Below are 108,553 nucleotides of genomic sequence, written 5' to 3'. Positions count from 1 at the left end.
GAGAAGTACACTCAACAAAAATATAAACGCAACACCTTTGTTACTGCTCCCATTCCCCATGGGATGGACGTAGAGACCTAAAATTCATTCCAGATACACAATATAACCATCCCTCCCAAACAGTGGTCACAAATCAGTCCAAATGTGTGGTAGTGGGCACAGGTGTGCCACATCAGGATGCTGATCTGACATCATGAGTAGTGCACAGGTGTACCTCAGACTGCCTACAACAAAAGGCCACCCTGGAATGTGCAGTTTTTTGCGCTATTGGGGGTCTGGGGACCCAGAACCGGTCAGTATTTGGTGTGACCACCATTTGCCTCATGCAGTGCAACACATCGTCGCATGGAGTCTATCAGATTGTCAATTGTGGCCTGTGGAATGTTGGTCCACTCCACTTCAATGGCTGTGTGAGGTTGTTGGATATTCATGGGAACTGGTACACGCTGTCGTATACGCCGGTCAAGCACATCCCGAACATGCTCAATGGGTGACATGTCCGGTGAGTATGCTGGCCATGCAAGAACTGGGACATTCTCAGCTGCCATCTGCCCTGAACAATGTGAACCATGATTCATCCGTGAAGCGCACACCTCTCCAACGTGCCAGACGCCATCGAATGTGAGCATTTGCCCACACAAGTCTGTTACGGCGACGAGCTGGAGTCAGGTCAAGACCCCGATGAGGACGACGGGCATGCAATTGAGCGTCCCTGAGACGGTTTCTGACAGTTTGTGCAGAAATTGTTTGGTTGTGCAAACCAATTGTTCCAGCAGCTGTCTGGGTGGCTGGTCTCAGACGATCTTGGAGGTGAACCTGCTGGATGTGGAGGTCCTGAGCTGGTGTGGTTACACGAGGTCTGCGGTTGTGAGGCCGGTTGGATGTGCTGCCATATTCTCTGAAACGCCTGTGGAGACGGCTTATGGTTGAGAAATGAACATTCAATGCACGGGCGACAGATCTGGTTGACATTCCTGCTGTCAGCATGCCAATTGCACGCTCCCTCATTGCTTGTGGCATCTGTGGCATTTTGCTGTGAGACAAAACTGCACATTCCAGGGTGGCCTTTTGTTGTGGGCAGTCTGAGGTACACCTGTGCACTACTCATGTTGTCAGATCAGCATCCTGATGTGGCACACCTGTGAGGTGGGATGGATTATCTCAATATGGCAGATGTGCCCACTACCACACATTTGGACTGATTTGTGACCACTGTTTGGGAGGGATGGTTATATTGTGTATCTGGAATGAATTTTAGGTCTCTACGTCCATCCCATGGGGAATGGGAGCAAAAACAAAAGTGTTGCGTTTATATTTTTGTTCAGTGTAGATGGAAAACAAGCTAAGCGCCTGTTAAATTCCCCCACATATTTACTAAGAAGAAAAGGGTCATCAGTCCATCAACAAAAGGAGAAGCATCAGGGCGAGGCATGAAATTGTGCATGAAAGTTTTTTATCTTTTTACACTGAGTGCCAGTAGGGACATGATGAGTTGGAGTCTTGTTTCAAGGTTGGTTGCATAGCAGGATCAAGGAAACTGAAGTCAGTCTACGGGATAACTTTATAAGTGCTGGGAGTAGATCCAGGATGGGCAACACCACCACTGAAATCTGACTCTGACAGCAGATGACTGTCATATATACTGAGGTTAAACAAAATACACAACTGTGTTTTTGTGATACACACAGACACACAAACAAACAGACAGACAATTTCCTGTGTTTAGAGCAGGTAAACACGCTCAAAATTGAATGATCACATCCACCCTAAAGGTGCACTTGTATATTTGTCTCGGTCGATCTGCTCAAAGCCTGCAGAATGCCATATCATAGATGCACCTTAATCCGTGTCTGCTGTGTCTGACTCATGTAGCTACGTCTGTCTGTCTCAGTTACCCTGCAGAACAGTTACCAAGACCCCCAAGAGACCTGGGAACAAGTGTGGCAGAATTTTATGGTCATTGTAGGAGGCTGATGTTCAGCTGACAGACCTCTGAAGTGGTGGGTGCTTTAAAAATAAAATAAACAGTATATTAAAGATGGACAAATTGATAAAAAAATGACTTAAACGTCCATTCTTTCTAACACCTTCAGGAAACAGTTTACAGTCTCAATCATTAGTTTCACATTTAACTGAGTATAAAATTATGCTTTTAAAACAGACTTGATTCTGTTCATCTGGACATAGCGTTTTCAGTGGGAGAAACAATTTGTCACTCATCCAAGTGACTTCTTCAGTCTAGAGACCGAAGATTGCCATTTCCCTTTCAGACGTGTATTTCCCACAGGTTTCCATTTACATCCTACCGACTAATATATTAGGAATAATGTCAGAATGAATTTAGAGGTTATTCATGTTGAAATTCTTCACATAGCACAGAGTTGGTTTACAGTGCTGACTCTGCATTACAATTATGAAAACACATTCCCACAACTGTCCCAGACATAAATTTCACCGCCCACTTCAAAGGAGCAAAAGGATTTTTTTGTCTGGGAACATAAAGTTGTCCCTTCAAGAGGGAGTACAGCACTGATGGGAAAAGGTTTGGGAAGCGAAGACGTGACAGAGCGCTGTGGGCGAGTGCCTGTTCGGCAGCTGTTTCCTGTTCCTTTTCAAAGGAATCTGAGGGTAGGCTGACCAATGAAATAATCAAATACACAATAAAATATACAGTCAAAGTCAGGACTGTTCAGTGCTTCCCATCATTCTCAGTGATACTTTCTTGCAAACCTGTGAGATATAGCAGTAGAAGTGGCATTTAATACACCTTCCTTGCTGTTGAAATGGTAGGTCACAGTTTTGCTGTATTAAGATTTAAATGACTTTTACATAATGCTTTTTCTTTGAACTGGGCACTTTAAACATGCATTAATCAACACTTGACTTTTACAACTGATCCTGTGAGATATGAAATTAGTCAACAGTAATCATGAGGCCTAAGAGAATAATTAACCAACTCAACAGTGGGAGCCAAATTGTTCTCAGCAGAAGGAGGTGGATGGTTTTAGTTCGAAAAATGTTGTGGAAAAGCAAATCCATGCTAAACAGAAAGGTTAGAGTTTAAGTTGTGAACATGTATACTTTGAGACTATAAACTTCTCTGAGTCTGCGAGGTGTTAGGTCAAAATTTAGCTTGTTCTTAAACATGTGCAGCAAACAGAAACTTTCAGTGGTAAAAAAAAAAGAAAAGACACTTCCCCTCTGGTAACTCAGGTAACCAAACTAGACTTCTTGAACATATTTTCTCTAGTGTGCCCTTTAGAACATTTTTAAATAAAATTATTTGACAAACACCATTACTTAAGTTCATAGAGAAATTCTGCTCGTGCCTTGGTAACCATGCTAGCTAATATTTTTAGTTAATGTTAGCAAGCATTAGCATTAAATGTTAAACAAGAAAACTTAAGCTGAAGTTATCCTGTTTAAATGTGGTCATTCTGTCTTCAAAAAGTCAGGACAGTGATACCCATCTATTCGAAAGCTAAACCTATCCTGTCCACCAGAGAGCTGCAGTTTTTTATAGAAAAAACTATTAAATTATCTAATGGCACTCGTTAGCCTATTGTTAAAGTTAGCTATTTTCACAAATAAAAAAAAGTAAAATATATATATATATAAAGAATAAACACAAAGTATTAAAGAATGAAAGAAATATAACGAAATTGAGTTGTTTTACCTGTTTAGCTGATATCAGTATATCTACTAATAAAGACAAACTAAATCATTCATCACTGTATGGCTCAATCCCACTAAAGTAAAAAACACAGACATCAACGTCCTTGAAGCTAAGAAAAATCTGTGGTTGCCTGATGATTTGATTAATTAATATTTTTGTGTCCATTTGCAAGTAGTTGCAGCAACCAACTGTTGTCCAGAGATTCACCTTGCAACACCCTCAACCTCTAGTCAACCACTTTAAGCTCAAGTTGACTGCACAGGTTACCTGATGGGTGGTAACCTGTCTCGAGATAATCCTTGACTGACTCAGACAAACTGCCAATGGTTTGCAAATAATTGCCAACATGGTGCAATCAACCCGAGTCAGTCTGCGCTAATGAGTCCAACTCATCTGCTTTGTGCAATGGGGGATTTGACTCAGCTGGTTGCCACCTCGGTATATTGTAGTTGTATTCCTACATAAAAGCAAAATTGCCTGAATATTGAGCACATATGTCATGTTGTTAAATTGCCATCATGCAGCAACTACGTTGCTATATGTAGAAGAATTTATTTTCAAATCTGTGAGTTTTGGCTTCACTTAAGAAGTTTGAATTTCTGTGTATGTGGACAACAAAATATTTGCAATTTTCCAGATTTATTTCAATTTATTGCCGTATTATCACAAACAGATTCGAAAAATATGCTGAAAAAACAACATTTTGGATACATGTGACATCTGGATATAAGGGACCAAAAACCACCAATGCATACTTTGAGGTGAAAATGTTACTTATTTAGTTACATATAGTAAATTATTCTACTTTTAAAAAACAAAAAAACAAAACAACCTGTCGTAGCAGATGACTGACTCTCCCTGAGCCTGGTTCTTCTGAAGGCTTCTTCCTGTTAAAAGGGCGTTTTTAATTTTCGTGGTCAACACCCTGAAATTCAAAGGGGCATGTTTGATTGTTGGGTTTTTTTCTGTATTATTATAGGGTGTTTCCCTTAAATATAAAGCACCTTAATCGACTGTTGTTGTGATTTGGCACTATATGAATAAAACGGAAATTTTAAAAATTTTATCATTTTGTCCGGAATTGCACATTCAGTGCAGTTTCTATGTGACATAAAAGAAGTTTCAAGTTTCATTGTCATGTACAGATAACAGTGTAGCCACATTTATCCATAATGAAATTCTTTGGCTTGTGCTCCTCAGCTTTACATGAGCATATAGAGAGTGTGCATTTACAGTGGGGCAAACAAGTATTTAGTCAGCCACCGATTGTGCAAGTTCCCCCACCTAAAATGATGACAGAGGTCAGTAATTTGCACCAGAGGTACACTTCAACTGTGAGAGACAGAATGTGAAAAAAAAATCCATGAATCCACATGGTAGGATTTGTAAAGAATTTATTCGTAAATCAGGGTGGAAAATAAGTATTTGGTCACCTCAAACAAGGAAAATCTCTGGCTCTCACAGACCTGTAACGTCTTCTGTGAGAAGCTTTTCTGTCCCCCACTCGTTACCTGTATGAATGGCACCTGTTTGAACTCATCATCTGTATAAAAGACACCTGTCCACAGCCTCAAACAGTCAGACTCCAAACTCCGCCATGGCCAAGACCAAAGAGCTTTCGAAGGACACCAGGAAAAGTATTGTAGACCTGCACCAGACTGGGAAGAGTGAATCTACAATAGGCAAGCAGCTTGGTGTGAAAAAATCAACTGTGGGAGCAATCATCAGAAAATGGAAGACATACAAGACCACTGATAATCTCCCTCGATCTGGGGCTCCACGCAAGATCTCATCCCGTGGGGTCAAAATGATCATGAAAAAGGTGAGCAAAGATCCCAGAACCACACGGGGGGACCTGGTGAATGACCTGCAGAGAGCTGGGACCAAAGTAACAAAGGTCACCATCAGTAACACACTACAACGGCAGGGAATCAAATCCCGCAGTGCCAGACGTGTTCCGCTGCTGAAGCCAGTGCATGTCCAGGCCCGTCTGAAGTTTGCCAGAGAGCACATGGATGATACAGCAGAGGATTGGGAGAATGTCATGTGGTCAGATGAAACCAAAGTAGAACTTTTTGGTATAAACTCAACTCGTCGTGTTTGGAGGAAGAAGAATACTGAGTTGCATCCCAAGAACACCATACCTACTGTGAAGCATGGGGGTGGAAACATCATGCTATGGGGCTGTTTTTCTGCCAAGGGGACAGGACGACTGATCCGTGTTAAGGACAGAATGAATGGGGCCATGTATCGTGAGATTTTGAGCCAAAACCTCCTTCCATCAGTGAGAACTTTGAAGATGAAACGAGGCTGGGTCTTCCAACATGACAATGATCCAAAACACAAAGGAGTGGCTCCGTAAGAAGCATTTGAAAGTCCTGGAGTGGCCTAGCCAGTCTCCAGACCTCAACCCCATAGAAAATCTGTGGCGGGAGTTGAAAGTCCGTGTTGCTCGGCGACAGCCCCAAAACATCACTGCTCTCGAGAAGATCTGCATGGAGGAATGGGCCAAAATACCAGCTACTGTGTGTGCAAACCTGGTAAAGACCTATAGTAAACGTTTGACCTCTGTTATTGCCAACAAAGGTTATGTTACAAAGTATTGAGTTGTATTTTTGTTATTGACCAAATACTTATTTTCCACCCTGATTTACGAATAAATTCTTTACAAATCCTACCATGTGGATTCATGGATTTTTTTTTTTTCACATTCTGTCTCTCACAGTTGAAGTGTACCTCTGGTGCAAATTACTGACCTCTGTCATCATTTTAAGTGGGGGAACTTGCACAATCGGTGGCTGACTAAATACTTGTTTGCCCCACTGTATATTGAGAAGAAAATAACAGAAAACAGCAGTGGTAGTAATATAATAATAATAATAACAATAAAAAGGAGAGGAAAGAGTATTAAATATTAGAGAATTTAGTTGATATTTGCATTTAAGACAAGTTGGTATTTTATAAAGTACCAAAACCCAACAAACCAGTTTAGACTGCATTCAGAACCAAACAGGAATCCCACTGACTGAAGCCCTTTGTCTCAAATATCTGAAAAACTAAACAGGCACATCAGAGAGGCTGAAGAGGACACATGAGAGTCGATGAGGAGGAAGAGCAGCTGGCCTGGAGTTCAGAGGAAGAAAGGGGCTCTGGATGCAGGTTCCTGTTTATATCTGTGCCTTTAAGTAGAGGGGATTGTGACTTGTTGACCTAAAACAATTCCCCTCGAGCAAAGATGAAGATGAGGTCTCGTCTTTGTTTCATCTCCCATCTTCACTGACGGCCATTAAACAAGTCACTATGGTGCAAACCAAACCTGCCTTTGTTACAAGTTTCATTTAAAACTATCTCAGAGTGGACGGCAAAAGAGGCATTTTTAAAAGTTGATGAATATTTTAAGACAGCATCTCACCTGTTTAATGCTTCTTCCTGTTTCTTGATTTGGGGCATTCCTTTCATTAGAGCATCCCAAAAAAACACAGAACTAACCACAACGTTGAATGTACAACCCACTATGAGAAATTCAAAACTACCTTGTCGTCACATCGTGTCAAACTGGACTACAAATGCAAGATTGTGGAAGCTGGTTCTGTCCAAGTTTTCTGATATTGTCAGTTCAGCATGCCCTGTTATCCTCTACACACACACACACATATATATATATATATATATATATATATATATATATATATATATATATATATATATATCCTGTATATAATCGTTGTTGTATATGCTTTGAAGTCTAAAATTAGTCACATTCATTGAGCAGGTTTGAAATCTTTTGGTCATTCATCCACTTCAAAGACACGTGCACGCTTATAGTACACACACGCAAACATATTGTACAGTTCAAAGCAGAGGGGTGTCCAGTCAGTCTGTCCACATTCATACAATCGTGGGAAGCCTGCAGACCAGTAAACACAATAAACACCCCCAGAGGTCGCCTTCAATCGCCTCTCCTTAGGCTCGACTCAGGTGGAGAAGCTGAGCACACCCTCCCACGGTAGCCGTGTAGAAAAGAGGATAAACAATCCATCCCCAGGACCCCAGGCGACTGGGTGGGGGCCAGCAAACATCCCCTCTCTGTGTCATGAGGGTTTCAAAGGCAGCTTGAGGCAGTTAGAAGTGGTTTTCATATCTCAAACATGTTTCTGCCCTGGTTCCTCAGTGTTTTAGGAAAGAGGTGTGTTTTTAAGGAACAATGGGGGTTGTTTAAATTTGCTGAAAAGACTGGAGCTGTAAATACAAAGAGTCTCCAGTTTCCAGAGACGTTTCTTCCTAATGCACTGAATGAAATCACTTTTTTATTAAAGCAATTAAAAATTAGAACCAGCACTACAAAGATTGTGTGGATGAGCTGCATCAGAGATGGGGTCTAGCAGACAGTTTCCTGCTACTGCTACTTGTCAACTAAAGTAACCGGGCTCCTAATTCTAAGCCTCAAAAAATTAAAGTGGTTTATTTAAAAAAAAAAAAAAAACTTTTCAGTTTTTTGGATCATGCTGTAAACAAGCCCATTTCAGTGCTGAAGTTAGACATTTTGTAGGAAGCGACTCATTTATGGAGTCAGTCTCAAATGGGCATTTGAGGGATTGCACTTTTTGAACAATTCAGCTGAATTTCGTTTATACTGAGAGATTGCTGCTTGTGAACCTCCTGTGACTTTGACGGGCTGTTTAGTATGCAGCTGACTTAAGAAAAACAAATAAAATCATAAAATAAGATAATAATAATAATAATAATAATAATAATAAGCATTTTTACATCACATGATACTTTATTATTTTACATCATTTATTAACATCAGTCTAACTACAATCATGTTTCCATCGATGTTGGGTGGTTTTCAATATCGCCACCTGAGGATCAGGAGGGTCTTCCAACATGCACTGCTGGATGGCCTAGCAGGGCCCTGCAGGGCAGGAATGTGGGCTACACACTCAACAAATAAACAGCTAAAATATGCACTGCATACAGTGTACACATCATACACCTGCTAAAACATCACAGTGAGCCACAGAAGACTAGGAAAGATGAAGTAAAGATGCAAAATATTTTTTAATAAAGTACAGTAGGACCTGTAGTATCTCCATGATTAGAAAAGCAGGCAATGATATGGATTAAAACACAAAAAAATGGAAGACTTTATATTCTATTAGATTTCATTGATGCAAAAATATATATAATATTTAGCAGTCAATCAAGAAAAGCACCAAAAACAGATTTCTAGCGCCTCATACTTTGATAGATCAATCCATTTAAATAATCAGTCTGCACTGACTGTGAGCATTGTAATATGTTAATATTAACAGCACTGCAATTTTTTTTAAAAAGGCATAAGAAAGTAACAACATGAGTAAAAAGCCATGAAAAACCACAGCAGATGATGGTGCACAATTCAAATACATGAATAAAATACAGCTGTACACGATGAAGGCAGCACTGGGTCCCTTGTCTCCCGTGTTAGTACAATACACTGAACAAAGAAGAAGAAAAAAACCCCAAGCACACCACCATATCAAATTCCACTTCAACTTCACGCTAAAATCTTTTCTGCCTTCTGCGGGCCCCTCACTGTTTATCTAGCCAGTCTGCAGCCGTCACAACAATTAACATCACCCAGTGCACATCGCATCTTTTCAATACATGTCCACTGAAGTCCAGTCGCTGTGCAGCTTCGTGCTCTGCTTCGACTGGGGGGCCAACGGATGACCCGCGGGGGAGATGGAGCAGGGCGTTAAAGAATCACGTGAGCCTCGGTGACAGGAGGAGGGCAAGTTTGGATAGTTGCATTGTTACAGAGGGATCATTAAGACAGCCATGACCTCTCACCCCACTTCAGTGCAACTGTATGCCATTGGAGAAAACCTTTGCACACAGATGACGTTAGAAGTGGCCAGATATGGTGCGATGTTCCAGTTTGCAGTCCTGAAATAAGACCAATCTCAGAGCCAGACAGGTCTCTGCATGCATGTCTCCTTCTATCGTTCCATCAGTACCCTCCTCCTCTCTCAACTTTACCTCAAACTTCCTTTTAGCTTTCTGACGTTGCTGCACAGTCCAATTTCGAGCACTGCGGCTGCTGGACATGAGCCAAAGCATGACAACTGCTAAACCTTTCTAGATGATGTAACATTGCATTAAAATCGTTCCCGATTTCAAAACCTTTGTGTCCCTGCACTGGATCTGCATATCATTTTAATTTATTCTAGTTTACATCTTTAAAGGGAAACTACTATGCTTTTTTTCTTCATATTCTGTCATATAATTATGCTAAAATGATGAATCTTCATATTCAGTTTTAAATGGTGCACTGTGAGACAAAAAACAGGCTTATCGCTGCTCTAAATGGCAGATATTTTTGCCTGTACAATGTCACAGGTGACAAAGCACTCTGGCACACAGCTCTCTGTGAGTGCAGAATCCCCACCCACCTGTTGTTTATGAACAGCAGCCAATCAGAAGAAAGAAATTCATCCTGAACCATGAATTAACCAAAGCTACTCAAGTAGAGACCAAGAATAAAAATATGTCGATGGAAACAAGCATAATAGGTCCCCTCTGGATAGGTTACAGGTGAAACTCAAATAGTGGAATCCTTGTATATAAAAATAAAAACATGCTGCAACATTAGAGGTAATTTATCCTCCTGTGACCTATCCAAGTACATCCTGCAAAAGGTCTTTAGCTTTAAAACATCAATCGTAATAATAATAATAATAATGATGATGTGGATTCTACATTACATTTTATGCTAAATATAACTGTAACTTTAAACCCCTTCCAATCCAAAAACAGCAGACTGATTTGTTCTATCACATTAGTGCGATTAATCTTCTGTTAAAACACAACAACTGCACCACAGAGACTAATAAAGACAGCAGCTTCCTCCCAATTACAACTCGATTCATTCAAATTACCAGACAGGTGTACTATGAAGCAAGTTCAACATAGTCAGGCTTTCTTTGTGTTGGCTGGTTCAACAAAGCCTCAAACTGTGGTTAATCCAGACTGCTGGCCTGCTTTATTCAGAGGTCAATAAAACCAACAGTGATGTTACCAATAAGTCATAAGCTCAATGCTGAAGAAAACTGTTAATTCTGGGATTTTATATGCAAATACATCTTTAGGTTACCATGACAGCTGCAACTTTAAAGCTTTACACCTGTGCATGCAGGTCTGATGCCGTCCCATACTGTAATGAAGAGAGATCAGTGGAATCAGTTTAGTTTTTGGCCAAGCCAAAATGAGCTGAACTGATAACTGACTCTGCTGCAGACCAGGTTACGAGTTCACCATAAGTAGGTATAGAGCGCAAACAGAGCTTCCTTTGTAACACTGAAAACTGACTCTTCACTTCTTAGTACACCTGTCTGGGAAGTAAGAGGTGAGCATTGCAGTAAATAGCAGCTGAGCCTCCACCATTTCTGAGAGTGACCACCAACCACTGTACCCGAGCTATATCTTGGGGGAACAGATACTTTCCATCCTGAGAGGGGTGAGGGTGAAGCTGCCAAAAGCAGCGAGCCACACAGAGAACATTTAAAGGCACGGCGGTTATAGTGTCTAATGGAGATCACTGTGAGCCAGAGTAACTGGGTGCACCAGTGTGACACAGGTACATGCACTCTGGGTCAATCAGGATGCGTGTATGTGCTATAGTAACCAGGCATGATTGTGCGTATTACACAGGTTCTATGTAGAAGAACCAAAGCTTAGAGTCAGCTTTCAGACTCTTTAAATTATAGGATGTCCGAATAAAACAAAGATGTATAAAGTATAATATATAAATAACTCTTTATAGGCTAAGACACTAAAGGTTTAAAGTGTGTAGATGGAAAAAAACAAAACAGTAAATCTTACAACTTTAAGAATGAAAAAAGTGACATTGTGGTACAAGTGGTAAAACACTGATGATTTTAGATATGTTGAGTATTTTACTGGGGAGGCACGTTCCCCCTGACGGTTTGGTAAAATCTCCAGGGCATTGTGTTGTAAACTTACAGTAGCTCCTGCCTCCTTATAAGGATAAAAACATCACAGCGAGGAGATCAGAGCACTCTCTGCTGTAGCTGTGACCATGAAGTTTGTACCTGCAGCTCGGTGTGACTCCCTACACACAGCTGTAGCTACAAACTTTACATACAGTAACTGAAAAGACTGTAAATATAGAATAAATACCATTCTTATCAATATTCTTTTTCCCCACAGCAAGCATCCCTTATTGGCTTTTGGTCTGCAACAGTCAAACCAAATTGTAAAAGAAAATAAAAACCGCAACCAATCAGAAACAGTTTGCTTACATCCCCCCTACATTGTGCTACACTCTAAAAACCTGCTTCCAGCATCAGATGTTGATGAGCAACAACATGTTCTGACAGCATGAAGAAAGGAAAACAACAGAAGTGTGGACAGTGGTCACTGTGTGAGTTACTCTAAGAGAAGACAAAAGGGTCTAGCAGCATCAGTGGTTGTGCTTGTCGCCTTCAGTGGATGGCGCCTCCTTCAGGAAGGGATTGAAGGAGGAGCGGACGGCACGGCCCCGGAGAGGCTGCTGCACACGGAAGTTGTTCACCATGCTCTTCTGCATATCCTCCTCGGCTGAGGTGAAAAGAAGGCTCCGGAAGACAGCCAACTATAGGGCAAGAGAGTCAGCGGTAGACAGCAGAGATTTATATCAAACTTCTTCAAAAGATAATATCTTTAGTTTCTGGGTAATTTCAATGAACTGGGAATCCTGAAGCTGAAATGTTGCTGTGCTGGTTTTTATTGGTGTGGGTGAAAATAAACACACCTTCACATAAACCTCAACTGTCATCGGAAACCACTACTGAAAGTTACCTTGAAAGAACAGTTGTTCCCAAAACACAACAGCACATATCCAAAGGTTGGTGTGCAACTCAACTTAAAGTTGCACCAGTGATTCGTGCCCACCATGGGGCAGCAATAACTCTCATACAGCCATTTTCCACTAGTACCTGCTCGGGTCAGCTTGACTTATCTTAGTTTTTAGGGTTTCCCATTAGGTGGTATGTACTTTTTTAGTACCTGCTCGGCTGGAATTCCAATCGATCTGAGATGATCTGAAAATGTGACATCAAGAGACTGCATGCCACCGATTGGCTAGTCAGTGGCATCATGAATCATTAGAGCATCTCACTCACAAAAATCAAAAACCTGGCAACGAGGGAAACAGCTACACAAAGAAGCACTACTTTGGCAGCAGGTATGCCATTGCCTCAACGTCCTCCACTGTTGTGGTGTTAGTGTTGCATACAAATGACAGGACGTTTGGCCACAATGTTGTTATAACAACCTCAGACTCTATTGTAATGCCAAACATCCCAAACTGAGCCATGTTGAGTTGGCTGAGTAGGTACTAGTGGAAAAGGGTTAATAGTAGTCATGGATAGCACGTTAGCAACCAGTTCTACACATTTGGAACAGTGCTTATCCTCAATTTTGATCCCCACCCACTCAAACATGTGTTAATACAGTGTTCATTTACATCTCTGCCCTTATTTGTCTGTATTTGGTCTTAGGATGGACCACATCCTAAGATGTTAAACCTTTTAACATCTTAGGATTTTAACAGAGGAAGGTTTAACAGAGGAAGAAGGATTGAAAAAAAGAAAACAGACACCACCAATCACACTGCACATGAAACGTCGACCCATTGTTAACATTCTTTACTTTTTTGTGTTGTGATTCTTAAAAACATCGTTCTTACCTGCTCATGGCTGACTTCTATGTGCTGTTTCATAATCATCCAGGTAACAGACTCTGTCAGAGGAGGCGTGGTCAGAGAGCCGTGGTACGTCCAGTAGTCATCTGTGTTGGTGGGCAACAGACAGCCGGGGTCGAACCGGTTAAACGCTACTACACTGTTCTGCAGAAGACCAAAGAAACAAATATTCAGTTAAAGCTTGTGGACTTTGCATGATTCACACTTCAAACTGATCCTTAGTTCTGCCTGAAACAAGCCGTTTTAGCTCCTCTCCCTGTGAGTCGTACATTTTTCTGCGTACGTCTCAAGTTCACAGCTTCCACTCACAGCCGTGTTGATATTAGCATCCGCAAGTGTAACAGTACAAGTATATTACAGAAAATACACAGCACTCTGTGGAAAATTGTAAAATATTTAAAATCATTGAATGTTGACTATAATATAAATATATTTAAAATTTGTTTGGTATGTGTTACACAACATCTGTTATTTAGCACACACTTCTTATTATATTGTTGAACCAACATTCATATCAGACCTTATTAGTGATAAGCTGTGAATTAGTAGTGATAAAAAACAAGGGGAAAATACAATCTGCAGTGAGTCACCTTCAAAAACTACAAGCAACAGTGTAAAGGAAATATAATCATATCTCAGGACAGGTCTATAATGACAGATCAACATGTTAAAATCAAGGGAAAAACTATATCACACCACCACCACCATTAGCAGCTTGAACTGTTAACACCACGCATTGTGGACCACGGATTCGTCTCATTATCACCAAATTCTGACTTGACAATCTGATGTGGGAGCAGAAATCATGATCTGTCAGGACAGTCTGTCGTCGTTTCAAGATGAAAACTGTCTAGGTGTGGTAAATGTGTGCCCAATATAGTCTTGGTTTCCTGTTCTAAGTTAATAGAGTACAGAGTGCTGATGCAACCGCCCGCTTTTGCACGCCACCCTCTACAGCTTTCCAACCACAGAACTGTAGTTTATTGAGTGTTTGTAATTTTCTGCTACACTCTCTGAACTAGACTGTTGTTCGTGGAAAAAAAGCAGACCAGAAAAAGCATATCACCAATAATCAATAATTTCTGCACCAATAATCAATCCAAGGTTAAAAGCACTAAGCTCTTTTGCTTCCTCCCTGTTGTTTCTTGCCTGCATTCTTTTCATATAGCGAGCTGCCTACATATGCTACATTTATTAATGCACAGAGCTAGTGTAATTTACCTCATCTTCAGGTCCTTGGATGCAGTGAATACACAGCTACTGATTCAGTTTGACTTCAGTTCTTTTGACTACTTGGTGAAAAAAAAATGAAATTCTCTGTGTGAAAGAAAGCCTGAACCACTAGAGGGCACCACCTCCCTATAAACTGACAGGTACAGAATTGTTGGTCTGTGATGCTCTTTGTCAAAGGTAAATACACTTTCTCATTAAAGCAGAGAAAAAACACAACAGGTATACACACATATGTGTGTGTGACTAACCTTGTGTCTGATTGCAGGCAGAGCGTCCACCAGTTTCTGCAGCCCCTCGTGTCTCTTTCCCACCTATGCAAAGATTAGACCATAATCTGGATTATCGTCACTCACAAATCAGCTGGACGGCTGTTACCATTCTCTCACATAAACACACTGCTGAACGCAAATCAAAAGTAACCCAAAACATATGATTTTGGTCATTGTTTAAGGACTTGAAAGACAGTGTGTGATGTACCTTCAGAAAAACTCCAATAACCGCCAGCCCGTTATCCTCCATCACTGCCTCCTCAAACAGACTGTACTTGTCAGAGTTCCAGTGGACCAAGTGGAGCTAAAGCGGCACACAAAGCAAAGACATGAGTTTGTCTGTATGTGACCCAAACTGTAACAGCTATAATCTTTGTTTTCCTGTTAAATCCTTCCTGCCTTCTTATATTTTTATTTGACCTAGTGTAAAAATTACAGCTTTATTAATTGTATTAAAATATGACACAAAGATCCCATGAAGCTGTGACTCATAACTGCAACTTGATGCTCTGCGCGCGCACACGCACACAGTCACTGGAGTGGAGCTTCTTACATAAGTGTGCGTGAATGTAACGGAACAACATGAAAATAGATGTTCTATATACAGGACAAATGTACGAGTCTGTAAACTCAGATGCTGACAGACAAACACACACTTTGAGGTTTGAGTCCGAATTTGCCGATATAAAAAGAATTAGAGAAACACAGCTGGATGAAAGAACCACAGTTGTATGGCTTAAACAATGTAACCAGTTTTGCACAACGCTTAAACATTTGAAGAACAAACAATTCGAACAGGGTACATGAGTACATATAAAAGGACCACAAACTAAGGCAATATTTGCGCTGTTTCAACAGCACACTGTTGTTTTTTCCATTACTCCTCTCTGTTAACCTTAAGAACTAAAAACTGACTTATACTGAAGGATATTACATGTAAGATTACAAATAGTAAGCATAAAATACCTGCATGACTAATCTCAGTTTTAGCTATGGGCAGTTGGAATTGTTACAAATATGTTTTTTTTTAAATACTTTTCCGTTAAATCTACGTTCTAGTTACATCGTAAGCACAAAACCCTCTGAAAACCTGCAATGTGGCCTACCCTAACCCAACACGCACTTCCCCTGGAAATACAACGACACGTCCTGCAGCTATCGTGACGGGCCTGTGCAGTACTGCCAATGTCTCTGATGCATTTGCAGATACGTTTTTCAGTTTTTCAATCAAAAAAGAAAAAAAAATCTGAATATTTATCACCTCAATGTAAGGACAAACAAATGTCAGGTAGTTGTGGGAACTATTAATGTCAGGAAACATATGAAACGGAAAAACCTGTGGGACAAATATGTTCATCACCAAAAGTTAAAAAATAAAGTAAACTGAGCAAACAAAGAATGAGGACCCAGGAGGGGAACAAAGTCCCAGGTTTAAATTTGTTTCCCCCATGGGAAGCACCACATAACAAAGAAACATGAGCACAAGATAACTGACAACATGTAAAAGTAGATTACGTCGTAGGCATGAATCTTCCAAAGTTTTATTGCAGAAGTTTAAATGAGCTGTTCCACTGTCCACCTTTTAACAAGTGTCAGAGGTACAGACCCACAGATGCTCAGACTAAGAGGACCACCGTGACGCTCAGGTGTGCAGACAACTGCTAACTCAGAGCATGACAACAGGAAAAAAAAATTAAATTTAGACCCAAGAAAAACCTGCAAGGGTTTAGTTGAAAATCGTTATTTTACTCAGGAAAAAATGTCAGAGACTTCATCTTAGTCGCATCTTTTCTTATTGGCCACATGCCACTGCGAGGAGGCTTGTTTCTCTGTTTGTGTGTGTTGTATTAGCTATTAAACATGTGGGTTGAGCTTTAGTTATAACATTCTTGTGTACTACACTGAGAGGAATGCACTGAATGAGCAGCCTAACAACCTGAAAATAAACTGTACCTCTAATGAGCAACTCCACTTGTCTCTGAAAGGATACATTTACATTTAAACTGAGTGATTGCATTTTGTTTAAAGGAACATGAATTTTACAGGTTGGTGTCAATGTAAGAGCCTTAGGAGCATCCATTGTAGTTATAAAAAGTATTTTGCCGCTTACAAATAAACCTGGTCAGCTTTTTTTTCAGATTCTGTGAGAAATCTACATCATAACTTACGACTCCCCCATGCCGTCAGAGATGGAGGCTTTGGAACCAAGGACTGATAACTCCTCTTTAGGAACAAATTTTCCAGACCTTTAAAGACAGTTTATCACCTTTATTACGAGACATGTTCATTGAGTCATTGGTTTCAAAATGTCTTCCCCTAACGCTTCGACAAGCGACCATCTCACTCCTATTGAAGCCAAATAAGGATCCATTAGAGTGTACATCATATCGTCCTATATCACTCTTAAATGTAGATTTTAAAATACTGTCAAAAACACTTGCTCTCAGGCTAGAGAAATATCTACCATTGTTAATTTCTCCAGATGAGACAGGTTTTGTGAAGGGTAGGCATGGTTTTTTCAACCTGCGCAGGTTTTTAAACATATTACACACCAAGTCAACTACAACCCCTGAAATTGCCTTATTACTCGATGCTGAGAAGGCATTTGACCGGGTGGAGTGGGATTATCTGTTTTATACTCTACATAAATTTGGATTTGGCCCTAATTTCATTTCATGGATTCAGTTACCTTACTCCTCACCTATGACACGTGTTAGAACAAATTCGTTATTCTCTTATTTCCCACTTCTCCGTGGTACGAGACAAGGTTGTCCCTTATCCCCTCTTCTTTTTGCATTATCAATTGAACCACTGGCAATTAAACTGCGAGCTGACAGTTGCATTAAGGGCATCTTCAAAGGTGACCAGGAGCACAAAATATCCTTATATGCTGACGACCTCCTGCTGTATATGTCAGAGCCTTTATGCTCTCTTCCCCGTGCTCTTGCCATTTTTGAATGTTTTGGTAATATTTCAGGTTACAAGTTGAACCTGCATAAAAGTGAACTTCTCTGTGTCAACTCTATAGCCAGAAAGATTTCATTTTCAGATTTTCAATTTAACGTTAAATCAGGGTATGTGACCTATCTGGGGGTTAAGGTTACCCACAAAGATCTTTATGAAAGAAACTTTGTCCCGCTGCTTAAAAATACTGAGACAGATCTTCAGAGATGGAACAATTTACCACTGTCATTAACTGGCCGCATCAATTCTATCAAAATGAACATACTACCCAAGTTCCTTTATTTATTTCAATGTATCCCATGCTACTTACCCAATAAGTATTTTATAACACTGAATAAGCATATCTCTGCATTTATTTGGAATGGCAAAAGTCCACGAATTCGTAAAGATTTCATGCAGAGGACTAGGCCACTGGGTGGATTAGCCTTGCCAAACTTTCAGTCTTATTATTGGGCAGCAAATATTCGTAATATGCTGTACTGGATGAGTAATGTTACTACAGAGACTCCAGCTTGGCTCCAAATTGAGTCAATCAATTGTGGCAAAGTTTGCCTATCAGCTTTGTTGAGTTCAGCTCTCCCATTAGAACTATACACCTATAAACGTAACCCTTTGTTGTATGACTCGCTCAGAATCTGGGTGCAATGTAGGAAAAGGTTGGGGTTACACTTAATGTCAATTAAAGCACCTATCTGCTCAAATCATATGTTCCCACCCTCCATGATGGATTCTGCCTTTAAAACATGGGAAAGTAATGGCCTTAGAAATATCAAAAACCTTTTTGTAGATGGGATTTTTGCCTCATTCACGCAGCTCCTGAAGCAGTTTAATGTTCCTCGGCAACATTTTTCCCGCTATTTACAAGTTCGTCACTTTGTAAAGAGTCGATTTCCTTCATTTCCGGAACTACCTGAGGAAACTTCTTTGGATAAAATTATTAATATAAACGTTCATAAGAGAGGGGCGATTAAAGAAATCTATGCTATACTATTAGATCTTCAATCTCCTTCTCTCTTCATCCTTAAAGCACAGTGGGAGAAAGACCTTGGGATGACTATAACAGATGAGCTCTGGCAATCTTTTCTCCGGAGGGTACACTCTTCTTCGATATGTGCCAGGCATGGGCTCCTTCAATTTAAGGTCCTACACCGATTACATATCTTCAAGGAAAAGTTAGCCAAGTTCTATCCAGGAGCTGACCCTCTGTGTAACAGATGTAAAGCAGAAACAGGTTTGCTCCTTCATACCTTTTGGACATGCCCCAATCTTCATAACTATTGGGTGTCTATATTTAGCACTCTGTCAGAGATGTATAACGTTAAATATGATCCTTCTGCTCTAACGGCTATCTTTGGGGTGATACCTCAAGACATCACTTTGCCAAAATGCTATTCGAATTCTATTGCCTTTGCTTCACTTATCGCAAGGCGCCTTATACTTTTAAGATGGAAGCAGGAAGCTCCTCCCACACATGAACAGTGGCTTGCAGAGCTCATGAGGTTTTTACATTTAGAAAAGATGAGATATACACTGGCAGGTTCAACCACCAAATTTCTTAAGGCATGGCAGCCATTCCTGATGTACATGGAAACATTTAAAATGACCACCTTATCATGACCAGATGCCATATCTCTATATCACTATCATAGTTAACTGTACACTGAATGTCCCTTATACATTTTATTTTTATATTTGTTTGTTGTTGTTTATTTGTTTTTTGTTGTTTTGTAGGGGTTTCTTTGGTTTGTTTGTTTTTTCCTTTTCTATTTCTGTTATCTTTTGGGGTATTGTAAATACTGAACAGCATACTACTGTATGCTCAATGTTTTTTTGTTAACATGCTGCTGTGACTGAAAATAAAATTTATAAAAAGAAAAAAAAGAAACAAATTTTCCAAAAAGCATTTCATAGTTTGATTTGTCTGATCAAACAACAGTTTTCCTCTTTGCCTCAGTCCATTTTAAATTAGATTTGTCCCAAACAAGACAAGCATTTCCAGATCATGCTCATATATGGATTCTTCTTTGCATGATAGAGCTTTAACCTGTGGATAACAAGGAATCTGAAAATTGTACATTTCCTCAGTTCAAACACATGATATATTGTTCTATTAGAGATGGCACGATACCACTTTTTTATGTCCGATACCGATATAAATTTGGATATCTGCCGATACCGATATGAATCCGATATACCGTATTTTCACGACCATAAGGCGCACTTAAAAGTCTTAGATTTTCTTCAAAAAGTACGGCGCGCCCTATAGCGCAGCGCGCCCTGTGTGTTGTAAGGAGGACGTAGTAGAGAACACCATGAGAACGCTAAAGGGTGAAGTGTGGGCGTTGATCGTATATACCGGACAATCGCACATACCTGCATAAAAGGACAGATATGTGCATTATGTGGAACATCGTTGTTTTAACAACCCTGAAAATGGCAAAGAGACATGCTTATGAAGCACAGTTTAAACTGAAGGCCATCAGCTATGCTGGGGAACATGGAAATCGAGCAGGGGCGAGAGAATTTAAGATTAACGAATGGATGGTTCACAAATGGAGGAAGCTAGAAAACAAGCTCCGGCAGGTCAAGAAAACGCAGCTGAGTTTCCGCGGACATAAGGCGAGGTGGCCCGAGTTGGAGGAAAGACTCGAGCGGTGGATCATCGAGCAAAGAACGAGCGGGAGAAGCGTTTCGACGGTCACCATTCGGCTAAAAGCAGTTTCACTAGCTGAAGAGATGAACATTGAACATTTCCTTTTTTTTTTTTTTTTATTTCTTTTTTTTTTTTCCATTTGATTCACCTTTTATTGTTTATTTTATTTTCACTTACTGAATACAGGACAGACTTGACTGGGGGAAAGAAGGGGAGAAAGAAAGAGGGAAAGAGAAACAGCTGAGAAGAGGGACGGGGGAGAAGGGCAAAAACCAAAAACCAACAGAACGGGCAGAGAAAAAAAAAATGCATATATCAATCACCTGGATCACCTGCTGAGAAAGAAAAAAGAAAGCAAGCAGAAGAGAACAAGAGTAATAGAATAAACAACATCACAATGATATATGGGAATATGACAGTAAATACTAAATGTTAAACATTATTGTGCAGCACATAAGATCAACAGAACACAGTGTGCTTTGAGGTAGGAGCCAAAAAGGGTGTAGTTTGTGGGTGTGATCACCCGTGTGTACACCTGTGAGCATGGACGCGCTTGTTTTTTGTTTTTTTAAAAGGTTCCTTCATGTAATAATCTGCTAGAGGGTGTGGGGGGGCCACAGCCCCGTCCTCCAGGGCGTGAAGCAGGTGTGGAGGAGATCAAAACTCCAGACATCCAGAGGCCCCCAGAACACAAGAGACCAAGGAAGACCAACAGAGGGGCAGCTGCGCCACTGTCCCGGAAAGAGCTGAGGAGAGTCCCAGATGAGGGCTCACTCAGCAGCCGCGGAGCAGAAGCCAGGGGGAGTTGCAGTGACGTGCCCGTGAGCTCCGCCGGCAGCCAGCTGCGCCTGAGTGACCGAGCCCCAGGCCGAGAGGCCGGGGGCACCCCACCTCCGAAGTGGCCCGAGCGAGCCCCAGGCTCCAGGCCCCGATAAGCGGCCGCCAAGGAGTGAGCCGGTGTGTACCTGGACGCCCATCCCCGGACACAAAGAACCACCAACGCACCGATTTCTGAGGGGGTCCGCCACTGGCAGGGGAAGTGGTGGTAGGGGGAGATAGGCCTCCAAACCTTGGAGGGCCTGAGATGTCCCCAGAGAGGTGGCGCCTGACACCCAACCTGACATATAGACACAGACATACAGGCACACATAGATACAAACATCCATTCCCACCCTCATGCTCTCATATGCACTTACTCCACACTCAACCAACGTGGAGACAGACATAAAGAGACGTTGTACACACGATCACACTCCCCAAGCGTACTCTACAAACCGGGTCTAGGTGCCCCCGCCCCTGGAGGGGGGAACTGCACCCAGACCCAGGTGGTGTTTCCCTTTTCCCTGCGGTGGGGGGAGGCAGACCGCCCCGACTCCGCAGCAGCAGGAAGGCTCCACACTCCAGACCGCAGTCGGACGGCCAACTCCTCCTCCTAGTCCTAGCCCCCCTGCTCCAGCAGGTCGCAGAGAACGGGGGTGAGAGAAGACTCCAAACCTCCCTCCACCCGCTCATTGTAATGTTGATGCATGTGTGTTCTAAGGTGCATTTAAAACCCAGGAGGGCATGGAGCTACCTGCCAGAGAGCAGCAGGTAAGCGCATGGTCCCTCCTGCTAGCCCTCAATGTCTACGTGTATTTAAAATTGAGAGGTGGGCAACGATGCCAGGGGTGGGGTGTACACCCTGATGGTACTTTGGACTCCGTGTATCGTGCCCACCCCCAAGATCCTATATGTATGTGTAATGAGAGTGTGAGTAATGTGAATGTCTAAGTTGTGGGATAAAATTGAGGCAGAGGCAGCCAGAAGGGGACAGAGGGGGGGGTAGCCTCCTCTGCACCCTGGTGACATACCCCTACTCCAAGGCCCTGCATGTGTGGGTGGTTGTGGTGGAGCGGGAAGAGGGAGGCAGCTGGAGATGGGGAGGGAAGGAAGGGAGGGGCAAGTGACCCCTCCCTGGGGCCAGCTCCCCCGCTGACCCCAGTAGGCACCCCCATACTCCGCGACCCGCCAGGGAAAGGGGGCCCAGGCCCATCCAGACCGGGCCCAGTGCAGCAGCGCCGCCCGGCCCCACAGAGCCCGGGACAGTCCACCCAACCCCACCACAGAGAAAACTGCACCCACCCCACCATCCACTCATCTTCCAGACTACATAAGACAATAAACACCCAGGCTGAGATCTTCCTCCACCTCTCCTGTATCTCCCCCTCCTGCAGAGGGAGCTCCTGAGGAGAGGAAAGCTCCTGCAAGATGTGACAATCTCCCCCACCAGTTGAAGAGCCCCCCAGGTGGCTCGACGCACCGGCGGCACCCTGCTCCAGGGCTGGGCCCCCATGCACCCACCCGCCCACAACCCCGGCAACACACCAACCAGGACCCAAGCCCCCGAGGCCCGGTCCGGGTCCCAGCCCAGAAACGGAGCGTCCCCAGAACCTCACGCCCATCCCGGACCCACCCAGGGCCAGCCAGGCTACCAGGTCAGTAACCCACGTCCGTCAGCACAGACCCTCCCCTAGCCCCGCTGCACGCAGCCGCGAGGAAACAGTCACCGGAGAGCCAACAGAGCCCCTAACCGGACATGACCGCTACCCCGGGTTGAGCCCCCCAAGGAAGATGCCTCCGGGGAACCCCCCGACGCCCTAAGCCTGTCCCTACCCCCACACCAATCACAACAGTGAAGGCGGGACCAAACTATGACCCCCCCACCCCCACTAGGTGATGGAGCTGATCAAAGGAGCCCAGAGCAATTGATCTGATGTGGTGGCAGAGGCTGTATCAAGACTAATGTAATCTAATAGATAATTTCTATATTGGTTAGAATTAAGATTATTTTTATTTTTCCAGTTCATGAGGACTGTTTTCTTGGCTATGTATAGGGCAGTGAAAACCATATGGGCGATATTCTTTTCTGAAGTGACATTATCTAAGCTGCCCAACAAACACACTAAGGGGGAAGTTGGAATGTTACATTTCAGACACTTCGATAAGTCTTCACATATCTCGCGCCAAAACTTCTGAACTGGTGGACAGAACCAAAGAGCGTGGATATAATTGTCCGGTGAATTGGTTTGGCAGTGTGAGCAGTTGTTGGTAGACGTAAAGCCCATCTTGAACATCCGATGACCTGTATAGTGCACTCTATGTAATATTTTGTATTGAATTAATTGAAGACTGGGATTTCTAATTAGATGAAAGGTTTTTAAGCAAATCTGAGACCAGAAGTTTAGGTCTAAGTTAACTGATAAATCCGCTTCCCATTTTGCAATAGGACGTGATATTGATTCATCTGTTTTAGAAAGCATTCTGTATATTTTGGATAGTAATTTGGGGGGTTTAAGAGTAAGAAATTGAACCACACTTGGTGGTGTTTGTAGTTCAACTTGACCCGGTTTAAATTTCTTTTTTACTATGGATTTAATTTGTTGATATTCTAAAAATCTTTTCTTGTTGATCCCATATTGTGTAACTAGTCCGTCAAATGAAATAAATTCTGTTCCTTCTAGTATATGTTCTAAATATTTGATTCCTTTATCACTCCAATCTGAAAAGTTTATCATATTATTGTTTTGTAATATGTCAGGGTTGTTCCAAATAGGTGTACGTTTGCATGGGATTAATGAAGACACCGTCAATTTTAGAAACTCCCACCATGCTGTCAGAGAAGAGCTGATGTTGATGCTTTTAAAGCATTCATGTCGTTGGATGTTTGAGCTGATAAATGGTAGGTCTGAGATCTCTAGATTATTGCAGAGTGCTTGTTCTACATCTAGCCAAGGTTCATCTAAGAGGGTGTGTTTTAGCCATCCTGAGATAAACTGAAGCCTGTTGGCCAAGAAGTAGTGCTGAAAGTTAGGCAGTTCTAGTCCTCCTTTATCCTTGGTCTTTTGTAGTGTTTTTAAGCTTATACGTGGGGGTTTATTTTTCCAAAGGAATTTGGACATACATGAATCTAGAGATCTGAACCAATCTTGTGGCGGTTTAGTTGGGATCATTGAGAATAAATAATTTATTTTTGGTAAGACCATCATTTTTATAGCGGCAACCCTTCCCATGAGTGATATGGGTAGACATTTCCATCTAGCCAGATCATCTTCTACCTTCTTTAAAAGTGGGATATGGTTTAATTTAGTTAGATCTGCAAGCTTGGGAGAAACATTAATACCTAAACATTGAACATTTCCAAGGAGGTCCGTCTTGGTGCTTTCGTTTTATGAAACGGTGCCATTTTTCCATCCGGACCAGGACTACGGTAGCGCAGCAACTTCCAGCGGATTATAAGGAAAAGCTGGCCATCTTCCGCTCCTACTGCAGCAAATGCATCGCCGACAAAAACATCCAGCCCAGCCACATCACTAACATGGACGAGGTCCCGCTCACTTTTGACATCCCGGTGAGTCACACTGTGGAGAAGAAGGGGACCAGCACGGTAGCGATACGCACAACGGGGTATGAAAAGTCTTCTTTTGCTGTTGTGCTTGGCTGCCATGCTAATGGACAGAAACTGCCGCCTATGGTGATTTTTAAGCGAAAGACTTTGCCTAAAGAGAAGTTTCCAGCAGGAATCATCATTAAGGCAAATGAAAAGGGCTGGATGGATGAGGAAATGATGAAAGACTGGCTGAGGGAGGTGTATGTAAGGAGACCAGGTGGTTTTTTCCACGCATCACCATCGCTCTTAATCTGTGACTCTATGCGTGCCCATCTCACAGCCGATGTGAAAAAACTAGTGAAACAAATGAACTGTGAGCTTGCTGTCATTCCGGGAGGCCTGACAAAGGAGCTCCAACCGCTGGACATCAGTGTGAACCGCCCGTTCAAAGTAAGGCTGCGAGCGGCCTGGGAGCGATGGATGACCGATGGAGACCACAGTTTCACCAAGAGTGGAAGGCAGCGCCGGGCGAGTTACGACACAATTTGCCAATGGATTGTAGATGCTTGGGCTAACATGTCTGCTGGCACTGTTGTTCGAGCTTTCGCAAAAGCTGGCATCATTTCCAAGGAGCCGCACGGCACGGAAAGTGACTCTGACAGTGAAGAAAGTGAACCTGGCATGTTTGATGGAGATTTAGCGCAGCTGTTCAATTCAGACACAGAGGATGAGGACTTCGATGGGTTTGATTGATGATAAAAATGTGAGTACCAAACTTTGTTTTGCTCCTGCTTTATTTTTAAATATGCACACTTGTATGCTTGTGTGTTGTTGATGATGACGATTACTGGTAATAGAAATGTGAGTAAGGTACCGAACTCAGGTTTGCTCCCGCTTTATTTTTAAATACGCATACGGTACTTGTATGCGCCCTATGTGTGTTAAATACAGTAATGGCACACATAACTGAGACTGCGCCTTTTAGTACAGTGCGTCTTATGGTCGTGAAAATACGGTAGTCTTTTTTAATCAACAAAACTGTTTTTTTTTTTTAAATATCTTGCTGCATTTTCTATAAGTTCATACTCAAGTTTAAAACAACAACTACACTAAAGCTATTCTGTTATACCTATATGCAAAAAAAAATATTTCATAGTTCCGAAATACTGATCAATCTAATAAACTTAAACCTACATCATCCTCACTATTCTGGTATTTTAAAGAGTACTTAGCGTAAATATTAAGCAACCTAACTAATAGGGTTCCAACTCCCAGCAACAACAAAAATAAATAAATAAAAAATAGGGAACCACCCCCCACCCTCCACCTCATGATGCTTAATCGACGTAATCAACCTTAATTTGATGCAGTGTGAAAGAAAATGCACAGAAATCAATTATTTTTCAAGAAATATTAAATAGATTCAACATCTTTCTTCAACAAAATTGCAGACTGCACAGATGGTACCTTCCCAAAGGAAAAAGTACTATAGCTTACTAGGGTATATATATATATTAGACTTAATAGTCACTATATACAGTAATTGACTTCTATTCATTTTACATCAAATTAAAACTTTGGGTGTCAGATAATTATTTATTAAAAGCTAGACATTTTAAATGAGAATAAGAAAGAAAAGTATGACTTTGTGTCCCCCTTTTCCCTGTTAATGCCCTATCGGCCCCCCTGGCTAAACTTTGATCCGCCCCTGCACAGTTACCAGCTGTCAGCTACGTAGAAAAGGATCCTCGAGTAGAAAGTAATATTAAATACATTCTAACAACAGCTTATCAAGCTTAAACGTGCTGCTGTTGTTCAGCCGCTGGTTTCCTCTTTCTGGTGCAAAGTGGGCCAAAAACAAAGAAGAGAGATGGAGTCCCGACAGAAAAGCCGATCAGCTGATCATTAAGCAGTTTCATGATTGAAGTAGCAGCAAGAAGAGGCAGTCGCTTGTTAAGCTTAACGCAGGAATGCTTTACAAACATTCAGAGATGGACTTACACACTTGCTTTACTTCTCTCGGGGATAACTTTGTCGGAGATGAAATGCCGGGTTGCAAGCGAAGCTCCACATGCTATCCAGACCACCGACAGGTCCCGCATGCCACAGCCGCTCTATCACGTGATGCATACTGCTCCGACGTGCTAACGTTCTGAGGTGAGTTACGGCGTGTTGCAAGTTTTGTGAGCTGCTTTCGTGATATTTAATGGATCGGATTACATTTTTTATTTTTCTCCGATATCCGATCCAGTAATTTAGGTCAGTATCGGACCGATACCGATACGTAATATCGGATCGGTCCATCTCTATGTTCTATATTGAATAAAGTAGGGGTTTATAAGATTTTAAAATCCCTCTATTCTATTTTTAGTTACATTTTAAACAGCGTTCCAACCTTTTTGGAGTTGGGGTTGTAATATTACTTGAGTTGAGTTCAGGCAAGCATCAATACAATAGTGGGTTCAGTGAGGGGTTATGTAAAGATCCAGTGATGCAGAAAGTAATTGCAAATGACTGACAGCGAATTACCCCCCCTCCCCCTCCCCTCTCTCTCAATTACCTGCTTCTTAAGTAATACCTATGTGAGTTTCCATTCAGCGGCTCGTTAAACAATAGCATACAGTGTGCAGTGCTTCTGCACTTAGCATGCTACATTAATCCAGCTGCTGCAAGGTCAGGGCTTTTTAAGCGTCAACAGAGTGTGTGCATAGGGGAACACTGCTGTTACAGGTATGAACACGCTCATGTACTTGGTGGTGTTTTGATCTCAGGTGATGCTAATATTGTGGCTTTTGTTAAAAAAATAAAATCTTGTAAATCCAAAATCTGTAAAAAAAAAAACAAAACAACAACAACAACAACAAAACAAACAAAAAACAATCTTATTAAAAAGCATCTAACATCTGAATTTACTGCACTGATGCTGAAGTCCATTCAGTCAGTCACTAATAGATGTGCAACAGACTTTTAATAAGAGAGAACTAAAACAATGCCTTTCAGGCTGAAGTTTTAATGGTAAAGAAGTGGAATAATCTCCACTGGCTCAGTCTCTTCCCCGATGTCAACCAGACGGAGCTGAACATCACTAAAAGCAGAAAGACCCACAAACAACCACTAAAAGCAGCCACAGTGAAGGTTAGCAAAACACCACTAAGGAGGAAAGCCAGTCTTTGGTGACGTCCATGAAAAATAAGCACTTCTGTTATTGTTGTGCGAGTTTATCCTATTAAAATTAAAACCCAGAAAATAAGGAACTGTGCATAAAATAGCTGCATTTTGACATATTATTATTATTGCATATAAATATTAATGTTCAACTTCTTAAATTAAAACCTTAAGAGTTTCCAGGTCAGCCTGTCTTAGTTGTGTAACTGCAACTTGTATATGGTCAGCATAAATTACAAATCCCACAACACATAATCTTGTGCATACTTTCCAAGTAATATATAAATGTTACGAGCTCTTAGATTGACCAGCGACATAATCAAACAACATTAGTGAAAATTAGTGCACATCAGAAGGGGACTTGGATAAATTCATGGTAAAAATGATGGCTGTGAACATTTACGTGACCCCATGTTTTCCATGTGTTTGTGTTGGTGTATGGAGGTGGCAGCACTGCTGTACCTCAGCGGGGAACAGCTTCTTGTCCACGGTGTGCTCTGAGCCCCAGGCGTTGGTCTCACCCCAGTGGAAGTGGAACTGGCAAAGCCTAAATTTGTCTTCCATGGGGCCCCCTTGTAGCGCTGCAACCATAAAGTTCAAGGACATGAAAAATCAGTGCATCAAACATGGATTCGTCCAGAGGAAATAGCTTATGTTTCAAGGAATTTTTAATTACTTGTTTCCTCCTTCAAAGGGTGGAAATTATCAGACAAAGACTGACTGTTCAGAAACAGGTTGTTCAGGGAGTAATACTGACATCAAACATCCAGGAAAAATTAAGGTGAGAACGAGGCTATGAAAGAATAATGTTTTATTGTCCTCACAGTATCTGTACACTGACAAGGCCTCTCGTTCTCCAAATACAGCAGCATAAAGGTTTCTGTTGTCAAAAAAATAAAGGCTAAAGTTCTTCACAAAGTGAAGTTTATAAACCTGTTATTGTTCTCGCAGACTAAGCTTTAAAGCTTTTAATACAAAGACTGGCAGCATGTGACACCCTATAAAGTGTATTGTTGTAATCTCACCAAAACATGATTTATATTTAGAATCTTAATGGGTAGTAAAGTTAGTGTTTTGGCACACCCCAGTAATTATACTAAAATGACACTTTAAGGACAGGGTACGTTGCACTTTTAAGGGTCAGCACAAACATACAAGTCACATGACAGCCCACATGGCACCTTTAAGAGCAGTATTGCTTACTGGATTTTCCTACATATTGAGTGCTCTTTAAGGGGGAGTGCAGGAAAAGATAATCCCCTTGTGTAGACCAAAACATACATTCCTACAGCTGAGATTTCCCTTAAATTCTTCCCGATTTAAATGGAAGCTACAGACCTGCTGCCATCTGAGCAGGCAACAAAGAGGAACTTACATGGTACAAACTGTAATCTTACTTTCTAGGTTTCTAGGGAGTAATTACCTGAATAACTTAATGTGTACTGTTTGGAGTATTTTAACTAAATATATACATGCAGATTACAAAAGAGTACTTACTGGACTTGTCTGTAGTGTCATCGTACTCGACCAGAAACGAGTAACCGTTGTTCCAGATTTGTTGGCAAGTATGCGGGTCGTATTTGGTAACCAGAGGCTTCAGCTTTGAATCAAAGATGCTCTTGCGTACGACAATATCAATTGGCGACTGACGATCCCCTCCTGGTACCACGAGGGGTCCCTGCCACATGGGATGCACTGAAGGAGATGAGAAGGAGGAAGAGGAAAATGTAAAAAAAACAAAACACAAGTTAGTGATATTGAAGATTATCGTTTTCCAGTCAGAGTTAAAAATTCTTGACAAAGGGAACAGCAGAAAAGATTACCCAAAAAAACCCTTAAACCTACTTTTCATGTTGCACTCCGCTGCTTCCTGCATTTTTGTAAAATCCATTATTTAAAAAATAATAATAATTAAAAATGCTTCATAAAAAGAAGATTCAAATGGTGACAGTATTAGAAAGACAGGTACAATCCTTCTTCCCCGAGCTCTTAAAAGGAACTGACTGAAAAGTCAGCAAGTAAGCAATCTCACTTCCTTTTAGTCCGCTTACTTTTTTTTCCCTAAAGGAAATTACTAAATAAGAGAGAAGTGGGCCGGCTGTACAGAAAGTGACACGCGGAATGTCTTGGCACGCCCTCAGCTCGCCTCCACAGCAGGAGAACCTGACCAGGACCTCTGGCCAGTCAAACTGCACGCTCAGTCCAACATCTGTCAACAGACCTGACTTCTAATTACTCAAAGCTCTGCTTATTCTCTCTGCCTCCCTATTTAGGTGTTGTGCCTCTGCTATTGAAATACATCCAAAACTATTTTAAAAAGTCTTTTCCTTAGAAAAAGAAAAGGACACACACAGTTTAAAAGACTATTTCACTCATTTATCTGAACCTAGATCAACAAGAAAAAGAACATGCGCAGTTCATAGGGCACAAAGGCAGTTCAGTCTTTTATTTTCCTTATCATTCATTCTCTCCGGAGCATAAGGTTTCCACTGAGAGCCAAGCTCAACAGGTCCGACTGGGACATGACCTTCATCTTCATGGGATTTCAGTGGCTCCTCCTAGGAGAGTCGGCTGCCTGTCTCAGTTATTGCATGAACAATAACTGCTTCCAAAGCCATGCATGCTCTTGCACTGCAATTATCAACTGTGGAGTTTATATGGCCTTGAATCCATAAAAGGGACTCACTTCAGGAGCATATCACAAATCACTTATCCTAATTTAAATCAGGGTGGAGGTACCGAGCAATTGCTCGAGTTTTCCTGGCACAGGACAAGATGTTTATATCTTGCCTTGCAGACATCAGCGAATCTGCCAAGCTCGCATTTCATTTCCCATAGACGCATCATAATAAAAGCTTCACAAATGCAGGGGAAAAAAAGTCATACCATCCAATGTGCAAGACTGGTAACTGTGATATGATAGTGTCGCTACACATCCTGGACACAGGGACCTGAATCTTTTCAAAGACTTTCACAACAGTCTTGAGTAACCAGCCTAATAACATGTTCTGAGCCAATTAGTGTATTGCACCTCACTGGGGGACCATCACAGCTGAGCTCCAGTCACTCCTGCTACCAAACAGAAGAGTGTGCTTGGAGTCATTCTTCTTAATTAGCAAACAATCTCTGATATAAGCGAGCTCGTAAAAATAATAATCTGAAAGTTTTTAACAGGTTCTGGCAAATTAAACTTACAAATAAGGAATTAAAAAAGAATTAGAAACGAATGATCTGAGTAATATATTACATAAATGTCAAATAAAATGGACTCCTCGCCGACTAAATGATTACTATGTATAATGGTTCTGAAAGAAGGAATGGTTTCAGCAAAAACAGTAACAAAATACTGTTTTCTCTGTATACTCCAAAGACCTCAGTAACTCCAAACCTCTGCAGTGAAAAACTTTGTGCCCTGAGCTGAGGCTTGCAGGTAGAATCTCTTTATGTTCAGGCTTGAGGTCTGGACTGAGTAAACCATCTGAACCCACTGAGGTGAAAATTTTACCCAACAGGCACTACTGAGGGAACAGAGTGCACCATTGTTCTGAAGCTGGCAAGATATCAGTATGCCTCCCTGCTACTTTTGTTAAGAGTGTACGAAGAGCGAATGTGTCTTTACACAGATATCAAACTGAAGACCAAGCAACTAGCAAAAAAGAAGAAAAAAAATCCCACTGACCAGTTCAAAACAACCCAGTCTTTTGGTAATGCTTTGTACAGACACAGACGGACACAACAAGCTGGTAAAAGTTAAATATAAACTCTAGTTTATTACAATGGTTGAACATAAAAGCTTTGCTGGAATGGACAGTTTTTCTACTCCCAAACAGCCAACTACTCATTTAAGTCTGACCAACAACATTATTTTTCTTCCAATAAGAAAGCTGAGAGGAGCTGAAACTGATTTATTTTTATTTTAGGAACAAAAGACTCCACTTCAAGAGATTCGGCAAATAACCACAGCTTTCCACAAAAAAAATCCACACAGAAAATTGTGTAAAACAAACAATAAGTAAGAGTGTAGCACACCTGGCACATTTTTTAATATACATCCTTGAGCTTCAGCTGGACGTCAGTCAAAATTATAGTAAAAACTTTACCTTTTAATAGGTTTTTCCCTTTGACTATTTTTAAAGCTACTAGTAGAACTTGTTATCACTTTTTATTACTTCACCAGTTTTTTTTATTTTGCCTTTTTACTAAGTGGAACATAATGGCCTTGCCATGTTGGTCCATTTGATTGACCTTTATTATTATTATTATTATTATGCATTTATTTTATTTTCAGTTGTTACAGATGGGACAGACATGACTGGGAGAATGAAGGAAGGAAGGAAGGAAGGAAGGAAGGAAGGAAGGAAGGAAGGAAGGAAGGAAGGAGGGAAAAAAGACAGAGGGGAAGAGGGACAGTGAGAAAGGGCACTTAAAAAAACCTGTTGAGAGAAGAAAAAACAGAAGAGAAAACAAGCAAAGGGGAGAGCAACATAATAAACACAACACCATCGCAATAATCTAGCTAACAGTAAATAACAGCAGCCAACTGCGCCAGAGTGGACAGAAACCCAGGTCCAGGGGCCAGAGGCCTGAGGGCCCCCCACCCCCCTGAACTGGCCCAACCAAGCCACGGGCACCAACCCCTGTCATCTATCTTAATTGCCCCTTGGGGATAAATAAAGTTGTTTTGACTTGACAAGCAGCCACTGGGTAACCCGAGTGCCCAGCCCTGGATACCAAGAACCACCAATGCACCGACATCTGAGGGCATCAGCCACTGGCAGGGAGTGTGGTGAGGGGAGATAGGCCTCCATACCTTGGAGGGCCTCAGGATGGCCCAGCTTTAAAGTAGGTATGTCTATTAATCCGAAATTATTCATATTCCTGTCAGATTTTGATCGATGTTTTTAAAGAAATTTTTGAGATGTCAAATTTAATTTTGCACAGTCAAATAAGAAAAGGTGGCATACAGCTATGAGAAGCAGAGGTGGGACCAAGTCATTGTTTTGCAAGTCTCAAGTAAGTCTCAAGTCTTTATCCTCAAGTCTCAAGTCAAGTCTCAAGTAATGTCAGGCAAGTCAGAGTCGAGTCTCAAGTCACTGGTGTAAAAGTCCGAGTCAAGTCACAAGTCTGAAACTTTGAATTTCAAGTCCTTTCGAGTCTTTAAAAAAAACAAACGAAAAAATAATGTTGCAGTTATGCTAAATGTAAATATTAGACCATGTAATTTTAAAATCTGTGTTTTTCTCAACACATACAAAATAGTGAACTTAGAAAATATACACAAATTGTGAAATTCCACCTCTTTAAAATGCAGCTCAATTAAACTTAGCTCCAAGAATAATTTTCACCGACAGTTCTGAGATACGCTGCATGTTATTCTTGGATGCGGTTGTAGGACCAGCTTTAAAATCGCATGACAAAAATATCATACACATTAAAAAAAACTGTATCACCAACGTAGCCTGGACAACATTTGCTAGTTAGATGAAGTCAGCTATCTCATCCTAGCATATTTATATGCATATTTATAATTATACGGTTCTTGGAGTGAGTGCATACACTCATGAAGTTTAGTAACTTCCGGTCACTGCAACAAGCCCAGGTACAGTTTACCGACGGATGGGTGCAGGACCTTGAAATGCACCATGTAGAACGAAAGACCATCGTACGTATCATAAGTTTACCAGTCTCACAAATCGTCTTCATAAATACACATTCGTTAACCGTTTATTAATAGGACCTTTGAGCTCAACGGTAATTAATTAGTAGTAGAAATAATTTCTGGTACCCATCACAGAAATGTAGCAGTGACAATAATATTGTATGCTGTAATCGTACTGGGCAATTAGTGATACAAAAAAACTGTTTTATCCTGTGAATAAAAGTATGTGTTTTTGTCAGTGTACCATAATAACAGAAGCGAAACACAATATTGTGTCAGGACAATTTACTATTTATGCACAATAAATAAAGGAGCATAGCGCGACAATTTCTGTTCAGCGCCAGACTTGCTTGTAACCTATATCACCAATTATGTTAAGAAAAATGACGCATTAACTACAACAGCAGACTGACCTTTGTGTAAATGCTTGGAGCAGACTAACCTGTGAGCTGGAGTGTTCTAGGACTTTATATTTGATCTTTGAATGGCTGCAATCCAGTCGCCTCTTTGTTACTTCGGAAACATGGCTCGAACAATTTCTCTTCAACGACGTAATCCGATAACAACCGATCTCTTTACCCGTCGGCTTTCCGTGGCTGTCATGCGACCGGCTATTGCAGTTAATAATACAACAGCTTCTTGACATTTTTGTGTTTCTTTTTATCGCTGTGTGACTGATTTTAATTGAAAGCCTGCGTGCGCTAGTACCGCTTGCCACGAGTTCCCAGAATCCTTTGCGGTTCTACCCGTGAATGACGTCACATTTTCAATCTCCATATAATATGCGTGTTAAATTTTATATTTGGGGTAAAATATCAAGTCTTTTCAAGTAAACCGGTTCAAGTCCAATTCAAGTCCCAAGTCATTGGTGTAAAAGTCCAAGTCAAGTCACAAGTCTTAGAACATTTTTTCAAGTCAAGTCTAAAGTCATAAAATTAATGACTCGAGTCTGACTCGAGTCCAAGTCATGTGACTCGAGTCCACACCTCTGATGAGAAGTACAGTCACGTGAATTTGATAGATTTAATACTTTTAAGTATTTTGACAAATTTAAAAATAAAGCATGTTCATGTCTATACTGATTCATAGCCTCTCTTAGTAAATGCCCAGAAAACCTTTTATTTGTGACTATAGCACAGGTCACCTACTAACTATAAAAAGTAAGACAGCTGAAATAAATAACAAACAGGAGAAATATATACAAAACAGAAAATAGAGTGGAGACTGCGAGTCAGGCCAACATCAGAAATTACAATAAATAATTCTAAATATTGTAGAAAGCCTACCCAGAAGAGTTTAAGCTGCTATAGCTTCCAAAGGTGGGCTGACATCATATTAAACCTTATGAATTAATAATGAGATGTCATTCAAGTTTATATGCATGTTAAGGCAATCGAGCAATTACTTTCGCCAATATACTGCATTTTTCAATGTTGACTCTTGTACTTGGCTGGAGACAGCAAACAAGGCAATACTGACATTACCAGGGCGTGTTAGTGAAATTATTAAAACTGCTCAGACAAGCTTGAGTGGTTCAGAAAGTCTGTGGTCTCATGGAAATAAAAGGTGGTGACTCATTAGTTGTGAAACATGCAAATGTTTCATGTCACACATCTGCCAGGAGCACAAGTACATACTGTAATGTAACACGTGACAATTTTTTTAATTTTTATGTGCTCTCAATAAGGATATGCACAGTGGAAACGGCGATTAAGGCGAAATTTCTTTAGTATGACATAAAGTGCATACAAGTAGAAGGTATATAGGTCAAAGGGCGTCAAAGGGCCCCGGTGTGGGGCACACCGATCAGCGGTTATCAATAGGTGTTTGGAAAACCTGGAGTCTGAACACTGCCGAGTCACCAGAGAGGCGACTGATCGAAATCCAGGGATGATCAAAGTCCAGCTCCAGGTTTGCACAGCTCCCCGCGCTGCTGTGGCATGAAAACAAAAGTGACCAACAAACGATGCTGTGTGTCAGCCGCAATGAATGAAACAAGCCGACCACTGCCGAGCTGACACACACACACACACACACACACACACACACACACACACACACACACAGTGAGGGCTGCAGAGATAATCTGTGTGACAATGACCAACGTTACCACACATGCCTTATAAATAAAAGTACTCACTCTGAGACAGCACATATTTGCTTGAGCACGCAGTCAGGTTACATCCTCTGACAGGCGTTATCCGGTGACTCCTGGCTTGTCTGGCGAGCTGTCGGTGAATCTGTGAAGCCAGAGGTCTAACCAGAGCCGAGAAAGTCATAATTTTAACCGAGTTACCTGCTTCCCTGCAAACGAGTCGAGTCGTTAGCTTTTACACTCTCCTAAAGTTAGCTAGCCTGCCGAAAACAATATATCGGCTGGCTTCCCTCCTCCTCCCGTGCCCTCCTACCGTTTTTCTGAAGTCGGGGGAAACAACACACATTCAAATTGTGACCGCAGAAAGCAAACAAGACTCTACTAGGCTTTACAGTGAAGCAATAGCACCAGAACAACACGGTTAAACACACTTGTTCTCGGCGCACACCTTCGATAACCGATAACAGGGTTGTCGTTTGCGCTAGAGAGGTCGGCTGGGGAGGGGGTGTAGAGCGGACCAATCAGCGACGTCCTTCGATGGGCGTTAACGTGCACGATGACGTCGAGAGGAAGTACAGCCCCCTTTGAGTAAATAACATTACGTGAGGAAATTTTTCTGGGATAAAATTACTTATATCTTTGAGCTTCCCTTTGAAAATTTATTGTTTTGGTTTCTTAAGATTCTGGAAAAGTGTAATTTTTTTCAGCCTCCGAGTTTTATATCCACAAAACAATTCAATATAATTCACTTTCTTTCTTACTGCTATTATCGTTTCAGTACGAAAAACCTTCATCGGGTAGTTGTTTGATGAAGTTTTATATTATAATATTTATATTTATATAAATGTAAAACTATACTAAACTACACATCAAGTCTATATTAACAAGAACAATCAACAAAGAAGCTCTTTGAATTTTTAAGTTGCGCTGTTTTGTATGGTGGCTTGTTTCTGACACCAATTGTAAATAGATAAATGTTTCTTTTTTCCATCCATAAGAAAAATTTTTTGAGTTATTATTTTAACATTTGGATTTAAAATCTAAGATTTTGAGTTTTTATCCTAAATTGTGAGTGATTATTTCAACATTTTAAGATAATAACCTTTGGGGGAATATGTTCAAACCTGGCACAAACATTCATGAGGTGGGAGTCAAGTCAAAGGTCACTGACCAAGCATGATTTAGGTCATTACTTAAGGATTAATGCACCAGTTATTAAAAAAAAAAAAAAAACCCCAAAAAAAACCATTTAATGCATGATTAATTGAATAAAATTAAGTGATGAAGTTTTACTTCTAAAAGGTCAAAGATCAAGTGCGGGCAGACAGGTTTCCGCATGTGAATGTTAATACTAACAGGGGAAGCTGCTATGTTTACACATCCATGAGGCTTACAAGGACCTTCCGTGCCACCACCTCAGCGATTGCGACTGTATTCATGGTTCCTGCACACAAACCCCACTTAAAATGCACCAAACCACACAGCACGAACATCAGTGTGCCTGAATGGTGATTGGGGATTAGAGATGTCCTCTCACTGACATCATACAGAGCCAAGAGTGGAAAAAGATGTTTGAAACTGAACATTTAGAGCAGTGTAAGGTCTGAGCTTTCAGCTCATATAGAATACTTGTACATTTTATTGACTTTATTTTCTGTCTCTTGAATCATGGAGCAGTGAACCTTTAGGCTTCCTGTACACATATAAATGTCCAATCTCTCTATTTGTTAGCCATAGTTCTCTTTAAAGTCTAGTTTAAAATAATTTATCCCTATCAACAAATCATACTATATAAGCAACACATATTATTATTTAGTATTTCTTTTTTATCCTACATTTTCATATTCTTATCTTAATTTTCTACTGGAAACAGTGACATTTAACCTAATCACGCTACATTTTCTTAAAACTGTTTATAGTAAAGTCTAGTCTCTGTTTTGCATCACAGGAATTTGGCTCATGCATATCTCATTCTTTAAAGACACTGTGAGTATTTAGCGCATATCCTGGAATGAGGGAAGGGTAAAAAGCTACAATCTGTTTATTTAATTTCTTTTATTCCAAATGGCAGTTTGCATTTTTTTCTATAAATGGCCTGTATCTGTATAGCGCTTTACTTCACACACACATTCACACACTGGTGATGGCAAGCTACATTGTAGTCACAGCCACCCTGGGGCGCATTGACAGAGGCGAGGCTGCCGGACCCTGGCGCCACCGGGCCCTCTGACCACCATTAGAATAGAATATGAGATCCATATTAGAATTATGGATCTCATATTATCACAGCCAAAGTTTCAGTTGATGATGTCAGAATATGTGCCGGACATCCCTGCAAGTGTTTCCTTCACTTGGGTCTGTATGAAGCCATTGAGAGGTTATATCGCTAATACAACCAACTCAGGCAACATGGTTATCATAGTTAACTAAGATTCAGTTCAATTCAATTTTATTTATATAGCACCAAATCACAAGCTGCCTCAAGGTGTTATACAAATCAAACTGAACTGAATTTTATTGCCCTAAAACTAAAAACTAGATGTAAAGAAGTACAACTAGATGCGAAAAATGCAAAGTAAAACCTGGACTTTTGAAAAAAACCCCAAAAAACCCCAAAACCCTAAATAAATTATGTTATGAACTCAGTAAACTAAAGAAAAATACAAAATATCCTTAATAAAGAAGAAATTTCCTCAGTTTTAGCATTTGTTTAGTTTGGTAATTTCGTATCAAACTTGTCAGAGACTTTCATGGATGTGTTTATTGACACATAGAGAGTCAGCTGCTTTAAAAAGTTGTCTAAATCCTGCTTGTCATACAAACTCCCATCTGTTTTCATACACTTGTCCAGTTCAGGGAGTCCACTCCTGGTCGATGCCAGAGTCTCAAAAAAACTGGCCTCTCATTTCCTGAAATCCCTCCCGACATCTTCTGTGCTGTTGTGTTGGTTTAATGATCTTTCTAAACCCTACACATATGAAGTGTTCAACCACAGAAAACCTCCTGGTCTATTTCAGATATACTTTCCCCAATCAGGGTTTCCATTACCAGAAGGCAACAGATTCACATGGACACAAAGACCTGACAAAACAGGAAGCATCTGCAATTTTTGAGTTTATTATCTTCATCAAATTGGTCCAAAGGGCTCTCATAGCTTTTCAATAAGTCAGATCACAATAAAACATGAAATTATGGACATCAACACAAGGGTTAGACGGGAGAAGACAGCAGGTCATGAAGTGCCCGTGGCTCTCACGTTATTTAAGTGCAGGACACTGCTGCCAGACAACCTAGTTTAACCTCTGCAGCATCAAACAGGACAAACTGCTGCTCTGTTTTTTAACCGTTTCTAGACTCAAACAGAGCCAAGAAAAATAAAACTGTAACATGTTTAACATTGAATTACTACTGCCTTTAAAAAGTGTACAGTTCAGTCATTGCCATTTCCCCAGGGAGGTGTGTTGTCTCGTCTCCGTGGCTGTTCGAGTAACTTGTTCTCTAAGAGCTGGACACCTCACTGCGATGAAGTGATGGAGGGCATGTTTACCTTCTTGGAGCCTAAACATGTCAGTTCTAGCAAAGAGGTAGCTAACAAACACCCCTTGGCACAAACTTGCCATCAGTGCCTCTGTGCTTTACTGACCTGCTGACAGACGTCAACAGCACCTACAGGCCAGCCCCTGTCCACACCCACCCAGACTGATTCAGCACAACCTGCCCCCCTAACCCCTCTGTCCCCATCTTCACAAAAACTGAGATCAATATTACAACCCAAGAAAATGTTTTGGTTTTTTAAATCTTATTCCTTTGAAACTTGACATCAAAGCACAAAAACACCCTGACTTGTGTAGCATGAGAAATACAGTACGTTTATAAAAAAATACAAAAAAAATGCACTTTTTGTTTATTTAACCAACAAGAGAAGTAGAAGTGACATAACAGGAAGTCTATGTATTTTTTTTCGTCAAAACTTTTCTCCCCCCCCGTAGGATATATTGTAGGATCTATTTACAGCATCATGTCAGAGAGTGGAGGGAGTACCAAAGCACAAACACATTTGGGGGGGGAAACTGTTGAAAGAGAAGCCCGGGTTGTAAACGGTTCTTCATGAAGGAGGTGTTTTATTTAAACCTACTGTCTGTCTCGAGTCAAAATTACGAGCAGTCAAAGAGTTTGCAGTCCCTCAGGAGAAAGGGAGGGGAGTTAGTCCAGAGCGATTATGTCATCGTCGTCATTGTTGTCGCCTGCCGATTGGTCTGTCCGTGGGCGCTTGGTGGAGGTCTCGCCAGTTTCGGCGTCTGAGTGCTTCCTCTTTGTGCCACCCGTCGCTGCTGCTGCTGCTGAGCTGGAAGCCGCCCCATCCTCCTCATCAGAGTCGACTATCATGATGTCGTCATCCTCTGACGGAGCTGAGATCGAAGAAGAAGAAACGATACAGGTTTATTTGCACAACAGAGAACAAACAACGATTGCCCTTTTAGACCGTAGTGCTCAAAAACAAGATAAATAGTAGAAAAAAGTAAAAAAGAAAACCAAGCCATTTATTTTGGTTGTTCAGCTAAAATATGTCCACTTATATTCACTAATTACTGCAGCGGTTACCCTAAAGTCTGGAGCAGGACACAGCTCTCACATTATGCAGTGCTGCAAGTGGATAGTGCTCCAATAGGGCCTAGTTTTTGCTGCACTGGCTTAGCTCGCTGTGTTAAGGAGAAAACCCATTTTCAATAAGACTAATGCAGAGGCTGGGATTGCCCCAGCGCTCTCTCCACTGGCATGTCTCAACAAAGCCTGGAACGCCCCAAAAAACTATTGAAACAAACAAACAAAAAAAACTTTCCATTCGATGGAGCTGATAAGAGGGACACTTAAGTGCTCATTTTTATTTATACTATCATTTCTTTCTTTCTTGTTAAAATAAGCTTATATAGTCATTTTTAGAATGTGTGTTTGTGTGCGTGATTATTTTAAAGTAAAACTAATCCATCACAGATTTACAGTACAGTAGTGACACTGACCCTTGGTTGGTCTTTTTGCCAAACCTCCACAACTGCCAGCTTATTCAGGACTGATCTGTTGAGCACACCTATCGGCTTGAGAGCTCAACTTCTGACACAGAACTAAGTCTCTTCTAACTGCTTGTGTCAAAGTGTATATATAATTACAAAAGGACAGCAGAAATGTAACATGAATGTGAGGTGAGCTTTTAGAGCACAAAAATAGTGTACATGTAGGCAAAGATGTGCTCTAGACGAAGAAACTCAAGAGTTGTTTGGCCATCACAGTGATGGGCATGCTGAATGTGTGTTTTCAGGAAAACACCCTCATGCCAACTGTGAGTCATGGTGGTGGAAATGTTACTGTTTGGGGTTGCTTAGCAGCCTTGCTGCGAGACAAACACCCAGAAGTCAGTGGACCACCAAGGACCAACTCAAAAAGAGGAAACCAAAGCTTATGCAATGAATAAGTTGAAGCTGAGAATCTCATCAAAATGTTGAAAAGCATACAGATAATGACAGCGCAATGGAAAACCCCGAAGGATCCCCAAACTGAGGCAATTTTGAATAAACTGGTCAAATTTCCCACCGTCAGATTCCGATTTTCCTTCAAAGAACTTTTGGCTTCTCCAAATGTCACACTATTAATATTTGTCTTGATTTGGACTAACATATTTCTGAAATCTGTATCTGTAGGCTTTTCTGTAGGAGGATAAACGTACTGAAAACGTCCACAGCAGTTCCAGAGGGCGTCACTTTATTATCATTTTTACAAGACTGTATGTTAACGCCTCCAGTCATGGCATTAGCATCGTGACCACTACGATGCTGACCTTTAGAGGATGTTGACGGCTGGGCGGAGTCCTTGTTGCCGTTGGTGATGCTATTAACCTCCTCTTGGTTAGTCTGAGGGGGTGGAGCCTTATCTGGGGCCTCACCTACTACCTCGAATTCCACATCCCGCTCTAGGTCCTCACTGCCAATAAGGAGAGATGCACACACTTTTCAGCTTTGGTCCCTTAGAGAGGCTGACTGTAAACTGTGAATTTCATTCATGCGTTCATGCACACAGGTACATACACGTGCAGGACATTAATGAGGAGTGTGTAGTCTTGGAGGAAGTCGTCAGCTTGGAGCCGGCTGCCGTTACGGATCCCAAAATCAGAAAGAAATTTGTTGTTGTTGCCTGTGAAGAGAAAGAATAAGTATAAATGTAAGGAGAATGCATTCTTGAACCTATAAAGACCGTAAATAACACAATTTCATAATTTAACTACCAACTACTAACTAACTGTTAGTAGTTAAATTAATTCCTACTATAAAAAAGTTATTATACTCCTTTCAAACACTGTATCAGTTTTATCATTAAAGCTGTTACAAATTAAAACGGAGATCCAGCCGACTAACTGAGGCGTTTCTGTTTTTGCCCTGGAATGACTTTTACCTACAGACATCCTGACAAATGCTATTAGAGCACCCTCTTCTGTCCATATGGACACTTTCCACTTGCACTAAATGAAAAACAACTCCCATCTATATCTCTATAGGCAGATATTATCTTTAGCATCATTGTCTGGTACGTTTTATTTTGCACTCCTGTCTTGTGGGTAAATGATCTTACTCTTGCCTGTCCCTCTTCTTTTGGTCTGTCCATCCAGTCTTTCCTTTTTACCATCTCTCTCTAGATCTCCTTTGAGATGTGATTACAACCATCATTTTCATCTTTTCTTCTCTGCCTTGCCTTTTCCTCTATCCTCTAAAAGCCCCCGGTCAAAGCTTAAAGTCTTACATCCCCCCCGCCCCCTTCTTCCTTACCCTCCGTCTCTCCTTCCTCTGAGGAAATGAGGATGGTTCCCTTTCCATCTTCTATCTGAACGTCTGGAGCCACCATACCAAACCTCTCCTTCACAATCTGCACAGAAAGACAAGGAACACAAAGTAAAAAGTAAGTAAAACAACATCCTGTCATGAAAAAAATGACATTTTTGTGACGCTTTACAATCCCATGTAAAACTAAATACATCCTTACTGCTTTCATAGGAATTACAGTATAGTAGCAGCCAGGCGCTGATAATCATATGCACTTGATTAACTGATTATTAAAAGCAGTGTTTACTGAGCAGTAATACACTCTCACTAGCACATTTATGAGCTTCAGTTCAGGAAGAAAAATGTGAGTCTTGCTCAACAGTTGATCGTTTTAAGATATCACAAAGACATGTCACATTCCATATGTCATATTTCTATGGGCCAGTGAATTACAATGGAGGCAGTGAATTAAGGTACTGGAGCTCTTTAGTTAGAGGCTTTTCCCCATTACCTACAAATGCACTTAACCTGCTAGATGTAATTGAACTGACTCTAACCAGATTTCTGGGACCAAAAACTTTAAGCACCGGGAAAGATTCATCAGTGGGACAAGGTGTAATCTGTCACGGCAAGATTTTACGATTCTACAAAAGCATAAACTGACACAGTCGATACTGGAAACTGGTGCAGTCTGAACAAGGCAAAGGAAAGATGTCTGACAGGATAAGCGATGCTCAGGAATTTTACCAATTAATGACATCGCCTTCGATACTGGACGTGTTGTAACATTACCTTGTCTTGCAGAGTGAGCACCATGGTTTTGTGCACGTTGAGTTTGACCGTGACTTCAGGTTTGCTGGCGCAGACGTAGCAGTTAGCGCTGGGCGGGTCTAGCACGCAGGGGACCAGCAGCTTCTTCCTGAGATTGGGGCACTTGTTCAGGAAGATCTGATGCAAGAAAAAATAAGATGGACATAAAAAGAGGCTTATTATAGGAGCCGTATTCTAGTTATGACAAACTCTGGTGTAGTGGCTCTTAACATAAAAAACTAGGCTGCTCTTTGTCGCTTGTGTATGAAAGTTGCACAGGACAATAACAAAAATATGCAGGCATAAAGTCAGAACAAATATTTGACAATATTTTTCAACATTACACTTAAATATACTCCCCCATTCTAGGTTGCTTTAGCAAATCACACCTTTTAGGAGGGTGAACATACTGGTCTATTACCACCTGTGGGTTGGACAAAATGCTAAGGCATTTTCATCTAACAGTGTGCATTAAATTTGGCATCTGAAGCCAAAGGCAGTAGGTACACAAGTGTCAAGAGTCATATATGATCCACTGCTAAAACAGATAACAGCAAACTGACCGTGCGACAGGATTCCAGTTCCCCAGATAAAATCTTGAGCCCCTCCAGCACGATGAGTCCAGCGATGACAGCATTGGTTGTGGCAATAGCTGGGATGATGTTACCTGCCATTGCTGAAGAGAAATTAACAAACACATTTAGAATAGAATAGAATAGAATTGAATAGAATTCAACTTTATTGTCATTGCACATGCACAGGTGCAAAACGCATTTAGATTTTTGGTACTGATTTGTGAATAAAAACTCTGACATGACTGTTTTGTAGCCTTTGTGCGTGACTTACACTTGACATCAAAGCGACTTTTCATGTTCATACTGAAGATGTGCATACGCAGGTTGGCTGCTGCAGTAACAAAGTCCATGGCTGGAGGGTCATCCTGACAGGAAGAGGAGAGGGAGACAGGTAGAGCAGGGTGATAGGACCAAAAATATTTATCACGATATACATTTGAAAATTTGCGATAACGATATAACTGACGATATAATTGACACTACACAAAATACTTTACAACTCCACAACGTTATTAGTGCAAAAAAAAAAAAATCAATGTATTTTCACTTAAACAAGCAGCTGTTTTTTATGTGCATTAAAGTTATATAAAAATTTAACAGTGCAAATCCAAATTTCTTGCAGACAGTTTAACCAAAAAGGCATTTCCAGTGGAAATTGGCCGACATATCCTCAGCATAACCATGTATAATATCACAAAACTGCCACAAAGCAGATAACAAATAACAAAAAAGGTTATATACACACAATACGGTAATATTATGTTGAAGCTCATTACGTATCACTCCGCGAGGCTCCTACCTACGATAGTCGTAGTGCTCCGACAATCCATCAAGCGGTGCGGGTTCGTAGCTCAGCAAAGTCGTACTAAAACATTTGACAGATTTTCGAGCGCCGTGTACCACATAAACTCATTTCGAGGTCAGTAAACACAACCAGAATTCATACATAAGGCACACGGGATTATAAGGGGCACTGTCGATTTTCAGAAAAATCAAAGGATTGATTTTAAGTGTGCCGTATTTTCCATAAACCACGGTAATAACGACGGTCCGCTAGCATGTGCTACCAAAAATAGTGCTTTGTTGTGTATCTGACGGACGAAAGCTAAACCAGTTCCACACCACTGAAGTTGCAGCATTTTTACAAAACAATTCTGGTTCATCCGTTTCATTCAACGATCCACTTTCACCCTTCTCATTCTCCTTCGCCGCTGTGCTTTTTCTGGCATGTGCGTATGAAAACAAACAACATTATACCGGTATTACCGTGAACGGTATGATATGACCCAGCATTAGAGGCAGGTATTCATCATCTGTGTGCAGCATTTCATTACATCTGGAGCAACTTTCTACTGGAGTAACATTGTATCTGCTGGCTGTCAGTTTGCAAAGCCATTCAGATGAATGTACAAAGTACAATTACTATACTAACATACCAAATGAAACCTGCCCAACAAGTGAAGCTCAGCGACCAGGGTTGACTATTATAATGTGTACTTATTCTGGCAGCCAGCAGAGTGCAGCACTACACTCACAACGCATACTCCACTGAGTGAATGGGCTGTTTTATGTCCACCAATTTTCATTCATTGTCTTAATACATCTTTATTGTTTCTGCAATACAGTCATACTGTGTCATTTATTTAAAGCACTGGCTACATTGTATGTTTGAGCATTTTAAAAAATATTACACTCAATTATGCTCATAGGTCCCGTTAAGCTCATTTCCAACACCATATTTTTGGACTGTAGAGTAGCTTTGCATGAATAATCATCTACTTCATTGACTAAAACAATTTTAGCTCCTCTTCCTTCAAGCCAACTTACTTCTGACTGGCTCACACTACACAAAAATAGATTTGAACAGTAGGTTTGTTGGGCTTTTGTGTGTACTGCCAGAACTATTTTCCTGGGATTACGGATAGCCACTCTCATTGACATGATACAGAGTAGAAAAAACAAAGACTGAGTATCCAGAGCAGTCTGACCTCATTTTCAAAGCTGTGGGCATGTTTCATACAAGCATCCACCATTTTTATATGGAAAAATCAAGTGAAAAACTAATTCACAAGAACGTCTTGTCTTTACCTTATCCCAGACCAGCTCAGCACCCTCGCCCTTTTCCTGCAGCTGTGAGCGGAGCGTCTCCACGCTGTGCTGGAACAGCTGGCAGTAACCCCAAACATCCAGAACCTGCTGGTCCTTCAGACCTGAAGCTGGAGTCCCCTCCTTAGGACACTCTAAAGCCAAGAGAAAGGCACACAATATTGTGGTTAATGAAGCCTTTAAAGCAGTGACCCTTTTTATAATTAATATAAATCTGACATCTCGCAGTTATGTTCCTTGTGTAAGCGAACTGTAAACATAAGTAAATTCCTCCACAGGCTGCACGCTGTGCAAACAGCTGTTCTTTATTACATGTGTCATGTGCTTTTGTTATGTTTGTGAGGACACAAAAAATATTTGCTTCGTTTAAACTTACAGCTAATGTGCAGCTCAGTATCTTCCCAACAAAAAGAAGCTGGACATGTTCAGAAGTAAAACTTATACACAAGTAATAAACTCACAATTTAAAATATTTCGAGTTCTTTTCTCGGTCTTCCTGACTCAAACAAGTTGAAATATGGCCCCTAAACACACATGCGCGAGCACAGGTAACGCCAGGTGATGCTGAAAGCCTGGATGGGCTTAAGCTCCGCGTGCATAAAGGACATACCACTGTTCTCTAGCTGGTGCCAGTCTAAAGGTGTAGGAGCTTTCCTCTTCTTCCATAACTTGTCCATGGTCAGAAGGTACATGATGTCATCTTTGAACAGCTGGAAAAAAAAGGAGCAATCATAAACAACTACTCTACGTCCGTGGTGATGCTATGCTAAATGACTAAACTCTAGGATTCTCAACATTTTCTGCAGCCCACATAAGGACAGAATGATCGCTTCTTCAACGGTTGTGTTCTTGACGAATAATCTGCTAGTTTTTAAAGGAGAGGGGAAAAAAACTTGAAATTTAACTAGTCTAAAAGAAAACAAACAAATATTTGCCAAGCAAACTGTGTACTTCGGGTGTAATATGAAACCATTAATTCCTTTCCTCATTAATCTAACGTTCAAATACGTCGAATAGCAAGGGCAACCACCAGTCTACTCAACATCTCGTGCCCATCCCATTTATACTCGCTTGCTTATTTATTACCTTATTGAAGAGTTTGACAGAATCATATCCGGTGGATCGAGCCCATTCCTTGGTGGAAACACGCTTGATGTCCCCATCCTTATCTGAAGCGGTGGCACGAGCCGCCGTCTCTTCGGGATTCCCTTTTAACCGAATTCACAGCTTTTACACAGCAATTAATTTTAACCTACGTTAATATTCATCCTGCTGTGTGACCAAACAATCAAAAAGGATCCCCGCAAAAACCAAAACAGGGAATTCAAAATTGTGAATCCACATTAATGCCACTCTCTCTCTCACTTACATGCAGCCTCTGGGTCCGCTGTGTCCGGCGACACCTCTTGATCTGCATCTTCTTCTCCAAACAGTTGACTGTAGTGGCAACATACAAACAACAGAAGATGACATCATCACACAGCCTATTATCCGCTGATGATTCTGAAAGATCATCTGATGGTTTAGAAATGGTCATATCTAGATTAGTGATTAACAACTGACGAGGTCCCATCTAATCGTAAGACCTCATAGCACTGAGTCACTCCAACAGTGCACTTTGTTCTCAGACTGCTGATTTACTTTTGGTCCCTCAGATATTTGTGTGGGAGGCAGAGCCTCCAGCTTTCTGTCTCCATCCCCTTACTCCCAGATGGTCACAGCAGAAGGCTGCCCCTCCTTGAGCCTGATTCCACTGGAGGATACTTCCTGTTAAAATTTAGTTTTTCCTTCACACTGTTGCCAGCTGCTTGCTTATAGTGGGTCGTCTGATTATTGGGTTTTCTCTGTATTATTGTAGGCTCTTTATCTTACAGTATAAAGCACCTTATGGGCAACTGTTGTTGTGATTTGGTGCTATATAAATGAAACTGAATGTAGTAATTTTCATACACGTGCAGGAACAGTTTAATCAAGATCACACTCTACTCTACGTCCAGTCTTAACTGGAAAAAAGATAAAACCGCGTGTGTCAAAAACTGCACGCAGAAAGTGATCAGATCATGCAGAAAATATCCGATTGTTCAGTCTGACGTCACTAGCTGTGTCTGGGTCTAAACTCCGCTGCAGCTCCATATATCAAACGATCACTGTGGCATTACTGAGAGTTGAAAAACTGTCTAAAGTCTTTCATCTTTAACATCCAGGCATCCATGAAAACGGAATTTATGACATTTAACGGAGTTAGAAGTTAGCAGGGAGTTAGCTCGCTAGCTTCTATCTAAATACAATATAGCATGTCCTGACTGCGGGGTTTTGGAAACAAATTAAAACGTACAGCTCTGTTATCACTTCCAGCATAAATGAAGACAGAAAACTAAACAGCAGTGACGTTTGTAGGGTTACTGAAGTTTGGCTAGCTGGTATATAATGATGTGCTACGTGACCGCTAGCGACACAGCTATGTTAGCATAATATAAACAAGCTAACTTTTTTTCCACTCGATAAAAGTTAACGTGAGTGTTCTCGGTGGTCAGGAACAAATGTAATTGCATGGCAGGATGCTGTAAAAGGACCAAACTTCAGCCAGGAGAACAACTGAGATAATCCATCCACAATACGAGGTTAGTCATTCATGCTGCTGCATGGGCTGGGCTGTAGTTACATCCTAAGGTTTTAAAAACTGAGCTTAAATAAATGATTAGCGGTAATAAAAGCCGAGGGAGGTCAACAGTGATCACTGACTGTTTTAGGAGCTTTTTGAGATAAAATAGAAGAAAATACATAACATTAAACATGTTAACAACACAAAAGCCATATTAAACGCAGACTACTTTAGACCCGGAAGTAGGATTCGTCGCGTCATCACTGAACAACCGGATTTAGAGGTAGTGAGGCACAGTGGGATCACATTTCATGATGTGTTTTTCACCTAACCTGTCCTCTTCCTGCAAGATCAAGCCTGGCAAAAGCCACTAATATTTGCTAAACTAATACGCAGACTGCAATCAAATGTAACTTGAAGCCCAAGAATGCATGCGTAAAAAGAACACGGCTTACTTGAAGAGATATTTGGCCCAGACGATGCAGTGAATGGGCTCAGATGGTGTGTTTCTTATGGTGCATCCTGGGAAGGTCTTCTGTGCTGGTTTCGGCTGGCACTCGTAGCACTCTGTCATTCCCTGGGTAAGAAGCAGCAGAGAAGAGACATGTTCACCGCCCTTGCTCAAAAATCTGCAGCACAGATCAAAATCAAGGCCCTTGATGAATTTTAGTCTGACCCCCATTTCCCTTTGGGTTCTTGGCTACCTTACACACAATGTAAAAAGAGCTTAAAGACATGCAGCCAAATTGTTGGTTCTCTGTGTGAAAAAATATCAGTGCTACCTTCTTGATGACCGTGACCTGTCCCAGGTATCCAGCAGTGCCACTCTCTATCAGAGGGATATCAGCTGCCAAACACATCCTGTTGACATGGTTACGGGCAGCTGGGGAGGCAACACGTGGTTTTATTTACCTCATTTGAAAGCGTTAGCAGTAAAAGAAGATATTTCGGTAATGCTGTAAGACGAGGGTACCTCTGTTATCCAGGGCGTTCATCACAAGCATGAATTTTCTGAAGAACTCCACGTTGTATTCAGGGCTGTTAAGGAAAAAACAAACCACGGTCAGTCCCACATCAGTACATTCTTGAAGGAGCTAACCTCAGACTGACCAAACTGTGAAAAAAAAAGAGAAAGAAACGTGCTTCATGATGCTGTCGTGGTATGCAGTGATGTTGGCACTGGGGCAGAACTGCAAGGCGCTCTCTTTGGCCACCTACAAGACAACAAGAGTAAGGGACGGATGTATAAAGTGCACAGAGGACGTTTAAAATAGCAGCTCAGACAGAACTCTGCAGCCTGCAGGACCAGAGGTGAGTTACATACCTGTGCTTTAGACTTGCCTACATGCTTCTTCTGAAAGAGGAACTGACGGTTCAGGTTGCTGACATCAATTGTGTCCAAGTCAATCTGCCAAAATCAACAGGGTTGTAAAGTCAGTCGAGTCCAATCCAACAATCAAACACTTTTCTATTTGTTTGAACAGAAACGCCTGCTAGGTCACAACAAACAGGGGTAAGTCAGTGCGACAATCAGAGGACTGCACGAGCATTTTAAACACCAAGAGAAACAAGTAATTCTCTGCTGAACGTCTTTCTTTTCATATAACTATTTTACTGCATTTTAATTGTTCTAGATTTGCATTAATGTGTTTTCTATGTGCTGCGTTTGGATACAAAGTTAGAGAGGCAAGACTGAGATAGTTTGGACATATGCAGGAATAGATAGATATTGATATATTGGACAAAGGATGCTGAATATTGAGCTGCCAGGCAGGTGAGAGGAAGACTGCAGAGAAGGTTTTGCACAAGGTTGGTGTGAGAGAAGGGGATGATAGGGAGAGGGTGAGACAGAGTGTTCTGTGTGTATAGCACTGCTGCTAATTCAGTCGGTGACAAATAAAAGTTTCACAATGTTATCTCAATTCTAGCCAAGAGGTTAATTAAATTATTTAAACAGTAGCTGGTTAACTGCTACAGGATTACAGGCACAAGCAGCAAAAAAACCTCACACAGGGTGTTTGCAGGTACCACTGAGATGATGACAGTAAAGTAAAAGATAACCAGAAGACTTTACGACCTGTCGTTGACCCTTTTTAAGAGGGAGAGGCTGTAGTAGCCTTAACTAATGAAGTCTGTGGTGGATGCCAGATGACAAAAAAAATGAAACTGTTTATGTAAAGAGCGAGGACAGACAGGATGGATTCTACTTTCATAAATAAAATACTGCAGCGCCGGTTATTTTGGCTGCAGACATTAAATGCACGCAGTCTCATGTTTGACTCTGGGAGACTGATACCAGCAGGATAAGAGAGAAGGCGAGCACAGGCTCAAACAATGTCATCAAGAGTTTACTGAGACAAACTAGACACTCCTGACTTTTCTAGCTTATCATGTCAATGTCATTCTCAAATGTCCCCCAAATACAGGACACTACACTCAAGAGAGGGGTAAGCAAATCTGAAATCAATCTGCAGGTTCTTATTTGGTTGTATCAATTATAATGTTACCAAAAATATAATAATTAAATAAAGAAATACAATAGCGTAACCAGTGCAAACTGCTTCTAACAAGAACAGAATAAGGAATAGGAGCAAACTTGAGACATCACTCTCTAGTTTGAAAACCAGAAGCCTCACAGACCCTCAATGGTGACAAAGTTCAACGCAGACCTTGTCACTGTGAAAAGGAAATGTCTGCGTTCCCACTACATTTACCCAGCTTCCTGAAGAGAATGGCACTTGCCGAGGTCATGTAGGACCCTCAAAACACCAAAACCTACTTTTGGGTACTCTCTTATTCACAAAGGGTTGCCACAGTGGGTCAATGCACATCATTTGATCAGATCTATTGCTTGTCAGGCAAATGTGTAAACCACTACTCTATGGACAGTGACAAAAGAAACAGAGGTCAGAGGGTGCCCTGACACATATAAGATCTGTAATAGGCACAGTAATGCAGTAGTTAGAAATGTCCCCTCACAGCATGCAGACTTCTGGCTGAGGTGACTGTGTGTTAAGTTTGCATGCTCTTGCTGTTCACTCTGGCTTCACAGTGAAAAGATATGCACATTATGTTAATTTATTATTCTAAACTGACCATTGATTTGAGGTTGGTAAAGAGTTTTAAGTGTATAGATTATGATGCCCAAAGAACGTATGGTTAAGTGCCCGAAGTGTTAATTAATAACAACTTAATAATATAATAACTGGTAGTTGATATAGAAGTAAGCTCTAATTGTTATACATAATAAATCTCAACAGTTCCAAAGTGCTCTTGCCATTTCCATTTTCAGTAACACATTTCTTAAATCAATGTGGTGGTTGTGTTATATCTTAGGTACAACAGTGTGATGACAATACAGTGTGCTTGGTGTTTTTTCCTCCTACCAGTGTTGTGAAATTTAAAGCCTCTATTTATTAATGTCAGATTGGCCATTTATGCATTCTGCAGTTAAAAAAATGAAATGGTACAGACACAAAGGGGGGGGGGGTCCTTGGCTCTAAACCACACAGTACGTAAGGGAGAATTTAATACACAATTTAACAGCACTTTCTGAGCACCCGTGAACTCCTCACGCTCAGCCCCCAACCAGCACGCACATACATTCTATGAATAAAGAAACTGAGCGTTTTGCGTTGATAGATACAGTGAGGATGTTTTTTCCCTATAATACACCGTCCATGGCTAAGCACGGAGATGTCTAAGCACCTCCATGGTGGCACACAGCCCGCGGTGTCCTTACAAAGAAGTTGACTGGCTAACTTAGCAGTGATAATGGCGCCAAATATCCCGGCTACATCGCTACGATCTTGTTCGACTTTTTTCCACCCTCACAGATAGATATCCTTGCCGGTCCATTTGACGCTGTTCACGCGGTGTTAACAAACCACCAGCGAGATAGTAATACAGCTCATCTTTGAATGCCACGTCTCAGCAATTAGCCTGAGCCCACACGTCTCCTCTTGACACACTCATTGCAGCACAAAGAACCAGTTAGCATGCTAGCCGGCTAGCTACCAAAGACACAGCCACACAAACAAACAGCGTGAACGGGACGGACCACTTCGATGTTTTTGAAGCCGGTGAGTACAAGGTTCTTCAGCAGCTCGCAGCCGATCCCTCCTGCTCCCACTACCAGGACCTTGCAGGTGGAGATGGAATCAGCCAGCTCTTTTCGGAGGGAACCCACAAGTTGGACCATGTTGATGGCTAAAGACAGAACCTGCAGCTCCCGGAGGCTAGCTGTTAGCTTCTTCTTCTACACAACCCAAGACCCACCCACTTCCGGGTCACACACTTTTTCTTTTGTGAGAAAAAGTAGTAGTTTGTCATTTTAGCGCCCTCTTCCAAATGCCACTAGTATTTACGATATAAAAGATAAGGCTTTTATAATAGGGATTCGCAATTCCAGGCTTCAACGGCTGGTGTCCTGCAGGTTTTAGATGTGTCCTTGATCCAACACAGTTGATTCAAATGGCTAAATTACCCCCTCAACATGTCTTGAAGTTCTCCAGAGGCCTGGTAATGAACTACTCATTAATTCAGGTGTGTTGACCCAGGGTGATATCTAAAACCTGCAGGACACCGGCCCTTGAGGCCTTGGAGTTGCCCACCCCTATTGTATAAGATATATATAAGATAAAGCTCCTTGAATAGCATTGTCTAAATCTAATTTCTTGTCATTTCATTAGTATTTATACTTAACAGCAATTCTCTTCTCTTTCCCCTCACCCCCCAACCACTCACTGCAGGTGGCTGCCCCTTGCTGAGACTAGTTGTGCCAGTGGTTTTTTCCTATTCAAAGGGAGTTTTTTCCTCTCTACTGTTGCCAAATACTTATTCATAGGGGGTTGTTTGATTGTTAGAGGGTTTTTTCTAGTATTGTAGGGTCTTTACTTTACAATATAAAACACTCTGAAATGACTGAAATGACAGTCCTGTGGACTGTGATGTCATATTTGTTACAAATTCTGTCAAAAATGACATTTTTCGCGTCATTGGGACTTTACACCTAGATACATTGGGGTTATATAAAAGTCACTTTGCCAAAAAAAAAAACTGATTGGGGATCTACCTTAAGACTAAAACGTTCTTTCTGGCTCAGAACGACTTATGATGTATTTATCCAGGTTAAACGGCTCGTTGACAGTAAAAGTGTGTTGTTGTTTTTTTAAAGAGAAATCTGGCCAAGAGGGTAGCAGAAATTGAGAATAAGTCATTTCATTATTTTAAAAATAACTCCTTCTTAAATCCTGTAGGCTATAAGATAATTACCCAAAATAAATAAGGATATTGAACATTTAAAAAATGTAAAACATCAGGAATAACCTTTTGGGGGCAGATGATCATTTTTATATTAAAGTCTTTTTGGAAATCTCTCTGTGCATACATTCAAAGCTGGTCTGTGAAGAGAAGTGGGATACGTTCACTTCAGCTTCACGTTGCACACATCACATTTGGCTTTGCTTGCTTGAAAAAAAAAATCAGAACATTTTCATTAAAAAATAGTCTTTGTCAATCATTTGCCTTCTGAGGCGTAAATAAACACACGTAAGAGGGATCGATAGGGCGGTGTACCCGTACCGTACACGTTTTATTTGCTCCTGCATGCCACTCTGACCAGACACTCTTGGCGCAGACCTTGAGAGAATTAAACGTGGTTCCCGCAGCACTCAGCAGCCCAGGACGTGTGGATGCACTTTTACTTCAGAGATGGTAAACACAGGGTTTCCTCTGGTGTGACCTCGCGTGTTTTCTTCCCGGCTGGCCCGCCTCTGCCTCCGCCTCCAGCTGCAGCGCACAGACTGAGCTCCGTCCAGAGCGCCACAGCTGCCCGAAGGAAAAGATGGGATCCGCAGGACACTTGAGCTTAGTGCTGCTGCTTGCATTTCTGCTGGGGCTTCATCACTCCTCAGGTTTCTGGATCGTCAACGTTGTCTTTCCTCCCCCAGCCAAACCTAAAGTACCCAGCAACAGCACTCCTCCACTTATTATCGGTAAGTACAGGGTCTGTCTATTTGTTAATATGTATGGAAGATTAAAATATACTGCTGTGATATATACCCGAGATTTATTGTTGATTTAGCTGGACATCTATGCGGAAACATGTAGCACGAAGGTCCAGTACAGTCGGGGGGTGGGGGTGTTTTTAGGTCACACACAGCACTCTGTACATTTGACCCTGCAGGCAATATCAGTGTTTTCTCATCAGGAAAGCTTTAGGGACACAATTTAGTGACTGTGCTTTGGATAAACCTCCACGCTCAAACTGAAAGACTATTAAACCTGTTCTTTTCCTACATATAATTTAAAATAAATCGTCCTCTCTATCTCAAGAAATTTCTTTTAAAGTTCAGCTTGCCTTTTTATGAAATCTCAAACATCCAGAGAGAGACATTTTCGCCTCAGAATTTGAAGAAGTGGTATTTTTATTGTCTTTGATATGATGATGTTTAAACACTGGACTGACCAGATCGCAGAAGAACTGCTGTGTACGCGGTGCAAATAGTGTAGCTGGGTAACGGTAAATCATGCAGCTTCTCCTGTGGGTCAGGGGTCAGTTTCGCAAATTCAGAAACAGATCCAAATATTTGCATTTCACAAAACTGTCTGCTATGTCAAATACACCTTATTTGCTGAATTCTGGGTAAATTAAGGCTAAAAGAAAACATGTGACCACATCAAGGTAATCATCGTAAATCACCCACCCCGGGATAAAGTGTTTTGGTAGGTTTTGTGCTATTAGAAATTAGATGATGTTATCCCTTTTAGGCTTACACTGTACCATTTCCCTCTTTCTGCTGCTTGTGATTCACAGTTAGCAGTCAAAAAGTCATCGTCCAGTCAGGGATTTGTGCAGTCTACTGCACAGGAGCTCCAAGTAAAGGACAGGCAAACAAAATGAGGAGATTTTGACTAAAAGGAGATAAAGAAAATGCTTTGAGTTCTACATTGATTGCTTTAAGTGAACCAATCGACTGACATTTATTTAAACTCAAAAAACAATGTGACTAAACAGCACTAACAGTTTTACCCATGACTTCAATATGATTTTGTGAAAAAAGTAAGTGAAATAAGTGGAAGAGATGGGTGTAGAAATGTCCTTACCTATAAAAAAAGGCAGATTACTGTCGGCTCGTTTCAAGAAAGACTGGTAGGTGTCAACCGACAGCTTTGACAAGACCTTAAAAGTGTTCAGCGAGAGTAGAAGTACCAAAGAGTCAACATGAAACACCTGCAGAAATTTCTGCAACTTCCTGAAATATATCTTTAACACTGAAAAAGAATGGTGGTTATGGAAGCACAAAGAAAGGAAGCAACCACTCAAAATGAAAAACAAAAACAAACAAACAAAAAAAAGCGTTGCTGAAATTTTAAAGTTTGCAAAATGCCACCTCGATGTTTCACATCACCTATTTAGCAGTCGTCTTGTGTGCAAAGATGCTAAGTCTGAAGGAATAAAGGCAACACATCATCACAACTCTAAGGCATGGTGGAGGGAGCATCCTGGCATGGGCCCTGTACTTTGAAGCAAGTTCAACATTACCAGGTCACCTTTCTTTCTCTGGTTTCAGCATTAGCAATCAGGCTAAGCCGTCGATCAAAGGTGATTATGAGCTTGATAAGTTAACCCAGGATTTATCTATCGAAGCACGAGTGTGTTCGCATGAAAGGGGCGATATCTGGGAGCAGAGCAACTGATTCAGGTAAAACTATGTTATTATAAGAGGTTAACCACATAAAAGCAGTGATGTGAGCGACTGCAACATGAAAGGAATCAGACAGTAAATTACAGCACTGAAAACACCTAAAGTGTGTGTTTGTGCTATAAGTGCTCTTTCATTAAGTCATAAAAGAACAGATGTATTATAATTGTTATTACTCATATTTAGATAAGCAAAAGATAGTTTTAGTTTTTATCATTTTCAGCTGCAGCCCTGGTGATGTTTAAAGGTCTGAGAGCAACCAAAGAATAAATCTCAGACCTTCCCAACCGCAGACGTTTCCTTCTTAAAGTGAAAATGAGATCATTAATATAACAACATTAGATAAATTGGATTCCACTGTTTGTTTTTGTTTTGTTTTCTAAATTGTAGTGTGGTTTTTATTTCCAACTTAAATTATATAACTCTTTAATGTGGCAGGAAATTAGCTTATCAACATCTGGTCTCAGGATCCTCCAGAGCAAAGCAGCTGTGCACATTTTTTAATTGCAAAACAGGAGACAGAATATTGACAGGATATCAAGGAGAAACAGAAAAACACAATAAGACAGAGTGTAGGTAGGGGTTATTATAGCTTTGTATTTTCTAATTAGTTTTAATTTTAATTTTATTTTGACCTGTTGTTTTGAATTCTGACTGAATTCTATATATATGAAATTTAACAAAATTGAAAAATAAAATACAAAAAAAAGTACAGGATAGTGTATACTGTATACATTCCCAAATTTAGTTGCAGATTTTAATTCAGTCTCTCTCCAGTTCCTCAATGTTCCCAGTCTTTAATCTCAACCCCCCCAGTCTTTAATCTCAACCTCCCCAGTCTTTAATCTCAACCTCCCCAGTCTTTAATAGCTCCAGAAGCATCTTCCAAATGTCAAAAAATTCTGATGATCTTTTCCGAAAAGTATAGTTTTTATTTTTATTTCCTATGACCAGTGATCTATAGCAGTGGTTCCCAGCTCTCTGAGCTGGTGACTCTTCATCATGCAAAAAGTCACTTTGCAAACTCTTATCACAGCTTTAATTAATGAATAATCTCTTTGATTTCTTTCAGTTCAATTAAATGATTCCTCAGTTTCATGTTTCATATTTCATACAATATGAAACTGAAGAAGTCAGAGAGCTTCTGATTCCTTCTGATGACACGCAATCTGTAAAAAAAAATATGATTAGGATCATTGATTTATGACAGCTGTCTGGGAAGTCCATCAGTTCATCAGTTCTTTGTTGCATGGTTGTTAATAGACCTCTCTGCATTGAATCATACCTGTTATTAATCTCTGTCTCTCTTCCACAGCATGTCTTAATCCTGTTTTCCTTCCCTCACCCCAACCGGTCACAGCAGATGGCTCCGCCCCTCCCTGAGCCTGGTTCTGCCAGAGGTTTCTTCCTGTTAAAAGGGAGTTTTTCCTTCCCACTGTCGCCAAAGTGCTTGCTCATAGGGGGCCATTTGATTGTTGGATTTTTCTCTGTATGTATTATTGTAGGGTCTACCTTATCTCACAAAGTGCCTTGAGACTGCTGTTGTTGTGATTTGGCACTATATAAATAAAATTGAATTGAATTGAATTGAATTGGAAGTTTGCTGAACTTCGGCAGCAGTTTGCAGTGCTGTGTATTGGTCCCACTTTTTCCTGCAGTACAATTAACATTTGACACACTGTTGTGTTTGCATGTGCCCTCCTGCTCAGTACCGGGGAACCTGGGGAACCGTCTGGAAGCCAAAATAGACAAGCCGTCGCTGGTCCACTGGCTGTGCTACAAGAAAACTGAGAAATGGTTCCCACTGTGGATCGACCTCAACATGTTCATACCCATAGGTGTGGACTGCTGGATCGATAACATCAGGTGAGACCTGCTGTCTGCTCTCACATCCACGTTTAAGCAGTTTAACAACACCTTTGATCTACAACTTTGCCTTACTGTAGGTGACAGCTGAGGAACAGACTTTTATGTTATACTTACGCTTGTCAGTTTTGTTTATCTTTAGTCAGGTTTTTCATCACTGAATACATGTTTTGCAGAATTTGAAAACTTAGCCATGTGTTTCCACATTTGTGCGTCCTGCAGACTCGCTTACAACAGGACAACTCGGCGGTCATCCAACTCACCCGGGGTGCAGGTGCGAGTGCCTGGATTTGGGCAGACCTATTCCATTGAATATCTTGACTATAACAGACTGGCTGGTGAGAAAAATACATCTGTGTTGGTAAACTGGTAAATTTGGGGGACTAGTTTCTGACATCTTTTAATGTATTTCTACACTGAGTAACAGAGAAATGTTTAATGGTCATGAAGGCAAAAATATAAAGGAACATGTAGCCCAGTGCTTTATTTCCATACTAGATTTGGACTCTTAAACTGACCGAGTCTGCTACTGTTCTCTGAAGGTTACTTTTACACCATGGTGGAACATCTGGTCAACGTGGGCTACATCCGAAACGAGACCGTCCGCGGAGCACCGTATGATTGGAGAGTAGCTCCTAGTAAGTCTGTATTATTTTTATGTTAAGAGAGAAAGCACGGTGCTTTGCATGTGTTTGCTTACGAGTATACAAAAGAAGTTTCCTGAGCAGCTCAGCTTCTGCTGTTTTTTCTTTTTTTTTACTAATTATGCCACGCAGGGGGGGTCAATGATAAAAATCTACATTACTAAAGAACATTAACTTATGCTTTTATTTAATCATGTATTAAAGTCATGTTACTTTTTTTAATACAATAGGAGCAATTTTCAGATGTGCTTCCTAGTATAGTACAGATAATTGTGGTAATTACTTTGACTTTTAATGTCTCCCAACTTCTGAGAAGAAAAGTCTTCACTAGCCACTTTAACAACTATATACTTCACTATGTTCTTCTGCAAGTTGCTGACTTTAGTGCTGGAAAGGTGAGTTTGTTATGTCGGTGGGAGAAGCAGGATTGAACCAAGCGATAAAGTTGTCGGTCGAGAATACTAATATATGCTGATGCTACAGTATTGTACACCCCATAATTTGGTAGCGTGTAGCAAATATAACTTCAAGTATTTGTTTTCTGTGTGACTTTGTTAGATTCTTACATTGCTGTAGAGGAAGTTTGGCGCATTCTTCACATTATAACAACTCTTCTTGAAGTTTTTGGGCAATTGTTTTTGATGTCCTGCCACATTTTAATCAGGTTGAAGTCAGACAAATGGTTTCACATTTGACTCTAGAATACTTCTATATATAGAGTTCATGGTTGACCCAACTACTGAAAGGTACCCAGGTGCTATGGCTGCAAAACAAGTCCAAATCATCACCTCTCCACTACCACTGGATTCAGTTGAAAACATTTAATATGAGGGATTTGTGCTGATATGTTGTATTTGGTTTATGCTACATGTGATGCTGTGCATTATGGTCCATATGTCCACTTTGGTCTTATTTTTCTAAAGGACATTGTTCCTGAGGTCTTTGCTCAGATGCAACTTTGCAAACCTAAGAAGAGGCTTTCTGTTGGCAATCAAGCCAAACTTGAACAGCCTTTTTTTAACATGCTGACTGAGACCTGTAGAGTCTGAGATGTAGCTCCTGGGGTAAATTTGCTGGTATGTAGATATCATGAATGTTTTCGTCTTCTCACTGTACAATGATGGACTTCAGACTGTATGGGAATGGCCTTATTGATTATTGCTGATATATTTCCTCCTTATGGGCGATCGTGGCTTAAGAGTTGGCAGTTCGCCTTGTAATCGGAAGGTTGCCGGTTCGAGCCCCAGCTTGGGCAGTCTCAGTCGTTGCGTCCTTGGGCAAGACACTTCACCCGTTGCCTACTGGTGGTGGTCAGAGGGCCCGGTGGCGCCAGTGTCCGGCAGCCTCGCCTCTGTCAGTGCGCCCCAGGGTGGCTGTGGCTACAATGTAGCTTGCCATCACCAGTGTGTGAATGGGTGGATGACTGGATATGTAAAGCGCTTTGGGGTCCTTGGGGACTAGTAAAGCGCTATATAAATACAGGCCATTTGTCATTGTGTTAACACATATCTGAATGCTGCAGACCATCAAACTGCCAAAATCTCAATAATCAAATGCTCTGATTAGCAGCGCCTGGCTGCTACTTATCCTATTAATTCCACTGGAAGTAAAAGGAGTGTATTTTGTTTTTCACACACTGCTTCTGCATGTTGGTTTAGCTTTTTAAAAATATATATTGACACAGTGTAGCATATCACAGGTTGCTTTTCATCTGAGGTTGCAGTTACCTCATTTTAATACCTGCTAAGGACCACGTGATTTTTATTTACCAGCTGGTTCTTAGAGCTAACCCTAGAGAGAGGAGTGGATTTTCTTTTAGGACACCAAAACTCTAAAACAAACTCACTAGTTTTTATTCACACACTGACTGTGAGTACATTTGGTGTTGCATGTCCTGATTGTGGCAGCAGGTTCTCAAGTTATTTTGACCAGATGCAACCAAATTTTAATTACACTACATAATGACGTTTGATGTGCACCTCTTAAGGTTCTTGCTGTGAGCCTGTAACGTTTTTATTTCCCTTCATCCCCCCACAGATGAGAATGCAGAGTACTTAGCAAAGCTGCAAAACCTGGTTGAGGAGATGTACAACCAGTATCAGGAGCCTGTCTACCTGGTGGGACACAGCATGGGATGCCACTATGTCCTCTACTTCCTCAACCAGCAGCCTCAAGCCTGGAAGGACAAATACATCAGAGGCTTCATTTCTCTAGGAGCGCCATGGGGGGGTGCAGTAAAAGTACTCAAGGTCCTGGCTTCAGGTAATGATAAGAACGCACAGAACAGAATACAGATGGAGGGGCTAGAAAGCGGTGTGAACCTGAAACTCTTTACAGGAGAAAATGATGGCCTCTCGATGATTTCGAACCTAAAGATTCGGGAGGAGCAGAGGATGGTAACCACCAATGCGTGGATGCTTCCTCTAGAGGGCATCTGGCCAAGTGACCACGTATTCATCTCCACGCCGAACTTTAACTACACTACAAAGGACTACCAACGGTTTTTCAAAGACATTGATAATGAGGAAGGCTGGTAAGAAACAGTTTGGTTGGTTTGGTTGGTTTTAGAAAGTCTTGATTGCCAAAAGTTAAAAAAGCAGACCAGAAATTGTATAGTACCAGTGGTCATCTGTATTTACTGCTTTACCTCTCCTTTGAGAGCAGAAAGTGTGAAATTTCTGGGCTCTTTGTCTTCTACTTCTATTTCTATCTAAATGGTAGCATCTTGCTTTTTCTTGAACTATACCTTTTTAGCATATAGATCAAATACTTCTCTTTTTGGTGTATTTTTTCTAATAGCAAACAATGATCATGCCCTCTTGTTGGCTCCAGGTATATGTTGGAGGACACCAAGAACCTCACTAGTGATCTCCACCCTCCTGGCGTCGAGGTATGGTGTATGTATGGCATGGGCCTTCCAACTGCCGTAACAAACATCTACGACGAGGTCTTTCCCAACGGGGACCCAGTGGACTTTGTTTATGCCGATGGAGACGGCACGGTGGACACGTTCAGCATGAGTTTATGCAAACGCTGGGTGGGGAAGCAGGAAAAGCCCGTCCATATCACAGAGTTCAGAGGGCTGTTCCATCTGGATATGGTGTTTCACGAAAAGGTGCTCAACCAAATCCAGGACATCCTGGAGGGCAAATCGGACACACCCACAGAGGTTGATGTCAGAACTGACACTGAATACAGGCGTTCAGGAGTTTGAAGCCATTTACAGTGCTAGAGTCTCACATAAGTGACTTTTGAGCCAGATCAAACATCAAGCTTAAAACAAATACCAGTACTGTCTCTTATCTCAAGCAGGTACAACAGCTCAAAACCAATCTGGACTTGGGGAGAATCTATCACTGACCCCCCCCCCCCCAGCAAATAGTCCTGACCACTTTATCTTAACTAAACGCTGCTGACTCAACAATGTGGGTTTTAACCCTGACCTGATTATTACTAAACTGAGGTCATGTGTTTAGTTACCTTACGTCTGAAACTTGGTGGCAATTATGGAAATATAATAATCACAGTAATTAAAAATGTAGTAAGAAATTTTTATGATGGTTTTAGTTTTCTTGTTTTCATCTGTGTCCTCCTGTTACATCATCATTATCATTTTATTATTTTCATGCATAAAGACCCAATAAATATGAGACATTTTGTTGTGTGAGATTATTGGATTATTCCCTCAGAAACTTTGTTTTTGATAAGTTATGAGCAATGATCATGAATATTTTTTGAAGTGCTGTTGTGTAAACAGCCGTCTGAATGGTTCACCTTAAAATTACAGCATTTAAGGTCACAAAAGTCCACCTGTGTGGGTCACTTGTTTGGTTCCAGTACAAAAGTCAAGCCTTTATCTCATCTGTTGTTCGACAGCATCTGCTGCTGTGGACTCTTGACTCGCTGAAGTTGCGTTACAGCCAGGTGTAGTGCCAAAATAGTTGCCCCCGTCAGAAAGTGCCTTCCCATCCTCAAGAGAGCGCAGAGGAGCAGGAGCCACGGCGCGTTCATGACTGAAAGAAGAGTTCGCGACTCCTCTTTCAAAATAAAGTCTGTCCTGCAATCAAGTGTTTTAAGAAATAATCTGGATAATTGTGGTCAATATAATTTAATTTCCTTTATGTTAACTGCAGAATTTTAAACTGTAAGGAACACATAATGCTAATCTTTAGACAAAGCTAAGATTCATAGACATATATATTATTATTCTTTTTTTTCAGGAGTCATTGTGCAACAATTATGTACATGCAGGACAAATAAAAGCTTCCTATGCTGGCGGATATTTTACACTGATGTCACACTGAATCTGTAAAATAATAGTTTAGAGTTAAAAAAAGATTTCAAAGGAACTCTAAATAACTTGATGCCAGCATCACACTGTTTTTCCCTGCAGAGGGACATTTATTTGTCTTGTCACATGTTTCACATGTTCTTTTTGTTTGTTTGCTTGTTTGTTTGTTTTAAAAAAACAGTTTATACTGTATACTGCACTTATTACTTTACTCAAGACCCCACATTATCATATTACTTCAGAGTAGTTTACTCTCAGACTGCTGGTTTACTTTACTTGTGGTTCCTACAATAATTAAAAGTAGAATGTATCAGGGCGAGGACACTTGTGACAAAGACTCCACTTGTGTGGAATGTTTGTGTCACAAACTCCAGCTTGACATATGGGCAGGTGTAAAAGTCATGCAGTGTTTATTTGCCATTTATTATGTGTTAAAAATAATAGAGTTAACAAAAGAAAAATGTGGGGGAGGAGGACCAGGTGGTTGAGGCAAATCAAAGAAATTAATAGTGCCTACAGCTTCTCTAAAGGTCAAGTCAACCAATGCTCAAACAAAAAGGCCCATCTACACAAGGGGTCAGTCAAAACCATTCAAGTGTTAAGAAATCAGTTTCACCCCGGTTCTTTTTATTCCTCGGGCATCCAGAGACGGCACCGGAACTCAGTAGTCATTTTCACAAAACCTTTATTCATCTTTATTCATCTTCATTTAAGCATGCATCTCCTAGAAGGGAAGACGTGCAAGAGTAAGAGTAATCTCCTCACCTAAGCTACACCAAATTCCTCTACACAACAGAGAAAACAGAGTTAACATATTACAAACACTGGTAACTGGTAGACCCCACCCAGGTCTCCCCTGGGGAATTTCCACTCAACATTAACTTCTCTTTGTCTTACTTTCACAGTTCAAAATGGGGAAGGGCCTCCTAGAAATCTACTCCTAAATTCATTACACACTCAGGCCTTTATTGCATCCAGGGCAGTGTCAGTGTCTCTACAATAATTCTACATCCTACCTAACACATTTTTAAACTCTCAAATAAGCTACGCATATCTTCACAAGAGAGGTATCAACCGCACACCCTAGTGTTTCTAATAACTGTTCCTCTGTTACATATCTACAGGGTACCCCCAAGCTTACCTGTCCAACCTCCTAACACAACCATTCTATTCACACACAAAATCTACTAAGTCACAGAGAGTCAGAAGCAGCCTCAGCTGGCCAGGGAGCTGCCCTTTTGTAATTGGCTTACTACGCCCAGATCAGCTAATAGATGTATGCCAATTAAGTTTGAATGGGCCAATAGTTGGAAGCTCTACACATGGAAGACAGAGAAACAACAGCGCCACTTATTGTGGCATAAAACATAAAACATAGGCTTTCAAAACCTCAGCTAATTTGAATAACTGACAGGTACAACCACGTGATCTAAGAGGTTGGAGTTGGACTGACTTGTTAAGGAGAAAGATCTTTATTTTCATGAGTAAGTTTTTTTTTAATGTATTTGCTAAATAAAACACATTATGGTAGAAAAGAGAGGATGGATTATATGGATTATATGGATAGAAAGAGGGGACACTTTTTGGTAGCGTATAGTTTAAGGTAAATAATCATCCAAACGGTACATTTAATATATCCATCCATCCATCCATCCATCCATCTTCATCCGCTTTGTCCGGGGCAGGGTCGCGGGGGCAGCAGCCTAAGCAAAGAGGCCCAGACCTCCCTCTCCCCAGCCACCTCCTCCAGCTTATCCGGGGGAATACCAAGGCGTTCCCAGGCCAGCCGAGAGATATAATCTCTCCAGCATGTCCTGGGTCTGCCCCAGGGCCTCCTCCCGCTGGGACATGCCTGGAACACCTCACCCAGGAGGCGCCCAGGGGGCATCCTTGTCAGATGCCCGAACCACCTCAGCTGGCTCCTTTCGATGTGGAGCAGCAGCTGCTCTACTCTGAGCCCCTCCCGGATGGCCGAACTTCTCACCCTATCTCTAAGGGAGAGGCCAGCCACCCTTCGGAGGAAGCTCATTTCTGCCGCTTGTATCCGCGATCTCGTTCTTTCGGTCACTACCCACAGCTCGTGGCCATAGGTGAGGGTAGGGACGTAGATCGACCGGTAAATTGAGAGCTTCGCTTTTACACTCAGCTCCCTCTTCACCACGACGGACCGGTGCAGCGTCCGCATTACTGCAGCTGCAGCCCCAATCCGTCTGTCGATCTCCGGCTCCCTTCTCCCATCACTCGCGAACAAGACCCCGAGATACTTGAACTCCTCCACTTGGGGCAGGAACTCATCCCCGACCCGGAGTGGGCACTCCACCCTTTTCCGGCTGAGAACCATGGCCTCAGATTTGGAGGTGCTGATCCTCATTCCCGCTGCTTCACACTCGGCTGCGAACCATTCCAGTGCGAGCTGGAGGCCCTCACCCGATGAAGCCAACAGAACCACATCATCTGCAAAAATCAGAGATGAGATTCTGAGGCCACCAAAGTGAAAGCCCTCCGCCACTTGGCTGCGCCTAGAAATCCTGTCCATAAAAATTATGAACAGAACCGGAGACAAAGGGCAGCCCTGGCGGAGCCCATCACCCACCGGGAACGAGTCCGACTTATTGCCGGCAATGCGAACCAAGCTCTTGCAACGGTTGTATAGGGATCGAATGGCCCGTAGCAATGGGCCAGACACCCCATATTCCCGCAACACCTCCCACAGGACACCCCGAGGGACACGGTCGAATGCCTTCTCCAAGTCCACAAAACACATGTAGACTGGTTGGGCAAACTCCCATGCACCCTCAAGTATCCTGGAGAGGATAAAGAGCTGGTCCAGTGTTCCGCGACCAGGACGAAAACCGCATTACAATACAATCCCCTCATTGAATCGCTACCTTATCGTGGTGGAGGGGTTTGTGTGTCACAGGGATCCCAGGGGCTATGTTGTCTGGGGGCTTTTGCCCCCTGGTAGGGTCTCCCATGGCAAATTGGCCCTGGGTGAGGGACCAGACAAAGAGCGATTCATAAGACCCTTATGAAAAGGACACCGAGGGAACAGTTTACCCTGCCCGGGATAGGGTTACCGGGGCCCCGCCCTGGAGCCAGGCCCGGGGAGGGTGCCCGAGGGCGAGCGTCTGGTGGCCGGGCCTTAGTCCATGGGGCCCGGCCGGGCACAGCCCGAAGAGGAGACATGGGCCCATCCTCCCGCAGGCCCACCACCCGCAGGAGGCGCCATAGGGGTCGGGTGCATTGTGTGCCGGGTGGCGGCCAGGAGCGGAGGCCCTGGCGGACTGACCCCCGGCTGCCAAGACAAGACAATTAATATATTGATATTAATATTATTATTTCCTCTACTTGTAGGCCTATCAGAAATAAGAAGCTTGCAGAACAGTGGAAGCTTTTACTTTGAAAGAGGTGACTCCTCCTACCCCTCCTGTGGATGGCAGGAGGGGCACTTTCTTAAAGGCGTAACTGTTTTTCGCAAAACACCGTGTGCTCTTAAAATCCGGAACTCGTGATCGTCCACAGTGGTAGTTTACTCGCAGCAGTGGGCTTTAACGGCAAACCGCAGCCGGCTCCACACATCGCGGAGGTATTATGCTCTTCAGGCTATGATATATCAGGAGTCATGGCGGGTTGGCACCGGGTAACTGCCTTCTGTGTCGGGCTTTTATTAATGCTGTTGTCGGCACCCAGCTCCGAGAAACCGGCGGGGAAATGTCTCGGCGAAAAGCCTCGTCCATCCCCCAAACCCCCGGTCGTCCTCAGTAAGTGTTTCCTTCATCAATTTATTCCTTAGTTTGTCTTCTGTTGCCAAATAGTTGCACAACTTGCTGTCGTCCGTCAGTTAGCTAATCGGCAGCTGGCGATTTCCAAAGGAGACCAAACTCCATTTAAAGGGGGTCAAATTTAAGTTCTCCTGATGTTTATCAGCCATCATGTTAACTTAAAAATAATTCTGTATTTATCATATTACTACTTGGCAAGTCTTCAATTCGGCTTCAACATATTACACATAAGTCAATTCATTTTGAACTTTTGTAAATGTTTGGCCTGTTGTTGTGCTTGTCATCAGCTGCCAAAACAGAGAAATCCTCGTGTGTGCATCTCGGTGTTCAAGACTCTCTTATGATCAGATAATATGACGTTTCATTATTTTAGCTGTGCTGTATCAAAATAAACTCTAAAATACGTTCCCACAATAAATGCAGAGTTAAAATTTGCTTTCAAGCGAGACGTCCTTAAATTGTTGGCTTCTTGAACGAGGGTTGGTTCGATTTACATAAGAAATAAGAAATAGGCTATCTTCATCTATCTGAAAACAAAAAAAGACATATAGCTGTACTGCTGTGGACAAGACTGACTGATTAACGTTATTTGAGGAAAGATTTAAACCTGCCAGCTGCGTCTGTGCCTGTGTTAAAGGGTAATCGTTTACAGCTCAGCCATCAGGTCATATGACAGAACGCGACTCTTCAGCTCAACAGCCAATCAGCTCCTCCAGACGCTGAGGGAGTCTCCCCTCATACCTTTCTGGGCCATGTAACCTTTAGGAGTGACTTTAAAATAAATAAGAATAAAAAATGAAATGGGTTTTACCTCAAAATCTCATTTTTCATTTCATGTTTTATACTTGTTTGGCTGTACTGTAGACTTTTCTTTTTTTTTTATACAGCTTACAGAATGAAAAGCACAGGTGTAGTGACTTGTTTTATTCAGCTGAAACCTTCCCTGACTTCTGAATGTAAGCATAGCTTGTTAAGAGTTATAATTACACCTGTACACATTACAAGTACTATGTCCGGCATTAAAAATGCCATAGCTGACAGACAGGTAGGAGTATATTAGAAAGAAAAAAAGAGCGTAGTGGAAAAAGGAGAAAGATGAGGATAAGGGACAAAGCGCCAACTGCTGCATTTTTTATTTAAAAACACAAACGGCACTTGAAAGAGAGAAGGGGAAAAATAAAAATAGATATGATCGTGTGAGTGTCACGAAACACATTTTATGAGGAAGAGAAAAAAACCACAATGCCAGAGGCAGAGAGGCCCAGGAGACCCGGACCATTTGTCCCACCCTCCTCGCCCTGATGCCAAGGGGCAAGAGCCCCACACTATCGGAGGTAACTGGGAGTTGACTCCTCCAGAGGCCGCCCATGCCGTCATGAGCTGATGACGATCCCAAGGACGAGTGATTTTCAAGACACATCTGTATCTGCAGCCTCTGGCGCCCCAGTAGTTCTTGTTCGGATTTTTGTCAGAAGGGAATTTTTGCTTCCTTCTTGATACATATTACAGTTTCACACAATCACTCAGCTTTGCTGTTTCTGATTCAGATTCTGTGCTAATTTGAAGTAGTCCCAGTTTCTGTGTGGGGTTACAAAATCACTTAATGCAAGCACCATATTGGTTTTTTAGGGACTTCTCCTGACAGATCATGTGTCCTACACGACAGCTGCTGACATCTGGCTGAAGCCATGAATTGTTTTTGTTTTTTTGGGGTTTTTTTTGCAACTCTGTGTTTAGATTTTATATTTCCTCATTTATTTAACCAGTGGGTCATCCGCCTTGGTCAGTTGTGGCTTGCTTCACACAAACTGCAGTTTTCCCCCTTAACGTCCACCCGTGTGGAACCTGTGTGCAGAAACTGAGCGTCCCTTTGACAGAAGTCTTTAAAGGATTTATTTGTATTCTACTTCATGGACTAAAATAAAAGTACAGTTCACATGGTGTCCACCTATAGTTTTGATTAAAGTGTCACTGGGGAAGTTCTGGGAAGGTTTTTGGAGTATGGGAACAGTAATACAAACTCCTCAACTGCTTCAGACCAAAGGCTGAATTGCAGCTGAATGTCTAAAGCATGTTTTTAAAATGATTGTACAGTCAGATGTGCTGCATGCATGATGAGACTGACTACTCTGCTGGATCCATGGCTTCTTAACCGATACATAATGGCAGATTAAATTTCTGCAGTTCATCCACTCCTCCGCTGGCTTCTTGGGATTTAGAGTAATTTGCACAGCTTCTATATGGTTACATAAGTGCATGTTAATAGTCTAAAGGCTAAGTGCTGATCAATGTCCCTGATAAGTGAATCATTGCTAATGTTGCTCATTGCAGTTCCAGGAGATCTGGGAAACCAGCTGGAGGCGATGCTGGACAAACCCACTGTGGTCCATTACATCTGCTACAAGAAGACTGACACATACTTCACACTGTGGCTCAACCTGGAGCTGCTGGTGCCTGTAGCCATAGACTGCTGGATAGACAACATTAGGTGGGTGTCGGTGCCTGAATTTGTCACGTGAAGAAGAGAAAAGTGCTGTTTGTCAGTCGCTGAATTAATTACCATTAACCAAGTTGCCCCTTTTTACATTACTAGCTTTTATTGTTGTTTGTCTTCATTGATTGTAAAAAATATAAAATCTTAATGTGCTGTTTTTTGGTGGAGAAATGCTGAGGTGCCAATACCTGGATAAGATAGTCCTCCCCTTTATCAACAAGGTCTAGAGGATAACAAAGTGCAATCTGCTCAAAGACATCAGGAATTGAGTAAACCTGTACTTTAGTACAGTCATAAGAATGATAAAGTAAAACATCTGGAGAGAGACGTGTAAGACAAATTCTTACTTTAGTCCTACTTTGGACTCGGATTGACTAATCTGGGTTGACTAAATCGATCATGGAAATTTTAACCTGACTTTCTTTGCGCTGCAATTTATTTTCACAAAGTATGAGCTTTTATTTTGAAATCAAAGCAATGGGAATAGATCGGTTCTCATGTGACTGAATGATTTTTCTGCAAGCAGCACATTTGTACTGCAGCTTGACCAGGTTACCAGGTTTTCAAGGGGTGACTGTATCCCATTATTGTGGCTCTGTGGCTTCAGATCATGCCAATACCACTTTGCATCTCTGCTGTAGAGATCCCTGGAAAAGAAGTGCTTATATTTGCCAATGTTGTTAGTGATCTTCACTTACTGTCATTTCAGTTTTGTTGGAAAAGTCCTTATTTACCCACATTTCTACAAAGGGATGGAAACTGCTGAAGGAGTCAGTCCTACACACATAACAGAATTATTAACTGGAAATACCCCAACGTAAAATGTTAGTTTGGGTTACAGCAGGGTACCTCCACTTGTTGCCTCTATAGTACAATGTAATGGCAGATTTCACTCGAATAAGGAACATGACCAAATGCGTTTAAAGCTTGGCATGTTCTCAGATGCTCATTTCTGCTTTTCATACCAAACATCTTTACTTTCATCTGCGTTGTATATCTACAAACCGCACATGTGGAAGTTGTTGTCACACATAAATAACAAGAAGGTGGAATAACGGAGACCTAAAACGAGAAGTGTTTCTGTTGCCTTGTAAAGGGCGCGCGCGCGTGTGTGTCTTTGGTTGACCACAGATGCAGAACTGAGATAAATTGAATATTGCAAACTTGTGTGTGCAGGCTGATCTACAACCAGACCACACACACCACCTCTTCCCCACCAGGTGTGGACATCCGCGTCCCTGGGTTCGGGAAGACCTTCTCAGTGGAGTACCTGGATCCAAGCAAACGCAGTGTGGGTGGGTTAAATGGCCACATTTTTAACTGACGTCCTCTCACTGTGACCAGATTTTGTTGCTGATCAAATTTACCCTGATACCATATTTAATGCTTAATGTTTTCTCATGTGTGTGTGTGTTGCAGGAATGTATTTCTTCAGTATAGTGCAGGCACTGGTAGACTGGGGTTACACCAGAGATGATGATGTGAGAGGAGCACCCTATGATTGGAGGAAAGCGCCCAGTAAGCTACCACACTTGAAAAACCAGGCGGAAACATGGCCAGAAGTGGTGCATATTTAAATAAAATAAAAAATCACAAAACTGTCGAGGGTAACAGGTGTATTTCATATATTTACCAGAACTGCTTTGCTCCAGTTCCCCTTTCAAAAGTTGATTCTTCTAGACCAGAAACCTCTTGAGTTTTGGTTTCCAGCAGTTGTGAAGATAATGATGGGGATTAAAATTATTAGTTGTATATTTTCTGCCCTCAAACGGGGTCAAATTTCCTTTTACATCCATGCCCAAAGTGCTTGAAGTGAGCGTGTCATGCAAACCGACGTCCACTGTTTATTTTTGAGCAGGTGTCTTTAAAAAAGATCCCTCATTTCTAACTTTCCTCCATAGACCACTTTGTGGTTGTTGCCCATTGTGATATAAGAACAGGCCAAGCATTCACCTCGGCTCGACTGGCGCTCTCGAATTTCCAAATTGGAAACTGCAGTCTGCCTTCTTATATTCTCAGTCTAACTGTACCAGAATGGAGTGAAGCCACCACCAGCTCATTTGTATTTCAGTCCACAGTCTGTTAGAAACAACGCAGTTCAGGCGTGATGACCTGTGGTATCTTGGACATGTGATATTTCAACTAGCTTATTACACAAGCATTAAAGATCTATATGCAGCCAGCTGTTTTGCAGCAGCACATGAGTGACTCCTCAATATTTGGTTGGCCGGGACTTTCCTTAGTTTTCTAATGAACTAGTCTTATGAGGTGATTGCATAACTCTTAACATGCATCTCTTTACTGGAACAGAAGGACATATAAAGCACAGTAGCCAGTATTTTGAAGAACATGTTCGTGCTATAAAGCAGCTGACACATTTGTCATGCACTGCATTTCTGCTTTCATGCCCTGAGCATAAAAAGGAAGGTTTAAGTCTTCCATGATGGCTTTGTCTCTTGAAAAAGTAGACTTGTGTAGAAATGGATGTGAGAAAATTGATTAAACCGTGAGGGCTGACTGGGTTTTCTTGAGTGTTCTTCTCATACTAAAGATTTGCCATCTAGTTTTATTTGTTTGACAGTCGTGAATGTCATAACGTTTTGTGTGTGTCATCATCTGCTCTCATGTCTTCGTCAGATGAGAATAAAGATTATTTCTTGGCGCTGCAAAAGATGATTGAAGAGATGGTGGAGAAGGCTGGAGAGCCCGTGGTGCTCATCGCGCACAGCATGGGCAACCTGTACACTCTGTACTTCCTTAACCAGCAGCCACAGGCTTGGAAAGATCGGTACATCAAGGCTTTCGTCTCTCTCGGAGCGCCGTGGGCCGGCGTAGTGAAGACCTTACGTGTGGTCATCTCTGGTAAGAGACGAACCAGCATTACAAAAAAAGTACTGATATACATGTTGTTGACTGCCCGGCATAGTCACAAACTCTGTGCCTCGGCACCAGAATACTGTGAACAGAACATTTTTGGATCAGACATGCTTTTAAAAAAAAAAAAAAAGTCTCATAATTGGCTTATTTGTGCATAAAATTAAAACAGTTAATGTAATGTAGAGAGGTTGTTCAACCAGCTCACAGTTTGCCACTAAAGATGAAACATTTACTGATGGGAATATTCAGACATATTAGATATACTTGGCTCTATGTTTAGATATGTTACTGTAACAACTGTCCTGCTAATTGAGCTACAGCTACTAGCCCTGACATTAGCTTCCTCATTCATAGTTAGTTCTATGCAAAATATATCGTATGTATAATTAATGCTGAACTGTAGCATCTTAATCGCAATTATCAGACATTTGCTGCTTTAATTGGCCAAAGATTCAGACTGAGAATCCCAGCTGAGCACCAAATTGAGGGCCCTCAAAACTACATCAGCAAAATGTAGTTTGACTGGTTTCTTTCTAATTGCAGATGCAGTCTTCACATTAAAAATGTGTGGAACGTGAAGATGAAAAACATCTTTGCATGCTAATCTAGAAGTTTTTTGCATTTTTGGAAATGCAATGATCAGCTAGAAAAATATTAGTTAAGTCCATCTTTGTGTAATCTTCATACACTAAAACATTTTTTGTCAAATAAATGTCTGGTTTTACAAAGGATATTAGGCTGCAACTGAATTTTACAGGCCAGTGTATTGGTTTATTAATGTCAGACCAAATCTATAATCCACACCGGAGTTTACAGGAATTTAAAATTCTCTGCGACAGCAGTCTTCCACTTTTTGCTCTCTGCTAGCCTACTCGAGAAATGTTCACCAAACTAAAACTGAAACTGACAACAAATATTTGAAATAAAATATCTTCTGCAAGAGCATCCTGACCAAGAGACTGAGGACTGCGGCATATATCAGGTGTTTGCCAGGACATGCTTCCCTTTTCTAAGTCACCACTCAACGAAAGCTTTAGCTATCTTTCAATTCTCCATCCTTTTATTTCTGTTCCACTTTCTAGGTGATAATGACCGCATCCCAGTGATCAGCCCGCTCAGGATTCGCTCCCAGCAACGTTCTGCTGTCTCCACCAACTGGCTGTTTCCCTTTGTCCGCTCCTGGCCCAAAGATAAGGTGTGTGTTTGTTTAAATGGGAATTAATTTTTCCTTCTATGTCAACATAAACTTATTCCTGACACGTTAGAGCAGCCTTACAGCAATGGTTGGTGATGTAGTTTTAGACAGAATATGATCATCAGAGGTGACCAAATCAAGTGTTTCCACCTCCAGGTCTTTGTCCAGACACCTACCGCCAACTACACTGTGCAGGACTACCATCGCCTCTACTCTGACATCAATTTTGAGGACGGCTGGATGATGCAGCAGGACACAGAATCGCTGGTGGCTGACTTCACACCCCCCGGCGTGCCTGTCCACTGTCTGTACGGTGTAGGCATTTCCACTCCTGAAGCATTTCAGTACTCAGAAAAATTCCCAGACGTGGAGCCCACAGTGTTGACCGGTGAGGGGGACGGGACGGTGAACCTGTACAGTGCCCTCCAGTGCAAACGCTGGATAGGAAAGCAGAAGCAGCCTGTGACGTTGGTTGAACTTCCACAAAATGAGCACGTTGACATGCTGCTCAATGTGACAACTGTGGACTATATTAAGAAAGTGGTGTTTTCTCCGTGATGCTGGCTGGCAGGCAGACTGCTCTGTTTGCCTTACACTGACACGCGGAGCAAGACGGGAACTGACGTCTCACCTGTCTGAACAATGATTGCCAAATATTCCCCATTTATGCCACAATGCTCAAGGAAAGTATTACGGTTCTTTAGGACAAATGTAGGTTGATATATATATATATTTTTTGGATTTTTATAGCTGTTACTCTAAAGTCTACATGCAAAGAGTTAAACTCTTTGCATGTAGACTTGCATGTGCTTTAATAAAATGGTTGATGTTTTGATCTTCAATGAGATTTCTGAACTCTGACTGTATTGTGGTAAAATTGTAACTAGTTAAAGCAAATACTGAATTTACAGCCTTTTCATTCCAGCTGATTTTTTTATTTATTTATTTTTTTTTAAATATAAATCCTGCCTTTTTTCAAAATTTCATCTTAGCTGTATATCGCTGGTTGTTAGGATTCATGTTACAAAAAGCGCGTGCTGAAGGATTAGACCCATACACATCTGATTTCTAGGTTTCAAAGATGGTTGAATTTGATATCTTCTTGGACTAAAGACTTCTCCTTTCCCTGATTTAAGCCTTCAAACTGTTCCTGAGGGAAGATGACACACTATTGGTCATAAGATGGAGTTTATATCTACCAAATGGAATTTAATGTTTTTAACTGATTAGTGATTTAATTTGTGAAACCTAGGAGTTTTATCAGTGAAACTTATCGATTGGGTCTCATGAGGACAACTTAATTGGCTTACAAAACTCATAAAGTGGCCAAAGCAACATAAAAGCTACCCTAAGGCTCAGATTTACCAATCAAAAAACTCTTTGTGAGGCTGCATGTAAGGCAGAAAGTCAACTGAAGAATCAGTGCAGTCTAGACACCGGCCCGTAGGACACATGCTGCTCTTGCCATCCTGCTAGTATGGGGTTATCTTATCATTTAAAGGTGGCATTTCTGCTGAATACTAGAAGTATTTCTGGTTTAAACTTTAAATTTATATGTATCAGATCAGTGGGTACCTCAAGGCACTTCACACTGGAAAGTCAGCAGAATAGAAGTCCAATAATCAAACAATCCTTGATGAGCAAGCATTGGATGACAGTGGAGAGGAAGAAATCCCTGTTTAACAGGAAGAAGGCTCCAGGTTAGGTTTGCAAAAGCCATGATTTGGCTTAGAATAAAACTTTTTTTTTTTTTTTTGGGTCTTACCTTCGTTTACTCAAACACTAGAGGTGTCTCACACACATGACACTGACTTCATAACTGATTGTTTACATTTGTGGGTTTAAACTTTACTCTGTGCAGACCTATCAAAGGGTCTGTTTTGGGTTTCTCTCAGAGGGTGAGCCCAACCTGGGCTGGCTAGTCAGGGGAAGAGGGACCCCTTCTGTGTCTGCTACTGAATACACTGAATGCCATCATTTAAAGAGCTGATGCTTTTTTGAAATGCTAAGATGGTTTGTTCAGGACAAAGATTTTAATAAATCCTAAGACTTTTGTATATATCAGGACCGAATGATTCAATAAATTAGTTCTTGACACCAGATTTCATGCTCTGAAGCTTAATTACAGCCACCGGGGGATGACTCAAGACCATGAGATGGGTTTTTCTTTTGTGGATGTGAAAAGTTCAAAATTGGACAGTGTGTTCTGACGTGACTGTATTGTGCCATGCTGCCCCTCACCGGGCCAGACCAAGATGATCTACTTATTCACGTGCTGCCTTCTATTCATTAAATTCTTTCAAATATTTGCAGTGAATCCCTCTTGTATACCTTACTCTAAAGCTCTGTTTTATTTTCTCCATGTATGGATGTTGTTTAGGAAGATTAGGACTATGTGAATTATATGATCAAGTCAGGCACACACAACATTTGCTCTAACCACAGGAAGCCCCAATATTTCTGTTTGCCAGGGGGAGCTAATCAAAAATGTTGAACAAAAACAGGGAACTAAAATTAAAAAAAAAAAAAGGCTCAACTTTAAGAGAACTTCACTTTGACTTAATTCAATATGTGAAATCTAGATTTTGACATTTAAACTTCTTGAATATGAGTGAAACCAGTCGCTGAATTCCTTCCACTGTTCTGGTAAAACGTACAGCTGTGACACTTGAGGTTTCTATGCTGACCAAATCCACAACTTCCTTTCAGCGATTCAGTCATGCATATGCCATAATTCTTCAGCGCTCTCACCACTGTCCCATACGTAATGGAAAAATACAAAAGAAGTAACGTCTTTATTTAAATACATAAAACATTTCAATACTTTTGCAGTTAGCTGTGATTGTGTTCGTTGGGGCGTTTCAGGAGTTTTAAAATGTTAGCAATTCAGTGAACACTGGAGTCAGAGCTGAGGTAACGAGTCTCCCTCATATCTGTGCAAAGACAACATCAGCTTTACTCCATTAGTAACTTCATGTTTTAGGATTCCAGAGCAAAACGGAAAGTCTTGTTTCCCGTCCTGCAGCGAAGCTCCGAGCAGTCCAGCCTCAACACAAATGGTCCGTCTTCGTGGTCGTCTACTAGACTCTACAACATATTCAAAAAATAAAACAAATTCAGTTACATCTACTGCAGCTGGGCTAAAGAACCTGTGCTCTAATTTTGTTAAAACAGAGTTTGATAACTCCAAAATGAAGGAAACTCTGGGTCTTCTGCTCCAGAAAGAGGGTTAACTTTAACTTAAATTCAGTCAGTTAAACTCAGGATTCTGTTAACCAAACCTGCTCGCTGTCGGGTTTCCTTCAACCCGAGTTTCTCTGAGCTCCCCTCTCATCAAGCCTGAAGCAGCTGACTAAAGCGTAACACCTTTTCATTTGTATGTTGATATTAAAGCACATACCAGAACAACTTATTTCACACATGACCAAGGACACACAGATCTTTGGACACGTTTGGATTAATTTTCCAAAACTCTAAAACTCTGTGGCATTACGGCAGCTCAAACAATTACAATACATAACTGAAATTTTCCCTGTTTAAATGAAGCATATTTAAAATACAGGATTACACTATATCCAATTTTATCTTATCAATAAGTAACTGTGAATCCTCCTTTTATCCGAGCTTCACTGATAACTTGTGAAAAGCCAGACTGCTGACCAATCCTTGTTTAGCAGATCCTTTACAGTGAAAGACAACGAGCTGACAATAAAGTAACAAAAATGAAGAGAAGCTGATTTTATGTAATTACTGCTTGGCCACTACAGGTTTTCATATCCCTGTCTGGGTTTAAAGTGCCATTTCTCACAGACAGGAAATGAAAACGGTATATCAGCACTGATGTGTCACCCACTATTATCATAGTTTTAAGAATAATTCAAAAACATTTCAGTCAGACTGTTGCTTATCTGAGATATACTGAGTTTATTAATCACACCTGGACTCGGCTTGCTATGACAAGCAGACTGGGCCCTTAAAATCAACTAAAGAACTACAAAAAAAATCTAACAAATTAGGAGGAACAAAGAAATCATATAAAGATAATACAAACAGATGTCAGTGCTGGGATTTAGGTTTTAGGAAAAATCACAAGTTGTCCGTGTACCTGCAGCTCCTGCATGCACTCCTCCATCTGCACTGTCTGGTCTCCCACACACCAGGCCAGACTCACGTGGAAGGATGGATCCTATGAAACACATTAAGGAACATTATAGGCTCTTTCAGTGCTTTTTTTCTAAAGATGAGATGATAAAATTATTTTTCTTTTTGTAAATTTGCTGTTTGTTCTCTGATGTGTCATATTAAAGTCTCTGCTTGGTATCTGTGTTTAACACCACGCCTGCCCTTCGATCAGAATGAAGAGGCCGGTGCAACATAGAAGAACATCGCGCTCACTAATCAGAACCCTGCATTTAATGTGGCATTACTCTACTGCATACAAAATCATCACACAATAGTGGGTAAAGCTGCAGATTTGTTTGTGTGTGTGTTTAACTGACCTTGTAGAAAGTCTCCAGGCGAAACTCTGTCATCGTCCTGTCAACAGCTCGGATCAGATCCAACATCTGAGCATGCCCAGTTGACACTTCCATCCCCAGGAATGTCCTGCAGGCAAAACACACACACACAGAAACTGGAGCAGCATACTTTTTGGCAGCAGATCTGAACAGTCTGTGCAACAATGACAATATGTGTAAAGTATGAGGACAGTTATGCATCCAGTTTGATGATATACTAAATGTTATGTTTTCCCCTAGCTGGCTGATCTGGGGTGGGTTTTATTTCCTTGTTGAGGAACGCAGCTGTGAGCTGCAGCAAGAGTGCCGCTAACTAAGTCACATATTTTGACTTTCAGCTGTCCAGGATCGATGTCTGTCCACCTTCAAGTTTAGAAGGAAAGCTTCTTTAAACATTTGCTTTCGCAATCTAATCTTTGTTAGTTGCACAGTCAGCTCTTTACTTCTAATGTTCACAGACATCTAAACGTTGATCCTAAAATCTACACGATCTCACAATCAACACCGAACCACGTGGAAGCGCTTCTGTGCAATTTTGTGGCTTTGTCTCAAACAAAGCTCAGCATGCATGTTTTATCAGTACACATGTCAGTGAGCTGGTGTGGATGTGCTGAAGCTGTGTAACGGTCCAAATACTTACAGTCTGACTTCTGTTCGAATTAAAAACTCAACTGTACCTCGTTTTCTCTGCATTAGAGTACACGCGCAGTCTCTCTGCCGAGCACACGAACCTGGCGATGAGCAATGCAACCAGAATAAGTGTGTCACCAGAGTTATAGATGTCTGCATTTTTCTGCACACTGTTTCCTTTATTTTTTCCTCTTTTTACCATCTGGTCTTGTGATTTTAGATTTTTAAACGTTAAAACTCTTTTGCATCTTATAAAATAATGCCACCTTACTTACCAGTACATTAGTGTTGTCACAATACCAGTGTTTCTGACTTTGAAAGCTTGACATTTAAAACTGGGAAAATGCAATAAAACTTCTGATTTTTATTAAAATTAAGTATATTATAGCTGTGCCATGACAACAAGGTTCATTTTATCATATTAGCACCAACATAACAAACTGCTATTAGACTAAAAATTTGTCAGTCACAAATCATTAACCCATGAGTGGGCTTATTTAATACAGCTGATAATCCTATATTTGACACATAGATTGACCTAGATTTATAAAATCAACAATTTCTTACTCAATCTGAACCAAAATGAGTGACTGAGTCCATAAACTCAGCAGGGAAGTGTTTACAGAATTCTGTTTTTCCATACACTTCTATAGGACCTGAGTCTTTTCCCCCCACAGTTATCGCCATCTAGTGGCCTAAAGATTGAATGCAGGATTTTAGGCACTCTGCACTGGCTTCACTTCTCCTACACAGAAGTGTGGCCATGTTTATTTATTTATTTATTTATTTTAACCACCTGTGATCAAATTCACACAGAAGCTTCTTGGGGATGAAGCCAACACAGAGATGCCAAAAGCTGCAGCTCCCTCCAATGGCCACTTGAGGGTGGCTACAAAAGCAAGCCAACACCCACTGGGTTGTCCCGCGTTAAAATACCCAACTTCAGAGATCAAATCTAGATGTTTACAGCCTGGTACACAAAATGTTTTTGACTCTATAAATTATATTTTCAACTTATTTAATAAGTCATTCATCTGGGTTTTGTTAAGGTTTAAAAGTTAAGAGTTTTCCGAAAACTAAACTGGAGGCTTTAAGAAAAAGCAGAGCTGTACTCTACATTAAAAAAAATATAGCTCTCTTTTTGACATCACTGAAGTAAATAATTAATCCATATCATTATAATAAATTAAAAAAAAAACAACATAAAACAACCTTTTGCAGCCTGTAAGACTTGACTTGAGGCTCTGTGTGAACGGCTGGATCCAGTGGTGTCTGAGCACCACTGTCTGGGACAGGCTGAGGTGGAACTCATCCTGCACAGTCAAAACCACACCCCGGGCACATGCTGCTGAGAGAATCCCATCCAACAGCTCCCCAAACTCCTCTTCAGGATGATCTGAGGAGACAGAGAGCAAAGCAGGCACAAGGTGAGAAATCAAGACGTGAGCTTCGTTGACCGGTCGCTTGCTGTACACAGTGACTGCCTTACATGGGAAATAAACGTAGCTAGCCCAGTTTCCTCTTTCATGCTTGAAGGAGCGGATGCGTCCACCATGAAGAGAGCTGTCTTCAGTCTGTGAGTCCACCTCATCTGGAAACATGGTCAAGACACAGCCAGGGAGAGGCAGTCTGCAGAAAGCACAGCCAGGATGGAGTAATTCTTTTTACCCAGCACGCTTTAATATAATTTATATTTTCCTCAGCTGTGACGTAAAGAATTCTGGGCGTCCTGGGAAACGCAGGATTTCTCACTCAACGGTCACTTTTGTTATTGCTTGATTGAACAATTATTTGCTCCAATTTATGTTATTCTATCTGAAAATTTTGTATCAGCCTTGTAAAGATGGAGTTATGTTTTCTCACCTTTTGTTTTGTCTGCGTGAAAAATCCAAAGATAGACACCTGAAAATCTTGCTTGACAAAGAAATGCATCAAATCCTCACAAGTAAAAAGTGGGAAAATAGCAGTTACGTAATTACTTTAAAAAGTTCATAGTATTCAATTATGAAATCTTTTTGGGTTTTGTTCACTGTTTATGATTTATATGGGTATTACTGACCTTCACAGTTTATGTAGTTAGGTCAGTTTGGTGCCAATGACGAGAACTTCCGTTTTTATGACTATTCAATTTGAGAAAGTTGCAGGGAAACCAGGTTATGATCTCATGGGGCAAACAAAGAGGCAGATGGATAGGACAGGTTTGAAATAACATTTATTTATTTATTTATTATTTAGTTTACTTCACATTTTATAGATTGCCCGTTGCCCATACTGTTTTATTCTGTTATATATTTATTTATAGTTTGGGCAGGTTTGGTCTTCCGTAGTTTAGCTATATCACCAACGCTAACACCCGAGAGAGGGTTACACAGCCATGAGACACACCTTGATTTGCGGCTCTCTTCCTCAGTTTTGGGTTTTTTCCTCGTTGGCAAACCATCATCTTCCTCTTGGCACTTTCGGCAGGTAGTTTCACTCTGATTTTTCGCTCCTTCAGCTTCACCGCCAGCCTCACCGTCCTCCTCCGAGCTGCTGCTGCTGTAGCCAACCAACATTTTAAACTACCTGATATTCCGCCACATTATTTAAAATAAGAGATCAACTCACGGGAGCTCATATAACTTTTTAAACCATGCACATAAGAAAGGTGCCTGCCTTCCAGCGCCTTCTGCGCTTCACTTCCGATATAAACAACCTGTTGTAACCATAAATTAGGTTCCGGTGTAACATAACGCCTGCTGTAAATCAGTTCCCCTTTCGATGGTTTGTGGATAAAGAAAATGTGTATATACTGTATCAGCTGTGTATCTTATGTGTATTAATGCAGTGTGAGCTATTCGGAACAAAATATACCAAGTTTAATAGAGCCATTTAGAAAATGGTTTTTTTTCTTTTTTTTTTCTCTATTCTTTAAAGTATAGATACGGAACAGGGATACTTTCTTTTTTTGCCAAATCTTACATTAAAGCCTTCACACACTGGGCTCTATACTTGTGTGTGTCCCGTGCGCGCGGGCAGAGGCTCAGTAGCTAGTCGATACCAGGCTAGCAACTTCTTACAAAATGCACATCTTTCCGTGAGCCGCGAGGATGCCCTAGGAGTCGGACGCACGTTTACGTGAAATGATGCTGTTTGCGGGGCTGATGGTGAAATCGCGGGAGAATTTCCGCGTGTTTTAATGAGCCGCAAATCACATTTTTTTTTCGCCCCCCCGAAGCCACAGCGCTTGAACAAGAGAGCATCCGAGCACCTTTTTGCGGATGTGAGGAAGGGACCCAGCGCTTTTATGGGGAACAGCTAGCCTACGATCACACAGAGAATACTCAGCAGCCTTGACTGGACACTCCGGGTATGTAAATATGGCATTTTCCCATCGTTGTTTACATGAAGGGCTCGTATAACTAGCGTGTTGCTGTTGCTGCTACCTGGCTCTTATTTTGCTGTGACTAGCCTGCTAATCTCCATCGTAAGCTCCTGTGGATGCGTTAGCAAGTGGCTAGGCTAGGTAGCTAAGCTAACCTGGTTACAGTGATCTTCGCCTGGAGACGAGAAACATTATGATGCGCAGACGCTGCTTTCCACTTTTTACCGTGAGTCGGTGGGCATTTAGTTTCGTACATAGAGAGGGGAGGGGACTTCACCGCCACTATTATACCATTTAAATAAAAGCCGGCTCTAATCTTTGCGATCTAAGTCTGTATGTTAATGAGTTCACTTGCTGCTGCTTTCATAGACGTTGCATATCTTCAAACACCCTCACTGTTTACAGCCTAATTGCGCTGGCCTCACCTTGACCAGTATCATTGATCTCGTTGTCATTGCCATGAATATATGCTTTTTGAAGAATGAATGTAAGTGAAGGTCTAATGATGACTGCAATGAGAGAAAGTGCCCACATGTGTAGTTACCCGCACAGTCTGTCATTCACCTGTTTTAAACCTAATGGACATATCTAATGATTGCTGTAAATTTTTAGCTTCATATGGCAAATAATTTAAAATTTTCACACTTTGAAATCTGAGGCAATGTTTGAACACAAATGGCTAAAAACTATTGAAGATAAAAGCCTGATATTTTTCCAGCTTTTCTTACCATAAAAGAGAATCAGGAACTGTAATTTGGGACAATGGTATAAAAAATGTCTCGCTTGTTAAATATGAAAACCAATTCAAGCAGACCTGTAAAGTCTCATATTTGAGCCCTTCTCCTCCTCCTCCTCCCTTTGATTTGCCTTGATCTCACCCTCCTCTGTCACAACAACCCTCTGCATGTTTTCCTTCACTAAATCCATGAAGCTCCCTTAAGGTCTTCCTTTTCTCCTGCCTGCAGCTCCATCATCAATGCCCGGTATATCCTCTATCCCTCCTCTGCACATGTCCATACCATCTCAGCCTTGCCCCTCTAACTTCTCTCTCCAAACTGCTCAACCCTATCTGCCCCTCTGATGTACTCATTTCTGGTGTAGGTCTGGCTTTAAATTTTTGGTTAAACATATAAAGACTGAACAGATTGTTCAGTCTGGGTGTAGGGCTGGAATCATTAGCTTAAAAACATTATTATCATTACTGAATGCCAGTTGCAGTGTTTGTTATAACCCACTTTAATTCTGTTTTTATACAGATACCACCTGAAGGCAAAGACTAAAGTGAAAGTAGTTGATTTACCTTTACTACTTCACACACCTGGTCATCTTTTCCCCTTGGCACCTGGCTGTTTTCTCACCTGCATCTCCACCAAGCAGCCTTTGCATTCCGGTGCCAGCTGCAGACATGGAGTGAGTTTATGTTTCATTTCTCCTTCACAAACACAGAAGCTTTTAGCTTGTACTTTGAAATACCTGTTGCTCTCCCTCTCTTCCTGCAGTTGGGCCACACCAGCTGCCAAGCTCAATCCTTACACTCGAGCCCGCATGACAGAAGCCTGGCAGCAGCATGCAGTTGCACCACCTCAGGTTGTCCACACCATCCCTCCGGGTGCTGAGAACGCATTGGGCTGTGCTGTGTATGGTATCGTACTACAGCCAGACACTACGTCGCTACAGCAGCATGGACAGCAGAGCCAGCATGGACAGCAACACAGTGGGAGTCAGCAGCATGTAGGTGGGCAGCACAGTCAGCAGCAGCAGCACCCTGCCCAGGCCCAGCAGACGTCCCTTCAGGTTGGGACAGAGGGAGGACACAAGTGTGGGGCTTGTGGACATGATATCTCCCACCTGGCAAACCCACATGAACATCAGTGCATGGTGACTCAGGACAGGTCATTCCAGTGCACTCAGTGCATGAAGATTTTCCACCAGGCAACAGACTTGCTGGAGCACCAGTGTGTTCAGGTGGAGCAGAAGCCGTTTGTGTGCGGGGTGTGTAAGATGGGCTTCTCCCTGCTCACTTCTCTCGCCCAGCACCACACATCGCACAACAGCACCAACCCAATGAAATGTTCAATATGCGAGAAGACCTACCGGCCTGGCTCTTCTGGCAGCGCTACACCCAACTCCTCGAGCAGCTCCCAGCAGCCCAGCAGTGATGGGGCGTCAGCCAGCAGCAGCTCGTCCATTCTGCCGTTCCCCTCGGCCCGAGACCGGCCCTACAAATGTTCCGTGTGCCAGAAAGGCTTCAAACACCTCTCAGAACTGACACGGCACGAGAGGGTTCACACGGGGGAAAAGCCCTTCAAATGTGACACGTGCGACAAAGCCTTCAGCCAGTCGTCACACCTGCAGCACCACCAGCGAACACACAGCAATGAACGTCCATTCAAGTGTGCTGTCTGTGAAAAGAGCTTCAAGCACCGCTCCCACTTGGTGCGCCACATGTACGTGCACTCGGGTGAGCACTTGTTCAAATGCAACTTATGTGAACTGCACTTCAAAGAGTCTTCAGAGCTCCTTCACCACCCTTGCCACCCGCAGGGTTCTCGGCCGTTTCGCTGTGCCACCTGCGGTAAGGGTTTCAAGCGGCCATCTGACCTTCGCCAGCACGAGCGCACACACTCAGAGGAGCGTCCGTTCCACTGTGACGAGTGTCAGATGAGTTTCAAGCAGCAGTATGCACTGGTGCGCCACAGCCGCACTCATAAAGACCCCACAGACCGCCCATTCAAATGCAATCTGTGCGACAAGGGCTTCATGCAGCCCTCTCACCTCCTCTACCACCAGCACGTCCACGGCATGGACAACTTGTTCAAGTGTGCCTCATGCCAGAAGGAGTTCAGCCAGTCAGGAGAGCTGCTCAGGCACAAGTGCGGGGAGTCGTCCAACAACTCGCCTGACAAGCCATACAAGTGTGACGTTTGCGGCAAAGGCTACAAGAAGAGTTCCACGTTACAGCGTCATCAAAACTCGCACTGCCAGGAGAAGCCCCTCAAGTGCTCGCTCTGCGACCGCCGCTTCCTGTCCTCTTCAGAGTTTGTGCAGCATCGCTGCGACCCATCGCGGGAAAAGCCACTGAAGTGCCCTGACTGTGAGAAACGTTTCAAGTACTCGTCGGACCTGAACCGACACCGGCGCGTGCATACAGGCGAAAAACCGTACAAGTGCGGTCATTGCAATAAGGGCTTCAAACAACGCGAGCACTTGACCAAACACCAGAGCACGCACTCCAGAGAGGGTCAGTTCAAGTGTGTTTGGTGCGGAGAGCGTTTCAGTGACTTGGGCTCCTTGCAGGACCACACAGTGCAGCACACAGCTGATGGAGGGGGCTACCCTGTGCCCCAGTGCATATAAACCCTTGACTTCTTAGTTTGAACTTTTGTCTGTCCCTTCTGGGCTATTTATTCAGCCTAACATTAACCACACTTTCAGGAGAGTCCTGAATTGTTCTATTCATTCCAACAGTGCTACATCAGGGTTTTGTTGCTCTGCTAATCTGCCCAGTTAATGTTACTCCAAGTCTTGTCATTCCATAAAAACTGAACATTTTTTTGTCTCTTCTTAAATCTGGTCCTTATTTTAATAAACCCAACCCTTACCACAACCACGTAACTCCCAGGAACAAGTGCCATATTGCAGGTTGATCTAGCAGATCCACCCTAATTTCCTCCCCTCAGAAATGAGCAGCAGAAGCATCCCTGTTACATCAGTAAAAAGTAAGACAGGATTTGTTGTTTTTAAAACAGTTTGGTAGGATGTTTAAGAGAGTATTGAGTAAATCATTCAGGCTGAGTCGCAACTTTTAGTATCCACTAAAGTGGAGTCCTCTTGTTTTTCTTCTTCCCCCCCCTCTTGCTACTATAGCCCTTTTCAAACATGGGATGCAAAGCATTCCATTAAGGTGATAGCAGATTGTCATTCAGGCATAGGTCATATTTACGTTATTGGCGCCCATGGTCTCATTCAGACATGCATCAGACCTACTATGGTACTCGTGCAAAATCTTTTCATACCTCAAGAAAAAAAGCTTGAGTGTCATCAGCATTGACTCCAGACTTTAGATTATTTTCTCTGTGTGCGCTGCAGCAGAGAGATGTTTCTTCTGAAATTGGAAAAGCAGAAGAGCATCACAGAGGAATTATTTAACTAGAATTCTAGAAACTAGAATTTGACTTAAAGAGATCAAATGTTTTGCACACAATGAACTGAGGAATTCAGGAAGTCACGTGTGTAATCTCAGTTAACGTGTCCACTTGTCCTGTATCAAAACTGATACTTAAGAGTTTACGAGGTCTGATCTTGTAGGATTGCCATTGCGACTTTTACATAAAAGTGACCCGAGTGCTCATTTACATGAAGTTTACTCATTTCGATGGTGTCAGTTTAATGGAAAAAAACTGCATGTCTGCAATGGGTTTGTGATGACTGCTCTTGGCCTCCCTTCAGTTTCTCCCCCTCTCATTATTACCTACATCTTTCCTCTGCTTCCTGCTCTTCCTGACTCAGCCTGTCACTGTTTAGTATCAGAAGTTTGCAAAGTGTGACTTTCCATACCGCCCTCCAAGACACGCATGCACTCACTTTAATATCTTTGGGTAAAGAGTGGTCTGAAATGCTTTGGGTATCCTTAACCTCCATTTTTATTTTTACTCTTCTTATTAAAGAAGTGGCCAGTGAAGGCCTCATTTTACACCAATTAGCAATAACATAGCAGCCAAAGGTGTTGACCCAGTGTGTTGGAACAAATTCTATCCACAGAGGCACCACAGGCCCCCAAAGATCTGCTGCCAATGTCAGAGCTTTTTTTGGCTCCACGAGAGGCTCTAATGCAATATTAGGCTGGTGGTTTTAATGTTATGGCTGATCGGTGTATGTGAAGTGAAACGGCATTGGGGATTTGGGAATGCGTTGTCCTACGGTTAAATAATTCTATGTGTGAACAGTATAAAGCTACACCCTGTGGTGTGTAGACTAATCAGCCAGCCCAAATTTAAGTCTGCAAAAGCTTCAGCTGTTCTAATCCTTCAATACAGAAAAATATATTTCACACTAATGTACTATTCCTGCAGAGGTCAGTGCTGTCGTGCATTTAAAAGTGTCAAAGTCTCTCATCCTCATCCTGTATATAACTCTGGATGTGTGGGTGTGCTTAGCCAGATGAGTCGGAAATGTCTTTCTTATGAAAATAGGTATTGAAGAGCTGTTTTTGTATTCTTGCTACTTTTTACCACGTGAAATGTTATGAAAAATGCTTTTTTTTCTTTCTTTTTTTTTTTTTTGTATTTCGTTTTCATTTTTGTAGTCCATGTAGTGACTGTGCCAGTGCGTCGCGAGGAGTCTCAAAGAGAAACCCGCACATGAGTCTGAATGCGTGAATGTAAACGGTGTTCTGTCAAACAGGGAAATTCAGACTGAAGTGAATTGTAGTAGAATTATTTCAACCAACCTGCCTTTTTCTATTTCTTTGTTATTACTGTTGTTATTACTAACTGTACTGGTCTTTGTGAGAGCTGTTTCTGCGGGACTGTCCTGCAGCATGTGTTGAATAATTTCCACGGTTTGAAAGACCTGTTAAATCTGTTTGTCCTGCTACGTACGACGTCGTGTCTGTCAGGGTGGGTTTATTACCAGAGAGATTGGCTCCTTCCTCTCCTCTGAAAGCTATGAGATTGTAGTTGTGCTTAAGGGTCCTGGAACACCAGTTAGTTTACATGTTGGGTGTGAACGCCGTGAATGCTCGATTCATGGTTTGAGTGCAGTATTGAAAAGAACCGAGTACACACTGAGGAGACAGAAGTAACTTTATTTTTTTAAATTCTAGCTTGCAGTTCTTTTCTTTTTGTTTTCGCCTTAAAAGTGGGGCCGCGGTGCCTCTCTGCCTCATCTACTCCTTTCTGTTTCTATCCACCATCATCATTATTATTATTATTATTATTATTATCATTAATTATTTTTTTACTTTTATGAATCTGGTATTGAACGATGTTCAGAACAAGGTGGATTTGAGGTTTAAAAAACAAAAGTACTGTAAGTTGTTTGTTTGTTTGTTTTTTAATTAATGTTATTTGAATTGATATGAATATCTGTATTCCTGGAGGGAGAGACCAGGGCCTTGGGGTAGGTGTGCCACAGCTTTGGAAATGCAGAATTACTATGACACACACACACACACATCAGGAATCATTGGGGCTGGGTTCATATTTTGCCAAGAAACGCAAGTGTGCAAGGACTAGTTGATCGGTGCTGACACATCATTAGATGTGTATAATAGAAAATAGTCGCTCAAGTTGCAGAATAATGACCTCACTTATGTGTATTAATAATAATAACAACAACATACAAATGTATGTTCCAAGCCAAAGATTAACCTAATGCCAGCCAAGCAGCACTGTTACAGTGATTAGTACTCCTGACCTTGGCTGCCTGGATGCATTATTTTATTTCTTTTTTGTTCATTTTTTTTATGTCGTAGAGTACTGTTTGGGTCGGACCAAAAGTTACAGCGAGGAAATCTTCAAAATCAAGTGGGGTGGGTGGGTTTTTAAAAATTTGTCGTATCTGATGAGCAAACAGAGGAAAACATTTTGTACAAGCACAAATGATTACTCCCTACCCTCCTGCAGTGAAAGGCCAGTAAAGGCACCAGTTAACCCACCCGTTGTTTACTGTTTCCTTTTCAGTTCCAATAAATAACCCCGTCAGACCCTGGTGTCTCTTGCTCTCTGCATGCTTGCCGTGTTAGTTCCTGTGTTTCTGTCTTTGGGAACCAGTGTCACCAAGCCCTTCCTCCACACAGCGCCATTCCCTCAGATATCATTTCTTCTTTTTTTCCCTTTTTTTTTGTCCAACCCCTCCCTCCCAAATTGTACTGTAGTTCATGTGAATGATGTTGAAAACAAACCTTTGAAAAGAAAAAAACTTTGTGGCGACATACAGTACGTGTACATTCATGCTAAGATTATCTGTATGTATGTAGCATTCAATTACAAACGGCACTAACAAATAAAACTTTTTTTCCATTTATAAATCTATAAGATTAATGAAGTTATTTGGTAAATGGCCTATATTTGTATAGTGCTTTACTTAGTCCCTAAGGACCCCAAAGCGGTTTACACTACATTCAGTCATTCACCCATTCACACACACATTCCACACACTGGTGATGGCAAGCTACATTGTAGCCACAGCCCAAAGCCCATCGGTATTTTGGAACTAAAGCCTTCCTGGAATTCGCACGTTCACCTCGTTAGATACCGAGAAGCCCTTCGACCGTGTCAAAACCTGTATACGTCCATCTGAAAACAGTTTTTCTTGGTTAAAATAAAAATCGGAAATCCAGTGTGTCAGATTATTAGACCATTTCATTTCAATTACCATTCAGACATTACAAATGTTATACAATTCTCAGTTTAGTTCAGCACATACAGCTTCAATCATGGGGAAAACTGCTGACTCGACAGCTGTCCAGATGACGATCATCGATTTGCTGAAACAGCTGGCTGTTTGCAGAGTGCTGTACGGAAGCATATTAACGGTATTATGCACCTTCTACCCTATTATGGTAGGAGACACTCCTGAACCAGAGACGTCAGAGGCGTCTTACCTGGGCCAGGGAGAACAACATCTGGATGTGGACCTCCTCTTAGATGAAGGAACAGAGCGGTAGTGAAGTCCCATGTGAATGTCCTGCACTGTGTGATCATTTGTGGTGCAGTGTGGTGTTGTTGGTGGTTGATCAACTCCAAAGTCAATAGAGTGTCTACCAGGACTTTTTAGAGAAATTCAGTAAAATCTTCTTAAGAGCTTTATGGAGACAGCAATTTCCTTTCAGCTTCTACTCATAATGCCAAAACTGCTACCAAATAGTTTGGTGACCATGTTATTACTGTGCTTGATTGACCAGCCAGTTTACCATCACCTGAACGCCACAGAAACTCCGTGAAGTATTGTCCAGAAGAAAATGAGAAACACCCAACCCAAAAACACAGATGAGCTGAAGGCTCATATCAAAGTAACCTGTAACACCTCAGCAGAGATTGCCTCCATGCCACACTGCACTGATGCAATAATTCATGGTAAAGGAACCCCAACCAAGTACTAAGTGACCACGCTTTAGAATTGGAACATTTCTCTATCAGGAATCCTTTTTTTGATTAATACTGAATTTCTGATTGTCAATCAATAATAATTAAAATTAAAACAAAAGAAGCCTTGATATGTCTCATGAATATTGAATTCATCCATGAAAATATATGAAATTTACCAGACGTTTTCGGCTTCAGATGTAAAATACTATTTAATATTACGTTTGAAATAGCTGATTTTTTTTTTCAATCATGTTCTAATCTGTTTCTTTCTTACATGAAAGAAACACAGAAAGCATAGCAGGGTTGTTGTTATTATTACTCATTAATTAACAAAAAATGGAGAATATTATTGTAGAACTATTACAAAATACTATAGTGAGATATGTATATTCTTTAAGAAAATCCATGCTACCAAGTTCAAATTTAAGGCCAGAGTTGAACTCAAAAGGTAAAATAGAAACAATGAATTGTATTTCATACTTGAGACAACTCCAATTCATATGAGACAAATTTCGTTAAAACAGAGTGAACAGCAAGGGTGGCAATCTGAAAACTGAAGGTTGCTTTTGTAGAACCTCCAGGGGACCTTCAAGAATGTTCCCAGATGTTTCCCTAAAGGTTATTTAAAAAAACAAAACAAAAACAAACAAACTTAAGGGAACCTCCAGGAAAAGCTTCCTAAAGGTTTTCCTCTAGAATGTTTTCACATTTTGGAGAACATTCTAATTGAGCAAGGTTGCGCTTTGCTGGGTGAAAGTGTGAAGATTTTACAATTTTTCCAAGTGCGCTCGAGAGCATATCTAGTTTTAGGAAAGTGACAGGAGCAACTAAAATCTAACGAGTTCTGCCTTAGAGAGGTAGTTTTTGCACCTTGCTTACAAACAGACGAGACGACACCTGTTACATACCGGAGCCAGCTTTGTTTTTGTTTTTGTTTTACTTACTTTTGCACTCCGTTTTTAAATAGTTGAGAAATCCGTCACATCCTTTTCACCAGGGGGCGCTGTGGCCCGGCTATCCACTGGAAGGTCTCGTTCCTCATTTTCACCCCGGCAGCCAGCGGCTTTCACATCCGGGCGGCTCTCTTGCGCCTCTTCAATCGCAATCCGCTTCCCTTCCCTGCGCTCTCGACTAGGGGAGGTCCGCAGGTGCAGAAGAATCCCCTTGAATCGTGGGGTCTCCGTGAGCGTGTGGCACCGGGCCTCCGAGACGCTGCTTACCCCGCACAGCCGATCGCACATGACGCTGTCTCCGCCGATGGTGGTGCACGGCGCCGAGCGCTCCCCGTCGGTGCGACATCCTCGCGCTCAAGTAGCATCGCAGGCTACCGTTAGCTAACATCATCGATCTCTCCGCTACTCCACCCCCTCCTCTCCCCGAGATCGATCCCCGCTGTCGATCCACCACATCGGTTTTCGGTTGATAGCGAACACCGGCCCACGGTGGGCACCCCTCATTCCCGGACCAGCGCAGGAAGGCCGCCTGTTTCTCCTCGGATTTGGGGCCCGCAAAGAGCAACGTTAGCCTCGGAGTTTAGACCCGTAATTTTTAGACCACCGACTTCCTTTCCAGCCCCCTCTGTGGCCTTTCAGGGGTTCGGTTCTTCTCTACCTCAGTGCCCCGATGCTTCCCCGTCCCTGTGTGTAACCTCAGCTGCTAATCACTCCAAGATCCACCACCCCCTCCCCGTCTCTGCTGCTTCTGTTAACCCCACCAAGGAGTGCTGCTCGGCGGGCAGTGACTGCGGCTTTTCCCGGCGGACATCCCTGGTTTTCTCATCATTCCTGCCTCCACTTTTCTGACTCTGGTTGCTTATCTCTGCACGATAGCTGGCTGGCCAGCTCCGCTTTACACCCACACACGTTATCCCCATTCATACAACCCCTCCACCCCACCCCCCATTTTAGTCTGCCATCCACATCCCAGCAGATCTCCGTGACAGGCGCCCCACGGCACCCGAGCCACGGGTCTCGCCATGCCGGGTCCGGTGGCCGGTAGCAAAGCCCGTGTGTACGCAGACGTCAACACGCTGAAGACCCGCGAGTACTGGGACTACGAGGCCCACGTACCCAACTGGAAGTGAGGACATTTCTGATTACTGCAGCGTGCATGATAATCGTATGATAAGGGATTTCTGTGGAGGGGAAATATGGCAGATGGGCGTCTATTATTATAAATTTAGCTGTGAGGGTGTGATGACACCATGTCTCCCGACCTTCAAGCCTGCTGTTCTTCACTGTTTGACACTTTCCTCCTCCTTACCGCCATCTCTTTCACCTATCCAGCCTGACTTGTATAACATTTTGGCTTGGTATCAGAACCAGAAGTCAGCGGGTAGAACATTTAGAATCAGCTTATAGACTGGCTTAATTGTATGTATCTGGAAAAAAATTCCTCTCTCCTCATATTCCTGTTTTTCTGGCTGTCCCTATAGCAACCAGGAGGACTACCAGCTGGTTCGAAAGCTGGGCAGAGGGAAGTACAGCGAAGTGTTCGAGGCTATCAACATCACCAACAATGAGAAGGTGGTGGTCAAAATCCTGAAGGTGAGCAGATTGATTGGGACAGCACTGCCATCATGGGCATTTTTATTACATTTTAAAGAATAACTATTATTTAATAATATTTTATTGCCAAATATATCTGCAATAGAGCCTTATACTTACCATACCACCAGTTGTGAAAAGCTATTAGATAAATACACAGACTGTATATAAAAGGTGGGAGAATTCTGTGTAATTGTGTATGCATTTGTCTATGCTAAAGATCCTGAGTTCGATCCCAACAGGAAATAAAAATCTCTCGGGCATTGCATTAAGTCAGATATGTGGATCTACCTGCTGTAGTGAGCCCTTGTGAATATGGGAGTAGCTAAAAGTAGCTTTTAGTACTTAAATACTACAATTTCAACAAAACTCAGGGATAAACTTGTTATAGCACATTTAAATCCATATCAGAGCATTCCATTAAAATGCTCCTAAACCAACAGCACAAATGAGGGTGAGAGAGCTGTTGGCTACAGCTCTTTGCATTGAGGTGCATTTCACCCCTATATAGTTGTTATGAAAATGGATTTTAGCTCTTGAGAACAAAACAGTCTCCTGTAGCACAAAGCAAACATCCTTATTTTTGCTGTAAAGTTTGGTAATTTAACATGGAAGCCTTTTGGGATCGATTTACTTCTGGAACAGGCCTCAAGTGGCCATTTAAGGAACTGCAGTTTTTGGCCGTGGAGATTTCTGCTTCAATTAATGTGAATTTTAAGAAAACCTCAAAGCAGAGTTTGACCAGCATAAATAATTGTTAAATTAATGAATAATGAAGACATAGCTTTTTTTAGTCTTGAGTATTTCCTGAATAATTAGTCTTTTGCTAGGCTAGGCAGGTTATTCCAAACATCCCTTTGCCTGAGTACATTTTCCACCTCCTCCTGGAAGATCTTGAGGCGCTCCCAGACCAGATGAGATGTCTAGTTTCTCCAGCATGTTTTAGGTCAGTTGTGCGTGCCCTGAAAACCACCAAAGGAAGGCACCTACCACGCTTGGGGGGGGGGGGGAACTCTTCCCCCATCATTTTGCAGTAGAGAAACCTGGCCTCAGTCGTGGTGTTGCTGACTCTCATCCCAGCTGCTTAAATGAACCCAAAGACATAATTCTTAAAATTCTGGCAGCGTGAAAGGATTATTTTTTGTCTTAAACCCTGCTAATGCGCTGAGACCGTGTAAGCTGAAAATAGATGCACCTTAGCTTTCCAGTTTTCCTGCATTTGTCAAGTTTAGATTACATGTTTGTTGAATTAGTGATTAAAAAAACTCCAACATCAGAGTCCAAAGTTTTTTCCTGACAAACATTTTGCCAGATGGAAAAAAACAAACAAACTTGGGCCGCTCTGCCCGATCGCCTAAACAGCTAGCGGGCCAGTGATGGCAGCTCTGGGTCACTCAATCACTGCTGATCTGGAGCTAATTGCAGCCCTGCAGTTAAGCCAGCGAGCAAAGCCCCCTGCTGCTTTTGGAAAATCCCAGATGAAGATTAACGAAGTTGGTTCCAGCAGGATGATGACGTGTGGTTACTGTGCTGCAGAGAACTGCCAAACATTTGCATCACATCAGTAATAAATATAACTAATAATAAAGGCAAATATGGGAAATAACCAAACTCCTTAAATTAGGTGCTGACACAAAGCTCCATTTGTAAGACGTAGGTGGTGCGAACACTACAACCGGCTTGGATTGACTGGCTCTATTACTGCTGCCTCACTACTGGTGGATTAAGCTAATTGAGTACACAACATTCACATATCCAAGTCATTTGAGCCCTTCTTAAAAACAGCCACAGCATAAATATCTAGATTTTTAGCTGTAGACCCTGCGTTTGATTCGTTTTTGTCTTGTCACAGTTAGTAGTCACTATTTAACATGGTTACTAAACAACTATATGACTAAGTGCAAGAGGTCTAACCGCTAAAAAAAATTGAGTGATGCCTGTGACAGATGAGGATTAGCTGACAGTCACTTAAATGGAAACCTCAGACTGAGTGAAGCTAAGAGATGCTGAAGAATGCAGCAGCAGCGACAGTGCAAGCAGAGTCAGCAGATATGAGGCGGGAATGAGAAGAAGCAGCAGGGCAGCAAACCTTTCAGATTTGACATCTTTTCCTCTGCTGTTTTTCATTTATTCTGAGACTGCTCTGTTAAATCTTTTTATTAAATCTGGCTGTTTTGTTTTTCATGCTTGTTTTAGCCTGTCAAGAAGAAGAAGATCAAGCGAGAGATCAAAATCCTGGAGAACTTGCGAGGAGGGACCAATATCATCCGTCTGGTGGACACAGTGAAAGACCCAGTGGTAGGCTTGCTAATAGCATGTTTATGTTTTTATGAAGTGTCAAAATGAATCGAGATGTAAAACTAGGGCTAGAGTATGAGCAGCCACAATGTCAGCCAGAGATGCAGCTACTAGATTAAAGTTCCGTCTTTCTGCCTTCTTTGTTTCCCCGTCATTCTCTCAAGAAAACAAACTGTCCCAAGCTCACAGCATTGTGAATAATTACATTTATATTAGGTCTTTGATTTAATGTCAGCCAAATAAGGGATGCGCCATTCTCACTGTTACTTTCCCCCAGATTAAAATGAGTAAACCGGGTTGACTGGAACCATTTCTTTTAAGCTACAAGTTGGTGTCAGTTTAGAGGCTGCAGTGTTTACCTTGAATACTTCCAAGGCAGCCATGTTGTTCTTCCCATTGTATGTTTGGAAAATTGCTGCACTTCTTGGTGAATTGCATTTGCTGACTGTCGGTGAGTGGAGAAGTGTGAACCTAATGGTACAAAAAGATTTTGTAGTATGTTTCAGCTCCATAGGTATTCACACTGTTGTTTTATTATTATTACAGCCAGTTCCCTCTTGTTTTGTTTTCTTTTGGGGTGGCGTTGAGCCAGAAGGAAGCAAATGCTAGCTGCTGTGGTTAGAAATATGCAACTGTAGGTTTTCTGGTTGCGTCACACAGAAATGCATGTAAAGGATGATTTGCTTCGCCTCATAAGTGCACTAGCACCACTGACGAGGTGAAGACGTTCAGTTTGGTGACGAAAATGATCTAAAGCGAGGCTGTTGTGGCGTTTCATTTGCCTCTGAAGACGGATGGTTGAGCTGGGAGTGACTTTACTCTCAAACTGTATTCCAGTAGTGAAGTTGGAAAATCAAGGAAAACATGATTTGCTTTGCTCCTTAGTGAGGTCGAGCTCTTTGTGCGTCAGTAGAAATACAACACGGGGCTCTTTTTGTGCTTAAAAAGGTGCTGCAGCACATTCACGGATAGTGCCTGATCAATGCTCTGCGTACGGCTCATTTAGCGAGTCACAAATGCGCTGCTCTGACTCGAAATCCTACTTCAGGGGCATTGCAGTTGAAAACTGGGAAGTTACACTTCAGCTGGAACTCTATCATGCTAAATTCTGTACATCAGTCTAATGAAAACTTATGAGTTATAAAACAAAATAATTAAATAACCTCCATGCAGTCATCATAAAGGGCCATCGTCATAGCAAGCTTGTTTGCCTGCTGCTGTAAAGTTGGATATTTTAACACGGCCAGCTGTGTGAAATCATTGCTTCTCTTTTGTTTTTGCCTCAAGTGGCCATTTGAGGAACTGCAACTTTTCTTTTTAGCACCTGGATCGCTGGTTTATTGTGCCATTGTGTGCTCACCTGAGCATTTGTTTGTTCGCATGACAAATACTGCAGGAAGCCCCTTACGACATCGTTGTCTTTAGCAAATGATAGACTCTGTGTCGGCACGAGAAACAAAGTAATCTTATAATTCCAGTTTTGCTGTAATTACCGTGTGATTGTTTTGGCTCTCAGCTTCCCATCGGACCTAAAATTTGTGGCGTTTTAATTTTTGTTTTGTAGTCAACAGAAGTTACAGGAGTTTTATCATTTGACCACTTATTTGTTTCTATATTCTGTGTTTTCAATCTGAAATCCACCGCGACGACCAGACTGGATATCTCCTTTTTACAATTTTTCTGAGCTGGGACACATCAACCGACCAGGAAGGAAGGATATTTTTAGGCAGTGGAAATGCTCTGACTAAGCCAGGAGGCCTTGTTCCAGTGCAGCGGTGGGAACCCTGCGGGGTCCTTTGTCTGTTTGTTCCTGTGAACTTCATTGGGTTAGAAAATGATCATTGTATGCACAGCTTTTTGACTGCACGGCTGAGTATCAGGGATGATTCAAATGGTTGTATCGTTCGTCCCGTTTGGGTTGAAATCACATGGTGGGGGCTGCCAAATCACTGGTTTATCAGGTGATTGAATCAGAAATAAGCGTATTCCTGATTTATATATTTCTCTCTCTGTGGTGTTAATTGTTTGTTTTTCCTCCTGATTTCTCTCCACACCCTTCTCATGCTCTCTGTGGTGGCTGTATAGTCCAGAACGCCAGCACTCGTCTTTGAATGCATCAATAACACAGACTTCAAGGTACAATCCTCGCCTCTTTCCTTCATTGCTCGGTGCCAAGTCTCTCATAGCTGCAATCAGTAAGGCTGAAAGAGCAGCAAACCTCAGTGCTTATTTGTGTTATTTTTCTCCCCCTGCAGGAGTTGTACCAGAAGTTGACAGATTACGATATCCGTTTCTATATGTATGAACTACTGAAGGTGAGACATCTCAGCTTTAGCAAACATCGTAGTTTTGTTTTGGATGCTTACATTATTCTACTTTACAGAAACAAAATAATTTCACAAAAACCAAAAACTACCAGTGTCAGTATTGTTAGCCCCCTCGTCTCCTGACCAGTTCTGATGGTATTCTGGCACGGCCCTTGGGCTTCAGTTCACCCCGCAGATTTCAAGTCAGGACTTTGTGCAGGCCAGTCAGTAACGGTCACTTTGGTCTTCTAGAATTCGTTTTTCATCAGGAGCTACATATGTTTTGGGTTGCTGTTGTGTAGGAAGACAAAGCGATGACCCAGACCCAGTTTCACTCCTGACTGCTTGAGGTTTTCTTTGAAAATCTTCACAGATCCTTCTTCCTTTTCTTGATTACTTCCACCTCGACGAGATTCCCGGTTCCAGACTCGCCAACCTCCGCTGTGGGGACGGTGCTTTTCCTCCAAATATAAGCAGTGTCTCTCTGCAGTATATATAAACTTTCTTTAGGTCATTAAAGTTTTAAACTGTTTACAAATTTGATGATTAACCTAATTTTACAAGCTTTGAGTATTACCAATTTAAAGGACGTCATTTCGCAGCAGTGTGTTTTGTTATGGCTTAATGAAAAGGTCTGTTTTTCAGGGGGCTAATAATATTGTCTATAATATTTCTGTTATAGAAATAATTAATGCTGTCTAAAGAAAACTAGTGAGTTTAGAAATGCTATCTTGAAAATCTGTTCTGTTTACCAAAAAAAGAAGCACTTTAATACCTTTTTATGTTGGTGTGTATGTGTGTGTGTGTCAGGCTCTGGACTACTGTCACAGTATGGGAATCATGCATCGTGATGTCAAACCTCACAATGTGATGATCGACCACCAGTTGAGAAAGGTAGGCAGTGCTCTGTGTAGTCTTATTTTGTTCTCCCCTCACACCCCCACACTCACCCTCCCTCACTGGTTATTTTCACCACGGCTTTTCATTCCCATCTTTTGTTATCTCTCTTTTTTTTTCTTTTTTTTCCCATTTTGAAAAGCAGTTGTTATTGCATTAGCGTGGGCTTTCAAATACGCAGCGTCCCTGCGCGAGTGCATTAGGCATGAGAACCTTAAAATAAACACAGATGTAATTTCCATCTACGTAAATGTCAGGCTCACTGCACACTGTTGGTGCATTTTCATTAGCTATTAGAATCAGATAATTAAAGCGTTTATGATCATCAGTCTGCAGATGCCTCAGGTCACTTTTTATAGGTTATGATGTTACTTAAAAAAAACAAGACCTTTCCAACTCTCTCGGTTACTTCTGACAGCATGTAGTCCTACGTGTATGTGAAGGACTATGGATCTATTTTCTGTCGAGAGTCGCTTGCTCCCGAGTGCCTTTCTCCAGAGCGAGAAAGGCACTCCGTCTCTCTCGTCTCTCTTCCACTTCCAGCGTGAGGAGTGAGCAACACTAACAGAAAGGAAATCCACTAATCAGCACAGCACAAACACCACAACAAATCAAAAACTGGTCTGCTTTAACTGCTCACAGCTTTAGTGACTTAAGGTTAGGCAGCTCGCTGCCACACTGGTTATAGATTATTTTAAATACATGAAGATAGATACTTTGATCCCACAGGGGAAATAATTGTTTAAAAGCAGCAGGATAAATAATAAAAACAGTACAATTTTCAATAATTAAATAATGTAGTTAAAGTAAAAGTGCCACAGGCGCATAGTGACGGCCTTAAAATGAGAGAGTGCGAAAGCTTTATAGATGGAACAGGGATAAAATGTGGTTAAACTAAAGAAGAGTAAAAAGTAAGACTGAGATTGTGCAAAGTGTAATAAAAATATGTACATGGTAAAGAAAGAAGCAGTCTAAAGTCTGCCTGGACAAATTTTGTGGGCATGCTACAGTCAAGTCTTAAAATGAGTCCTGTGGGAAAAACTAAGTGCGCCTCACTGCTTCTATATGAATTATGAGGATAAGTAACAGAATCCACCTGAGTGGTCATCAGCAAATGGGAGCGCTTCTATTAAAACAGACATTTTTTGCAGTGTGCTGGTCTGGAGCATTCGGGTGTATAAATGCACCTGCAACCCACAGGCTACATCTCAGTCTACAGGCCTCAGTCAGCATATTAAAGGTTAAAGTTCATGACAGCGCAATTAGACAAACATTGAATCAGGTGTGGCTTGTTTGGAAGTGTTACCAGGAGAGAGTACGGTGGCCCTGAGAGGTCAAACAGACTGCAACATAAGAAGACACCAGCAAATAGAAAAATTGTAAAAGCTCACAAACCTCTGGGGACCAAATAACGTTACAGAACAGTGGCGGAAGTGGCATGCTAACAGTAAACAGCTAATGGCAAACATGTATGTACAGTATTATATGAATATGTGATTCAAAGGGTTAGGGTTAGCATCTTTTCTCATTCACAGCACGGTTGAACCTTCTGCTTTGAGTCTTTTTTGTTTCTGTCACTTCTGCCGCTGGACCGTCAAGTTATTGTGTCCCAAGAAACACTTTCTGTTGTGCTAAATTCAACTTTTGTTGTGTTTCGTGTGCTTTCGCAGTGTTTGTCTATTTTCTGGTGGTTTCTTAAGTCGCGGTATATTTGACGTCTCAGGGCCACTGTAGGAAAGGATGTTCTCTATAAAACAAGAACATCGCAGCATGGTTTAGGTCTGTAAAGTTGAATGTGAACAGATGAGATCGAAGTGAAAATGCTTGGTCACAACATACAGCAGCACATTTGGTGAAAACCAAAGACAGCAAGCATATCAGGACAAATACCGCATATGCACTTTGGCAACAGTGGGAGGGAAAAATGTGAAGCGATTTGTCAATTTGGCCCAAATTGGAATAGAATAATGATCTCGAGCACAGCAGGATTGCTGAAAAAGAAACGAATCCAGGTGCTGCAGTGGTCCAGTCAAAGTCCAGACCTCAACCTGATTAAAATGCTGTGTCAGCACCTTAAGAGAGCCATGCATAAACAAATACCTGCAAATGCATTGAACCAACACTGAACGGAAGAAAAGGCCAAAATTCCTCCAAAGCGAGACTGATGAAGTCATCAAAATATTAAAAGTCCTGTATGCTCAGAGCAAAGCCATATTTAACTCTGACACATTTGGCATTAACAAGCCTTCACCGGGAAGTTAAATACATTTAATGCCCCAGAAAGCCCGCTTTCTAATAATGTATTCACAATAGGAATCATTGACTAGTTTGATATTTTTCATTTTAAAGCCAGTAATATTTATATATCAGATAAGAAATTACATGTTTTATTTGTTTACATCATGGTTTTTTTTGTGCTTTGTGTGAAAGCAGTAGCAGATCCTGTTTCCTGATTGAAAACAATTCGGTTTTTAATGTTGCAACTTATGTAGGTCGAACTGCGATCTTGAGTTTACTCAGAAACAGCAGCGTCGCGGGAATAAAATCTGATGACAGAAGGGGAAAAAAATGGGTTGCTGCAGAAGTGACAGAAATCAAATTCATCAAAAAATGTTGCCAACAGTTAGCATAACAAAAATATCCAAAGGATGTCATCCTCTGTCAGTAAGACGTCTCAAAGGCACACAGGCATTTCCAGCGGTGCCACAAGGAAATGAGCAGCAATGTGAAGCTGAAATGCAGAAATCTGCGTGCAGCAGACGAAAAGCCGACTTCCCCTTGAAACATGGAGATGTTCGGAACAAGCAGAGTGTGGACTTGCAGCCAAAAAGCCTTTTCTCTGAACTGGCAACAAAGTGCTCAAACTCAGCTACACACACAAAGCTCGAGAGCAGAAAAATGGCAGCAGGGAGTCAAAATTTGAAGTATTTGGTTTGAACAGACCACATTTTGTTCAGTGAGCTGGAGGGCACTTCAAGGACGAGTTTCTGCAGGGAACAGTGAAGCTCAGTGGAGGCTATGCTGGGCAGAATAAGTTCTCTGTGGAAAGAAATTCAGACTGCAGGTTTATCTTTATTACAAGAAAAGAAAAACAGACTGTAAGATGTCCAGTAGGGGGCAGCAGGCTGATATAGATGTGACTTCACCCAATTTACCCTTAAATTGCATTAACAGGATGTGTCTCTGCTGTGTGTGTTTTTTAGCTACGTCTTATAGATTGGGGTTTGGCAGAGTTTTACCACCCATCCCAGGAGTACAACGTCAGAGTGGCCTCACGATACTTCAAAGGCCCTGAACTCCTCGTGGACTACCAGGTAACACGCACACTGTTTTCTCACATGCAGATAATTGAGATGTCTGTTTTGTCCTCATCTGCAGTGCTGTTTGATGATTGTGTGTTCCAGATGTATGATTACAGTCTAGACATGTGGAGCCTGGGCTGCATGCTGGCCAGTATGATCTTTCAGAAAGAGCCCTTCTTCCACGGACAAGACAACTACGATCAGGTGCCTGTCACACGAATTTTTATACGAGATGAGACAAAAGAGTAAACATTAAAAACTGATTCCATGCACACTTGCGTTAAAAAACTCAGAGGGTCTGCCTCGGCTCATGGCACAAACACACAGCTGTTTGTGGTGTCCTTTTCTCAGCTAAAGGTACTTTTTGTAATTACTTTTTGTAAAATGTAATTAAACCTTTCACCACCAGGGGTCCTCATTTTACCAGAAGGTTTCAGTGCAGTTGCTCATTCTAACTTAACTTCTGTTGGGAACCTTTGTAGAGCCTACAATGTAACCTGTTTAATAGACGATGTAGTGAGATAGTGTCCTGATGTTTTCATATGTGGCACTAACTTATAAACCAATAAATGGCAGGGTTTGTCGCTGAAGCATAATTTGGCATAATAAATGCAGTAATTGGTCTGAGTTTCCCACAGTTTGGTAGCATAGACTATATATTAAAAGATGGAGGTAACCACTGTCTTAAAGCTTGTGTGTTACATTTTTTAATGTTTTGGAAGGTGTTAAAAGTCTGCTCTGACATGTATGATCTTCCACTGTTGTTTTTTCCAGCTGGTGCGGATTGCCAAAGTCCTGGGGACAGACGAGCTTTTCGGCTACCTGCGTAAATACCACATTGAGCTAGACCCACGCTTCAAGGACCTCCTAGGACAGTAAGTTCACTCGGCCTCAAGAAAAATTACATGAAAATCTAGAGAAAGACAATCGATCAACTCATAAAAGACAATAAAATTAAATAAAACAACAAGGGAAATAAAATGAAAGCAAAACATTAAACAAATAAAATGTATTTGTCTATAAGGATGCTACACTTGATCCAAATGCCAAGAGGAATAAATGTCTTGTTAATAAAGATTTAAATGTGTGTACCATCTGAGCTGTACGGATATGGAGAGATGGATTATTCCATAGACCTGGTGCTAAGAGCAACTGGGTAGGTGACCTCAGAGTACTTACAGGTGTATGAATGTGATGTTCAAAGCTTTAAAAGTAAGCAATAAAATCTTAAAATCAATTCAAAAACGGAAAGGGAACCAATTAAGAGATGTTTGTGCTTTTTAATACCAGTAGAGAGGCAAGCTTCCGCATTCTGGACTAACTGCAACCAAAGATGACTGTTCGATACCAAAGGGAATTACAGTAGTGCAGGTGGGAAGTGATTGAAAATATCAATAACCTTTTCCAGGTCATTTTGCAAGAGATAAGGTTTTACTTTGGCAGTGACTCTGATTTGATAAAAGTAAATTATAGAGGCAGTCCTTATTTGTTGATCCATTTTAAAAAAAAACTTATCAAAAATCATGCCCAGGTTTGTTTGTTTTTTTATTACAGCAGCATGACAGTAACGAGCCGAATGACTCGGCGTGTCAGAAGAGTTGATTGAGGGGTGAAATTTACCAAAGCAAATAACCTCGGGCTTTCTTTCATTAAGATATAAGAAATTTATCATCACACAGAACTTAATGTTGCTAAGAAAGCTGAACTGATGCTCCCATGCATCTGCTTGTCAATTGAATGAGGATATATGCCTGGATGTTATTAGCAAAGCGGTGGAAAGAAAAATTATGTTTTCTAAAGGTCAAACTTAGAGGCAACATATACAATGAAAAAAGAAGTGGGCCCAGGATGCACCCTTGAGGCACTCCATAAGTGAAAGGTGCTGTTGTAGAAGAAGAATCTCCCACATGTACAGAGAAACTTCTATTCTTTATGATTTGAACCAAGTCAGAAGCATGCCTCCAAAAATGGAAACATGTTTGTCGTCATTTGCCTGCAGGCAGAGCAGGAAGCGCTGGGAACAGTTTGTGCAGACGGAGAATCAGCACTTGGTGAGCCCCGAAGCTCTGGACCTGCTGGACAAGCTGCTACGATACGATCACCAACAGAGACTGACCGCCACAGAGGCCATGGAGCACCCCTACTTCTGTAGGTTTTTTGGGTTTAATGACTAAATCAAAAGGAAATCTATTATTCTCAGAGATATTCTGGTTTTTAAACATGGTTCCCTTTCCCCTCGCTCCTGCAGACCCTGTAGTGAAGGAGCAGTCTTTGTCGAATTCTGACAGCAACATGGTTTCCAGTGGCAACACTACAGCGCGATGAAACACAGGTAACGGCTTAAAGAACATCATCAGAGCTCATCCGTGAGGAGTTGAAAGCACACACAGAAGTCCAAACAATAATCAGATGAAGTTTTCATGTGTGCTCAGATTTTAAGTTTAATTTTTCGCTGTAGAAAGAAGTTTTTTCCCACGCAGAGTGTACAGCGGATGTTAATGTTGTCACTTATTACGGAATCAAACTCAAAGTATTGTTAGTATTTCCGAGCTTTAAACGCTGCATGGTTGTACTGTTTACCACACTCCATATTATCCATTGTTGATCTACACACGTGTTCGTTGTTGCCATGGACGTTGCACGCTGTCGTTGTCGTGTCATTGTCATGAGACAAACAAAATCACAGTTTAGGAACGCAACGTGCTTACAGGAAAGTAACAGTAATCTAATTACTTTTTTGCAATAGTAATCCCTTTATAAACTCACTGTGCTTTTACCGCCATATCCAAAATTAGCTGAAAAAGGTGGATGCACACATTAAACGTGGCCAAAATCTTCAGTAATGAGGTAACAAGGAGTTTGCACAAGGATAATCCCCAGGAGCGAAAGGCTCAGGTTGGCTCTGTGTGATGTCAGTGTCTGAAAAAGGTGGACTAAAGCAACTCGTTTGGGGTGGAGGATGGCCTGAGGGCATGTAGTAGGCCTCAGAATCAGATAAATATGTAACTAATTAGGAATCGGTATTGTCTTACAAAGTGTTTCAGTCAAAAATTCAGATTCTCCTAATTGTCAGGTTTCATCCAGGTGTCTGCAAGACTGAATTTAAGTGTAAAAAGTCAAAGTTGATTATCAATAATGAGCATATCGTGATTTAATTTGGCATGCGGTGAGCTAATGGCATCCTCATAAAGCCTGCCAATCGTGAAGCTCCGTGAAGGTGCCTCATTTCCTTGTTGCTCAGAAACAGAAAGTGGAAGGCGACCGGTATTGGCGCTACAGCTGCCCGTCACGAATGAGCTAACTGCAGCGTGCTGTCAGTGTGGTTTTACAAACGATGAAATCCTCGTGTTACGGCTTTATTATCAGCACAACACCAGTGTTTATGTTTGTTATACATCGATAACTCCCTGATGATGTCTGTCTTCTGCTTTAAAGAAGCCTGGAAGCAAAACGTCCGTGAGTTGCTGCTTTAATTGATTCGACTCCTCTCACTCGTTCTTTGTCTCTCTTCACAGAAGCGGAAAAAGAAGTTTGTTACCTCAACTTTGTACCCGGTTGTGACAGTGACTTTGACAAGTGTACAGTGACAATGGATCAAAGTAACTCTGACCAGTTACACACTCACAGATACACACATCAGTGCAAGCACACCTCTACATGTACAAACACAGATGCAGACGTGTATACATAAACCCTCCTCCTCTGTATCAGTCTGTGATTGGCTTGTCCTGGTTCCCTGTCCAGCAGACCTGACCAGTGAGCTTGAAGCTGCTCCACCCCCTCCACCCATTGTCCCCCTCAGCTGGTCTCTGTCCTCACAGCTCAGTTTCATGTTGGCCAGTGAAGACAAACTACAATTCAGTCCCTCCTCCTCCTCTTTCTGTCCAGCCCTCCTTTATAGCGCCCCCCTCTTTGTTTGCATCAGCATGGAGAATGAACAGGAGCGTGAACCTGTACAGGTCCTGCCCCCGACCCTAACTCGTCTGTCTCCTTCCTGTTTTTTCCTCCCCACCCTCTTCCCCCTTCAGACAGACAGGCATCTTAGCACTACTCCAGATCTGAAAGTGGCATGGTGGACTCTCTCTAGATAGAATGATGATGATGATGACGATGATAATAATATTAATATTAATGAAAATTAAATGATTTTTATTTAGATGAACTGCACGCGTTGTGAGTGATTTTTACTGCTCATTTGTTTTGATATGGCGTGACATTTATTATGATTATTTTATATTTTGGTTAATAAAGGAAAATGGGTTGAGTTAAAGGGTTCCAGTTTACCTAAAATACACAAGATGGCCTTTAACCAAAGATATTTGGGTATTAAAACAACATGTGAGCAAAAACTGTGTAGTGCATTTAGTTTTGATGGATAAAAGCCAATATTAAGGTATTTTAAAGTTACTTTAGCTCGGGATGATGAACTCATTTTGCACTGTGGGTCATACAAAGCCCTCTTTGATGTCAAATAATTGCCAATTGATTAGATTTAATGAAATTTAGTGTTTTTCATTTGACAAAATTACATGGAAAATATACATGCAATCAAATTACTTCCGTGTCAGCATTTTGGGCCAACTTTCAGGTAACGCCCAGACTCTCTGTCCAGCCGCCGCCTCCAGCTCTTCTCAGGAGATACCGAGCGTGTCCTGGGTGCGTTAAAGGAAATGGAAAACCTGCACTCAGTGTTGTAAGAGGACACAGACTAAAAGTCGGTGAGCTAATCAACAGAAGTGATGAGGACGTTTGTGCAGTTAGTAACACAAACTTTTAGATGATAGAAAAAATTAAATTTGATGCTTGGGGTTTAAAAAAAAAAAAAAGACCAAAGAAAAGGGTACCTTCATTAAATTTTTAGTTTTACGACATCTCAAAACATTTTCAGTTCAATAAAACGCCTTTTGCATGTTCATCATATATTGGTGTATAAAAGTCTTTAACTCAATTCAATTTTATTTATATAGCGCCAAATCACAACAAAAGCCGCCTCAAGGCGCTTCATAGATACAGAGAAAAACCCCAACGATCATATGACCCCTTATGAGCAAGCACTTTGGCAACAGTGGGAAGGAAAAACTCCCTTTTAACAGGAAGAAACCTCCGGCAGAACCAGGTTCAGGGAGGGGCGGGGCCATCTGCTGCGACCGGTTGGGGTGAGAGAAGGAAAACAGGATAAAGACATGCTGTGGAAGAGAGACAGAGATTAATAACAGATATGATTCAATGCAGAGAGGTCTGTTAACACATAGTGAGTGAGAAAGGTGACTGGAAAGGAAAAACTCAATGCATCATGGGAATCCCCGGCAGCCTACGTCTATTGCAGCATAACTAAGGGAGGATTCAGGTTCACCTGCTCCAGCCCTAACTATATGCTTTAGCAAAAAGGAAAGTTTTAAGCCTAATCTTAAAAGTAGAGATAGTGTCTGTCTCCCGAATCCAAACTGGAAGCTGGTTCCACAGAAGAGGGGCCTTTAACAACCCCTCATTCGTTGCATTTTGCTTCCAAAGAGCCAGACTTTGTATTTTTTAAAGTGGTTTTGAGCAACTTTTCAGGTTGTCACAAAATACACAATTTGTTCCCATTTTGTTAGTGAATTTATGAAAAATACCAACAGTAACCTAGTTAGAAGTGGTGATTCTCAAAGAGCTATTAGCAAAAAACCTGGTATATCGCAGCATGGGGGACAGTGTGTCCTTAAAAATGGGAGGAAACCTTTCCTGATGAAGGGAAACAAGGAGAAAAGGCTTAGTGATCCCAAATTACACAAGAACTGGACTGTAAATCGGTGACAACAAGTCTTATGGAGCGATGTGCTGTATTTCCAATAGGTTTCCAATTTTCCCAGCAAAATATAAAGAAATGAGGGATAGCTCCAAAGTTTTGCACAGTGCTATATGTAGTCCCATTGCTACTGTTTAGCTGATGAGGGGGTATGAGCCTTAATCTTTTGCAGCCTGGTCACTAACTTGTCCTCTGCTGTTTGGTGTTGTCCGTGAAAGTGTGCGCATTTCTCTGTGTAAAAAAACAAAAAAAGTGGCAGAAAGTAAAACCAGTACAAGCTGAAAAATACATAAGTATTCAAAGCATCGAGGAGGACTGCAGTGGCATGGTAAATATTTGCATATTCAACACGTTTGACATTGCAGTCACTCACTCACCATCACAAATCTGAAACACTGTTAATGTTCTTTTCAATACTGTGCTAATAAATTGGTTTTGATTAGCCAGCAGAACCCTGATATTGCTTCAAATTCACATGACTTTGTCATAGTTAAAACACATGCTCCTGGAATATGTTTGCTGCCTGTATCTGGAGGGCTGCAGGGAGTTATGACTTGCAAATTATGCAAATCTCAATTTGGTGCCCAAAACAGGAAAAGTCACAAATTTCCTGCATGTTACAAGATAACAGGGAGACAAAATTTTCTTCTTCTGTTCCTCATCTGTTGGTGTTCACTATATAACATTTTTGAAAACATAACATCAAAAGGTTCTGAGAATCTGGAGAAATCAGGAAGACTTTCAGAAATTACAGTTCATCCACAAACCCAGGTTATAGCTCTATCATGCAAAGAAGAAGCCATATGTCCCAAGACCAGGAAAGGCACTGTATTGTTCATCCTGATTGTCAACACTCAGTTCAAGAGGCTGCATATTTCATAGTATGGGGGTGCAGCTTGCACATCTGGAAAGGCGCCATCGTTGCTGAACAGTATGTACAGGTTTTAGCATCTCCAAAAGCTGCAGCTCTTGTGGGGTGCAAGAAATTAACAGTGCTGATCCAGTGCAGGATCATGTGGGGTCGAAGTTAGTGATGCATGTGGGGAGCAAAGGCTGACCCATGTGGTCCAGAACAGACAAATAGCAGAAAAAGTTCATGATGGTTCTGATAGAAAGGTACACAGTGCATCGCAGTTTGTCGCATATGAGATGAAGGTGCACCGATGCTGACCCCTGTCCACCACCGAAAGTGGCAACAATGGTCACAACGACAGACAACAACAGGAATGGAAGAAA

General features: G+C 41.7%; 7 protein-coding genes across 9 annotated transcripts; 4 read left to right on the top strand and 3 right to left on the bottom strand.

Moving 5' to 3' along the window:
* Nucleotides 1–8,718: 8,718 nt before the first annotated feature.
* Nucleotides 8,719–36,337, bottom strand: ca5a (carbonic anhydrase Va). 2 transcript variants are annotated; one of them, XM_004564620.4, is made up of 8 exons: nt 36,142–36,337; nt 35,874–36,037; nt 29,572–29,769; nt 28,537–28,655; nt 15,135–15,230; nt 14,906–14,968; nt 13,410–13,568; nt 8,719–12,314 (listed from the first exon to the last, which is right to left on the bottom strand). In XM_004564620.4, exons 2-8 carry the CDS (start codon nt 36,010–36,012, stop codon nt 12,144–12,146), a joined length of 945 nt encoding a protein of 314 aa, XP_004564677.3. In that variant the 5' UTR covers nt 36,013–36,037; nt 36,142–36,337; the 3' UTR covers nt 8,719–12,143. The 2 variants fall into 2 exon arrangements, with proteins under 2 accessions (XP_004564677.3, XP_004564676.3); XM_004564619.4 differs by having other exon boundaries at nt 35,874–36,337.
* Nucleotides 36,338–38,925: 2,588 nt separating this feature from the next.
* uba2 (ubiquitin-like modifier activating enzyme 2) lies at nt 38,926–53,015 on the bottom strand. The gene is made up of 17 exons (XM_004564622.3): nt 52,788–53,015; nt 50,052–50,135; nt 49,871–49,941; nt 49,701–49,765; nt 49,510–49,610; nt 49,183–49,304; nt 47,495–47,562; nt 47,212–47,333; nt 46,736–46,835; nt 46,108–46,259; nt 44,291–44,384; nt 44,008–44,120; nt 43,427–43,582; nt 42,641–42,737; nt 41,906–42,011; nt 41,659–41,801; nt 38,926–40,237 (listed from the first exon to the last, which is right to left on the bottom strand). The coding sequence occupies exons 1-17, from the start codon at nt 52,926–52,928 to the stop codon at nt 40,032–40,034; spliced, it is 1,941 nt and encodes a 646-aa protein (XP_004564679.1). The 5' UTR covers nt 52,929–53,015; the 3' UTR covers nt 38,926–40,031.
* Nucleotides 53,016–53,663: 648 nt separating this feature from the next.
* On the top strand, nt 53,664–62,600 carry lcat (lecithin-cholesterol acyltransferase). The gene is made up of 7 exons (XM_004564623.6): nt 53,664–54,723; nt 58,143–58,299; nt 58,522–58,637; nt 58,842–58,937; nt 60,981–61,205; nt 61,281–61,476; nt 61,776–62,600. Exons 1-7 carry the CDS (start codon nt 54,573–54,575, stop codon nt 62,155–62,157), a joined length of 1,323 nt encoding a protein of 440 aa, XP_004564680.1. The 5' UTR covers nt 53,664–54,572; the 3' UTR covers nt 62,158–62,600.
* Nucleotides 62,601–66,685: 4,085 nt separating this feature from the next.
* Nucleotides 66,686–75,890, top strand: pla2g15 (phospholipase A2, group XV). The gene is made up of 7 exons (XM_004564627.5): nt 66,686–66,995; nt 69,348–69,504; nt 70,687–70,805; nt 70,930–71,028; nt 72,148–72,372; nt 73,470–73,582; nt 73,739–75,890. The coding sequence occupies exons 1-7, from the start codon at nt 66,857–66,859 to the stop codon at nt 74,138–74,140; spliced, it is 1,254 nt and encodes a 417-aa protein (XP_004564684.1). The 5' UTR covers nt 66,686–66,856; the 3' UTR covers nt 74,141–75,890.
* Nucleotides 75,891–76,362: 472 nt separating this feature from the next.
* usb1 (U6 snRNA biogenesis 1) lies at nt 76,363–81,545 on the bottom strand. 2 transcript variants are annotated; one of them, XM_004564625.6, is made up of 7 exons: nt 81,115–81,545; nt 80,219–80,358; nt 79,942–80,125; nt 78,777–78,830; nt 78,082–78,187; nt 77,688–77,768; nt 76,363–76,669 (listed from the first exon to the last, which is right to left on the bottom strand). In XM_004564625.6, the coding sequence occupies exons 1-7, from the start codon at nt 81,282–81,284 to the stop codon at nt 76,562–76,564; spliced, it is 843 nt and encodes a 280-aa protein (XP_004564682.1). In that variant the 5' UTR covers nt 81,285–81,545; the 3' UTR covers nt 76,363–76,561. The 2 variants fall into 2 exon arrangements, with proteins under 2 accessions (XP_004564682.1, XP_004564683.1); XM_004564626.5 differs by lacking the exon at nt 78,777–78,830.
* Nucleotides 81,546–81,637: 92 nt separating this feature from the next.
* Nucleotides 81,638–89,413, top strand: znf319b (zinc finger protein 319b). Its single transcript, XM_004564624.5, has 3 exons — nt 81,638–82,078; nt 83,350–83,503; nt 83,593–89,413. The coding sequence occupies exons 2-3, from the start codon at nt 83,499–83,501 to the stop codon at nt 85,448–85,450; spliced, it is 1,863 nt and encodes a 620-aa protein (XP_004564681.1). The 5' UTR covers nt 81,638–82,078; nt 83,350–83,498; the 3' UTR covers nt 85,451–89,413.
* A 1,817-nt stretch (nt 89,414–91,230) lies between these two features.
* On the top strand, nt 91,231–105,694 carry csnk2a2b (casein kinase 2, alpha prime polypeptide b). Its single transcript, XM_004564628.5, has 12 exons — nt 91,231–92,262; nt 92,618–92,729; nt 94,926–95,027; nt 97,113–97,163; nt 97,283–97,342; nt 98,144–98,227; nt 101,434–101,544; nt 101,635–101,736; nt 102,307–102,407; nt 103,532–103,680; nt 103,781–103,864; nt 105,048–105,694. Exons 1-11 carry the CDS (start codon nt 92,159–92,161, stop codon nt 103,855–103,857), a joined length of 1,053 nt encoding a protein of 350 aa, XP_004564685.1. The 5' UTR covers nt 91,231–92,158; the 3' UTR covers nt 103,858–103,864; nt 105,048–105,694.
* The last annotated feature ends 2,859 nt before the right edge of the window (nt 105,695–108,553 follow it).

Source organism: Maylandia zebra, linkage group LG7, assembly GCF_041146795.1.
Source record: "Maylandia zebra isolate NMK-2024a linkage group LG7, Mzebra_GT3a, whole genome shotgun sequence".
Taxonomy (NCBI): domain Eukaryota; kingdom Metazoa; phylum Chordata; class Actinopteri; order Cichliformes; family Cichlidae; genus Maylandia; species Maylandia zebra.
This window is presented reverse-complemented; position numbering and strand designations above follow the sequence as displayed.

Excerpts from the sequence above, each read along its gene's own strand:
- ca5a (XM_004564619.4), bottom strand. The coding sequence starts at position 36,012 with ATGACTTTCTCGGCTCTGGTTAGACCTCTGGCTTCACAGATTCACCGA. Across the intron at positions 28,656-29,571 it reads TGACACTACAGACAAGTCCA|CGCTACAAGGGGGCCCCATG; the intron begins GTAAGTACTCTT and ends TTATGGTTGCAG. Across the intron at positions 12,315-13,409 it reads TAGAAGTCAGCCATGAGCAG|TTGGCTGTCTTCCGGAGCCT; the intron begins GTAAGAACGATG and ends CTTGCCCTATAG.
- uba2 (XM_004564622.3), bottom strand. The coding sequence starts at position 52,928 with ATGGTCCAACTTGTGGGTTCCCTCCGAAAAGAGCTGGCTGATTCCATC. Across the intron at positions 49,942-50,051 it reads TAGGCAAGTCTAAAGCACAG|GTGGCCAAAGAGAGCGCCTT; the intron begins GTATGTAACTCA and ends GTTGTCTTGTAG. Across the intron at positions 44,121-44,290 it reads AAGTCGCTTTGATGTCAAGT|CAATGGCAGGTAACATCATC; the intron begins GTAAGTCACGCA and ends ATTTCTCTTCAG.
- lcat (XM_004564623.6), top strand. The coding sequence starts at position 54,573 with ATGGGATCCGCAGGACACTTGAGCTTAGTGCTGCTGCTTGCATTTCTG. Across the intron at positions 54,724-58,142 it reads CACTCCTCCACTTATTATCG|TACCGGGGAACCTGGGGAAC; the intron begins GTAAGTACAGGG and ends CCTCCTGCTCAG. Across the intron at positions 61,206-61,280 it reads ACTCAAGGTCCTGGCTTCAG|GAGAAAATGATGGCCTCTCG; the intron begins GTAATGATAAGA and ends AACTCTTTACAG.
- pla2g15 (XM_004564627.5), top strand. The coding sequence starts at position 66,857 with ATGGCGGGTTGGCACCGGGTAACTGCCTTCTGTGTCGGGCTTTTATTA. Across the intron at positions 71,029-72,147 it reads TGATTGGAGGAAAGCGCCCA|ATGAGAATAAAGATTATTTC; the intron begins GTAAGCTACCAC and ends TGTCTTCGTCAG. Across the intron at positions 73,583-73,738 it reads GCTCCTGGCCCAAAGATAAG|GTCTTTGTCCAGACACCTAC; the intron begins GTGTGTGTTTGT and ends TTCCACCTCCAG.
- usb1 (XM_004564625.6), bottom strand. The coding sequence starts at position 81,284 with ATGTTGGTTGGCTACAGCAGCAGCAGCTCGGAGGAGGACGGTGAGGCT. Across the intron at positions 80,359-81,114 it reads GAAGAGAGCCGCAAATCAAG|ACTGCCTCTCCCTGGCTGTG; the intron begins GTGTGTCTCATG and ends TGCTTTCTGCAG. Across the intron at positions 80,126-80,218 it reads TAGCTACGTTTATTTCCCAT|ATCATCCTGAAGAGGAGTTT; the intron begins GTAAGGCAGTCA and ends CTGTCTCCTCAG.
- csnk2a2b (XM_004564628.5), top strand. The coding sequence starts at position 92,159 with ATGCCGGGTCCGGTGGCCGGTAGCAAAGCCCGTGTGTACGCAGACGTC. Across the intron at positions 101,737-102,306 it reads GACAAGACAACTACGATCAG|CTGGTGCGGATTGCCAAAGT; the intron begins GTGCCTGTCACA and ends TGTTTTTTCCAG. Across the intron at positions 103,681-103,780 it reads CATGGAGCACCCCTACTTCT|ACCCTGTAGTGAAGGAGCAG; the intron begins GTAGGTTTTTTG and ends TCGCTCCTGCAG.